The 109,919-nt window shown below is 35.7% G+C and overlaps 4 protein-coding genes and 2 pseudogenes across 4 annotated transcripts; 5 read left to right on the plus strand and 1 right to left on the minus strand.

The window, feature by feature from the left end:
* The first annotated feature begins 12,738 nt into the window (after positions 1-12,738).
* On the plus strand, positions 12,739-14,001 carry LOC133881311 (UPF0481 protein At3g47200-like; annotated as a pseudogene).
* Positions 14,002-24,597: 10,596 nt separating this feature from the next.
* LOC133881312 (UPF0481 protein At3g47200-like) lies at positions 24,598-25,931 on the plus strand (annotated as a pseudogene).
* Positions 25,932-46,883: 20,952 nt separating this feature from the next.
* Positions 46,884-48,431, minus strand: LOC133881313 (uncharacterized). The gene is made up of 5 exons (XM_062320236.1): positions 48,258-48,431; positions 47,909-48,142; positions 47,724-47,816; positions 47,536-47,637; positions 46,884-47,435 (listed from the first exon to the last, which is right to left on the minus strand). The coding sequence occupies exons 1-5, from the start codon at positions 48,429-48,431 to the stop codon at positions 46,884-46,886; spliced, it is 1,155 nt and encodes a 384-aa protein (XP_062176220.1).
* Positions 48,432-52,349: 3,918 nt separating this feature from the next.
* LOC133882619 (uncharacterized protein At5g49945-like) lies at positions 52,350-53,720 on the plus strand. The gene is made up of 3 exons (XM_062321831.1): positions 52,350-52,551; positions 52,639-52,873; positions 53,425-53,720. The coding sequence occupies exons 1-3, from the start codon at positions 52,396-52,398 to the stop codon at positions 53,427-53,429; spliced, it is 396 nt and encodes a 131-aa protein (XP_062177815.1). The 5' UTR covers positions 52,350-52,395; the 3' UTR covers positions 53,430-53,720.
* An 18,017-nt stretch (positions 53,721-71,737) lies between these two features.
* LOC133881314 (UPF0481 protein At3g47200-like) lies at positions 71,738-73,135 on the plus strand. The gene has a single exon (XM_062320238.1). It carries the CDS (start codon positions 71,738-71,740, stop codon positions 73,133-73,135), a length of 1,398 nt encoding a protein of 465 aa, XP_062176222.1.
* Positions 73,136-92,119: 18,984 nt separating this feature from the next.
* Positions 92,120-93,454, plus strand: LOC133881315 (UPF0481 protein At3g47200-like). The gene has a single exon (XM_062320239.1). It carries the CDS (start codon positions 92,120-92,122, stop codon positions 93,452-93,454), a length of 1,335 nt encoding a protein of 444 aa, XP_062176223.1.
* The last annotated feature ends 16,465 nt before the right edge of the window (positions 93,455-109,919 follow it).

The raw sequence follows: 109,919 nt of genomic DNA on the forward strand, positions 1-109,919 counted from the left end.
TCATTGTCTCGCATACCAAGAAAGATGGGACCCCTGTGAATGTAACGGCTGGGGAAGCTATGGTAAGTACGTAATAAATACGTAAACATTATTCTCCGGTTCAAGGTTTTATTTTTTTATATATATATATATTTTTAACCTTTTGTCCACTTGAGAAAGATTCAATTTTTTATTTGCATGTTTTGTGCAGGCGAAGATAAAAGCAATTATCGAACATCAGCCGCCTTCAGGACGAGAAAGTTCACAGGGGTCGGTATATTGGTCGCACAACGATGCGTGCGCACAAGTGCTAGGACGGGAACATTCCGGACGTGTACGAGGGGTGGGGCTAGGGCCGACTCCCGGTAAATCCTCCTCTTATTCCTTCGAACAAGGATCAATATCTAGTGTGCCTACTCCCAGAGAAATAGAGATGGCTGCTGAGGTAGAACGCTTGAGGAATTTGTGCGAAGAGCAAAACACCAAATATGCAGCGCAACAGCAAGAGTTGGAAAGTGTCAAACGTATGGTAGCCATGATTATGGCGGGAAAAGTACCATCAACGGAAAACAACCAAGAAGGTGATGTCTAGTTGTCTAGGTATTTGGACTTGATTTTTGTTGTCCTTGTAATTGAATTTAACTTATGATATGTAAGCTAGTACGTATAGACTGTTATCGTGTGAATTTGAATTTGCACAAGTTGTTGTTGGTGCCATTTAATTTGGATTTGGATATGGATGATGTTGGATGTTGGATTTAGATTTGAAAATGAATTTGGATTTAGATGATGTTGCAGGATTTTGTATTAAGGAATTTTCTATTAATTAAATTCATATTTAAAAAAAAAAAAAAAAAATCTGTACGGTTTGGTTTATTTTTATTTATTTATTTATTTTTTTTCAGATAATTTAGAGACGGTTTCGGCCCAAACCGTCTGGAAAATCAAGGACGGTTTAGACTGAAACCGTCTGGAACAAGTTGCAGACGGTTTAGGTCAAAACCGTCTGTAAACGGTGCTCGATGGTTTGGGAAAAACCGTCTGGAATTGCGGACGGTTTTCCCCAAACCGTCCCTAAACTTAATCAGCGACGCATTCTCCTAGACGGTTTTAAACCGTCTGGAATCAATTCTAGACGGTTTTTCTGCATTTCTGGACGGTTTTAAACCGTCCAGAATTTACGTTTTTTTTTGTAGTGCATGTATAGTAGGAGGCCATCCCAACACCATCATGAGTGGCTAAAAATCTTTGTAAGGTATTGATGTAGCCCTATCCAAACACAATGGTTTGATTGTATTTTAATTTAGATAATTTTAGTTTATGCATGTTGGTTGTTTAATTATGAGAATTGCTACAATTTAATATTGTTCTTTATCTTTTAATGCAATTGTTCTTTAAGTTCATAATCAATATTGGTAGAATTCTTCTCTTGTCTTCAAAAGCTTTTTACCTTTATTGAACTCAAATCATTCTTGTTTTATGTGATTATGAGAATGATGATTATGCAACAGGTTTAATTGACATATGATCAAAAAGATTAGATAGATCATGCCTAGGAAAGACGAATTGTACTACCCCATAGTTTAGTTTAATTTAGGTAAACGATTCATACCAACCGAAGATGGGTTATACTATTTCATTCAATGTATGTATCCTATTAAAGACTTAGCTAATCCATGTCTAGAGAAGACGGGTCGTATCGTATCTTAGTGGTTAGATGAACAATCCATGCTAACCAAAAATGGATTATATTTATGCTTTAATAAGGTAATTTCTTGATTATTTATAACATGCATAGAATGAATTTCTTTTATTAAATATGATTAACCATTAATGTGCGGATAGCAGTGAAGTCAATACTCTACTCATTCTCTTTCTTATATTTCAATCATCTTTAACGTTTATTTTATGCACTCTAGTTAATCACTAATTCAACAATATTTTATTTAGTTATTTTTAATTTTCATAAACTTGATAATAATACCCCTGCAGTCTTTGAGGTTCGACACCCTCAATATAGCCCCATCCTATAAGGATTCGTACTATTGCGAATAATAATTTTATTATTAATATTTTTGTACACAAAATGACCACATCAGTCACCGTCGAACTACTGTAGAGCCACCTCCGAACCGCCACTGAGTCATCCTTAGACCACCACTGAGTCATCCTCAGATCACCATCGAGCCACCCTCAAACCACCACCGAGCCACCTTATACCTCCATCGAGCCACCTCCAACCATCACTGAGCCACCCCTTTGCTAAGTTACCCTTTTATCTATCTCTTTTAAAAAGGAAAAAAAAAAAAAATCAATAGTAGATTGACAATGTCACGTCAACATAGTAAAATGGTGTAGAATGTGAGTAAATAAGTTAAGGGTAGTTGGACACCCCATTATTATTATTATTTTTATATGATGTGACAAAAAAATGCTGACGGAGCTTAATGGATATCACTTTATTGGACTGAAAACACATGTAAGGATTCATTTGAAATCCATGAAAAAAAAAAAAAAAAAAAACCCAGCTATATTCAATTTTTAGACTCAATAAGTGAAAGTGAAAGACGCGTTTACTTGTAAATTTATTTTATATTAACTCTTTAAAAATTAGGACAAAGACAATTTTTAAAATTCTGCCAGCCGTTTCAAGGGCATTTGGATCCTCTCCAATTTATTTGGGGATCCAATTGGTGTTAATTTAGGAGAAATTTGTTCATAAAATATGAATGAACAAATTTTCCCCTAAATTTACACCAAATAGATCCCCTCCAGTTCAAATCATCCTTATCATTTCAAACGAGGTAGGACGCTTAACAAACCTTTATTACTGTCGTGGAGACCAAAAAATTGCAATTTGAGATCGATGGCTTGTAGTTTTCACTAGACAAGCTTTCCACTTAAAACAGATTTAATATCTCGATTATATATATATATATTCACACTTATGCATTAATAATTATGCATGTGATTTTTCCAGGTTTTACATAAAATATGAATGGTTATCACACAATTCCAAGAATGATACAACCCCATCTTTAACCCTAACCCTATTTACCAATTCGCTCAAGGAGGAGGGAGGTGCTGAACCTTCAAATGAAAAACCATTCAAGGCCTAAATTTTAACAACTTATACATGAATAACAAAATGGAATTCAAATCACAACAATATAGTGATGCATTTCAAAATATAAGAGAAGGGTAGATGCAACTAACTTCTTATCAATATCAAGAATGTCATTTCTTTCAATTTTGTCCTCAATCACCTACCACAGTATACTCATATTAGAACATTAAGTATACCTAAATGAAGGCATACAAAGTAAGAAATCATCATAATAGACTTTGCACCATAAAAGAGCACAAACAGAAATATTGATGAGGACTCAAAACCAACAGAATTACATGACAGTAAATATTTTGTTAAGAATCATTATTCTTTGAAGTCTTCTACTTTCACGACTAAATTTTAACAACTTAGACATGAATAACAAAATGGAATTCAAATCACAACAATATAGTGATGCATTTCCAAATATAAGAGAAGGGCAAATCAAACTAACTTCTTCTTATCAATATCAGGAATGTCACTTCTTTCAATTTTGTCCACGATCACCTGCCACAGTATACTCATATTAGAACATTAAGTATACACAAATGAAGGCATACAAATTAAGTAAGAAATCATCATGATAGACTTTGCACCATAGAAGAGCACAAACAGAAATATTGATGAGGATTCAAAACCAACAAAATTACATGATAGTAACTACTCAAACAAAATATTTATAACATTATTCATTAACCATATGATCAAGCAATAATTTTAAATATGAAATTAAAATGCAGCAGGTTGACTAAGCAGAAATAAGCTGAAGTCACTACCAATAACTCTCAGATGCAGAGAGAGACAAAGAAACAAATAAATGGCAGAGAAAGGAAAACTGAAAATTCTAGTATACTCTTCGTGTACGAGGATTTTCCTCTTTTTTCAATAAAACTTATTATTATTCATAAAAAAAAGAAAAGAAAAGAAAAGAAAAGAAAAGGAAAACTGAAAATGGCTTGTTGGGTACTCAGATTTATTGCTTAAAATGTGTTTTATTTAGTTAGATTCTGATTGGACTTTGTAGAGAAAGGAAAATTGTTCGATCCATGACATTAATCCACTTGTCATATGTAATGAACAAATTAAAACGTAGTAAAATGAAATAAAAACCACACCACACACACACATGTAGAAGATTTATTCAGAAACCAATTAACTGATCCATCAATATTGGAATATTAGGAAGAACAAATAAGTTCAAAACGGTACTTAGATCAGAGAAAAACACAACTGATAGAATCATCCAAATAGAAAAATAAATACAAAATAACAGAATATTCATAACTATAACTTCCTTAAATGAGCAAAAAATAATAAAAAATAATAACATCAGCGAAGGATCTTACTCTCAGACCTCATCCCAAAATCTAGATCAATGCCACTGAGCATCTGAGCTGCTTTAGACCATTGTTGCTCAGAGAGCAAGTTTCTCCATGATAATTAACACCTGCACCACATAGAGATAGATAACCAAGTTTCTTAAACAAAATGAACTCAATCCACGGAAATCCTGGGTTTCCAACGGAAGTGATGTAGCCATTGCAACTGTCACCAAATTCAATGGAAAACGATATCCTTAGCATATCTGTCATTTTCCCAAGGGCAAATGCTTCTTCCTTTTATATGCAATATGCACTTACTGATTTTTAATAACATCAACATATTATTAAAAGCAAAATAAATAATTAAATATTAGTCTATTAAAGATTAGTTCTAATACTCGAGCACTTGTAACTTATAGTCTCCCCAGCAGCTGTTAATAATGTTTTACGCCTTACATCAGCCAACTTGACTCAAGTTCCAAGAACTAATTCAATTCCTACAGAAATAATCCAGATTCCAAAAAAAAAAAAAAAAAAATACTTTTATTGAGCAGAAACATACACCAAAATTTACAAGATTTCAATCAACATACACAATACATATCAAAAACGAATATCAACAGAAAGGACATGCTGCTTAGCACATTTCTTATTAGCATCTGCCTGGTTAACTAAAACCAGGTCCATACTCTCTGCCTCTGCATTTCTTGCTCTTTCTCTTGCCTTAACATGCTGTACTGTTCAAGCATAGAAAGAAGCCGTACCTACACAACAGATGTTAAAGAAGATCTAATTTGCATATATAATCAAAGGCAGTGTAAATATTAATCAACATGCACTACAACTTGAGCTTGAATAGGTCAAGTTTTGACTTGGAGCAACATTTCTGTTTAAAATGTTTAAGCGATTACCAGAAAACTACTTACACCATCATATAAGAACCCAGTCCGGCTTTGTTCCTCCCAAGCTTTTGTTTTTTAAGTCAATAACTCTACCAGTGCTGCTCAAACACGACCTAAAGGATAGAACAAAAACTCATAAAATAGACCAAAGAAAAAATTTAAAGGTAGCATCTACATAGAATATAAATCTGAACGTAAATTTTTATACAATCTATTTATTATCTCCTCTAACATCCCTGCTTCCCAGCATATAAGTAGTACTCATATCTGAATAGTGTAATATTCAATCAGATTGTATTCTAATAACAAAATGACTGGAATTTTAAACTCAGTATTTACGACTCTATATCCAATTGTTATGAGATAGAAATCATGGTTAAGCAATATCTTTACCAGGAATTTTCTTAACTAAAGCACGAGCTTTCTCAGCACGTTTCAGAGTAAGATGTGCACCTTTTCCACCATTATAGCGATTGTCATCCTGAAATTCCATGATATGAAGGTGAATAAAGCAAGTGAATGGAATGGAGCTACTTTCTATTCAAAATAAGACAAAAAAGAAGAAGAAGAAGAAAAGAAGCCATAAACAATAGAAGAGCAGAGAAAAAAAATCCGATTTGGAGAGAAAATCAAAAGGAAAAATCGAAAAAAAAAAACCGAAGAAAACCTTACAGCAATTCTTAAGGTGCAGAAACGACTGGTTGAATTGTGGGTGGTGGTCTTTGATCGATTCCGCAAAGTCTACATAGCCAGTGAGATCAGGGCCTTTATTCCACTCCCCCAGTTGACCTGAAAAGAAAAATTGCAAAACCATTGAAGAGAGTGAAACAAAAATTACAGAGATAGAGAGTGAAAAGATTTGGATTTATGTTCGACGATGAGGGTAGTTTTGCCGGTGCCACGAGGGCCGTGGAGGATCAGAGGCTGAGGGATGCGGTGATGCTGGGGTGGCTTAGACAGTTTTCAACAAATGAAAACCTATTTTCTGTCGAGAAGAATCGAGAAGAAGGCATTGCATTTGTGAGGAAAAAATAAAAACCAAAACGAATACAGAAGCGGGAAACAAAACGAACGTTACGTTTGGTAGAAGAAATCGTCCATGACAGCCAAACCCATTTTCTTTTTGTCGTGACGATTTGAAGACAGTCGAACAACAGGAGGAAAAATCCTTTGAAGAAAACAGGTGATCCGCGCGATTTGTGGATGGATTTGGTAGAAGAATCGGCCTTAGGTATGGCTGGTGGCAGTGAAAAAAAATTGAGAGAAAAAAAATTAAAAAAATAAATTGAGAAGAAGAAGAAAGTATTTTAATTTAGATAATTTTAGTTTATGCATGTTGGTTGTATAATTATGAGAATTGCTACAATTTAATATTGTTTTTTATCTTTTAATGCAATTGTTCTTCAAGTTCATAATCAATATTGGTAGAATTTTTCTCTTGTCGTCGAAAGCTTTTTAACTTTATTGAACTCAAATCATTCTTGTTTTATGTAATTATGAGAATGATGATTATGCAATAGGTTTAATTGATATATGATCAAAAAGATTAGATAGGTTATGCTTAGAAAAGACGAATCGTACTACCTCATAGTTTAGTGTAATTTAGGTAGACGATTCATATCAACCGAAGATGGGTTATACTATTCCATTCAATGTATGTATCCTATTAAAAACGTAGCTAATCTATGCCTAGAGAAGACGGGTCGTACCGCATCTTAGTGGTTAGGTGGACGATCCGTGCTAACCAAAAATAGATTATATTTATACTTTAATAAGGTAATTTCTTGATTATTCATAACATGAATAGAATGAATTTTTTTTATTAAATATGATTAACCATTAATGTGTGGATAGCAGTGAAGTCAATACTCTACTCATTCTCTTTCTTATATTTCAATCATCTTTAACGTTTATTTTATGCACTTTAGTTAATCACTAATTCAATAATATTTTATTTAGTTATTTTTAATTTTCATAAACTTGATAACAATACCTCTGCAGTCTTTGAGGTTTGACACCCTCAATATAGTCTCATCCTACAAGGATTCGTACTATTGCGAATAATAATTTTATTATTAATATTTTTGTACACAAAATGACCACATCAGTCACCGTCGAACTACTGCAGAGCCACCTCTAAACCGCCACTGAGTCATCCTTAGACCACCAATGAGTCATCCTCAGATCACCATTGAGCCACCCTCAAACCATTACCGAGCCACCTCCAACCACCACTGAGCTACCCCTTTGCTAAATCACCCTTTCATCGATCTCATTTAAAAAGGAAAAAAAAAATTAATAGTAGATTGACAATGTCAAGTTAACATAGTAAAATGGTGTAGAATGTGAGTAAATAAGTTAAGGGTAGTTGGACACCCCATTATTATTATTATTTTTATATGATGCGACAAAAAAAAAATGCTGACGGAGCTTAATGGATATCACTTTATTGGACTGAAAACACATGTAAGGATTCATTTGAAATCCATGAAAAAAAAAAGAAAAAAAAAAGACAGCTATATTCAATTTTTAGACTCAATAAGTGAGAGTGGAAGACGCGTTTACATGTAAATTTATTTTATATTAACCATTTAAAAATTGAGACAAAGAAACTCTGCCAGCCATTTCAAAGGCATTTGGATCTTCTTCGATTCATTTGAGCATCTAGTTGGTGTTAATTTAGGGGAAATTTGTTCATAAAATGTGAATGAACACTTTTTCCCCTAAATTTACACCAAATAGATTTCCTCCTGTTTAAATGATCCTTGTTCGTTTCAAACGAGGTAGGACACTTAACAACCCTTTATTACTGTCGTGGAGAACAAAAAATTGACATTTGAGATGGCTTGTAGTTTTCACTAGACAAGCTTTCCACTTAAAACAGATTTAATATCTCGATTATATATATATAAAAGACTAAAAGACTAAAAAGCCCATATTTGTTTTTTGAACTCAAAGAATTTAAAGGGGTAAAAACGTAATTTTGACTAAAAGACAAAAATACCCATAAAATTTCTGAGCCAACAGAAGGGTAAACAAGGGCAACATAATAATTTTATAATATAAGAAATTGGCGAAAAGACAAAAAAAACCCTGTCTGATTTTACTCCAATGAAGATGAAAGAAGGGTATAAGAAGAAAGATGAAGGGCAGAGTGGTAACATCACACGTGTCAAACAAAAATTACTGTGCAAGAGCGATTTGCTCTTTTTATAATACTCTAGGTAAAGATAATTCACCTTCCCATAAATGTTTTCTCAAATTTCTTTTTCCTATTTTTTAAACCATTCAAACATATTTCGGTATTTACAATTTTAAAAGCAATAATAATAATAATAATAATAATAATAATAATAATAATAATAATAATAAAAATGCTCCAATCGAACCCTTATTCATTTGTATTTTTGTATTATGATTCATTTAATACACAGTTCAAAGCCATATATTATTGTTGCCAGTCCATAAGAAGCCAATGACAAATTTATAAAATAATTTTCTATATCTATCAATATTTATAGAAAATTATTTTGTAACATATACTACAGGCTTTTGTTGCATTAAACATGTAAAGATGCGGGCGGATTCACTAGCTAGGGTAGGGCATTATATCATGACCCTCTATCCCATTGGTCTTACCATAACAAGTGGCCAGTCATGATCTCATGATTCTCATTTCTCATAATCTCACTTACCATAATCTTCCTAAGGAGTCCACCCCCACTAGCAGCCTATGGTAGGGCTGTATATGCAGATACAGTTATTAGTTTTACATAATCGCATCCGTATCATGAAGTCATTAACTGCTATTTATGAGATTATTTTAATTATTAAATGTGATTATTAATTATTATCTACAAATGAAGTAATGAATAGTTTGCGCCTACGCCTTCTTTTGGCCTCTATTATGACATATTTTAAGAGATTTTTTTAAAAAAATGTGTTGGACTTGATTTTAGTATTTTGAGAATGTTTTAATGTTTTTTTTTAATTAAAACATAATGATTTAAATGAAATCCATATCTTTTATTGGAGCTTAAAAATAACAAAGAAAATATAAACAACCTATGATGGGTTCATCGAGAAAATACAAACATAGGAATTATAAAAGACAATTGTTTTGTTCCAATGTAAATCCAACAACATTACAAATCCAACAAACATAAAAACGGCGCAATTTTAGTAAATTTATTATATATATTAAGCGCATTCGCTTATCCTAAAACAGCTATCTACATATGGAAATAGTAGTTAGCGGTTAATTGCAGTTAATAATTGCCGGCTTTTACAGGATGGCCGAAAAGCCTCCTGACTACTTGAAGATGGTTTCTACCACCCCGATGCAGTCGAATGGGGTGATTCAGCCACTCCATTTGGCCAAAGAGGGATGGCCTCTTGTTTTTTTTTTTTTTCTTAATTTATTTTTTTCAATAAAATAGTTAATGATGGTACTAAATGCACCCTCAACCTTTGTCGGGAGTAAAGCTATAAAGAGGATTAGATTCTTTCTTGTGTCCTCTCAAATGTCTTAAGACTTTTAAATCACTATTAAATCGAAATCTAATAATAATCATCTCAAATTTAATAATAATTTTAAAAATCATACGATATTTGAAAGGACACAAAGAGATAGAAAAGTCTTCCTTGTAAGACACTACTAAAAAACCAACAATTAGCCGCGTGTCTACAATACAAGTCACTGTAGACATGCGTTCAACTAGCCACGTGTCATAATGACATGTGGCTACTAGTATACACGGCACAATTGGCCGCGTGTATTAAATACACGCGGCCATATAGACGCGTGTATTTAATACACGTGTCCATATTATTACATGTGTCTATATGAACACGTATTTTATACGGACACGTTTATTATTACATGTGTCTATATGGACACGTGTATTTTATACACGCATCAGGATGGACACATGTATTTTACACGTGTCCATATTTTGCCACGTGTATAAAGAACACGTGGCCAAATGTTATTATTTTTTTTCCTCCCCAGAAATATTTATTACATAAAAAAAAAAAAAAAATTGTTTTCTGTTCATTCATTTTTTATTTTTTATTTTTTAAAAAAACTCCTTATTTTATTAAGTATATATCATACGTACGTAAACCCTAACCTAATTTACATATTGTACTAGATGCATAATTAAACCAAATAGTACTTCAAATTAGGGTTTAGTTTTGTACACTATCAACGTTTAGAAACCAAAGAAAAAAAATTTCAAACATAACAAAGTTAAAAAACCTATAATTAATACTATATATATATAGATATGCATGCATTTATATACCCTATATATACATTTATAATGACTTGTATATATATACTCTAACCTTGCTATCTATGGCTATATATAATAAATGCAATTATTTTGAGGGTTACGTGCTACATAATAAATTAAATACTTATGGTTTAGTCCCTTATATAGTACATACACTTAGGGTTATGGTTTATAGCTATATATAGTATATATACTTAGGGCTGTGGTTTATAGCTATATATAGTATATATACTTAGGGTTAGTGTTTATCGATATATATAGTATATACACTTAGGATTAGGGTTTATAGCTATATATAGTATTTACACTATGGTTTATAGCTATATACACTTATGTCAATGGCTATATATAGTACATACACTTAGGGTTAGGGTTTATGACTATATATAGTATATATACTTATGGTTAGGATTTATAACTATATATAGTATATATACTTAAGGTTAGGGTTTATTGATATATATATAGTATTTACAGCTATGGTTAGAGTATATATAATACACCTCTAGAGGTTTCTCCACTTGAAAAATGTTGGTTTCCTTGTAAGAGGTCTGTCCACGTGAAAAATGTTGGTTGGGATTGATTCGATTGAAAACTTAAAAGTAAATCATTTGGTCTCGGACACAAGCAAATCATAAAGAACAAAGTGAATCTTGGTCGGAGAGGTAGGCATAACTGGCATTTGGCTCCCCAATATATGTTCCCTCTATTTATTTTCTTTTGCTTCGGAATATGAGTTAAGCTTAGAAAAGGAAAAACGAGAGTTAGTGGTTCTGCTAAGCCTTGTTCCTGTGTCGGGTGAGGGAAGACAAGAACAGCTCTTCCAAAGACAGTAAGTAATTATATATACTTCTAATCATTTTTCAAGTGATTTATTTAGCAGATAGATGACAAACAAAAGCTCCCATATTTATCTTGTTTTAGCAAATTTACGGTAGGTAGCCTTTCAATAAATTCATTTATATATATATATATGAACAACCATATGTAGAAGAATTTGTTCAATTTCACCCCTCATTGTGAATATCAAGGATTTGAAAGATACTTACAACTTGGAAAAGAATAAGTTAACATGAAATTTTGCAGAATCATGGAATTATCAAGTGTAGAAATTCCAGAAGAAGCAAATGCTTTGATATAAATGTGAATGAAAATTCTAAAAGTCATGCAAATGACATCATACAAATGCTATAAGAAATGTCGGAGCCTCCCTTATCACCTAAATGTTGTATCTACAGGTCCAACATGTTCTTTGCAAATTGAATGAAAAGGCCTATTGAAAATAATAAATAAACTCCAAAGCAACTACACCCAAAAAATTAACCAAATATGTAAAGCAGTAAAGTAGTTAACATAGATATTTGGTTACAAAGTGAAAACTTTTTTAACTTAGAGAGAAAACCATTTTAGGTCAGCTAAACCCAAAAAATCAATTTAATTACGAAGAACAAAAATTACAAGATGCTCATACTCACAAAACATTTGCAGTCATTACACTCTTAATCATAACAAGTGACTCACTTGTCTGCTTCTCTCCTAAAACCTCTGGAGAGTTCTTATTCTTGATTTCTTTAACCAGAACTCCGGTTGGCTTCAATTGTTTAAGGTTGATGGTTGAACTAAAAATTCTAAGAGAGATATAACATTAACAATCTATGTTTGAAACCTTCTTTTAGCACATAGACTTCCAAAGTAAAACCTTAATAAAACCTTGCCGGAAAACTCCTTTAAATAGACTTTAGAAACCCTAATACTAGTCAAGAAATGATTTCTAGGCGATGGCATCTGGAGCTCAAGGTCTGTGTCTCACTTTCCAATATTCTACACTCAGGTGAAAACCCTCCCCTTTTACTTTTTTGTTTTTTTTTTTTTTTTTTAAAAAAAAAATAAAAATTCACAAGTGGAATAATCTATATATATAGATCTAAATATTTCGTGTATATCAAGGATTTAAAAGAAACTTAGAACTAAAAAAAGAAACAGTCAAATCTAGATTGTGCGGCATCATGGGAACTATATCCTCCAATGTTCTTAATGCTTGTGACCCTTGTCTTTGTCATTAGGAAATTTAAGAAACAAGTTGCTAGATGGAAGGGTACTCACAAATTCAAGACGAAGCAAATGTTGCAATGGGAAATGAACATCCAAACAGAGAGTTGGTGTTTGACATCACACAAATGCTAGAAACCTTTGAGCCTCCCTTCTCTTCCTTATCACCTAGATTTTGTATCTTCAGGGTTCCACATGATATTCGTGAATTGAATGAAAAGGTCTACACTCCTATGTATATATCAATAGGGCCTCTTCATCATGACGATGAGAGATTGAAAACCATGGAAAAGCTTAAAGTGAAATATTTTAGGATACTTGCGGAAAAGGCTACGCTAAACGTGGAGAGATTGGTAAGCACTATAAAGAATATGGAAAAAGATGTTCGTAGTTGTTATGCAGAGACTAGCATACTTACTAGTGATAATTATGTGAAAATGATCCTGCTAGATGCAAGCTTCATTATTGTGTTTTTCCTGATCTTTCTCATGCCTAAAGAATGGGGGTGTGATGACGAGTTTACAATATTAACGTCACATTTGAAGGATGACATGTCGTTGCTTGAAAATCAACTTCCTTTCTTTGTTATTCAGGAATTATACAACCTAGCATTTGCATCTCGCTCAAACTACCCTTCCTTCACTGAACTTGCCTTTAGATTCTTTGGACGTTACAACACTCAAAACATGTCTCCCAATCCCAATTTTAAAATAAAGCACTTCGTTGATTTGTTAAGAACCTTTTTCCTACCCCAACAACAAAGGCTTCCACAAAGATACCGTGGCAAAAGAGTTAAGCATTTGTACAATGCGAGCCAGTTGCACGAGGCAGGAGTGAAGTTTAAGGTGAGCTAAAGCAAGTGCTTATTTGACTTAAAATTTACAAAAGGAGTGCTGGAAATACCATGCTTTCATCTAAAAAATTCCACAGAGCGTTTCTTTCGAAACGTCATGGCCTTGGAGCAATTTTACTATCGTCAGAATTGTTATGTTTCCGATTATATTCGCATTTTGGATTTCCTTATTGACACTTCCAAAGATGTGGATTTACTTGTGCGCAAAAGGATCCTGGTTAATACTTTAGGCGACAGCAATACAGTGGCAACTTTGGTCAACAATCTTAACAAAAATATTTCTATTTTAAACTCGAACTCTGATTACTGTCGTCTTTGTAAAGAGTTGAATACATTCTATGAGGATCGTCGGCATAGATGGAAGGCTACTTTGAGACGTGATTATTTTAGCAATCCTTGGAGGACTACTGCTACCATAGCTGCTATTATCTTGTTGGTGCTCACTCTCTCACAGACTATATGCTCTATTATGTCAGTACCAAAAAACTGAAGTTTGTGTAACATTTTAATGTTCGATTATTTTTATTGTTTTAGGAGTTTAAGGTTTATGGAATTGTACAAAAATAAAGAAACAACTTTTTTTTTTTTAATTGTCATAACTATATTTCTGTCATAGTTTGGTGGTATAGGAATTTGTGTTTTTGATTAACCAAAATAGAAATTCATCCTTCATAACCATCCCTGTGACATTTTGGAAGCACAACAAATATGTAGTTCATGTACCACAGGGGCAAAAAGGCATCACAATTCACAAGCTTGAATTTTTTATAGAATTTTATATATAATCTTTTACGTGCCTCTCTCTCTTCCTCTGTATTATATGAATGGTTTATTATACCCTCCTCTATTGCTATGATGTTTAAAGTGACTTTTGTACTTCTCGTAAAAATAAAAAATAAAAAATAAAAAATCAAAGAGAAGCAAAAGCATCAACTAAAGTAAATGCTAACATTTACAGCTCTGTAGTAAATGCTAACGTTACACATTGAAGTAAAAAAGACTTAGCAAAAAATCACAGACGTTGCAAACGTTCAGATGTCTTTTGAGGATCCACAATACTGGCCGGATGTTCTAACAAGAGAAGATCGATCACTATGTTTTTTTTAAAAAACCTGTGCACAACAATTAGCTAGGTGCGTTTAGCAATGCAATTCCTTTAGTGGTCAATAAATAATAACCTCTTAATTAGGATTTTCAACAATTTACTGATTTACTAACTACAAGAGGAGAGGAACATACGGAAGAGTGAAAACTAACTACAAACAGTTGGAAGGCTACATTGAGACGTGATCCGATTATTTGAGCACTCCTTGGAGAATAGTTTTTATCGTAGCTGCTATTATTTTGTTGGTGGTGCTTACTTCCACAAACTATATATATGCTCTATCATCTCATTAATATATATATATATATATATCTTCTAATTGTATTAGATTGCATTGTGATAACATTTTATTATTTGATTTTTTTTGTAATTGTTTTAGGAGCTTGAGGTTTGTGGGATTGAAGTCTACAACTTGGAAAATCTAAATTAGGTACTAATAAAGGAGAAAGAAGCGATATATATATATATATATATATATATATATTATTGTCATAACGTACATAATTTCTATCCTAGTTTGGTGGCATAAGGAATTTGTGTTTGATAAACCAGAGTAGAAATTATAATCCTCCATAACCATGCATCCTTTTGCTCATATAGCACATTATTCTTAAAAACTCGTTCCAACAATTGTACCATACAAGTTGAATGTTACATCGCCAATAATACAAATTCCATAATTTTGAAAGGTGTTTAAAATTGTGTTTAATGATCATAGTAACGATATATGTAGTTCAACAATGCTGCCAAGGGAAACGGAGGAGAGGAGCCGGTTAGTGTATTTAGTTTTTAGACAATTTTACTCCTCCTAAATACACTAACCGGTACCTCTATAGAGAGATTATTTTCCACTGCAAAAACCTAAGTCCCAACAACATTAATCTCTTTCGAATTAGTGTTTTATTTATTTATTTATTTATTTGTGGTAGTGGAGAATGTTTCCTCTTTGCTTTCAGTTGGTTCTCTTGCTTCTGTAATTGGGACATGGTCACATGGCATGGGGTGTACCCATTTTGTAACCCCGAAAGTAATGAATATAATTTAATTATTCAAATTATATTCTAACGCTAACAGCAAAAGCATGACGGCACAACCTGTAAGCATAATATATAAAATAAAATGCTATAAAATAAATAAGCAGCGGAATTATAAATACCTCCAGCCATATTTTGTTCAAGCTTGATGAAGAACGAAAAACGAAGAAGTTTTCTACAACACCAAAATCTGTAAAAACAAAATTCAGAGAGTTCTTCTGGCCTATGCCTATGAGTGTGTCAATAGATGGATACACAGGGCTCTATATATAGGTAGGCTAGGGACCCTCATCATCAATAGATAGCTGATTATTCTCCTCCCATCAAGGAGAATAAATCAGAAAATTTAATATAAAAACCGTTATTTTCATGAACCATAATGTGGAATATAAAAACCGTTTAAATCATATTGAATACATTTATTATAATTACCGTTACAGTAATTAAAAGCCGTAACCGTTACATCAAATTAAATATGACATAAGGGACATTTATGTAATTTCTTACATTCTCCCACTTGGCCCTTATGACACATATAATTCCTTATGATGTTCGGTTCTTCAATATGACAATTACTTTATTTATTCCAACAATTCATGAAATCTTCCCACTCACATAAGGTATACTACACATGAATCATGGCGGTAAAACTTTATATAATAAGTCGTCCCTTCCATGTATTACATATAAAATATTCCTTAAATGAGTACTATATGGGCAATCAAACTTTATGAATAAACTTCCTATAAGTTATTCGGGTCCAATCTTTAATTTTATCCCCATGGATAATGTAACAAATGCGCACAAACTTTATTAATAATAACTTGATGTCTATAGACAAATTAGAAAGAACTAAGTACAAAATGAATCAATGAGTCCCATATGCTCCACATGACTTTTAAACAGCTTTACCGGTAAACCTTTAGTCATAGGATCCGCAATCATCAATTCAGTACTAATATGCTCAATGAGCACTTCATTTCTTTTGATGTTCTCTCTCACACGAAGATACTTGATGTCGATATGCTTACTTCTGCTTCCACTTTTATTATTCTTAGAAAAGAATATGGCAGCACGATTATCGCAGAAGATCTTGATTGGTCTCGCTATAGAATTGACAATTTTGAGACCACCAACAAAATTTCTTAACCATAGCGCCTGTGTAGTGGCTTCATAGCACGCAATAAATTCTGCTTCCATTGTAGATGTAGCAACTATAGTTTGCTTGTTACTTCTCCAAGATATAGCCCCTCCAGCCAAGAGAAAGATATACCCTGAAGTAGATTTTCTACTATCTACACATCCAGCAAAATCTGAATCTGAATACCCAACCACCTCCAAATGGTCAGTGTGTCTGAATGTCAAACCGTAGTCCTTTGTTCCTTGCAAATACCGCATGACTTTCTTTGCAGCTTTCCAATGTTCCATCCCTGGGTTGCTTTGATATCGACCCAACATTCCAACTGCCATCGCAATGTCAGGTCTAGTGCAAACTTGTGCATACAATAGACTGCCAATTGCAGATGCATACGGAATGTTCTTCATCTGCTCCTGTTCCAATGCATTTCGGGGACACTGATCATTACTGAATTTGTCTCCTTTAATGATAGGTGCTACAGAAGCCGAACAGTTCTTCATTCTGAATCTTTCCAAAACTTTTTCAATGTAGGCCTTTTGAGACAGTTTTAATATTTTCTGTTTTCTGTCTCTGTGAATCCCTATGCCAATGACATAAGAGGCTTCACCCAAATCCTTCATTTCAAAATTTTGAGAAAGAAACTGTTTGGTTTCATGCAGCAAACCTAAATCATTACTTGCAAGTAAAATATCATCTACATATAGGACTAAAAATATGACTTTACTCCCACTGACCTTAAGGTATATACATTGATCAACAAAGTTCTCAATAAAACCAAATGAGGTAATAACTTTGTGAAATTTAATATACCATTGACGGGAGGCTTGTTTTAGTCCATAAATAGATTTATTTAGTTTGCAAGCTTTCTGAGTGTTATCATCAAAACCTTCAGGTTGTTTCATGTAAACCTCTTCTTCAAGATCCCCATTCAAAAAGGCTGTTTTCACATCCATTTGATGTAGCTCTAGATCAAAATGAGCTACTAATGCCATGATTATCCTAAATGAATCCTTCTTGGATACTGGAGAGAAGGTTTCATGATAATCAATACCTTCCTTTTGTGTGAAACCCTTAGCCACAAGTCTAGCTTTATATCGTTCAACATTACCAGAAGCATCCCTTTTGGTTTTGTAAACCCATTTGCAGCCTATGGCTACAGCTTTCTCTGGTAAGTCAACAAGATCCCAGACTTGATTTTTAGCCATGGATTCCATTTCTTCCTTCATGGCATTTAACCATAATGTGGAGTGTTCCCCACTCATGGCTTGTGAAAATGAATTTGGATCATCTTTAGGCCCAACATCAAAATCGGACTCTTGGAGGTATACAATATAATCACTAGAGATTGCTGGTCTAATTATTCTAGAAGATCTTCTTAATCCTACCTCCTCCTCATTTTGAGGGGGTTGAGTAGGTTCAATATGAACTTGTTCCTCATGAGTTGACTGTTCTGAAATTGATTGTGGTTCAAGGCAATCTGTTTGGATTTCCTTAAACATAATCAAACGTCCTTTAGATAAGGGAGCATCAGTCAACTCTTGTGCTTCCTCTAATTCAATCCTTTGAGGATAAGCACTCCCACTATGTTCAAGATCTTCTAAGAATTTTGCATTCATAGACTCAACAATTCTAGTATTATTAGAAGGACAATAGAACCTAAATCCTTTGGAGTTGACTGCATAGCCGATAAAATGACCGCTGGTTGTCCTTGGGTCTAATTTCTTTATATTTGGATTATAAATCCTCACTTCAGCAGGACAACCCCATATGTGTAAGTGATTTAAACTTGGTTTCCATCCATTCCATAATTCAAAAGGTGTCTTAGGGACAGCCTTGGATGGTACCCGGTTTAATACATACACAGCAGTTTTTAAGGCTTCACTCCATAGAAATAAAGGTAACTCAGAATTACTGAGCATGCTCCTTACCATGTCCATAAGTGTGCGATTTCTTCTTTCTGCAACACCATTTTGTTGTGGTGTGCCAGGCATTGTGTATTGAGCAACAATGCCTTCTTCTTCAAGAAATTGCGCAAATGGACCTATCATTTGTCCCTTTTCTGTGTACCTTCCATAGTACTCTCCGCCTCTATCAGATCTCACGATCTTGATTTTCTTGTCCTTTTGTTTCTCTACTTCTTCCTTATAGGTCTTGAAAGCATTGAGTGCTTCAGCCTTATCATTTAGAAAGTAGAGATACATGTACCGTGTATGGTCATCAATAAAAGATATAAAATATCTTTGACCATTTAGGCAGGGAGTAGGAAAAGGTCCACAGATATCTGTATGTATGATTTCAAGAATCTCAGAACTCCTTCTGGCACCTTTAGTGGTCTTGTTGGTTTGCTTTCCCTTTATGCAATCCACACAAGTACCAAAATCAGTAAAATCAAGAGTTTTTAAGACTCCATCATTTACTAATCTTTTGATTCTCTCTATGGAGATATGTCCCAATCTCCTGTGCCATAACAAAGCGGAGTTTTCATTCACAAGGCTCCTCTTTATGCCAACACTAGAATGCAATGATAAATGATTGTTTTCAAAGTCGGGATCTAGATCAATTTTGAATAAACCATCAATTTTGGTTCCACCACCAATAAAATTTTCACCTTTAAAAATACTAAAGGTAGAGTTTATAAACCAAAAACTAAAACCAATAACATCAAGTTTAGAAACCGAAATTAAGTTTCTAGAGAAACATGGAATAAAAAATACATTTTCCAAATCTAAAATATAACCAGTTTTCAAAATTAATCTAAATGTCCCGACCGCTTCCACATGAGAAAACAACTTATTTCCGGAATAGACCCGTTGCTCATTGCTTGCCGGTTTCCTTGTGTTGAGAAAACCCTGCATTGTATTAACAATATGGATTGTAGAACCAGAATCAATCCACCATGTATTACAAGGAGCCTCAACAAAAAAAGATTCATGACATACTAGAGATATGATATTACCTTTCTTTTCAAGCCATCTTTTGTACTTTTGGCAATCCTTCTTCATATGCCCCCCTTTCTTGCAGAAGAAACAAGTATCCTTATTGTCATTTTTCTTGATTGACAACTTGTTATCTTTCTTGAGATGCGGAGTACTTTTGCCTCTTTTACTCTTTCCCTTATCATGAGTAGCCACAAAGTGAACACTCTGTGGTTTCTCCTGCTTTAGCCTTTCCTCCTCCTGAACACACATGGTCAGAAGTTCATTCACTGACCATTTATCCTTATGTGTGTTATAGGATATCTTAAAAGGAGAGTACTCAGTCGGGAGTGAGTTCAAGATAAAATGAACTAAGAAGGAATCAGAAATATCAACCTCTAGGAACTTCAGTTGAGCTGCCATGTCCCTCATTTCCATAATGTGCTCTCGCACACTTCTGGATCTGTCAAAGGTTTTGCTTGAGAGTTTCTTCATTAGGGTGCTTGCCAATGCCTTATCGGAACTTACAAATTGTTCCTCAACAGCCCGCATGAACTCTGTTGCCTTTTTGCATTCAGGGATAGAACCCCTAATGCCCTTAGTTACGTGAGACTTCATAAACATGAGACTTAGGCGATTAGATCGCTCCCACCTCTCATGCTTCGTAACTTCTAATGGCGTACTAGTATCCGTGAGGGCAGGTGGTTCGTCCTCACGGAGCGCCAAATCAAGTTCTAAGCACCCCAAATAGAAAAGTAAATTTTCTTTCCACTCAGAAAAATTGTTCCCATTAAGCATTGGAACAGTACTTTCTAGAATAGCAGTAGTAGAAATAGCTGCAATAATCAAGGAAAAATATTTTAATGCTATGAAACTTTATTTTAAATTAACCAATGCTAATTTAATAGTAAATAGTAAATTTCAACCTACCTGTGGGCAAAGGTTGCATCACGCATGAAATTTACCCTTTATTAATAAGACTAATAAATTTAAATATTAATAAATAAAATTCTCCGTACCTGTGGGCCTAAGAGAAATTTTATTTTTAACATTAAATTTATTATCTTATTCTAATTAAGTCATAAAAATAAAAACTTCCCTGTGGGGATTAGCAATTAAATTTATGAATTAATTACATAATCGATGTTAATTTTTCTATATGAAGTTCATGTGTATAACCTTGATGTAATTATTATTCTAAAATTGGGATGCTGTGGCCCTCCCAAAAATATTATAATAATTACTACTTCATTAACATCTGTTAACTGTATAGATGCTCACAAAAGTCCCAAGAATATAACAAACCAACACCTAAATGGGGTAAACAGTAATTTTCCAAGGTGCAACCAGGTGAGTTCCCAGGAAAGTGAGGGGGGTCACAACGGACACACTTAAATCCCAAGACTTTCCTTAGCCAGAACTTTTCTAGACATTGCATTCTTGGATATTACTGTAAACACTCCAGCATGTATGGTATTGTTAATTATTCTTAGGTCTATGCATCAAACCAATTATATTTAAACAATATAATTAAAAATTAATTCTATTCCTAAGTTCAAGTATTAAATAAGCAATAATTAAATAATATTGAATAATGGAAATATAAGACAAATAAAATTGCAATATAAAAATTAATAAAACTTATGACTCAATGGTCCTAGTAGTTTTAGACCCTTTAGAGAGCCCAAGATCTAACCCCACACCACATAAGCACAAATTTTTTTTTTTTTTAATCTGGATGGGTGGGCTATTAGAAATGGGCTAGTTTTTTTTTTTTTTTTTTTAAACTGCATTTTGGGCTGACCCATTCGGGTCAAACCATATCCAAACCACATTAAAAGTACCAGCCCGACCCGAATTCACTAAATGGATCAAAAAAAAACCCACCCGGATTACTAAACCCATTAACCCGACTCCTCTGCACCTCCTTCTTCTTCCTCAGATTTTCCTCTTTTTTTTTTTTTTTTAAAATCCGAACGCCGCCTATCGGCTTGCTGCCGCCTTATGCAGCAGCCACAGTGGGCTGCTGCTTGGCAGCAACGGCGACCCAGAGGGGTCACCGTTTGCCCAGGAAATAGGTGGCCCTTACGGGCCACTAGTTCCAGTGACGGAGAGGCCGGCCTTACAGGCCGATGCCTTCTGCATGCGGCGAAAACCCGCTCAGCCTTATGCGGGTTTTCGCCAGCGAATGGCTGCTGAGGATCGGCCGGTGACTGAGGAAGGGCTATGAATCCGAACAGTGGAGGCAGTGGGTTTCAGCCCGTTCGTGTTTTTTAAAAAAAAAAAAAAGAGGAAAATCTGAGGAAGAAGAAGGAGGTGCAGAGGAGTCGGGTTAATGGGTTTAGTAATCCGGGTGGGTTTTTTTTTTGATCCATTTAGTGAATTCGGGTCGGGCTGGTACTTTTAATGTGGTTTGGATATGGTTTGACCCGAATGGGTCAGCCCAAAATGCAGTTTTTGCCATTATGAAATTTGCTGCAAAAACTGTAAATATGAATTAAAAATTTTCATGATTTTTCATGCTTTACAATGCAATTATCCAGACAAAACAGTGTGGGTTTCTGTGCACAATATGGTAGTTTTATTGCTTTACAGTGTTCACGCTTTTCTTAAGCATTTTTAGGCACATATGTAAAACAGTAAAACAATATAAATAATAAACAATAAACAGAGATAATTTTATGCACAGAAAATTTACATAATCTAAAACTAGAAGCTGAACAAATTGACATAGAGGCTAGCTCTGATACCACATGTAAGCATAATATATAAAATAAAATGCTATAAAATAAATAAGCAGTGGAATTATAAATACCTCCAGCCATATTTTGTTCAAGCTTGATGAAGAACGAAAAACGAAGAAGTTTTCTACAACACCAAAATCTGTAAAAACAAAATTCAGAGAGTTCTTCTGGCCTATGCCTATGAGTGTGTCAATAGATGGATACACAGGGCTCTATATATAGGTAGGCTAGGGACCCTCATCATCAATAGATAGCTGATTATTCTCCTCCCATCAAGGAGAATAAATCAGAAAATTTAATATAAAAACCGTTATTTTCATGAACCATAATGTGGAATATAAAAACCGTTTAAATCATATTGAATACATTTATTATAATTACCGTTACAGTAATTAAAAGCCGTAACCGTTACATCAAATTAAATATGACATAAGGGACATTTATGTAATTTCTTACACAACCATCCTCGGTTGGAAGCATAAAATCCTAGAATAAAGGCAGAGAGGCAAAGCATAAAGAAAGGTCTGCCATTAAAAAAAAAAAAAAAAAAAAAAAAAAAATGATTCTTGATCTGATAGGCGAGCTCATATAGATTGGCTCCTCTTTATTTTCTATATTTATTTTATATTTATTTTGTTTTGCCTCGAAAACTGAATTAAGCTTAAAGCCTTAGTTCTACTTTTTCCGAAGCCTTGTTCTATCGGGTGAAGAGTGAAGACAAGGAGAGCTCTTCCAAAGACAAGTAAGTAATTGTTAAATTATTAATTAAGTGATTAACTTTATTTTTTGTTATTAACTTAAGTTTTTGAAATAAGTAGTGATTTAACATGATATCAGAACTAAAGGTCTTGAATTCGAACTTGAACTTTGACTTTGTCATTTACTCCATTTTAATTAAATATTTCACGTGTTGAGCATCACTTATGAAAATGTTGATTGAGTACACGTGAAGGAATGTGCTAAAATATTGATTAAGCGATTAAGTTTACCTCTTCTTATCAATTTAAGCTTTTAGAATAAGTGATGATTTAATAATAATGACATACTTTTACTTACGTTCAAACATTTATATATATATATATATATATATAGTCTGTCATTTTTTAGCGTTTTATTTATTTATTTTACATTCAAGGCACCACACTGCCACAGGGTGCCAAAAGGGGATATGGTCCCAAAAGCTCCTATATTACGTAAGTAATTTATGAAAATTTATGGTAGCCTATCAATAAATTCATTTAGATGTATGAACCATAAAAGAATTTGTTCAATTCGGCCCTTCATCAAAATTTCTGTTTCTTTTCTTTTTTAATTTTTTAATTATCCTAATTTACTTGATGTCCCTATCAATAGGAAAATCAATCATCGATATAAAATAACTATTTGAAGCAGCTATGCACTTGGAACTGTACGTTACACAAAACAGGATGGGATAGTGTGGCTCATGAGTAGAAATGGTCATGTTTGGACTTTGGAATACATGCAGATTCAGAGTTTTATTCAACGAATAAATAAGAATGATCATTTCCGGTTTAACTTCTTGTATTTCTGATAATATATACTCATCATTCAGTATTAAATGTACCCTTAAAATGTTTTCTACTTATTTTTCTCAACTTCTAATTAATAGTTATAGAATATGTAGTGCTTGTTCATGACTCCTCCTTTGTCCATAATTAAACTGTTCGAGCATGGCTCCTTTTTACTTGTACCTTTATCGATCTTGCTATGCATAAGAATTTCTATTTTTTGCTTTTTCTTCCACTAGCATCAGTTGACATTTCAGCTATCGCATCAAATCCTAATTTAGTTCTGAATATTTTGTGAATATCAAGGATTTAATATATACTTACAACTTAGAAAAGAAAAGGGTCCACACGAGATTTTGCAGCATCGTGGGAACTATCTTCTAATATATGTTTTTAGAGAAATAATTATTGTACAACACTTAACACAACTCTTGACAACTTCAACAACTTTTTTTTCAAACTAACCATTGGGTATGTTTTCTTACATATCCAATTGTTGATTTTAAAAAAAACTGTTGGAGTTGTAGAGAAGTTGTAAATATATCATATCTCATATTTTTAATGTTCGTCACCCTTGTCTTTGTCATTAATTAGGAAATTTAAGAAAGGCAACTTACTAAAATGGAACAATATTCAACAAGTGCAGAAATTCAAGCAGCAACAAATGATTTGATAATAAATGTGAATGAAAATTCTGAAAGTCAAATGGAAGATCAAGACAGAGTGTTGGCAAATAACATCACACAAATGCTAGAAAGCTTGGAGCCTCCCTTATCACTTGAATGTTGTATTTATAGGGTTCCAAGTGATCTTTGCAAAGTGAATGAAAAATCTTACACTCCTAAGGTTATATCAATAGGGCATTTTCATCATGGCGATAAAAGATTGGAAAACATGGAAAAGCTTAAAGTGAAATATTTCAAGAGATTTGTGCAAAAGGCTGCGCTTAACGTGGAAAATTTAGTAAGCATTATAAGGGATAGGGAAGCAGTTGTTCGTCCTTGTTATGCAGAGACTATCCAACTTAGCAGTGACAATTGTGTGAAAATGATCTTGGGGGATGCGAGCTTCATCACTGTGTTTTTTTTTACACGCAAGCCTAAAGAATGGACGGGTACGTGTGAGGACGACTTAACACCGCGGTTGATTGCTACAGTAAGAAAGGACATCCGGTTGCTTGAAAATCAACTTCCTTTCTTTGTTATTGAGGAATTATACAACTTTGTATTTGCATCTCACTCAAACTTACCTTCCTTTGCTGAGCATGCCATCAGATTCTTTGCACGATCCAACAGTGAAAAAATATCCCTCGATCCCAATTTGAAAATAAGGCACTTTGTTGATTTGTTAAGAACATCTTTTTTGCCTCAATCAATATCACAAAGACTACCGCAAAGAAACCATGGCATAAAAGTTACACACTTGTACGGTGCGAGCCAGTTGGACGAGGCAGGAGTGAAGTTTAAGGTGGGCCCAAGCAATTGTTTGACTTAAAATTCACAAATGGGGTCCTAGAAATACCAAGATTAAAATTACACAATAATACAGAGTCTCTTTTTCGAAACCTCATGGCCTTGGAGCAATTGCACTATCCCTTTGATGGTTATTTTACCGATTATATTGGCGTATTGGATTTCCTTATCAACACTCTCAAAGATGTAGATTTACTTGTACGAAAGAGGATCCTGGTTAACGGTTTAGGCGACAGCAATGCAGTGACAACTTTAGTTAACAATCTTTGGAGACAAATTTTTATTTCAGAAGCGAACTCCTATTATTTTGATCTCTGTAATGATTTGAATAACTTCTATGAGGATCCTTGGCATAGTTGGAAGGTTGCCTTGAGACGTGATTATTTTAGCACTCCTTGGATAACTGCTTCTACCGTAGTTGCTATTATTTTGTTGGTGCTCACTTTTACACAAACTGTATGCTCTATCATCCCATTGTGGTAGATCTAAAGTTTGAGTGATTTTAATGGAATTGGATTGCATTGCGATAACATTGTATTCTTCGCTTATTTTATTGTTTTAGGAGCTTGAGGTTTGTGGAATTGCGGTCTACAATTTGGAAAATTTAAATTTGCAATATTCTTTATACTCTTTGAAATCATATTTTTAAATTATACACTATGATATATTTTATTGGAGTTCATTTGCACAGCTGTATCTTTTATGTTCCTTAGTCGGTAGTTTTAGTTTCTGTTTTGTATAGCAGACATGGATAGCACGTGTCTTTTACTTAGTTAGCCAGCTAGTCTGTTTTATTATACACGTGATTGTTGATTGTATATAAGGATTCTTCTCCTATGTAATTCGATTGATTGATTCAATAGAAGAACAGAAAATCTTCTACAATTCTTGTTCCACACGTCTCTGCTTTCTCTGTTCTTTTCTCTACAGCTTTGCACTTTTGCAAAGTTTGTTATGGTATCAAAGCATTTCACGGTTCCGTGAAAGTTCTTCTTCAATTCATCAATGGCTGTTTCATCTTCTTCATCTTCGTTGAATGATATTTCCTCAAGCCCGTTCTTCTTAAGCAATGGCGATAGTCCAGGAGCATTGCTGGTTTCTCAGCCTCTAATTGGCGATAATTACAACACATGGAGTAGGTCCATGATCGTATCCCTAACTGCGAAGAACAAGCTGGCTTTCATTGATGGTTCTCTGCCCAAACCGTCTCATTCTGATGATCCTACGTTTCATGCGTGGACTCGGTGCAATAACATGATCATTGCCTGGGTTCTGAATTCCATTTCAAAGGAGATCGCTTCAAGTGTGATTTATATCACTACCTGTGCAGAAATGTGGCAGGACTTAAAGGATCGGTTTTCTCAAGGTAATGGTCCTCGAATCTTTCAACTCCAGAAAATACTCACGACATTATCTCAAGAAAACTCATCTGTTAGTGAGTATTTTACAAAGATTAAGAGTATATGGGATGAACTTGACAACTATGATCCAATTCTTTCATGTACTTGTGGAGGAATGCGATCTGTTCATGAGAAACACAATCGGGATCATGTTTTTCAATTTCTGATGGGTCTTGATGACTCTTTTGCAAATATTCGAGGACAGATTCTGTTGAATGATCCTCTTCCCCCAATTAATAAGGTTTTCTCTTTGATAATTCAAGAGGAACGTCAAAAGGAAATCTCGGTTAATCCTTTGGTTCATGAGACTGCTGCACTCATGACTAAAACCAATGCTGCTCCATTGCACAAACCTGGGAAATGGACAAATCACAAGGAAAAGCCTATTTGCTCTCACTGTGGAATCCCTGGCCACACGATTGACAAATGTTATAGGGTGCATGGATTTCCACCTGGATTCAAGTTCACAAAGAATCAGCCTTCGGTTCATTCAGTGAGTCAGAGGCAAGGTGCTGAACTCACCACAATTGCACCCCCACAGTTACCTATCACACTTGAACAATGCCAGCAGTTGATGGCCTTTATTCAGCATCAATCTGCTGCTCCTTTGGCTGCTACTCATTCCGTAGGGCATATCACTCCTCATACTAATCCAAACATTGCAGGCTCTTCATCCACATTTGGTATTTTCAATTTCAATTCTCAATGTTCTGTTTTTGCTTCTCAAGTTTCACCTAATTTTCTTTTTCACTCATTCAAAAAGCCTCCCTGGATTGTTGATACGAGGGCAACCGACCACATGGTCTGTTCTATATCTTTCTTTACTAGCATCACTACCATCATTTCTACTAATGTTCAACTTCCCAATGGTGCTATAGCCACTGTCACACACATAGGAACTGTTAAAATTTCAGATAGCCTTATACTAACTGAAGTTTTATGTTTTCCTTCTTTCAACTTCAATTTGATCTCTGCCAGCAAGCTCATTAAGCACCTTTGTTGTTGTCTAATTTTTCTCTATAATCACTATTTCATACAGAGTTTGAACCCTTGGAAAACGATTGGGCTAGGTAAGGAGCACAATGGACTTTATTACTTGTTGCAGACATCTTTTCCAAGTTCTAATTCTGCTGATTCCAGCTCTCAGGTCCTTTTTACTTCAATCAAAGATTCTTCATCTCCTGCTGATATCTGGCATTACAGATTAGGGCATCCTTCACCATCTAGAATAAGTTTGATCCATGATCTTGTTCCTTCAATTCCCTATGATTCTAATAATGTTTGTACAATTTGTCCTCTTGCAAAGCAACATAGATTGCCTTTTCCGCATAGCATTTCTGTTTCTTGTTCCCCTTTTGATTTGATACACTGTGACATTTGGGGACCCTTTTCCACTACTTCAATAAATGGTTCCAATTTTTTCCTTACTATTGTTGATGATTATAGTAGATTTACTTGCGTTCATTTGATGCACCATAAATCACAAACTCAATCCCTTCTTCAACATTTCTTTCATCTAGTTTCTACTCAATTTCAGCTTAAAATAAAATGCTTAAGATCCAACAATGGAGCTGAATTGCAAATGCCTGATTTTTTTGCTAAACAAGGTACTATCCACCAATTAAGTTGTGTTGAAACTCCTCAACAAAACTCCATTGTTGAGAGGAAACATCAACACCTTTTAAATGTGGCTAGATCTTTGCGGCTACAAGCTCATTTGCCTCTTGAATTCTGGGGAGATTGCATTCTCACTGCCACTCACCTTATTAACCGTATTCCAACTCCTAATCTCTTCAACAAATCACCACATGAACTCTTGTTTTCTACACCTCCTCTCTATTCTCATCTCAAAGTATTCGGTTGTTTAGCTTATGCATCCTCTTTGTGTAGAGCTCGAAACAAATTTGATCCTCGAGCCATTCCATGTGTCTTTATTGGTTATCCCTATGCCATTAAAGGTTACAAATTGTATAATCTTCACACCAAATCTGTGTTCATATCTAGACATGTTATCTTTCATGAGCATCTATTTCCTTTTGCTGTTAACCTTTCCAATCCCAATTCTGATGGTTGTTTTCCCTTACCTTCTCCTTCTTGTTTAGATCATACCAATGATACCTTTTTTGTACCACCTGCTCCTTCTACTCCCAACTCCACTAATATTCCTGTTGACATTTCTTCCTCTTCTCTTGATTCTATTCCCATTCCTAGTCCTTCTTCCTCTTCTCATCCTCCTTCAACCTCTGTTGAGTCCAGCCCTTCCTTCTCTTCTTCTCCTTTAGCATCTGTTGATCCTAATCCTATTGTTTCTTGAAAATCCACAAGGACCCGTCGACCACCTGAATACCTGCAGCAGTATCACTGTCAATTGGCTTCTTCTCCACTCAAATCCGATTCTAAGGCTTCAACTTCTACTGATTCAGGTATTCTTGTCCCTCTCTCTTCTTCAGTTTCTTATGATCAGCTCTCTTTTCCTTATAAAAACTTTTGTCTATCCATCTCATCTGATGTTGAGCCTCAGTTTTACCATCAAGCAGTCCAACATGCTCACTGGCGATATGCCATGGCTCATGAAATTACAGCCCTCGAACAGAATCACACATGGGTTGTTACTACTTTACTTGCTGGCAAACATCCCATTGGCTGCAAATGGGTGTATAAAATCAAATATAAGGCTGATGGCAGTATTGAAAGATACAAGGCCCGTTTGGTTGCGAAGGGGTATACTCAAAGTGAAGGCCTAGACTATCATGAAACTTTTTCCCCTGTAGCCAAGATGACTACTGTCCGGACTCTATTGGCTATGGCAGCTGCTAAGCATTGGTTTTTACATCAACTTGATGTAAACAATGCCTTTCTTCATGGTGATTTAGATGAAGAAGTCTACATGGAATTATCTCCCGGGTTTAGGACTAAGGGGGAGTCTCAAGTTTGTAGATTAACCAAGTCTTTGTATGGCTTGAAACAACCATCACAACAGTGGTTTTCTAAGTTCTCCAATTTCTTGGTTGATCTCGGTTTCATGCAGTCTAAAGCCGACAACTCATTGTTCACTCGGATTCAAGGCTCTTCTTTTATTGCCTTGTTAGTCTATGGTGATGATATTGCTATTGCAAGCAATGATAATGTTGCTGTGAAATCTCTCATTGTCACTTTAAATGACAGATTTCGTCTCAAGGACGTTGGTGCTTTGAAATATTTTTTAGGCCTTGAGATTGCTCGTTCTACTAAGGGTATATATGTCTCACAACGCAAATACTCCTTGGAAATCTTACAAGAATCTGGTTTGCTAGCCTCTAAACCAGTTTCTTTTCCCATGGAACAGAATTTGAAGCTCTCTAGAGATGTTGGTTCTCTCATTTCCGATCCTACTTCTTATAGGCGACTCATTGGCCGTCTTCTTTACTTGACCATTACTCGCCCTGATCTGGCTTACTCCGTTCAAACTCTTAGCCAGTTCATGGATAAGGCTCGGCAACCTCATCTTGATGCTGCTTATCGGGTGTTAAGATATGTTAAAGCTGCACCTGGACAAGGCCTCTTTTTCTCTGCAGAATCTGATTTTAAGCTGAAGGCCTTTTGTGATGCTGATTGGGTAGGTTGTTCGGACACTAGGCGATCTATTACTGGGTTTTGTGTTTTTCTTGGGTCTTCATTGATTTCCTGGAAATCTAAGAAACAACAAACCATATCTCGCTCTTCTGCAGAATCAGAGTATAGGTCTATGGCCTCTACTGGATGTGAATTACTTTGGCTTTTCACTTTGCTTCATGATCTTCAGCTCCCTCATCCTTCTGCTGCTACACTATTTTGTGACAGTCAGGCTGCATTACACATTGCAGCCAATCCTGTTTTTCATGAAAGAACAAAGCACATCGAATTGGATTGTCATTTTATCGGTGAGAAGATTCAACTTGGTCTCATCAAGACTTTACATGTTCCTTCTCAACACTAACTTGCAGACATCTTTACTAAAGCCCTTGGCAGTGCACTTTTCCATCGTCTTTTGTCCAAGATGTCTGTCCTGGATATCCATCATCCATCTTGAGGGGGAGTATTGGAGTTCAGTTGCACAGCTGTATCTTTTATGTTCCTTAGTCGGCAGTTTTAGTTTCTGTTTTGTATAGCAGACATGGATAGCACGTGTCTTTTACTTAGTTAGCCAGCTAGTCTGTTTTATTATACACGTGATTGTTGATTGTATATAAGGATTATTTTCCTATGTAATTCGATTGATTGATTCAATAGAAGAACATAAAATCTTCTACAATTCTTGTTCCACACGTCTCTGCTTTCTCTGTTCTTTTCTCTACAGCTTTGCACTTCTGCAAAGTTTGTTATATTTTCAATCCACTATTATACCAATTGCACATGCAACAAATATGTAGTTCTATGTACCAAAGGGGAAAAAAGGTCGGTCGGTCTGACTCTTTTCATTCATCCACTAGTAGCACCACAAGCTTGAATTTTATGAATAATCTTTTTTGTGTCACACTCTCTTTCTATGTATTATTTTATTGGTTTAACCGTTTATACCTTCCTCTATTGCTCTCATGTTTGAAATGATTTTTGTGCTTCTCATTAAAATTAAGGTTCATTTGTTCTGGCGTAAATCATATTTTACAGTGTTTGGTGCGATTGAATAGGAATAGCTATTTCATTTCACCTTCTTCTATTTTCAGTAAGAAAAATGCAATATGTACAAAATCTTTTACCAAGATGATGTACGTAGAGATTATTCATTGGTACTCGTAGCATTTATTTTTATTAATTTTTTTGATCATCTTTAATGTATCCATCTCTTGGTAAAAAATTTGATACTCCTAACATTTCTCTTCCAGTAATAGTTATTCATTTTCCTAATGGCATAGTTATTTTGCGAATCAAACGAGGCTTTAGTAATAAACTGTTGTTTGGTTTACTAAAGAAAAAATAATGATTCAAAAGGATTTTTTTTAAAAAAAAAAAAAAAAATGGAAGGGGATTATTTATTTATTTATTTTTTATGCCTCAGTAACATGTCACAATTTAAATAGACAATATTTTTTTACCCTGTTTGATTCAAGAAATGGCTTGACTTCGCTTACTTTGAGAATTTACGATTTTTAAAAAAATTGCAGTGAATCGAAATCAGTCGTGGAGACCAAAAAATTTGATTCCATGCACACAGCATTGAGATGGCTTATAGTTTTCACTAAACAAACCTTAAACGGAAACCTTAATGACATCAAAAGTTGCACCAAATTAAATACTTAAGATGTGTAATAATTGTCCCCAAGGGGTAGCTCAATCGGTTGGGGATCACGCCTTATGAAGCGAATGTCACTAGTTCGAATCCCCTCTCCTCCCTCTTGTATGGACATGTCACCAAAAAAAAAAAAAAAACAAAAACAAAAAAGAAGAAGAAGAAGAGCAATAATTTGTGAGGATCATAAGCTATTATCCACAGCATGATCTATTGATCTATATAAACATTATAAAAATGGTTAAGAAGTGGTGCGTGTCAGCTGTTGTTCTTCACGAGGAAATTTAGTTAAATGTTGCCATTTTGCTTTCAGTTTGTTCCTCTGCTTCTGTAATTAGAGTTAGGATATCAATCGATTGATAATTTTTATATAATTTGTGAATCCAACACGAGTTTAGTAGATTATAGTTGAAGAGTTTGACCCATGATTGACTTATATACTCTTATACCTATGCTTTAACACGACCATAATCCAACACGGGATGTAAAGACTTACAGTTTTTTACACGATCCACGAACTCAACACGAAATTAGCAGGTTAGGAGCCTAACCTGTTTAATTAAATGAGCCAGGTTTGGGTTGACCTATATAACTTTATACCCATGCTTCAATATGACTTAAATTCGATAAGCGAACGCAAATTGTCACCTTAATTAGGCCATCGTATGTGGTGTGCCCGTTTAGTAACTTCCAAAGCCCACTGTACCCATCAAGGCCCACATATGCCCAAGAAGGGCCAGACGTCATACAAATTTTGAAAATGATTAATTTATTGTGTATCATGCCAGACCACATAATAAAAAGCTGAAGGTCATGGAATGTTTTTGAGTGGGCTTATAAAATGATAAGAGTGGAGGTGATTGGGGATGGAGTTGATGGTCTAAAGTGTTAATGTACATGATCGATCAAGATGATGCAGACAGAGCACAAGTCAATCCAGACAAAGCTACTGATGTGGTAGAAGATAAGAAGGAAGCTAGTGGCTCACGATGGTTCATCTCAACATCAACAATCTGATGATACAAGCTTATCAGATGAAGTAGAAGATCAAGATGAAGTCCACATTAATTCAAACAGAGTTGCTGCAGAGTCATGGAGATTACAGTTTAAGATAAACATTGTGTTGAATTGCTCTACTTTGATTTGTAATTTTTAATTTTAGATTGCTGTAGTTTACACAACACGTGTAAAAGGGATATATGTAAACACAACGATTTTATAGGCTAAAAAAAGTGCAGCTTTAACTAAATCACAGAAAATGTATTGCTTGAATACTAAGGTGTTACTGGTGTGGGCCGTGAGCTACGTTGTAGCTCAGTCATTGGGAGCCATCAGTGGTGTTAGGCTAGTCAAGGCCTTTAATAAGGCCTACTACATTAGGTATGGAGGTGGTGCGCAACATGCTCGTTGAAGGGGAACAGGGATCCTATGAAATGGGTTCTAGAATCAAAATTTAAAGTTGTTACATCTAATAGTGTACATAATTTTACATTATTTAAAGAATTTTTAAAGACGTGTTAACATTGACGTTATATACACTAATGAATACATCACAGGCGTCGGATTGAGCCAATAAATAACAAAATAAAATGACAAAGAAAAAGAAAAAGAGGAAAATTAGTTTATCCAAGTGGGAGAGGCATTATTCCAAACGGCGAGTAATTCTAGATGTCATACCAATGTCCCTCTTGTGTTCCTCTAAAAATGAGGTGGCTTTAAAATCATTATTGGGCTTGTAATTGATCAAACAAATTTGATCAAATAGTAATTTTAAAATGCACATCATTTTTAGAGAGACACAAGAGAGACATAAATATGACATCTAGAATTACTCATAAACACCAAACAATGTGTCATAATCCACTCCATTTGACAAATCCCATAGTAGCATACATCCTATTCATATAGCATAGGATGTCAACATTCCCATAGTAGCATACATTCTTGATTCATTCTACCATGAACACAAGCCATTGGATAATGAAATTAATGGCATTATTGATCTTTCTTAGCATCTTTTTGGTGGACTTCAAAATAAAGCTTATAAGATGAAGAAAAGAAATAATTGTGTTTTTCCAAATTATTACTCTTTAATTTGGAGACTGATTGCGAATCATTCATTGCTTTCTTGTCTCCTCCTGTTGGTGTGTTATTTCTCTCTTTTACTTCCCTTTTATCTTTGTAATCAACGACTTTTCTCTTGAAAGTTTTGAGAGGCTCTTTTCAGATGTATATTTCAATTTGAAAGTTTTGAGATATGTTAATTGCAAGAAGAAAAAATAACTCCAGATCGAATTTCTGGAAAAAAAAAAAAAGAAAAAAAAAAGAAAAAAAAGAAAAGAAAAGAAACATGTTGAGCTTAGTATGGTTGTGTGTATAAAAAGTAATTTGTTTAAATTGATAGAAAAGTGAGTTTAAAATGGTTTGATCATTGATATATATACAAATAGAGGGTTCAATTCTACATCTAATGTGACTCTAAATAAATTTTAATTATATGTTGCTGATTTTCAACTCATTTCATTTTTATATTTTTGAGCTCATGTTTGGAACTCAAATTTTTTCCAACCCAATCCAACTTGATTTGGTTACCCAACTCAAACATTTTTTTTTTTTTTTTTAAAAAAAAAAATTTGCAGAGAGACCGGTAGTGCATGAGGAAGAAAATCTTGCTATGCTTGGCGTTGAGCGACGCTATGTGGCGGTGGAGAGGTTTGCGGCAAGGCCCTTGAGCATAGTGGTTGCTGCGGTTGGGAGGACTGAGTTGGTGGATGAGGAGGACTCGAAGTTGATTCGTGAAGGCCGAGAACCAGTGAGGGTTCTTGAACGAGAAACAGTGCTTATTGTCGGAGACACAAAACTCTGAGAGAGCAAACATTTGATGGATTCTATCGTCGACGACGAAGACGATGGATGCACCGGTGGTGCCGAAGTCATTTCACTGCGAGTGAAGCAAGCTAGAGTTGGTTAACTCTTGTGTAATTTTCCCATTTTAGAGGGAGTCTTTGGGGTTTGAGTATTATCTATGTGAAGCAATGCGTTGGAGGTTGCCTTAGATAAAAAAAAAAAATAAAAAAGTTTGAAATAAAAAATAAAAAATCATACACCCAAACAAACCCTTACTCATTTATATTTTTGTATTATGATTCATTTAATTTTTATTTTTTGATTGAATCTCACGTTGTCTTTATTCATTTCTTGGGAATGGGCTTCCAAGAGAGAGAGACCTTGCTCAGCTCAAAGCCACATTTATAGAAAATTATTTTATAGCATATTTACAGGCTTTTGTTGCATTACACATGTAAAGATCCAGGGGTATTCACTAGCTAGCGTAGGGCATTATATCATGACCCTCTGTCCCATTGGTCTTCCCATAACAAGTGGCCAGCCAGCAAGTCATGATCTCATCATTCTCATAATCTGACTTACTATATAAACTTCGTGCAGCTACTAACTGCTATTCACGAGGTTATTTCAATTATTAAATATGATTATTAATCATTATTCATATATATAAGGTAACGAGCATTTTGGACTTATGTTTTCTTTTGACCTCTATTAAAACATATTTTAAAAGATTTTAAAAATACTTTAGACCTGTTTTGGTGTTTTGGGGCTTTTTATTTTTTATTTTTTTAAAAAAAATAAAATTAAAATCCAGTGCTTTAAATGAAATCTATATCTTGATCTCATATAACAACTTAAAAATAACAAAGAAAATACAAACACTTCATGATGGGTTCATCCAAAAAAATACAAACATACAAATTATAAATGACAATTGTTCCAATGTAAATCCAACAAAATTATAAATCCAAAAACATAAAGTTGTGATGGCAATGAACTTATCAGAACTCCGCAGTTAAGTGTGTTTCTGCAAGAGTAGTACCGAGATGGGTGACCTCCTGGAAAGTTTGGTTTGAGAGAGCCAAAAGCGGATAATATTGTGTTGTTGGAAGCGGGTAGTTACAATAAGTCCATAATTTCAGTAAAACTAGAAAATCGAGGACTACTTGTACACCTCCATCTATGCACCAAGGGATTTGAACATAACAGACCTAGCTCTACAACCAAAATCTCGTAATCTTCAATGCTTCTTGCGTTTCGCCCACTCTAAATGCACCACATTAAGCACAGAAGAGCCATCCTCTAAACTTTTAAAATGTTACAACTTTTCAGTTGACCTCTCCAGCTAGACAATAACTCTATTGCCCTTCTAGGCATGACTTAATCTATACCAAAAAGATGAAAAAGCGAAATCCATAATAGTCTCATCACTTCACAATGAAGAAAATATGATCTGTGGTGAGGTTCCTCTTTCTTAGGTTATCTAAGGTTAAGGTATTTCAAAGTGTCGTTGGCTACATAAAGAATGCCACTCTCGAATGTACGATGATCATTCGGTACATTTTTATATGTTCAGGGTCGGGTCAGAAGTGTTAGATGGGTACAGAATTTGTTAGATAGCCTAATTCCATCACTCATACCTAGCTGCATCAAGGGAAAAGCTACTTTGCATAATTTGTCCCATTTAAAAGATTTGTGTAACTTGTGCGTCAGAATGTAATCTTATCACATGCTTAGATGAATCAGAAAACTAGAATGTTTATTTAAGAGAAATACTATTTAGTAGATTATTACACAACTGTCATATAACTGAGATGCCGTGTCAGTGAAAATCAGTCCTTTTTATAAGTCTTTGCTAATCCAAACGGCAGATTTTTATTATCATATTATCCGAGTCATATGGCAGTTGTATAATAATTTACTAAATATCACTTCTTTTTATTTAATCATATAACTAGAGCATCCAACATATATAGAAGCACTCCTATCGCTGCATAGACTCTGTGTAACGTCCCCCCAACCGGCTAGGGTTAGGGTCGTCCTTATACAAACTCAGAGATGCAAAAATCTTAAAGTCTGCCAAAGCACTCAACTAGGATGCATGATTTCTAAAGCGAACAGAAATGGTTAAATTCATAAACTTCATTACAAGCGGAAACGATTATCAAAATAACAGTTAAGTCTGACAACATAGACAAAAGCCTGGAGGGCATAAGTTCGTGCTAATGCACTTGAGACAAAAAAAAAAAAAAAAAAAAAGGGTGAGCGAGTCTAAATTCCCAATTCCCGGCTGCCTAGGTCTCACTGCTCAAAACTTGAAAACAAAACAAAATAAGGGTGAGCGAGAAATGCTCAGTAAAGTAGTCATCAACCATAAACTGTTGAGTTAAATTCATTTTCTTTAAAACCTCAAAACAATTTATTTCCTATCGCAGTTCAAGGCACAATTTAATACGTATCACTATTTACACAAGATAACCTTCTTATTAAAATCATTTCTTAAAACATTGAATCTCTTAAAACCCTTGAAAACTTCTTGTGTCATATCGTTAATTAATTGCGATTCAATTCTCAATAAAACTAAGGTAAGGCCAATTCTTTTATATGGAATATATAATTTATACTAATATACTTAAAACTGATTTCTCATAATAGGACTCATGTACACTATTACGCCCTGTGTACTTAGGGATGCACGGTTTTTGCTGTGACCATGGCAGATAACTGTGGCCGCAGGCCTGCCCCGTCAGCAAATTAATCAAAGTGCACTTAGCATGACCTAGAGACGGATTATTGCCTTCTCAACGTTTTTTCAGCTGGTGTGCTTCCATCTCAAGCAACGATACTGAGCTTAATCCTTTGCGAATCCCTATGAATATCTTTAGGGCCAAAATAATAGTCTCCTCCATACACGTGCCTCTTTCATAAAAAGTTTCATTCTCATAATTTATTCTTATTTCCTTTACTTTTCTTGTAGTACATCTTGAGGCCACGTGTGAGAGGGTTTTTACTCTTCTCTTTTCATTTCTACCAAAAGTAGTGACTTCCCATCTCGGGGTAAAATAAGAAATTTTTTTATAATTGGAAAATCCTTTAGAACTGAGGTTTTTCTTAAAATCGTTACTTTCAAAATATCATTCCCACTAAATAACTTTCACATCAAAACTAATTTAAGACAATCCTTAATGCAAACAATATAAATTGAAATACAGGACGAGAACAATTAATTGCAAATATACTAATAAAGGGATAATTAAAGTAAAATGACTAAAAACAATTTGAGAAGAGGTAGAGGGTCCCTTACATCTCTAAACGTAGCTACTGAAACTTTCTGGCTGCTAGCTAATCACCTGAGTACAAGTTCGAACAATCCATTAGCATAAGCTCGCCACTAGACAACATACTCGCATATCTACAGCTTAGTTTGCTAACATATTGAGAATGGTTTCCAAGATATATGTATAACGGCATTAACAAAATAATATTCAAACCATTAAATAGGTAACAACACACACACACACACACACACACACACACACACACATATATATTATTAGAGTCGTGAAATTCGAAGAAATTTGGTGAGGTTAGTCAAATAAGAAAATAGGCTACAGAGAAGAAAGGAACAAAAGTAAAAGAAATAAAAGCCAATAGTTTCCTACATACTATGGTTACGCAAGAGGAAAGAAGTAAAAATCTAATAAATGCTAGGTGTCAAATACTTACTGTACAACAAGGTGAAAAAAGGAAGAGATTAAATAAACACAAGAAGAAATGATGGGTCTCACAAGCCACGGCTAAAGGTAAAAGAAGAGGAAAGGAACAAAACTAATGTTTTAGGAAATGGAAGCTGAACGGTCACAGCAAGAGAAAAATTTGGCAAGAACCAAAAGCAACAAAACTAAAGTAGTCTTGGTTCAGACAAAAGAAAGGAGAAAAATTAATGCATTATGGGTCTTAAGTACCTCATGGAAGAAGAGATAATAAAGAAATTATAATATGGAAAGCAAAAGTAAAGGTGCATGAAAGGTGGGTCTTTCTCGTACAGCAAGGAGAGAAGAAAAAAAAAAAACAAGCAACAAAAAGACTAAGGGATGGGTCCCATGTGTAATATATTATTCCTTTTTGGTTGTGGCCTTTATATCACATTTACGGTATTTACTATGTTTATTATTTTTTCAATAAACATATACGGCATTATGGATATTTCCATTAATTTAGATTACCGTAAATATGGAATCGGTATTATGGTTATTTCTATTAATTTAGATTACCGTAAATATGGAATCGGTTAATTGATTTTAAAATCAATTAACGATATTGTTTCCTTGATGGAAGGAAACAAATACGGTGTTTACCATTTTGAGGGTCCCTAACCTAGCCTATAAATAGAGTGCCTGTGTACACCATCAGTACAGCCATCAAGCAATAGGCATAGGTTAGAAGATCCCTCAAATAATCTTTCTTGTTCTTCAGATGGATCGTGGAGACGCTTGAGCAAACATGGCTAGAGGTAAGCCTAAATCCTGTTTATTCGTTTTCCGCTGCGCATGTTAGATTAAATAATATGTTGATTATTTCTAACATGTGGTATCAGAGCCAGCCTCTGTGCTATTTTGCTCAGCATATAATTTTATTATGCGTTATCAATATTGAATCAAATATTTTTTATTGGTTATCAATATTGAATCAAGTATATTCTATTTGGTATTGTTCACTTCTGTTTGTCAATATTGTTTGAGCAATATTTCGTCTTTTGTGACATGATAGAAACGCATTAGCGATTATTTTGTGAATATTTGTTGTTCACGTACTGTTTGTGAAAACCCATAAATTTGATATAACTATTTTTTGTTTTATCACTATTCTGTGTATTGTGATATACTGCCTAATTTTGAGTTGTTGTAATCTTGATATGGGTATTTTCATAAAGGGGTGGCGGCTAGGGTTCCATTTTTAGGGTTTTCAACCCATCTGGAACATTACGGGTCGGGTTGGTTGGTGACTGGGTAGGGTTTCGACCCATTAAAGTTTTTGAGTTTGATATATTTTCGGGTAGGGTTTTTTAAAACCCATGCAGTTTTGGGCCATTTAAGTGGGCTGACCTAGTTTGGGCCAGCACTATACATAGACCCAGAGGCCTGACCCGATTAAGTGGGTTGACCTAATTGCCAAATACAGTAGCCCAATTGGAGTCTTGTGACCCAAAAGCCCAACCCAATATAGTAGCCCAATACAGATACCCAACCCAAATTAAGTGGGTTAACCCAATTGGGTCAGCCCAATACAGCAACCCTTTTCAGTAACCCATCAAGTTCTTTTTAAAAGGGGAATTTAGGCCTTATGGTGTTTAGAACTTGGGTTCACCAGGTGTAAAGAGCCTTGGCCACTTACTAAACCATTAGGCCATGTGTTTTATTATGTCCTCATATTAAAGTTTTATTCCCTTTATTATTTACAGTACTATGTATTAAAATTATTGTTTATTTAATACATGAATTGAGGAATATATATTTTAAATTTATATTGTTTAAATATAAATTGTTTGATGCCTAGACCTAAGAATAATTAACAATACCATATATACTGGTGTGTTTACAGTAATATCTAAGAATGCAATGTCGGGGAAAGTTCTGGCAAGGAAAGTCTTGGGATTTAAGTGTGTCCGGTGTGACCCCCCTCACTTTCCTGGGAGCTCATCTGCTTGCACCTTGGAAAATACTGTTTACCCCATTTAAGTATTGGTTTGTTATATTCCTAAGGCCATTAAGGGGGCATCTATAAAGTTGTTAGATGTTAATGAAGTAGCAATTATCATGATAATTTTGGGAGAGCCACAGCATCCCAATTTTGAATGACAATTGCATCAAGATTACACACACGTAATTATCATAATAATTATGGGAGAGTCAAAGCATCCCATTTTTGTATGATAATTACATCAGGATCACACGCATGAACCTCATAAAGATTTATTAGATGTTCATGAATTACAGCGTGATTATTATGATTTTGGGAGAGCCAAAGCATCCTAATTTTGTAATAATTGCATAAGGATCGTACACATGAACTTCATATAGAAAAATTAACATCGTATTGTAATTAACTCATAAATTTAATTACCTATCCCCAAAGGGAAGTTTTTATTTTTATGACTTAATTAGAATGAGATAACAAATTTAGTATTAAAAGTAAAATTTCTTTCGGTTGCCCAAAGGTACGAAGAATTTTATTTATTAATATTTAAATTTATTAGTCTTATCAATAAAGAGTAAATTTCATGCGTGATGCAACCTTTGCCCAAAGGTAGGTTGAAATTTACTATTTAAATTGGCATTGGCTAATTTAAAATAAAGTTACTTCATAGCATTAAAGTATTTATTTTAATTTTGGGTTATTGCAGCTATTCCTGTTACTCTACCTTTTGGTGGTTTTATATTCCAATACATTATGATAATATTTTTCTAACTGGAAAAATGATTGATATGCTTTTTCATTTGGGGTGTTAAAAATTTTGGTGCTCCGTGTGGACAAACCACCTACTCCCGCGGAATTAAGTACGCCACGTGAGATTATTAAGCATGAACGGTGGGAGTGATTTAATCATTTAAGTTAGATGTTCATGAAATCTCATGTCACTAAAGTTATCAGGGATTTATTCCTGAATGTTTTAGAGCCAAAGTTTTATAAAAGGTTGTTTATGAACATTTAGTAAGTTCAAACAAAACTTGGTCAGCACCCTAATAGAAAAAGCTTTAAAGACAAACCTTTTACAGTTTCTGAAGTGTTTATAATCCCATTATGGGAATGAAGGATATTATAGATTAGCTTAAGTCCCTAAAGATTGAGATTTTTGAGTCATTGTTGGTCTATTTCATTTTTGAATTCTCTCTTCTAAGTGTAGAATTTTATCTTGTAACACACATAAGGATAAATGGTTAGTAAATAAACTTCTAACCATGTGTGTTCAAGGGTATGAGAGAATTTATAAAGTGTTCACATGATTACTCATGTCAAGGGAAGGACCAATAAATGCAATCATGTCCAACAATTAAAGCATGAGAATAAGGTGTCAATAAAGTATTATGGCAATCAAGATACCTATTTCTCATGAAATAAGGAAAATTGAGGGCATATAAAGAAAGATTGCATGAAGTATAAGAAATGACCTAAAATAAAGATAATCTCATATATCTAGTATGTCATGAATCTCCTTTAGTGACTCATTCAAATATATTGTGGGTTGATTATGGTTTATCAATCCACGTTGTCAACACAAATGCAGAGTCTTTTTAAAATGAATAACACGTGTTTATAATTTGAGCTTGTTGGGATCTATAGGTTAATTTTAAAATTCAGTCATAATTTTGACCTCAAAAATGATTTATATTCCATAATTTTTTTTAGAAATTTATTTTCTAGTTTGGCTTGTTATTAAAAATTTCAATTTTATTTTAAACTTGAAATTTTTCTTATTTTTTGGTGGAATATTGGTTGGGGTTTATTTAAAGTCTATTTAAAATTGACCTACGTCCCAATTTTTGAAACAAAATTATTTGTTTATTTCTGCATAGTGATGTTGACGTAAAGTAGAGTCTTTAAGAATTTAAAAATGCTCTTGTTATGGCTTTGGAGATTGAAATATATCTCCATACAGAAAATAAAAGTCGGTGATTTACTGACTTTGGTACTTGTGTGGATTGCATAAGGGAAAGCATACCAACAAGACCATTAGAGGTGCCAAAGAGAGCCTTTTAAAATTCTTGAGATCATGTACATTGAAATATGTTAACCTTTCCATACTCATTGCCTAAATGGTTAGAGATATTTTTATCTCTTTCAGTGATGACCATATAAAGTTTATGTATGTCTATCTTCTAAATATTAAAGCTGGGGTATTGAATGCTTTCAATATCTATAAGGAAGAAGAAGAGAAATAATATGAAGATCATAAGATCTAATATAGGCATAGAGTATTAAGGTAGGTACACACAAAGGGAAATGATTAGTAATACTAATCTGCTATTACCCTTATAGAGTAAAGCTTTGAAGACCATTGTGTATATGTTAAACAGTATTCCATCTAAGGTTGTCCATAAGACACCTTTTAAAGTATGAAATAGATGGAAGCTTAGTTTAAATTATTTACACATATGGGGTTGCCTTGCTAAAGCGAGGATTTATAATCCTCGCCTAAGGAAATTAGATTCAAGGACAATCAGCGGATCTTTTATAAGCTATCTAGTAAACTTTAAAGGGTTTTAATGTTTTATTATCCTTCATATAAGCCTAGAGTTGTTGATTGTAAAATTTCTAGAGGATACGGAACCTAGTGGGAGTGCTCATTCACATAAATTGGAATTTGAGGAAGCACTAGAGTTGGCCAAATCTCCTCCTCATAGAGGATGATTGATTGTATTCAGGAAAATCAGATTGATTATCCTGAGCCACAATCACTTCTAGAACAACCAACTCATACAGAACAGGTTCAAAATCTATTCTCCCATTGCAAAATGCAGAGGAAGTAGAATTAAGAAAATCCTATAGAATAAGTAGATTAACAATTCTTAGTGATTATGTTGTATATCTTCCAGAGTCTGATGTTGACGTTGGACATAAAGATGATCCAAATTTGTTTTCACATGCTATGAATGGAGAAAACTCCTCATTGAGATTCAGTGCCATGAAGTGAGAGTTAAGTCCATGGCTGAAGGGTCGAGCTAGACTCGTAGCCAATGGTTTTACTCATAAGGAAGGCATTGATTATCGTGAAACATTCTCTCCAGTGTCTAAGGATGGTTCATCAAGATGATCATAGCATTAGTAGCTTATTTTTGATCCAGAGCTACATCAAGTGGATGCGAAAACAACTTTTCTGAATAGGGATCTTAACGACGAGGTTTACATGAAACAATCAAAAGGTTTTATAAATAACAGTCAGAAAGCTTGCAAATTAAAGAATTCTATTTATGGGCTGTGATAGATCTCTCAATGGTAAGATACTTTTTACAAGGTTATTGTTTATAGAAAACCTTGTTGATTAGTATATATACCTTAAGGTCAGTGGGAGTACAGTAATCTTTCTAGTCCTATATTTGCAAGTGGTGATTTAGGTTTGCTACATAAAGTTCACAAAACTTTGAAATGAAGGATTTGGGTGAAATCTCTTATGTCTTTTGACATAGAGATTCACAGAGACATAAAGAATATTAACATTGTCTCGGAAGGCCTACATTGAAAAAAGTTTTGGAAAAAAAATTTAGAATGAAGGATTTGCACCTTCAGTAGCAATTAAGAGGGACTAATTAAATACAGATTAATGTCCCAAAAGGTATTGGAATAAGGGCAGATGAAAAGTTTTAAGCGTCTGCATTATACATAACCATATGACTGACAATAAGTATATTGAGTCAATAAAGTGCTGCAAATAAAGCCTTGCGGTATATGCAAGGAACCAAGAAGAACAACTTAACCTAAGGATACACTTTCCATTTGAAGGTGGTTAGTTGTTTAGATTTGAGTTTGCTGATTGTGTAGATAGTAGAAAGTCTACTCTAAGGTATATATCTTTTTATTGAAGGATAGATCCTAGAGATGCAGTTTGCAGACTATAGTTGCTACGTCTACCAAGAAAGCTAAAAGTCTAGCGTGCTATGAATTTGGTACACAGGCATGATGGTTGAGATATTTGTTGAAAGTCTCAATCTTGTCGATTTTACAGTTAGACCATAAAGATACTCTGCGGTAATTCTACTATAATCTTCTTTTATACGAATAAAGAGTAGAAGTAGAAGTAAATCGACGTTAAGTATCTCAGTACGAGAGATAACATTAAGAGACATAAAGGGTCTATTGAGCATATAAGTACTGAATTAATGATTGCGGATCCCATGACTTAAAGTTTACCGGTAAAGAAAGAAAAAAAGTCATGCGGAATATATGAGACTCATTAATTCATTTTCGCTTGGTTTGTCTCTTTTTGGTCTATAGACATAAAGTTATTGTAATAAAGATTTTTTGTGCACATTTGTTATTTTATCCATGAGGATAAATAAAGTTGGACCCGAATGACTTATAGGAAGTTCATTCATAAAGCTTGATTATCCATAAGGTACTCATGTAAGGAGTGTTTTACATCGTGATACATGGAAGGGACGACCTAATTTTATAATGGTTTTACCGCCATGATTCGTGTGAAACATTTCTTAACTGAGTTGGAGGATTCCATAAAAGATTGGCCAAAACTAAAGAACCTAATACCATATGGTCATGTGTTATAAAGTCCAAGTGGGAGAATGTAATATATTATTCCTTTTTGGTTGTGGCCTTTATATCACATTTACGGTATTTACTATGTTTATTATTTTTTCAATAAACATATACGGCATTATGGATATTTCCATTAATTTAGATTACCGTAAATATGGAATCGGTATTATGGTTATTTCTATTAATTTAGATTACCGTAAATATGGAATCGGTTAATTGATTTTAAAATCAATTAACGATATTGTTTCCTTGATGGAAGGAAACAAATACGGTGTTTACCATTTTGAGGGTCCCTAACCTAGCCTATAAATAGAGTGCCTGTGTACACCATCAGTACAGCCATCAAGCAATAGGCATAGGTTAGAAGATCTCTCAAATAATCTTTCTTGTTCTTCAGATGGATCGTGGAGACGCTTGAGCAAACATGGCTAGAGGTAAGCCTAAATCCTGTTTATTCGTTTTCCGCTGCGCATGTTAGATTAAATAATATGTTGATTATTTCTAACACCATGGTGAACAAAGAAATGGGGAAAATTAGCAAACAATGAATTATAAGGCTACAAAAAACCAGCCAAGGACCAAAAATAGAGGGTGAAGAGGACAGGTCATGGTACGGAATACATAAGTTCAGATCTGCATTTGAGGAAGAAGACAACGGTAATAATAATAATAAATGCTCTACAACCGGTGCAGGAATTTTTATATTTTTATAAATGAGAGATACAACCAAAGGTAAGGTACTGCAGGGTGAGTAAACAATGAGGCAAGAAGAAAAAAAAGTCAGTAACAGAGATCAAGGAGTACCCAGTCACACAACTATACTACAGACCAAATAAAAACTACAAAAATTTAAGTAATTTGTGACCAATGTTTAGTGGCCTTTCAGGCACCCTGAAAGGCCACTAAACATTAGTGACATATGGTTAGTGGCCTTTTTAGAAGGCCACAAATGAGTCAGTCAGTATTTCTGACTTTGTGGCGTGTCAGAGGCACACGCCACTATACCTCTGACACGCCACTAATTGTGGTAATTTTTTTTTAAAAAAAAAAACCTAAAATCCTGCAATCCAAAAAACCTAAAAACCTGTAATCCGAAATTTGGTATTGGCTTACAACAATTCTATCAATCCATAATCAACACAATTGCAACAATTTGAATTTTTATCAACAGTCACAACTAAAAAAAAAATTATTCCAAAAGTTTCACTAAACATATATATATAACATAGATTCATAATACTCAAACTAAAACTTACAACAAACAAAATATACAATATTATCAATCTTTGTCCTAAATTAATCCCAAAAAGTCTTTCCAAAAGTTTCAATAAAAATATGTCATAAATTCATAACAATCAAAACAAAGGTTTCAATAAACAAAATATATAATCAATCTTTGTCATAGATTGATAACAAAACCAGAACAAAAAAAGGCAAGTACATATTTGCTAACTAAAATAAACCTAAATGTTACCCAATATCAATCGTTGGCAAGATTTTCATGATCGGGTAACTGCATAGCATTTTCCGTAGGATCTGTGAATGATAAAACAAATATAGTATGTTAGCAAACAATATGATCAAATTATATAAAGTCCTAAGCATTTAACAAAGTGTGAATTTAAACAGACGTAATCATACCACGAAAAAAAAAACCCATTAATTATTACCTGATCAGCTATCAACAGATGACACATTCATATGATGTGCAGAATTTTTGTCTGGAACTATATTATCATGAGAGACTCCAGGCACGGATACTGATTGGCGCCACAATGACTCCATTTGGCTAAAACGGGACATAATCTGAGATTGTGCTGCCAACACCTCATCCATTTGTAACTTGTATCGTGCCCGCTCACCCTCAAGTACTCTCTCGATCTCAGAAGCTTGTCTTGCCCGCTCAGCCTCGAGTGCTTTCTCCATCTCAGAACTGTGTCGTGCCCTCTCAACCTCGAGTGCACTCTCCATCTCAGAAACAAACATTTCTTGCAAAAAGACGGCGTGCCCTTGATTTTGTGAATGCGGCTGTGATGGTGTATGGTAAGAGCGTATGGACCCTCGCACAGGCCAAATATTTGGTCCAACCTGCCTAACTCTGCCGGCGTACTCCGGCTTGTTGCCAAGCTCCTGGGCATACGCATCGTCATGTCTCCAACGTACCATTCCTTGTGTTACGCTTGACGATTCGGCAGAGTCGGTTGGCATTAGCATCACCATCCTTTCCTGCATGTAGTATTAAATGTTGGTGCGTCAAACTAATGTGCATCGTAAATAAATAATTACACATATAAGTAAAACAATATATGAAAGATGAATAACATACACATCTCTCTTTTACTATATCATTTGGATAGCTTCCATCCTTCTTCGTGTGAGTTTTTATGTACGCTTGTGCTCGCGTAGGAGGAGTGCCATCCTTGACAGTCTGCTAAAAGAATAAAACATTATAACACATGTTTATATATATAAAATGTTTACATTTATATGTATGGAATAAATTGGTGCACATACTTCTTCGTGTGACAACCTCGCATAGTTTTTGGTCCCCGTGCAATGAGGAGTATTTTGCAATGCTCGTAATTGCTTCATATGGTCAGCATACTCCTACACAATTAACATTCTTATTATGTAAACACTAACACAACTAAATGAAATTAATGAAACTACACCAAATAGTAATATAATTCCTGACTAACCTGATACTCTTCGTCACACCATTTATTCAACAACGCATCCACGTCCTCAGGGCGATAGTTGGAGAGTCTTCTTGCCCCTACTCTTGCTCGTACCATCTCAGGAGTATCGCCCCGTTGAATGCCTAATTTAACTTTTGTGCTGTGTCTCCAATTCTTGAGCTTTAAACCTATATCCCGAAACGCATCTCGTTTTACTTTTTGTAAATCATAATTTGGTGGGATGTAAAAGTCCACCTACACAAGTTGGAAGATGATAAATAAAAATTTTTTAAAAAAAAAGTTTGACGGTACGTAAAAGTCCACTTACCATCAGGGCTTCTCATATATCCTCCTTTGTACGAGCCGGTACATGCGCCCAATCGTCTCGTAAATGCACATAGTTTCCGCTCCTTATTAGCTTCCCGGTTTGCCGTCTAAATTTATTGGCGCTAAATCCTACGGGTTGCCAGCCTGGATTATAATCCATCACGACCCTCTTTCCCACGGGGATCTCCCATGCCTTGTGCGGGTCCATAATGGTCATAACTTTAAAACAAGTGCTGCCATCCGGATTAGTACCTATAACATTAATAGATATTGATGTTAATTATTTCGAAACGAATATAAAATGCAAAACAATAAATACGTATATATCCTTTAAATTTATAAAAATATGTACTTACATCTGATTCACGTTCAGCACTTGTGTAGCAAGCTCATCCTCAGGTTGTGCATCATGTAGGCCCTCCGCGGACTGTGCATCATGTAGGCCCTCCGGAGCTTGTGTCTCATTATAGTCTGAAAGATGTGTCTTAGTATCATGAGAACCCGACATGCTACAGTCGAACAGCCGCGCCACGTGACCAGGGGAACACGCTTCTAATTGGCTCACTGTCTGCTGCATTTGAGGTAGATGACCAAATGTATTATCTTCGATGTTGTATTGGTATCCTGAGTGATCATCTGCGAATACTGGTCTATACCCTGCCTCTGTATGCGTAGGGTCGCTCTCTGTGTGCGTAGGCTCGCTAGATCTCGATCCTTGGCTCTTATTCCGCTTCATAACACGTGGGATTCTATAACTCATTGTACTCTGCAAAATAAATCACATATTTATACATTATATATCAACTATATGCACCACAGTATTTAAATGAGTCACATATTTAACAATCAATCAATGTAGAAATAAATATTTTAAAATATCAAATAGATTTTTTTTTTTTTTGACACATACACTAGGACCAGATCTAAGTCAGGTCGGATGTGATCGAAGTCATCTCGTAGATCATGATCATTATTACTGGTCAATAGGAGCGGCTCGCACTCGTGGTAGTTAGCACATGCATCATCATGCCCTTCATCACCAACATCGTATATGTTCCTAGGTTTAGTTCTTACAGCGCAAGCCCAACCTGGGTCCCGTTCATCTTCAACGTAAAAAACTTGGTCAACTTGAGTAGTTAGCACGTACGGCTCATCGGTGATCAACTTTCCCGTGTGTACAAGTTTTTTGAAATTGACAAGCACTAGCCCATACTCATTCACCTTGTACCCTATGTCCCTCGTGGTGTCCGCCCAATCACATTTGAACAAAACGTACTTGGTCCTATCGTAATACTCGACCTCAATTATTTCTGTTAACTTCCCGTAGTACATTTCCCCATCAACGGTCGGCACACACACACCGCTATTCTGAGTCCTTTTTCCCACATCATGTGCTCGAATGCGAAACAGTTTGTCATTTACAACATATCTATTATATCTTATAGCTGTCTCAAACTTTCCATTTTGCTCCCAAAAACTAAATCTTAATTTTTTTAGCCACTCGTCACTCGAAACGAAGACAACTCAGAAAGAGAACCAAAATAAACACACATTGACATATAATCAAATAACTTGAATTTATTTATTCCCAAGGCAGAAGCAACGCAATTACTTCCAAAGCATATACATATATATATATATATATATATATATATATATATATATATATATATATATATATATATATATAAAAGTAGCAAAAATATTGATAATATTTCTGTCTTATTGAAATTTTTAGGCAGCCTCAAATCGAAATTCTACACAAATTTGTCTATTTCATTTCTCAAGTTCAATTATTTATTTATTTTTAAATTTTATCAATAAATAAATAATTGTGGAAAAAAATAGGAAAATGATTTTACCTTACACGGCGTCAGAGGTCGGGGGCGGCCGGGTTGCCGGTGGCCGGTGTCGGAGGTCGGGGGCAGCAGGGGTTGCTGGTGGCCGGCGTCTAAGCTGGTCGGAGAGCTACAGATGAGAGAGAGAGCTAGAGAGAGAGAGAGCTAAAGAGAGCGAGAGAGAGAAGGAGATGCATACCGTGGTCGGAGCTGAAGTTGCCGACGTCCGGCGATAGAGAGACGGAGACACACAGAGAGAGAGAGAGTAGAGTGAGAGAGGGACACAGGAGAGAGAGAGAGAGAGTACATTGAGAGAGGGAAGAAACAAAGGAGAGGGGAAGAACCGCGCAGTCCCGGGCGGTTCTAGGAAACTTAGTGGCGTGTCATTTATGACACGCCACTATTTTACTGGCGTGTCGTTCAGACACGCCAGTATTTTACTGGCATGCTAAATCAAACACGCCACTAATTAGTGAGGTGTCAAAAAATAATTTACTGCAGACACGCCATTAAATGTCCTATTTTTTATAGTTTAAAGGAAAAAAATAAAATAAAAATGAAGCTATAGAGCACTAGTAACTGATGCCCTATAAGTAGTTCTATTCCCTAAAATAGGGAAAATTTAGAAAAAGTCACAAAAAATCATTCCACAGCAGATACCCTATTTTAGAGGGTGATCATTGGGAAGCTACAGTGCTACCCAATACATTAGGTAGCACTGTAGCTTCCCAACAGGTTATTTTAATAAAAAAATCTCTCTCTCTCTCTCTCTCTCTCTCTCTCTCTCTCTCTCTCTCTCTCTCTCTCTCTCTCTCTCTCTCTCTCTCTCTCTCTCTCTCTCTCTCTCTCTCTCTCTTTTCTCCTTCACGTGTCCTTTTTAGTTTTCACCCTCCTCCTTTCTTTCTGTTCTCCTTCCTTTCCCAACCAGAACCAGTAGCTGAACCAGCCCTAATTCTACAACTCCAATTCTTAGAGCGTCAAGCACTCAACAGCCCCAACTCACTAGCGTCAAGCACTCAATAGCCCCAGCCCTCTATCAACAACCAGAAAAGAAACACTCAGAAACCAAATCGACGTGGGTGAGATTGGGGAAGCGGAAAAGCAAGCGTGGTGGAATGTCACGTCATCGCCTCCGTCCTCACTGCGGTTCCGCTACAGGCGGAGAAAGACCATCGGTGGCAGAGCATGGCGGAGAGGATGGTGGTTGTGTTCGTTCCTCACTGATGGCATCTCCATCAGGACCATCAACTTCAACGCCCAATTCCTCGATGACGACGAAACCCCCGATCTGGCAAAAAATGCTTCAATCGTTCAACGAAGATGATGGAGAGGTAGAGGGGCGGCGTCGGTAGGGAAAGGAGAAGGTAAAAAAGGAAAAAGGAGGAAGAGAAAAAAGTGAATGAGCCGATGCTTCTGGAAAGTTAAAAAGAAAAGAAAAAAAAAAGTAAAAGATAAAAACATGTTATTTTAATATATAGGGAAAGATAAAAGGAAGCTATTGTGGGGTGTTTTTGTATAGGAAAAAAAAAGTGGTTTGATTCCCTAAATTTTTCCTAAAATAAGGAAAATGGTTGGGTGTCTGATGTTAGTGCTTTAAGGAGAACAACAAGACCATATCATGTCTGGTAAGCACTTTGTACCAATGCAAAAGGAAAAGTCCAAGTATAAAAGGAAAAAAGGAAAAATATGTACAGATGGTCAACTAGTAAAAATAAGGAAAGAAGGAAGCAAGGGGTTACCTTCTTGTCTGCAGGTACTACAGTGTAGTAAGGAGAGTGTGGTGTGTGGCTGGTGGGTTGGTGAAAAAGGGGGAATGGGCTGACTTAAGTACGTATTTATAGGGCAAGAGTTTGACAATTCGGGCCTTTGCATCTAAAATTAAAATTGGGTGTAAATATTAATATAATATTATTAAAAGTAAAAGTATTTACTTAATAAAATATAAAAATCGTTTATCTAATAAAATATATTTATATATATTTTTTAAACCTTCTCATTGCTAAGCCAACCCACTATTGCCTAGTTTCATACTTAGGAAAAATTACCATTCTATCCCTTAAAGGAGTCAAGGTTATTACACTCTGTATTCAAATATTTTATTTTCAAGTCGTTGATCTGTTCCTAGATTTTTGTATGCTTCTTAGCCCTATTATCTTGTTGTGCATCTTTTGAACCACAGACAATGAAGTAAATATCAGGCAATCTAGCCCAGCCACACAACTCTAATTGTAGGAGCATCTGCAGCATGTTTCTTTGGTGTCCTTTATATAATTATACCTGGTTTTTTTTTTTCAGGTTTTTGGAGAAAAAGCTTTTGAGAAATTCGGAAAGTATTTCATCTCAATGCATTTCCCCGATCAACACCCGGGCACACACAAGAAGATGCTCTTGTTCAAGTTTGCCCTCGCAAATGCCAATAACATGGATGAAATGGTTCAATTGGTGGCTCTTGTACCTCATTATATCGACTTGATTGGGCGATACAGACTCAGTTCTCAGGTGTGTCATCTTATAGCAATGTTCTGCAATTTGACTAAACAAAAATTGAGTCGTAATTCTTTTGAACTCCTATTTGTGCAATTGCAGGCTCGATCCAAAACAGAAGGAACCAGAGTAAAGGCTGCTCAAGAGGCATATAAAGAACTTCAAAATGTCAGGCAAGAAGCTTTGCAGAAAAAGAAGGCAGAGAAGAAAAAGATGATGGAGGAGGCCGAGGCAAAGCTTGGTGCAGAGGCTATTCGCAATAAAGGAAGCAAAAGAGGGCGCTCGGCAGATGAAGAAGGGAATGCCAAAAGTAAAGATGACCCGTGCCCACTAATTCCTTGTGTTAGGGAAATTTATTAAAAAAAAAACTTTTGGTGACCCCGGACAAGCGCAGAGCCCAACGGCTATAACAGGGAGAGTCCGGAGAGGAGAGGAGGAGCAGTGAAACATTAAATGAAGGTTTTAATGGGGAAATCACTTCATAAAAAGCAGTGATCCAGCTGGCCAAAGACAACCGCTGCCATCCAGAAAAGTACAAATTGTGGCGTGAGATGATCATTTGAGACCGTCGAAGGGAATTAATGAGTATCTCAGAGTAATAAATAGCAGTACGGACTAAGAAAGAAAAAGATATAAGAAGTAACAAGGAGAAAGGGGAAGATTCAGAAAAACATCTACAGGTTCTCTGATCTAAAAGATTTTCCACCCTCCATCTTCGAATCCATTCTAATTTGACCGTCGGAGGGGGCTTGGCCGGAAACCCCGCCGGTCCTTCTGTTTTGCAGGGCGTGGAGGAAATCGTTCCAAGGTTTTGCGCTCCAATCAACTCGGAGTCCGGAGACCAATCAGGAGCTGCCACGTGTCATATTTGAAATTTGACATCAACACCTTGATTTCACTGGACAAGTATCTTCTGATATTTTACTCGAGTTTCCCTTCCAAAATTTTTGGTTCTGTACCCTAATCGCCATGTACTTCTAGTCCCCGGCAACTCCACATAGTTTTGGATTTTAAATATACCAAAATTCAATGTTGCAGAAACTATTTTTGAAGCTGCTGTTGGCTTCATTTTTACATCTGGGTGAAACTTCCACAGTAGGTTATGGCATCACTGACGTTTGTGTCCACAACAAGATATCAGTTCTGGACAGCATTGATTTTTTTCACTGCTCTGGCAGTTTGTTGTGGTTCCCAAGTGATGTCACCATCCATGAGATCATTGTTCTGAGAAATGTGGTGACGCATCACTTGAAATTAGCTTTCAAAGAAAAAAAATTGAAAACTGTAGCATTTTATTTTATTACTTTTTATTTTTTCGTTGATGACTATATTGCTGTCTAAGCATTTAACTGATCATCATATATTTAATTCTTAGTTTAATTGGATGAAGATTCCTTAGTATTGGGCTACCGAATACAATACTGGGAAAGTGGGGAAAGGGAGAAACAACATTATTGGTAGGAGTGGGAGCAGAGTATGCTGTTAAGCACTGCTGAATTCTCTTCCAGTCAACAATTGTATGGATGAAGTACCTTAGTGGGTCTCGCTTTTAAGTCTCTCTCTTATTCAGTTTTGATAGTGCCGTTTCTCTTTTCTCACTTCCCTAGTGTTGTGTAGAAAAAATGGGTGTCCGAATATAGAAATTCGGATACCCCAATAACAAGGAATTCTAATCTGGTTTCACTTGCACAAGCAGGAGTGTTAACCTAATGGGAAGTGGTAAGTTCAAATTTCTAGGTAAAGATCTTTAGAGACATCCTTTCCACAAGTTGTTTGTCATTATCAATAAGCTCAATTGTCGTGAGGATAAATGCTAGTTGATCCAATGGATCTTGGGTAATATAGTCGTCTGAATTCTTGGATCTTTGAACTCTAAGACCAAAAAATTTGAGAGTTAACACTAATGCTCAGCTTATTTCAACGTAAAATGTTTTGATCGAAAAATATTTCTAACGAAATCATTTTACAAGCGTTTGGATTGTATGGAAAATGAGCGACGGTAGGCGACGGCCGACAACTTCCAGCAGAGATCAATCGAAGGTCCGGTGGTGGTTTAGCGGTTTGAGAAAGAGAAGTTCAAACTCGAAAAATATATTACGAAATTTAAAAATAGAAACCATTTTTCAAAACTAAAGAAGTTTTTTTGGTCAAATAGAAAATATTTTCGGTTTGACTATTATTTTCGGTCATACTAAATACCGAAAAATATGGAGCATTTTTCAAAAAATATTTTTCTCCTAAAGAAACATAACCTAAAATTATAGCTTAGGAAGAAAAATAAAAAACGCTGAAAATAAAAAATTATAGCAAACAAGCCATCAGCAGAATTATAGTACTGCTTTGTAGGAGTAAAACTACAAGAGGTTTAGGATTGAATCTTGTTTATACCATAAAAATGAGATTAGAAGGAAATGTGAGACTACAATCTCGTATTTCATTGATTCACCGTATCTCTAACGAACTACCAAAAAGAAAAAAGAAACATAAATGATTCACCCTCGTTTCATCTAGAATTTTGTTTTTTGTTTTTTGTTTTTTTTTGTTTTTTTTTGTTTTTTTTCAGTTTTTAAAGAAAAATACTAGTCATATGTACCTTTTATGTTAGGCTAGCTTACGCACAAATATGACAGTGTCAGTGTGATGTGGCATGGACACGTTAGCCCTAAATTTTTTTTACATTAGCACATCCGTCTAAAAAAATTTGTTCAATCTCTTAGAGGTGGTTGATCACTCAAACCAAACATTTGGGGTGGTTGCAACTACACTCAACGTCCTATTCGACGGTCACAGCCACTAAATCTATTGGTTCCAACCACCTAATTTTGTGTTCTGACCCTACCCAATTAGGGTTGGGGTTGGTGACAGACTAGGAGGGGATGTGCAATGTTTTTTCTCTTTCAAATGAGATGGTGTATTGCCACGTCAACGTAAAGAGGAGAGAAAATGATTTTTATACATCACATTACTCTACATCAATCATACACCAAGACATATAGAGTGTGAGACTTATGCATTTGGGTCTCATATATGTAAGTCCTATAGAGATGTGTTATTTCTACATCATATTATCTTACATAATCTCATACCAAGATACATTGGGTGTGGAACCTATGTATGTAACTTAGTGTAGGATTTATGTATGATAATGTAATGTAGAAAAATTATTTTTCAGTGCCATATATATGAGTTTCATACCCAATATATCTTGGTGTAAACTTGAGAAAATGATTTCTAGGAGACGGTTAGCACTCCCTTTATATTAAAAAATTTCATTTTAATTAAAACATTGTTTTTGATATCACATCAACTGCAACTTCTTAATTAAAATCGAATTTTTTAGGTAAAAGGGCCTGTCGGAGGACAGACCGTCCTCTATCAGGCCTCGTAAAATTGATGCAGGATAACGTAGGAATATCACGTCCTAAAGAGGAGTGCGTAAAATGCGGGATACTAGTTTGCTTCCACGTCGACCTTCTCATTTCTCCGCGAACAGAAACACACAGAATTCACTTTTGCCGTCTGTCTCAGACAGTCCCACCGATGCCTCCTCCGGCTCGACACGCTAAGCTCCCGCACCAACTAAACCAAATCCGCACTTTCGTGGACGCCAAAATCAAATGTGTCCGAGACCCATATCTCGACTTCGCTGTCGAGCTAGAGAAAGACCTGAAACAAGCCATCTCCCTCAAGAACCACATCCTCTCTACCCCTTCCAACTCCCTCCCTCTCTCCACCGCCTCTCTACTCAAACCCCACCTCCACCTCCCCACTTCCACCTCCACGTCCAAGTTCTCCCTCAAATACCCCTCCCTTTTCACCCAATTCCACCCCAGTCCCCACCTCTCTCCCCACCTCACCCTCACCCCTCAAGCCCTTGCCCTCCACAAAGAAGAGTCCGCCATTCACACCTCTCCTTCTCACCGAAACGAGGCCGTTCGCCGCCTCGCCAAGCTCCTACGGCTCACCGGAGCCTCCAGATTGCCTTTATATGTGATAGAGAGGTTGAAATGGGACATGGGTCTTCCCCACAACTACTTTCTGACACTTCTCGCCGATTTTCCCGAGTATTTCCAGGCTTGCGAGGTGAGAGACGAGTTGGGCGGTGAGCAAGTGCTTGCCTTGGAGCTTGTTTCGTGGAGGGAGGAGCTGGCGGTGTCAGAATTGGAGAGAAGGGCGTGGAATGGCGGTGACTTGCGGCGCGAGAGAGGGATGCGCATTGCGTTTCCCATATGTTTGACGAAAGGTTTTGAGTTGGAGAAGAAGGTAAGGAATTGGGTTGAGCAGTGGCAAGATTTGCCGTACATTTCTCCCTACGAGAAAGCGTTTCATTTGCCGCCGAATGGCGAGCAGGCGGAGAAGTGGTCGGTGGCGGTGCTCCACGAGTTGCTGTGGTTGATGGTGTCGAAGAAGACGGAGAGGGACAATGTGTTTTGTTTGGGGGAGTACTTGGGATTTGGGGCGAGGTTTAAGAAGGCTTTGGTTCATCATCCGGGTATTTTTTACTTGTCGAATAAGATCAGGAAGCAGACTGTGGTGCTTAGGGAGGCTTATAGGAAGGATTTCTTAGTTGAGAAGCACCCATTGATGGGTATGAGGTATCGGTATATTCATCTCATGTGTTAGATTATATTCGTATTGTCCCACATGGGTTACGTTGTATTGTTAGATTATATTGTCCCACATGGGCTACGTTGTATATATGTCCTTCATGTACTAGCCTATATATATAGGCCTCTCATGTACAGTGTTTTGTGTGATTCAATATATATCCTCTCTCTCAACATGGTATCAGAGCACAGGTTCTGAATCACCAATTTATTTATTCTTTTCTCTTCCGGCCTCTTCCCAGCAATTTTCCGGCGCTGCCGTTGCTTCCGCCGTATCTCATCGCTCTGTCTTCCTCGGTTCTCCGTCTTCCAGTCCTTGTTTCGACCTGGTTTATATACCATTCGAAAGCTTGGGAGACCACCGTGCCAGAGCCGTCAAGAACAGCCCGATCGGAGCCTCCAAGCGCCGCCTGAAGATTCTGCCGCCGCCAGACTCTGCTGCCGCTCCGCTGCCAAACGATCCAGCCGTTCGATCGCTCCAATTTCAGCACAGATCCACAGATCCGCCGCCTAGCTGCTCAGGGACACCACTTTTGTCCAAATCCGACGGTCGACGCGCCGCCACGCGCCGCTACAAGATTTCAGGCTCCTGGTTCACGCGCTCACGCGCCGCCACACCTCGCGCGTGTCCTCCACGCGCTAGCCTTCTGCAGCGTAACGTCAGCCCTAGTGCCACGTCAGCTACTGCCACGTCAGCCCTAGTGCCACGTCAGTTGCTACCACGTCAGCCCTAGTGCCACGTCAGCGTTGACCGTTGACCGTTGACCTCTGTTGACCAGGTGTTTTCTACTTATTTTCTTGTTCTGATTTCATTTTTCTGGTCTATTTCTGCATTTGACATCTCCAGATGGCACAAAACGAGATTCTTACTCATATTCATGCTACATTGGATGGCACCAACTATATTGTTTGGTCCCAATTTATGAGGAGCTTTCTTAAAGGCTGCAAGCTCTGGCTTTATGTGACTGGGGATATCCCCAAGCCTACTAAAGTCGATGCCGAAACTGATGATGCTTTCCACACTCGTCTTATTGATTGGGACAGCAAACATCATCAGATTCTTACATGGTTTCGTACCACCACCATTCCCTCTATTGCGGCTTTATTTGGCAGCTTTGATGATGCTCAGGGTGCTTGGAATATGCTTGCTTCTCGTTACTCATCGATTGATGGTTCTCGCGAGTACCAGATTATTCTTGATCTCTATCGTTTGAAGCAAGAATCCGATCAGACTATTACGGATTTTTTTGCTCACATGCAGTTCTTATGGGATCAGATGGCTCTTTCTGATCCTGCTTGGAGGGACCCTATTGATGCTCAGATGTATGCTGCCCGCAGGGATCAGCATCGTCTCTATCAGTTTCTGATGGCTCTGCGGGATGATTTTGAGCCTGTTCGTGGGCAACTTTTGCATCGCTCTCCTCTTCCCACTTTGGACCAGACTGTCTGTGAGCTTGTTCGAGAAGAGACCAGATTGTCTACCTTGCGCTCTCAGCACACTTCGCATACTCATCCAGTATTGGCTGCTCCATCTCCTCAGCCCGAGCACTCTGACAGGTCTGTTCGTGGATCCTCCAAGAATCATGACAATCCTTTTTGTCGCTATTGTCGCCGTCGTGGGCATACCATTGACAAATGTTGGCGCAAGGCCAAATCTTCTACACCTGCTGCAGCTGTTACCACTACTGAGAGTGCTTCTTCTTCGGCTGCCCCAGCTGCTTCCTCTGGCAATTCTACCGGATCTACTCTCACTTTATCTCTAGCTGACTTTGAGGCAATTATCAACCGGGTCCTCGCTCGTTCTGGTAATGCATCTTCCTCTGTCCTCTCCATTTTGCCAGGTAAATCTTCCTCTTGGCTTTTTGACTCCGCCTGCTGCAACCATATGACGCCATATGCCTCTTCTTTTACTACTTCTGTCCCTCCACCACATACATCTTTAATTCACACAGCTGATGGCTCTTCTATGACGGTTCAATCCTTAGGCACTGTTCATACCCCTTTCCTTTCTGTTCCTGATGTCTTTCATGTGCCTAAATTATCCTTTAATCTCTTGTCTGTTGGGCAACTGTGTGAATTGGGTTATAGACTTGTTTTTGACTCCTCTGGTGTGTATGTGCAAGATCTTCGGACGGGCCAGACACTTGGGACCGGGCATAGAATTGGGCGACTGTTTGAGCTTTCCTCCTTACACCTTTCCATCCCTGGTGTCTCCGCTGCTGCTGCCGCTTCATCGTCGCCATCTCTTGCCCTTTGGCATTCGCATCTTGGTCATGCATCTGTGTCTCGGGTACAGGTTTTAGCTTCTAAGGGTTTATTAGGTTCAGTGTCCAATAAGTCTTTTGATTGTATTTCTTGTCAACTTAGGAAACAACCAGCTTTGCCTTTTAATAATAGTGAGTCTACTGCATCTGCTTCTTTTGATTTAATTCATTCTGATGTTTGGGGGCCTTCCCTTGTTCCTAGTATGAGTGGCTCACGCTATTTTGTGATTTTCGTTAATGATTTTTCCCGATACACCTAGGTGTTTTTAATGAAATCACGTTCTGAATTATTGGATATCTATCGCAATTTTGCAAAAATGGTTGAGACCCAGTTTTCTAAACATATTAAAGCTTTTCGTTCTGATAATGCCTTAGAATATACTCAACAGGCTTTTCAAAATATCTTAAAACACTATGGCACTGTTCCTCACTTGTCTTGTCCAGGCACCTCCCAGCAAAACGGCAGAGCTGAACGTAAACTTCGGCACATTCTAGACACTGTTCGTGCGTTTCTTCTTTCCTCTTTGGTTCCTACTCCTTTTTGGGGTGAAGCCACTCTCACAGCGGTCTACACTATCAACAGGTTGCCTACACCTCTTCTTGCTCATTATACCCCTCACGAGCGGTTGTTTGGCTCTTCTCCCACTTACCATCAACTTCGTGTTTTTGGTTCTGCCTGTTTTGTTTTGCTCCAACCTCATGAACGTACCAAACTCAAGCCTCGTTCTCGATTATGTTGCTTTCTTGGGTATGGGGTAGAACAAAAGGGTTATCGGTGTTATGATCCCGTGTCACACCGCCTTCGCATCTCCCGTCATGTGGTCTTCTGGGAGCATAAGTTATTTCACGAAGTTAGGAAATTTTGCATGCCCTCTTTTCCTCCCTTTACCACAATTCTCGAGCCACCTCTCTCTCACTCTACCTCTGGTGATATTTGTCCCGAGTCTTCCTTGCTTGAGCCGCAGTCTTCAAATGCTCATGATGTCGTCACGCTTGAGTCCCCAGGTTCTGTTCCATCCGAGGCTCCGGCTCCTGCCTCCCCACCTGCTCTTCGCCGCTCCACTCGGGTAAAGTCTCTTCCATCTCATCTCCAGGACTTTCATTGTTTTCATGCCCTAGCTGCCTTACATGAACCTCACTCCTATCGTGAGGCTTCCACTAACCCTCTTTGGCAGAACGCGATGAAAGAGGAACTTGATGCATTACACAAGAACCATACATGGGATCTGGTTGACTTGCCTCGAGGGAAGTCTGTTGTTGGGTGTAAGTGGGTCTACAAAATCAAGACTTGTTCTGATGGTACTGTTGACAGATACAAGGCTCGTCTTGTGGCCAGAGGTTTTACTCAGGAGTATGGTGTGGATTATGAGGAGACCTTTGCTCCTGTTACTCGCCTATCTTCTATGCGTGCTCTATTGGCTGTTGCCGCCTCTCGACATTGGTCACTTTCTCAAATGGATGTCAAAAATGCCTTCCTTAATGGCGATCTTAGTGAGGAAGTCTATATGCAGCCACCTCCTGGCCTCTCTTCTCCTCCGAACAAGGTCTGTTGTCTTCGTCGGGCTCTCTATGGTCTAAAGCAAGCTCCACGGGCATGGTTTGCTAAATTTAGCGCCACTGTCTCTGGTCTTGGCTACTCCATCAGCTCGTATGAATCTGCCTTGTTTATTCGCCGCACAGATCGAGGCATCATTCTTTTGTTGTTATATGTTGATGACATGATTATCACTGGTGATGATTCTCTTGGTATTCTGGAGCTCAAGCAGTTTCTCAGTCAGCATTTTGAGATGAAGGATCTTGGCACCCTCAGCTATTTTCTTGGCCTTGAGATTTCTTCTTCTTCTGATGGTTTATATTTGACACAGGCTAAGTATATATCTGATCTGCTTTCACAGGCCAATCTCACAGACTGTAAGATCGTCGACACTCCGACTGAGCTCAATGTCCGCCTCAATCTACAGGATGGCGAGCCTCTCCGTGATCCCTCTCTCTATCGGCATTTGGTTGGTAGCCTTGTCTATCTTACTGTTACTAGGCCTGATATCTCATATGTTGTCCATCAAGTGAGTTAGTTTATGGCTGCTCCCCGTTCTACCCACTTTTCTGCTGTCCTTCGCATCCTTCGCTACCTCAAGGGGACATTATTTCATGGACTCCACTTCTCCTCTTTGTCTCCTCTTGAGTTGTATGCTTATACTGATGCGGATTGGGCAGGTGATCCTACAGATCGTCGCTCCACCACCGGTTATTGTTTCCTACTTGGCACCTCTCTTATTTCTTGGCGCAGTAAGAAGCAGTCTGTTGTTGCTCGTTCTAGCACTGAGGCGGAATATCGTGCTTTAGCTGACACCACCTCGGAGCTCCTTTGGTTGCGATGGCTATTACAAGATATGGGTGTCACTTTTCCTTCCGCTACCCCTGTCTACTGTGACAACAGAAGTGCTATTCAGATTGCCCATAATGATGTTTTTCATGAACGGACCAAACATATTGAGATTGATTGTCACTTTGTCCGTCATCATCTTCTTCAGGGCTCTCTACAACTTCATTCTGTCACGTCTCATGATCAGTTCGCGGACCTCTTCACAAAGTCTCATCCTCCAGGGCGGTTTCGCGATCTTGTGTCCAACCTCAAGATGGTCTCTTGCACTCCACCTTGAGTTTGAGGGGGGGGGTGTTAGATTATATTTGTATTGTCCCACATGGGTTACGTTGTATTGTTAGATTATATTGTCCCACATGGGCTACGTTGTATATATGTCCTTCATGTACTAGCCTATATATATAGGCCTCTCATGTACAGTGTTTTGTGTGATTCAATATATATCCTTTCTCTCAACATCATGAATAAGGTGCTAAAAAGGCGAAAGCAGGCTGTTGTTTAGCTTCTGGGCCTAAAAAACAGGCTGCTTTATCGACTGATGGTAATAGTAGAAGGAAAAGAGGAAATGTGACTGATCAGATCAATAGAGGATAACAGGTTGGAAGCTAAGTACTTATGAAGGAAGAATAAGGGAATTGGTTAGGTTTCTGTTTTTGTTTTCAGGTGCGATGCATATATTATTGTGTTTTGGTAGTTGACGATAACTTGGAAAGCCTGAAATGGCGGTTTTGTCATTGGATGGTTGTGTTCTACGGGTGAATCTTTGAAAGGAGGGGAGGGTGTTGGAAAGAAATATAAATTGGATGGTGTTTATGTGAAGATTTTATTAGGTGACAAGCAAGCGAATGGTTTGGCTTAGTTGATTGATGAAGTTTCGATTGAGAAAAAGGTGGAAGTTGGTATTGCGTGTTACATGGGTACATGAAGTTCCAAAAGGCCATAGAGGGAGAGCAGTTCGCGTCAGGGTTGATATCTTGGCTGTCAAATGGTGATATCAGGGGAACGATATCGTACCGGGACGTGCAGGAAGTAAAGCTGAAGTATGTTCCCTTCTTGACTTTTTTTTTTTTTGAACAAATCATTCTTATTAATAGTCTCAATGCGATAAACAAAACAACTGCGATAAAAAAATTAGGGACTGAAAATTCCCTACTTACAATATCATGAATGATTTGGAGAATGTCTTCCACCCAAACAGCATCTATGACATGAGTGACTGCTTCTTTAGTAAGTTGATGTGCAGCCGAATTGGCATCCCGCTTCACATGAACCACCCGAGATGACTGAAAAGACTTTAAAACATGTTTTATACCATCCACAAAATGACAATACCTGCTCGCATTTGGAGAATCCACATTAATCTCATTCACAACTTGCTGGGAATCTCATTCGAGAATAATATCAAAAAAACACCCACATCCTTGCACAGATTCACAGCAACCATACCAGCCCAAGCTTCCCCTACTATAGGGTCAACAATACTGTTTTGAGTAGTACTACGAGCCGCCACTACATGTCCCTCGGAATCTCGAATAATAGCCCCAAATCCCATCTGTCCGCGCTTTATATCCACCGCAGCGTCCCAATTGGCTTTATAATACCCTGGAGGTGGAGCCTGCCACACATGTAGCCCTTGTACTATTTCATTTACCTCATCGGTCGCTGTATTAATTCTTTTGAAAGCGCCCAGTGATTCTATTGCCTCCCTTATAACTTGTTTAGGATGACTGAAAGTCCCCCCATGTATCACAGCATTCCTACGAAACCAGATTTTGCGTGCAATAACTGCCATGAGATCCAGCTCGTCATTGTCACACTGCTCCCACATGATATGAAAGACTTCTAAAAAATCGTCACCCATAACCCTGCCTTTCTGCATTTTAGTTGGTCCACATCCCCACACGTCACTAGCAGCTGGACGGTTCCACTGGACATGAACCAACGTTTCTTCTTCTCGTTCACAAATAGGACATAGTCTATCACTAACAACACCCTTCCTAATAAGATTCACTTTTGTGGGTAGAATGTTGTTGCAAGCCTTCCATATAAACATCTTGACAGCATTCGGGACTTTAAGATTCCATATTATCTTCTATATTGTCTCACCCCTCCAGGGTTGTGATCCCCCACTTCTATTAAGAGCTTGAAGCTCTTTCTCCATATGGTAAGTACTACGTACTGAGAACAATCCATTTGTAGTACACCTCCAGATCTTGAGGTTGTAGCGGGCTCAGTGGAATATTGAGGATTACTTGTGCTTCTGTCTCCTGGAAAAGCTCCATAATCAGCACTTTATTCCATCTCTTCATCTCGAAATCAATAAGCTCAGCAACCTTCGCATCCTTAGATAGGATTCGCCTTGGTGACTGGACAGAAAAAGATATTGGGGTCGGTAACCATTGATCACCCCATATCTGAATATCTCAGCCATTCCTCACGCGCCACACTAACCCCTTTTGCAATATAGAACGTGCAAACATTATGCTCCTCCAAGCAAAGGAGGGACGTCTCCCCACTGATGCTTCGATGATAGATTTGATGGGGTAATATTTTGCCTGGAGGATGCGGGCTGCCATGGAATTAGGATCCTTCAAAAGTCGCCAACACTGCTTAGCTAAGAGAGCTTGGTTGAAGATGACCAAATCTCTATATCCCAAACCACCTTGATTCTTCGAAAAACGCATCCGTTCCGACTCATCTAATGAATCTTCTTTGTATTCGTTTGGTGCTCCCACCAAAAATTCTGCATCAATCCATTAAACTCTTTACAAAGACCAAGTGGACGCTTGAAAATACTCATACTATAAGTGAGAATTGCTTGAATCACCGGTTTTAGTAGTATTTCCTTCCCGGCTTGAGAGAGAAATTTAACCTTCCAACTATTCAATCTGTTTCATACTTTATCCTTGATGCTCTTAAAAGATTTTACTCTAGACTTTCCAATGTGTGCTGGCAAGCCAAGGTATGTATCATACCGTTGAGTAGCTTGCAGCCTCGATAGAAGTTTGATTTCTTGTCTCTTTGCAACACTGGTATTCCGACTGAAGAAAACAGACGTTTTGTTCGAATTAAGCTTCTGGCCTGAGGCAGCTTCATATTTTTCCAACAACTTAAAGATGTGACACCACTCCACGGAATTTGACTTGATGCTCAATTCACCTCATTTTGTGATGCGAAACATGCTATTGCCAACTGAATGCACTAATTAAGTGTTTGGGGGAATCAGGCAAAGAAATTAATTATTTATTCTCATACTTCCTTCTTGAATCTTAACATTGAGGTAATTAATTCAGATATTTGTTCCATAAAAAGTTCGCTGTGTGTGTCTGTGTGTCTTTAGTGGAAATCATTAAATTTTTCTATGCAGTGGAAATCACTAAATTCAATTGAATATTTAGTGGAATTCATTAAATTTACAATTGTTGATGCAGTCCTGCTCAATATAAGATTAGCTAGGTGTAAATGACTCTGTGAACGCGTATTTATTTGCTTACGGGCTCGGTTTAATTACTAAACACTAGGAGAAATAAGAAAAACCCATGATTTTTTCCATAGATTAAGCTTTGCTATAAATGGCTGTCCTCAAGACAGGTAAAGCTTATTGGTTATAAATGAGAAAGAAAGATTAATGAACAGGTAAAGTTGGTCTATTGGTACCAGAGTACGGTGTCGAGTCTCTTTTTTCTGGCGTTCAAGCTCCTGTATGAACTAGCGGTAGTGGGTTTGAGAGACCAGTACTGACAGAAATGATGATACAGGGTTGGGTTCTAAACATGACATAAAGATTTTTATTTTTATTTTTCATTTCTTTTACAGAAAGAAAAAAGAAAAGCTTCTCCTTTGAAATTAAAGTAATACAAAGATTCTTGGCTACCAATAACCAGGTACCTACCTGCCTTAAATGCCATTGAGCTTCATTGAGTGCCCTGGCATCTATAGACTGAAAAACATTGTTCTAATGGTGTGGGACACATATGTGTTTACCAGCATTTCTATATATATCTAATATGCCTCAAAATGGGCTAAGATTGGCTATTAAACAGTTGCAAATATTTGTTCTTTGTCGTGAACTACTGATGGTAATTTCTTAGTGGTGGAATGTAATCATTTCTTGAAACAAATGGTTGGATGTAAATGAGTGCCTTTGAACTCCATTATGCATTAATGGGATTAATTATCAGCCTTTTGATAGTTTGGGTTCTGTTAAATATGTCTCACTTGCTGCTCTTCTGTTTTTGCATGCTAAAAGTTGTGCCCGAAGAGAAGTTTGTGATCTAAAAGTGGTGTTGTTAGTGATTACTTTTATTAATCGTTTCAGAAAAAAGGTGCAGTTGGATGCAGAGGCCAGAGGGTTGACCTTGAGAGAAGAGGACCTGAAGAATCTCAGGTAATTCCTGCACCTCTTAGCTTCTGTGGATTTCAATTCACTGAGATTGGAGAAAGAATTTAAAGCAACTAAACCAGATCACTTGTACAGGACTTACTGTTGAAATCGCAATATATATTGATGTTTGGTGTATAGTTTGGATATCATAATTCAGGATTCCATGCACCGAGTTTAAAGAATTGGTGGGATTCAAGATTCAATCGAGTGATGAAGGTTCCGGATGTTTTCAAACCTGGGCACAACAACAACGTACGTTTAGCAATGCAATTGCTTAGTTTTTTTTTTTTTTTTGATGAATAAGAGCTTTATAGACCAAACAAAAACACCAACACACCAGCAAGCTGGACAACTATCTACCCAAGAGGGCTTACAACCAAAAAAAAAAAAAATACAATCAACAGCCCTTACACAAACAATTCTCAACAACAACACAGAAACAACACCAGAAATAAAATCAATCCATCAACAAGTTATGCAGACTCCAATTCTGCAGAAGACGGATATTGACCATAGATCTACGATACTGCCCCTTCCCTAGAAGCCTTGACCTGATTTCCCATTTGATCCTTGCAATAAGGCCTTCCTTTGAATACACCACATTACCATGAATCAAATTATTACGTTGAATCCAAATATGATAAACAACAGCCCCTAGACTCAATTTGCAGAGCCTGGTTTTAAGGCTTTTACCTTTCAACTGCATCATACACCAAATAGCTACATCATCCCAATCCACAACTGGAAAAGGTTCCAAGCAACTTTGCATTACATTCCTCCAAATTCGGCGGCTAAAGCTACACTTGAAGAACAAATGATCACGACACTCAATACATGCTCTGCAGAATGGACATAAGATGTCACCCTCATAACCCCAAATGCACATTTTTTCCTTGGTAATCAAAGCATCTCTGAACACCAACCAAAGCAAAAAAGAATGCCTAGGAATAGCCATAGGAAACCACACTAGCCTCCACCACTCAACAATGGTTTCCTTCTTCCTCAGAGTATCCCACGTTTCTGCACAATTATAAACTCCATTTTTAGCTTTCCAAATAACCTGGTCATCTAACCCAATTGTCACTAGTGAAAGCTGACTTTGAATATGGACCAGCAGATCAGACCGAGCATAAGGCCAATGCCACTCCCCCCGCTTGATGATGGAAGAAAGTTTAGCATCAATACAACTACCAGCATCATAAACAGGACGAAAACCATATCTGTCCATTAAGTAGCCATCCGGATGCCAACAATCCAACCATAAGAAAATCCGAGTACCATCACCTACCTTGAATCTTAAAAACTCCTTAGCAATATCTCTTAGCTTAAGAAGTTGCTTCCAGCTCCAAGAACAAGATTTAAGAATAGAAATCTCCCAAAAACTTCTACCCTTTAACCAATTCTTATCCACCCATGCAACCCATAAAGATCCAGCCTGTGCAAAAAGACTCCATATGTGCTTCAACATGGCTGCCTGGTTCCAAATGGCCATGTTCTTAATACCTAGACCCCCTTCTTTTTTAGGAAAGCACACTTTATCCCACGCCACTTTAGCTCGAGCATAAGAATCATTGCCATTCCAAAGAAAACGGTTCAGCTTCTGCTCCAACAACCGGATAATTTTCAGAGGCAGGATAAAAATTCTAGACCAAAAAGCCTGCAAGCTAAACAGAATCGAGGATTAGGATTTTCACTAGCTAAAAAACCTGCAATTGCTTAGTTTAGTGGTCAATAAATAATATATAACCTTTTAATTAGGATTTTCACTAGCTAGCAAGGGTTACCAACAATTTGCTGACTGATTTACTAACTATAAGAGGAGAGGAACATATGGAAGAGTGAAAACTACCTACATTTATTTGATTGCCTTATTTGCTTCGATAAGATAATATGTTAAATTACACCCATGAACAAACAGTTGGAAGGCTACATTGTGACGTGATCCAATTATTTGAGTACTCCTTGGAGAATAGCTTTTATCGTAGCTGCCATTATCTTGTTGGTGCTCACTTTCACAAACTGTATGCTCTATCATCTCATTAATATAGATCTAATTGTTTTAGATTGCATTGTGATAACATTTATTTATTTTTCTATTTTTTAAATTGTTTTAGGAGCTTGAGGTTTGTGGGATTGAAGTCTAAAACTTGGAAAATCTAAATTTGTCTTTAAGTACTAAAGTTTTTGCTTTTGCACTCAATTATAATATATATATTGTAGTATTACATTTATGCTCTATTTGCAATATTCGTTATACTCTTTGAAATCATATTTTTTAATTGTACACTTTGAGATATTTTCAATCAATTATTCTACCAGGCCAATTGTTATTTTGTTCGTAATTCTTTTAGTTTATTCCCATTTCTCTCTCTCACACACACATTACTAGTACATCTAGTAGTTAGATATATATGTTTCAAATAAAGGAAAGAGAAAAACCTTCGATGGCTGTGTAGCAGTAGTTAGGCCAGCAATAGATGAATAAACCTGCAACAAAAGAAGATTTGAAGACAAAGAAAATTAAAAAAGCCCGCATTAAATAAAAAATAATAATAATAAAAAGAAGCTAGACCCTAAATGCATGTGAATACTAATGGGTGGCCGAAATGGGTGGTTAGTCACAGTAATCACGTATTTGCTTTCTTTTCTTTCTTTCTCTTTTTTTTTTTTTTTTGAAAAAATATAGTCTATTCCTTTCAAAATAAGTATTCATCTTCATAAGGAAATAGTTATTCCAATGAATAGACTCACTTCAAACAAAAGAATGAAGAATAGTCATTTCATTTCAAGAATTTATTCTGCAAACCAAAAAATGCCTAAAAGCAGGCTGCCTCGAAAAATTTTGAAACTTAAGGCGACAAGTTTAAGTGAGACAATTTTTTTTTATTTAAATATTAATTAAATTTATTTAAATATTTATATTTTATATATATATATATATATATATATATATATTTTATATGTCAATTAGAGCACTTTCTATTCCTTTCAAAATAAGTATTCATCTTCATAAGGAAATAGTTATTCCAATGAATAGACTCACTTCAAACAAAAGAATGAAGAATAGTCATTTCATTTCAAGAATTTATTCTGCAAACCAAAAAATGCCTAAAAGCAGGCTGCCTCGAAAAATTTTGAAACCTAAGGCGACAAGTTTAAGTGAGACAATTTTTTTTTATTTAAATATTAATTAAATTTATTTAAATATTTATATTTTATATATATATATATATATATATATATATATATATATATATATATATATATATATATATATATATATATATATATATATATATATATATATATATATATATATTATATGTCAATTAGAGCACTTTTTTTCTATTTATAAAATGTATTTTAAAACTTTTTTATTTTAGTTAATAACTTATTAGATATAAAATGACTTATTACTTGATTTAAAGACATGAAATAATAAGATCGAAAGAAAAATAAAGAGAAAAATGAAAATAAGCTATATAACGATTGATTTGTAATAAAACATAATGAAGAAAAAATTCTTGCTTATTGAATACTTATCAGGATTGTAATTCTATTTATTATGCAAAACGCAAATAATGAAAATTTATGTACTTTGAAAACTCTTTATATTTTTTTGAACATTCAATTCAAATAAACGTTGGAGAAAAAACTATGTATGCACGTTGGACTAATTTCATGAATATAAAAATGAAGCTTTTAAAAAGAGTAAATAAGCGGGACTTTTCAAGAATTTATAGATTTTTTTTCGACTTTTAATTTGTATTTACTTTTATCATGATTGAGAGCCTTAATTAGAAACTATTTATTAAATTTTTACCATATTAAACTTAGAGTCTTAAAATTTGTTTTGAAAATAACATTTATTGTACAATTATTAAGTGGAGGTCTTAATTAAAAAGTATTTTATTAACTTTTTACCATATTAGAGCCTTAAAATATTTTTTTTTTGAGTTATATTTTTTTAAAAAATATATATATATATATATATATATATATATTTATTATATAATTATTAATTAGGAGCCTTAGGCGACCGAGTCGCGCTCGAGCCACCCATGCCTAAAAGATGTTAGGGGCATATCAATCATCGTACTTGTTTTGGAACATTTTTAGTCGTTGATTTTAACAGGAGGAATCCATATTTTCCAAGAGGAGCTGAAAAGCTACCCGTTTGAGTGTTGTAGTTTTTGAAATCAAAATAAAATTGAATAAAATATGATTTATTTTCTAAAAAAAAAAGGTAGAAAAGAATTCTTTTCCGTTGCCAAAAATCAGTTTTTGGTGGTACAAGGCCAATGGATGAAGAAGAGTCAAATGGTTCCATCTTCTATTTCTCTACGTCTTCATCAGTGTTTACTTCCCAAAGGCCAGAAGGGGTCACATAAGAGGATTTTTCTTATTCTTGATTTGACTGGAAAAAAGAAAGAAGAATTTTATGAAAATACTTTCAAAAAACGAGATGAGAAACAGGCCTAACTTAGATTGAATTGGAATTGGCGATGACTAGGCCAAAAGCAAGTTCAAGCAACAGTCAATAAGACAAACGTGGGGAAAGGGGGAAAGGGAAATTCTTGAAGAACAACTTGATCGTCCACTTACCGTGCATGTCTCGGCCGATTATTATTGAATTTTGTGGTGCTAGTACTGTTATATAGGGCTAAAATGTTTGTTATTTTTCCAAACCCAACCCTCTATTAATTGTTTGAGATGGAGCCACACGGCAGATCTACATTTGAGTTGCAGGAGCTCAAGGTCTGTGTGCCGATTTTCAGGTCTCTCTCTCTCTCTCTCTCAATTTAGAAAACTTATGGCAGCCTCTCAAAAAATTCATTTATATATATATGAACAACCATAAAAGAATTTGTTCAATTCCACCCCTCATTATAAATTTCTCTTTCTAATTTTTTTTTTTTTAATTAGCCTAATTTACCAGATTCAAGGTTTTATTATTGTATTCTTACCAACAAATAAATATGAACGATAATTCCATTTCAGCTCCTTATATTTGTGACAATATTCATCATTCCAGTACTAAAAGTTATTTTTCTCCTTATAATTAGTAGTAGTAATAGAATGAATAATAATGCTAGCGACCATTTTTATCATTTTAAAGTTGATGTGGCTTTTAAAATCAATATTTGATTAACGTAAATCACTATTAGATTTTAATCCAATGATAATTTTAAAAGTTACATCAACTTTGGAAGAATAAAAAGATGATGAATGTTAGAGCATCTTGTTGTGTTCTTCTGTAATGGCATAGATGTCTATGCCATTGCAAGAGAACACCAGGAGATGTTTTAGTATTTCTCATAAAAAGATAGTCTTTAACATATATATACCCTTTAACAATTTTACTTGTCCCCTTCTCTTGCTATGCATATGAATTTCTATTTCTTTTTATATTTTGTGAATATCAAGCATTTAAAAGGTACTTAGAAAGGAAAAGGTCAAAACACGAGAGTTTGCTGCATCATGAGAACTATTTTCAAATGTTTTTAATATATATTCTTTGTCATTAGGAAATTTAACGAAGGCAACTTGTTTTTTTTAATAGATGGGAGAATCGGCAATTACAAAAATTCAAGAAGAAAGAAGTGCTTGGATAATAAATGTGAATGAAACTTCCGAAAGTCAAAGGGAACCAAAGAGTCTAAGTGGAAATGAATGTCAAAGTGAAGAAGTTGATAGAGAAGCAAATTCTTCAATCGAAAATGAACATCAAGACAGAGTGTTGGCAAATGACATCACACAAATGCTAGAGAGTTCGGAGCCTCCCATATCACGCAAATATTGTTATATTTACAGGGTTCCACATGATGTTCGCAAATTGAACAAAGAAGCCTACACTCCTCAAATTATATCAATAGGGCCTTTTCACCATGGCCATAAAAGATTGGAACCCATGAAAAAGCTTAAAGTGAGATATTTCAAGATATTTGTGCAAAAGGCTGTGCTAAACGTGGAGAAGTTAGTAAGCACCGTAAGAAATATGGAAGGAGATGTCCGTCGTTGTTATGCAGAGACTAGCGAAATTAGCAGTGACAATTATGTTAAAATGATCCTGCTAGATGTAAGTTTCATCATTGTGCGATTCCTGATATTCAAGCATGCAGAATGGGGGCATTACCAAGAGTCTACAGTATTTTCAGAACAATTGCTTGAAGACATGTTGTTGCTTGAAAATCAACTTCCTTTCTTTGTTATTGAGGAATTATACAACTTTGCATTTGCATCTTCTTCAAATTACCCTTCCTTCACCCAGCTTACCTTTGAATTCTTTGCATTTTACAACCCCCAAAAAATGTCTCCTCATCCCAATTTGAGAATAATGCACTTCGTTGATTTGATAAGAACCTTTTTTCTGCCTCCATCAGAAAGGCTACAAGAAATAAAGCGTGGCGAAAAAGTTAGGCATTTGTACAGTGTGAGCCAGTTGGATGAGGCAGGAGTGAAGTTTAAAGTGGGCTCAAGCAAATGCTTATTTGACTTAAAATTCACAAATGGAGTGCTAGAAATACCATGCTTTAGAATATACCGTGATACGGATTCTTTTGTTCGGAACCTCGTGGGCTTGGAGCAATGTCACTATTTGTCTGATGCTTATATTACCGATTATTTTAGAGTAATGGATTTCCTTATCGACACTCCCAAAGATGTGGATTTACTTGTGCGAAAAGGGATTCTAATTAATTGGCTAGGCGACAGCAACGCAGTGGCAACTTTGAGCAACAATCTCTGCAAACGTATTTTTATTTCAGACACCAACTCCAATTATTGTCGTCTTTGTAACGATTTGAATACATTCTATGAGGATCGTCGGCAAAGATGGAAGGTTATTTTGAGACGTGATTATTTTAGCAATCCTTGGAGAACTACTACCACCATAGCTGCTATTATCTTGCTGGTGCTCACCTTCACACAAACTATATGCTCCATAATCTCATTATTATAGCTAGATCTTATTCACTCAAGTTTGTATAATTCTAATGGTATAATTGGATGGCATTGAGATTTATAACATTTTATTGTTCCATTATTCTTTTTGTTTTGGGAGCTTGAGGTTTGTGGGATTGCAGTCTACAGTTAACTTTGAATTTTATGTATAATCTTTTCAGTGTCACTCTCACTACATCTGTATTATTTCATTGGTCCATGTCTGGTTTTTATTTCACTTTCTGCTCCTCTGTTTTTTTCGTGCTTTAAGTTGTGCCGAAGAGAAGCTTGTGATCTAAATTAAAAGTTGTGTTGTTATTGACTACTTTTATTAATCGTTTTATAAATTCATACAATTAGAGCCCCAACTACATTTTACAATGTCATATTGCATCAAAAACAGCGTCGTTTTGCTCCGGACGTCACATGATGCATGAAAATAAAGCAGAAGCTGAGGTTCTTCGTTAACTGCTTGCATGGAATTAGCAAGAGATGGGTTGTGCTTGCATGGAATTAGCAAGAGATGGGTTGTCCTCGATTATGCTGCAAAAGGCTTTGGAGAGACAGCTCAAATGGAAGGTGATTGGATGAAACAAGTTCGAATCCAAGAATTTTGTTTTGGTGCTATATTAAATTACCATTTAATCAATACTTTAGCACTTCTCTTCACATAGAATATTTAATTAAAATTAAAGATGAATTAACAGAAATAGTATTCTGATATCCCAAAAGCTTAACTTAATAGAAAAAAAAAAAAAAAAAATTTAATCATTTAAATTATATTCTAACGCTAACAGCAAAAGCACGATGGCACAAGCCTCCTCGATCAGAAGCATAAAGTCCAAGAATGAAGGCAGAGAGGCAAAGCATAAAAAAAAGTCTGCCATTTAAAAAAAAAAAGAAAAAAAAAAAAGAAAAAAAAAAAAAAGAAAGAAGGTTTCTTGATCCGATAGGCACGCATAAATTGGCTCCTTTGGTTTAACTTCTTGTGTTTCTAATGATACTCATCATTCAATTCAGTATTAAACATACCTTAAAATAATCTGTTCGAGCGTGGCTCCTTTTTACTTGTACTATGCATAAGAATATGTATTTCTTTGCTCTTTCTCCCACTAGCATCAGTTGAGATTTCAGCTATCAGATCAAATCCTAATTTAGTTCTAAATATTTTGTGAATATCAAGGATTTAATATATACTTACAACTTAGAAAAGAAAAACGAGATTTTGCTGAACTATCTTCTAATGTTTTGAATGCTCGTGACCCTTTGTCTTTGTCATTAGGAAATTTAAGAAAGCTAGGCAACTTGCAAAAATGGAACAATTAGCAAGTGCAAAAATTCAAGCAGCAGCAGCAAATGATTTGATAATTAATATTAAAGAAAATTCTGCATGTCAAATGGAACATCAAGACAGTGTTGGCAAATGACATCACAAAAATGATGGAAAGCTCGGAGCCTCCCTTATCACCTGAATGTCGTATCTACAAGGTTCCAATTAATCTTTGCAAAGTGAACGAAAAACCTTACACTCCTCAGGTTATATTAATAGGGACTTTTCATCACGGTGATGAAAGATTCGAAACCATGGAAAAGCTAATTAAAGTGACATATTTCAAGAGATTTGTGCAAAAGGCTGAGCTAGACGTGGAAAATTTACTAAACATTATAAGGTATAGGAAGTAGATGTTCGTCGTTTTTATTCACATACTAGTGGACTTAGCAGTGATGATTATGTGAAAATGATCATGCTGGATGCAAGCTTCATTATTGTGTCTTTTTTTTTTTTTTTTGACATATTGCAAGCCTAAAGAATGGACAGGTGAGGACGACTTAACACCATGGTTGATTGCTACTATAAGAAAGGATATCCGGTTGCTTGAAAATCAACTTCCTTTCTTTGTTATTGAGGAATTATACAACTTTGCATTTGTATCTCGATCAAACTTACCATCCTTCGCTGAGCTTGCCATCAGATTCTTTAAATGATCTATAACACAAGAGATATATCTCGCGATCCCAATTTGAAAATAAGGCACTTCATTGATTTGTTAAGAACCTCATTTTTGCCTCAATCGATATAACAAAGGCTGCCAAAAGGAAACATTGAATAAAAAGTTACACATTTGTACAGTGTGAACCAGTTGGACGAGGCAGGAGTGAAGTTTAAGGTGGGCTCGAGCAATTGCTTATTACTTAAAATTTACAATCGGTGTGCTGGAAATACCATGCTTAAAATTACACAACAATACAGAGTATCTTTTTCAAAACCTCATCGCCTTGGAGAAATGCCACTATCCCTTTGACGGTTATTTTACTGATTATATTCGCGTATTGGATTTCCTTATCGACACTTCCAAAGAAGTGGATTTACTTGTGAGAAAGAGGATCCTGACTAATGGTTTAGGCGACAGCAATGCAGTGACAACTTTGGTCAACCATCTTTGGAGATGAATTTTTATTTCAGAAGCGAACTCCGATTATTTTAATCTTTGTGAAGATTTGAATAAATTCTATAATGATCGTTGGCATAAATGGAAGGCTATCTTGAGATGTGATTATCTTGCTGAGAACTGCTTTTACTGTAGCTACTATTATTTTGCTGGTGCTCACTTTTTCACAAACTGTATGCTTTATCATCCCATTGTGAAAGATTTAAAGTTCGAGTAATTTCAATGGAATTGGACTGCATTGTGATAACATTGTATTGTTCGCTTATTTTATTGTTTTAGGAGCTTGAGGTTTGTGGGATTGCAGTCTACAATTTGGAAGATTTAAATTTGACTGAAGTACTAATTTTTTTTGCTTTTGCACTGAATTATAATCTAACACTTATTTATATTGTAATACTATATGCTCTATTTGCAATATTCTTTGTACTCTTGGAAATTAGGGGCATAAACTCGGAGCGGAACCGGGACCAAAACCGGGTACCTTGGTAATGCCAGACCACGGGCAGTCACTTCAATCCCTAAAAGAACAGAAACTCCATTTGATGCCTTAGAATACTCATATTGAATCGTGTATATTTCAATCTAAAATAGATAATCAAAACTCATTTTATCTAGTTTAGCTAATGAGTTTAAAAATGCACACTCTATCCGATTATCTATTCTTAACTCTATACTCTTTTTTTACTCTTATTTTATTCTTTTTATCTATTTTCTACTTTTTATCATTTTACTTTTTTCACTTTTTGTATGTAGAAAACAATAAAATAATGGATAGATTGGTGAATAGTGCAACTCCACATGTAGAGTTGCACTATTTATAAATCTACCAAAAATCTATTTTAAAATTTAGGATAGATAATTCAATGGAGATGTGTTTACGTGTGTTTGTAATCTATTATAGATTTAGAGGAATTTTTACATGATCCAATGTAAGTGCTCTTACACTCGATTTGATTCACTTACGAATCTCCTTATCAAACAAAGGGAATTGGCCGGTTTTTATCCGGTTACTCGGGTGAAAACCGGTTATCCGAACCGGGTGATTAAGAAAAAAAAAGAACCCATGAAAAACAACCAAACACGGAACGCCTGAACTGCGCGACCGCTCTCACTGCCTCAACAAACGCCGTCTCCTCAACCCACGGCGACACACCCATCTTCAGCACAAGCCCCAACAGTACCCCAATAGCCTGAAACGAAGTCGTTCCCCTCAAAACCCTAGGAAAGTAAAAATAGATGAAGGCCATCTCAATGCAGAAACAGATCTATAATACAAGCACGTCAAATTATCAACAAATACATGTCCAAGAAATTATCTGAATTATAAGCCGGTAAAATATCCATGAAAGGAATTCTTCTTGAGCTTTCACATCATTCTTCAACACAACGAAGCTCGAAGCTCGAATCTCTGGCCCAGAAGCAATATCAATCTTTCTCTTTTGGGACACAAGTGGGAAACGAGAAAAAGGCTGGCTGATCTTGAACTAGTCTTGGGCTCAGAAGGCCGGAGAGAGATTGGATGAGTTTGGGGATTTGGATTTGGCTATGTCGTTGTGAGCGATGTTATAGAGGGACAAATGGGATATGTATGAAAGGTTTGAGAATTGAGGGGAATCAGGGATGATGGGGGTGTTGTCATGAGCCATCAGTGATGATGGCAGGCGTGAAGTGAAAGTGAAAGAGTGAAAAAGGATTGGCAGGGGCAGCAGCGCAAATCGGCTGTGCAAAGCAAAAGTGAAAGAAGAAAGAAAGAAACTAAGAAAGGTAGAGACATTAGGGCAAAAGAGTTAAAAGGGCGGAAATATCCTTGGATTAGCTGTGCATAATTAGGTAAAAAACCGGAGCCTGTTACCCAATTGTAATTGGGTTTTTTCAAAACAAATATCTAGCTCCGGGTACCAACCTAATTTCTCAGAGCCGGTAAATACCTGGAGGCGGTTTTCCGACTAGTTATAACCAGTTCGAATTTACACCTCAATATGAAATCATATTAGATATTTTCAATCCACTATTAAACCAATTGCTATTTGTTCGTAAGTTTTTTTAGTTTAGTCCCATTTCTTTCAATTCTCTCTGTCTCATGTATATTATCGGTACATCTAGTAGATAGATATATGTATTTGAACCAAAGGAAAGAAAAACCTTCAATGGCTCTGTAACAGTGGTCTGGCGAACAATAGATGAATAAAACCGTGGGAAAAGAAGACTTGGAGACAGAAAGTTAGCTAGTAATAAAGAAGCATGTACAAAAATAATACATAAAAAGAAGGTAAAATACCCGATTGGTATTTGAGTTTTAAGCGTTTTTAAATTTAGTACATAGATTTTTATTTGTATTATAAGTAGTACCTGAGTTAGGAGTAAAAACTTATTTAGTACCTCTGTTAAATTTTCCGCCCTAAAATTAACGATCTGCTACATGTCAACCGGTGAGATTGACACGTGACACTATATAAAAAATTAAAAAATAAAAAATTATATAAAAATAATAAAATAATACAATTTAAAAAAAAGAAAAAGAAAAAAGAAAAGGGCCCACTATGGGAGTGGCCAGCCACCCCATGGCCAAAAAATAAAAAAAAAATTATGGGTTTTAGCCCTTGGGGTGGCCGGCCACGGGGGTGGTTTGGCCTTTGGGGGTGGCCGAACCACCCCCGTGGCCGGCCACCCCAAGGGCCAAAACCCATAATTTTTTTTTTCCTGCCATGGAGTGGCCGAACCAAGACCGGCCAAGAGCCACCCCTCTTCTCTTTTTTTTTTCTTTTTTTTTTTTTTTTTCAATTTATTTATTTTTAAAATTGTATTATTTTATTAATTTTATATAATTTTTGAAAGATTTTTATTTTTAAATTTTGAATTTTTTATATAGTGCCACGTGTCAAACTCAACGATTGAAACATGACAGACCGTTAATTTTAGGATGAAAAATCTAACAGAAGTACAAAATGAGTTTTTACCCCTAACTCAGATACCATTTATGATACAAATGAAAACTCAGGTACCAATGTAGTATTTAACCCTAAAAATAAAGAAGCAACTTCTTTATTTTATTGTCTTTTTTTTTTTTGAAAGAAATAGTAATGATTTCATTGAAACAAGAAAATCAACGAGAGCAAAAAACTGTACAAAATCAGATATGGAATCTCTAAAATAATGTCTCTAATACAATCAGGGATGAACCCTATCCAAGTATGAGTGACGTCATGTCTACAACCACTTAGAGCCAAGATATGGGCAGTTGAGTTTGCTCCTCCCTTTGTATGACATGTTTTCCAACTACAAAATCCAAGAAAACCCTCTTGAATATCTGCAATTATGTTCCCATGCATAGTACTCCAATTTCCTCCATTGCGATTAATAGCCTGAATCACAAGTAAAGAATCGCCCTCCAAAATAATTCTCGTAAAACTCCAGTTTCTACAGAATTCCACCGTGTGAAGCGCCGCATGCAAGAGACTCAGCAACCACCGGTTCAGCCACAAAATCCACTGAAATCCATGAAGCAGCTTGTACAGTCCCCTTGAAATCCCGTACAATGCCTCCATATCCCATTTTGCCATTTATGAAATTAATTGCAACGTCCCAATTCACTTTATAAGCCAACCGGCCGCGCGCGTACTAACGCAGCTCAAGGTGCAAACCCCCCTTTCTCCTTATAATTAATAGTTATAGAATGTGAAGTACGTATGTGCTTGTTCATGACTCTTCCTTTGTCCATAAACTGTCACCTTTCTCTTGCTATGCATAAGAATTTGTATTTCTTTGCTCTTTCAATTCTTCCACTAGCATCAGTTGACATTTCAGGCGCTATCAGATCAAATCCTAATTTAGCTCTAAATATTTTGTGAATATCAATTAAGGATTTAATATATACTTTCAACTTAGAAAAGAAAAGGGTCCACACGATATTTTGCCGCATCATGTGAACTATCTTCTAATGTTTTTAATGCGCTCGATCGTTACCCTTGTCTTTGTGATCATTCGGAAATTTAAGAATGGCAACTTGCTTAAATGGAATTGAACAATCAGCAAGCTAGAGCAGATATTCAAGCAGCAGTAAATGATTTGATAATAAATGTGAATGAAAATTTTGGACGTCATGAAATGGAACATCAAGAAAAGGTGTCGGCAAATGACATCACAATAATGCTAGAAAGCTCAGAGCCTAGCTCCCTTATGATCACTTAAATGTTGTATCTACATGCTTCCAAGTGATCTTCGCAAATTGAACGAAGAAGCTTACACTCTTCAAGTTATATCAATAGGGTCTTTTCACTAATGTGTTGAAAGATTGAAAACCATGGAAAAGTTTAAAGTAACATATTTCAAGAGATTTGTGCAGAAGGTTGAGCTAAACGTGAAAAATTTAATAAGCACTATAATAATTCATCTAAATGAGGCAGGAGTGAAGTTTAAGGTGGGTTCAAGGGAATGCTTATTTGACTTAAAATTTACAAATAGAGTACTGAAAATACTATGCTTAACATTATACGATAATATTGAGTCTCTTTTTCGAAACCTCGTGGCCTCAGAGGAAATGTCACTATGAGTTTAACCATTATGTCACCGATTATATTCGCGTATTGGATTTCCTTATAGACACTTACAAAGATGTGGATTTACTTGTGCGAAAAGAGATCTTGCTTAATACTTTAGGCGACAGTGACAACTTTCGTCAACAAGCTCGGGCAACAAATTTTTTTATTAGAAATGAACTCCGATTATTCTTGTCTTTGTGAAGAATTGGATACATTCGACAAGGTTCCTTTCCATACTTGGAAGGCTAACTTGAGGAGTGATTATTTTAGCACTCCTTGGAGAACTGCTTCCACTGTAGCTGCTATTATCTTGTTGGTACTCACTTTCATACAAGCTATATGCTCTATCATCTCATTACAGCAGAAATGAAGTTTGTGTAATTCTAATTGTATTGGATTGCATTGTGATAACATTTTATTATTTGATTATTTTCTTGCACCTTTTCTTTTTAATTTAATATTGGTAATACTATATGATGTATTTGCAGTATTCTTTATACTCTTTGAATCATATTTTTAAATTATACACTTTGAAATTTTTTCAATCAATTATTCTACCAATTGCTATTTTGTTCTCAAGGAAAGATAATAACCTTCAATGGCACTATAGAAGCCCCCAAAGCCCATGGAGCCCATCACGGCCCACATAAGCCCGAGAAGGGTCAGATGTCATAAAAATTTTGGAAATCATTAATTTATTGTGTCTCATGCCACTATGCCAGACAACATAATAAAAAGCTCAACGTCATAGATTGCTCTAGGGGAGTTTTTCAATAGGGCAGTTTTCATTACTAAACACTTAAGAGAAATAAGGAAAAAAAAAAAAAAAAACCATGTCAAAGCTGCGGGCCTTTTAGGGATGAAGGTGGTGCCAACGCGCTCGCTTACGGGAAATATTATCTTTTATATTTTGAATAAATAGATATAAAATTGATATATTTAATGGTATACGTATATGAAGTCAATGTTAACACGTCTTTTAATATTTTTTAAATAATATAAAATCATGTAAAAAGTTGAATACACTAACTAATACTAATTAACAATTTCATTTGAAATGAAGAACTTCCTTACCTCACAGATGGGTACAACACATCGTTAGATTGGGATTATAAATAATGAAATTAAATGAAAAAAAGAAAAAAGAAAAAGGGGAAAGTTGTTTATACAATTTCTGAAAAATAAAAAATAAAATAAAAAAAGAAATATTTTGAGCTTAGTATGGTTGTGTATAAAAAGTAATTTGTTTAAATTGATAGAGAAGTGAGTTTAAAATGGTTTGATCATTGATATATATACAAATAGAGGGTTCAATTCAAGTTACATCTAATGTGACTCTAAATAAATTTTAATTATATGTTGCCGATTTTCAACTCTTTTCTTTTTTACTCTTTTGGGCTCATGTTTGGAACTCAAATTTTTTCCAACCCAACTCAAACATTTTTTTATATTTGAATTCTTTTTTTTTAAAAAAAAAAGAAAAGAAAAAAATCACGGAGGGACTGGCAGTGCATGAGGACGAAAATCTTGCTATGCTTGGCGTAGAGTGACGCTATGTGGTGGTGGAGAGGTTTGTAGCAAGGCCCTTGAGCACGGTGATTGCCGTGGTTTGGAGGGAGTCTGGCGACAAGACTGAGCGAAGGAGTTGGTGGATGAGGATGACTTAGTGTCGATTTGTGAAGGCTGAGAACCATGCAGCACGGTGTTCTTGAACGAGAAATAGTGTTTGTTGGTGGAGACGCAAAGCTCTAAAAGAGCGAACGCTTGATGTATTCTATCGCTGTCAAATATGGAAGATGAGGAATAACTATGGAAAACAGAATAGAGAAGAGAGAAAAGAAGAGCTGCGAAAGTAGAATAATTTCCCTTGTATTGAATGAATTAAAACTGTTTACAAGACTAAGTATATATATACATTAAGAGTTAACTACAGAACTGAATCAGTTAACTCTTAACTATAGTAAACTGAAACTAACTTGCTAACTAAATAAACTCACTTGCCAGCTGGTATGTAACTAACATACCAGTCTGGTTTATACAGTAACACTAAAACTCCCCCTCAAGAAGAAGCATCAGTAAATATATTAATGATGTTCATCTTGGACAATAAATGGTGAAAAAGATTGGAACCGAGAGCTTTAGTAAACAAATCAGCAAGTTGATGAAGAGACTTCACATGAAGTGTGCGGATAACATTTTCTTGAATCTTATCACGGACCAAATGACAATCTAGCTCGATGTGTTTGGTCCTCTCGTGGAAAACTGGATTGGCAGCAATGTGGATGGCTGCTTGGCTATCACAAAACAACAAAGCTGGCTGTGGATGAGGAGACTGAAGATCATGAAGCAAGTGCAGTAGCCAAGTGATCTCACAAGTAGTGGCAGCCATGGACCGATACTCAGCCTCTGCAGATGAACGAGAAACAGTGTGTTGTTTCTTTGACTTCCATGAAATCAAAGAATCCCCCAAGAAGACACAAAAACCAGTAATAGAGCGTCTTGTGTCGGGGCATCCAGCCCAATCAGAATCACAAAAAGCTTTAAGATGTGAAACTGAAGTAGAGGGATAAAAGAGACCTTGGCCAGGAGAAGATTTCAGATATTTAAGAACATGAGTGGCTGCATCCATATGAGGCTGCCGAGGTGTATCCATAAATTGGCTCAAAATCTGCACTGAATAAGAGATATCCGGGCGAGTAATAGTGAGATAAAGAAGTCTTCCAACAAGTCTTCTATAACTAGCAGGATCTGCAATGGAATCACCACTATGCCGAGATAACTTCAAATTTGTTTCCATAGGAAACTTGGAAGGCTTGGCAGCAAGCATACCACTGTCCTCCAAGATTTCTAAGGTGTATTTTCTTTGACATAGAGAAATACCCTTAGAAGTGCGAGCAATTTCCAAACCAAGAAAAAATTTTAAATTACCAAGATCCTTGAGCTTAAACCGGTTGTTCAAAAACTGAATCAGTTGAGTAATAGCATCAACATTGTTACTAGCTAAAACAATGTCATCCACATAGACAAGAAGAGCAATAAAGCTTGTTCCTTGTGATCGAGTAAACAAGGAATAATCTGACTTGGATTGAATAAAACCATGGGAGATCAATGTAGATGAAAATTTGGCAAACCATTGTCGTGAAGCCTGCTTAAGGCCATACAAAGACTTGGTGAGCTTACACACTTTATTCTCCCCCTTAAGAGTGTATCCCGGTGGTAACTTCATATAAACTTCCTCATTAAGTTCCCCATGAAGAAATGCGTTATTAACATCAAGTTGATGTAAAAACCAGCCTTGTGCAGCAGCAAGAGCGAGTAGACATCTCACTGTTGTGAGTTTAGCAACCGGGGAAAAAGTCTCATAATAGTCTAAGCCCTCACATTGTGTGTAACCTTTAGCAACTAAGCGGGCTTTATAACGTTCAATAGACCCATCTGCCTGAAGTTTCACCTTATAAACCCATTTGCATCCAATTGGAACTTTATTGGAAGGCAAATCTGTTATAACCCAAGTGTGGTTATCTTCAAGGGCAGCAATTTCAGCATTCATGGCATCACGCCAATGCTGAAATTTGTTGGCTTGGTGAAAGAATTGAGGTTCATAGGTGGAGGAAACTTGCAAACAGTAGGTTTTATATGAAGGAGACAATTTATTGTAACAAAGAGAGGAAGAAAGGGAATACAAATTACCTGAAACAGAATGCATGGAATCCGAAGATGAAGCATGATGAGAAGCAAGTTGACAATGGTACTGCTGTAAGTAACCTGGTTTTTGTTTAACACGAGATGATCTTCGGGGAAGAGATGAAGAAATAGGATTGGGGACTAAATCAGGAACTGAATCAGATGCAGATAATGGAATAGAATAATGAGGTTCAGAATTAGGTGGATGTGATGATTGAATCGCAGAATATGATGGTGAAGATTCTGATTGTGTTTGGATGGGAGATTCTAAAGGTATTTGAGGTGTAGAATGGAAAGGAAAATCAGAATGATTTTCTGAAAGATCAGAAACAGGATGTGGTAAAACAAAATGAGAATTAGAGGGTAAGAAAACACCATCAGAAGATGAATGTAGTAAACCAACAGCAAAAGGAAAGATGGACTCATGAAAGATAACATCTCTAGAGATAAAAACAGAATGATTATGAATATCCAACAACTTGTAACCTTTTTGCTGAAAAGGATATCCAAGAAACACACAAGGTTTGGCTCTAGGATCAAATTTATGTCGATTTCTAGAAAGAGTAGATGCATAACATAGACACCCAAACACTTTAAGATGATCATATGTAGGAGGTTTAGCATAAACCAACTCATAAGGAGAAGTGTTTGATAGATTGGGTGAAGGAATGCGATTGATAAGGTATGCAGCAGTTAAAATGCAATCTCCCCAAAACTTGAGAGGAAGATGAGCTTGAAATCGAAGAGAACGAGCCACATTTAGAAGGTGTTGGTGTTTTCTTTCAACTACAGCATTTTGTTGGGGAGATTCTACACAACTAAGTTGATGTAGAACCCCTTTGAGAGAATAGAAATCACTCATGTTAAATTCTGGACCATTATCCGAACGAAGGACTTTGATTCTAGAATTAAATTGAGTTTCAACAAAGTGAAAAAAAGATTGAATGAAAGTTCGGGTCTGATCTTTGGATTTAAATAAATGAATCCATGTGAATCTACTATAATCATCGACTATAGTTAGAAAATAATGATGATCATTCCTAGAACCAACAGAGAAGGGACCCCAAATATCACAATGTATTAAATCAAAAGGAGATAAAGAACAAGTAACACTGTGAGGAAAAGATAAACGTTTTTGACGAGCCAAAGGGCAAATTGTACAAGGATTGTTCAGCAAATCACATGAAATATGTGGATTATTGGAATGTAAAAACTGAAGTCTAGAATGGGATAAATGTCCCAACCTATAATGCCAAAGGTTTGTAGAAACAGACTTAACATTTGCAGAAAAAGAAAAAGGTACAGGATTAGAAAATGAAGTCATAGCTGTTGAAGATAAAACAGGTTCTTCTAGCAAGTAAAACAGTCCATTTGCCTCTCTACCCACTCCAATCGTCATCCATGATGTTAGATTCTGTATGAAGCAGTAGTTAGCAAAGAAAATGAAACAAAAATTGAAGGTTTGAACAAGCTTGCTAACTGAAAGAAGATTAAAGGAAAATGAAGGAACACACAAAACATTAGTGAGTGTTAAGTGTGCTGAAATTTTAACTGTACCGATGTGGGTAACAAGAGCAAATTGACCATTAGGTAATTTGACTTTGGTGGAAATGGTGGCTGTGATAGAGGTGAAAAGGGAAATGGAGTTGATCATATGATCAGTAGCTCCAGTATCAATGATCCATGTATGAGGTTGAGGTGAAAAAGAAGTATGACATGAAGAAAAAACAGAGTATTTATGGTTTAAAATCAATGAAGTACTATGAACAAAGGAAAAAGGTTTACCTTCAGTAGATGGAATCAAGCGGTCAGAAGTAGTATTGGAAAGACTACCTGCTTGAAGAGCTGAGGATGAAGAGTTGGTCTGCATGTTGTGCATGAAAGTCATCAATTGTTGAACTTGGGCTTGAGAAAAAGGCATAGAAGGACTGTCTGTGGTCTGAACTTGATTAGCAGAAGAAGAAGAAGACCCAGCAGTCTTGTTGCGAGTGAACTTGAACCCGGGAGGAAAACCATGAATCTTGTAGCATTTTTCAACCGTGTGACCAATCACACCACAATGGCTACAAATGGGTTTAGTTTTGCGAGAAGCCTGTTTGACATTCTGATTGTGAACAGAAGGGGCAGAAGGTGATTTGCTTGTTAACAAAGCCGAACTATCACCAAAATGAGTGGATTGAGATATCCCTCCAGAAATTTCCCTCTGTCTTTCATCTTGTAAAATCAAAGAAAAGACTTTGTTGATGGGAGGAAGAGGCTCAAGTAACAAAATTTGGCCACGGATGTTGGAAAAAGAATCATTTAACCCCATGAGAAAGTGGTAAATGTATTCTTGATGAAAGAAATCCATGATCGTCTTAGTACAACCACAGATACAAAGCCCACAAGAACAATGAGGAACAGGACGATAATTGGAAAGCTCATCCCAAACACTTTTAAGATGAGTATAATACGAGCTTACTGAGTTGGAACCTTGAGTAATATCAGCAATCGACTTCTGAAGCTGGAAGATGCGAGGGCCATTGCCCTGAGAGAACCTTTCCTTCAGGTCTTTCCACATGGCTTCAGCATTGTCGATGTAGATTACACTGGCTGAAATCTCTTTTGAGACGGAATTGATGATCCAACTCAACACCATATCATTGCATCTCGTCCAGGCCTTGAAATTTGATGAAGATTCAGACGGTTTTGGCATTGAACCATCGATCAAACAAAGTTTGTTCTTGGCATTGAGAGCCATCAGCATCGATCGACTCCAAGAATTGTAGTTCTCACCATTGAGAACTTGAGAAACCAGAATGGAACTCGGACTGTCTCCATGATGGAGAAACAGTGAATCAGAGAAATCATTGATGATTGCGGAAGTAGAAGAAGAAGAATTAGGGTTTTCCATGTGCTCTGATACCATGTCAAATATGGAAGATGAGGAATAACTATGGAAAACAGAATAGAGAAGAGAGAAAAGAAGAGCTGCGAAAGTAGAATAATTTCCCTTGTATTGAATGAATTAAAACTGTTTACAAGACTAAGTATATATATACATTAAGAGTTAACTACAGAACTGAATCAGTTAACTCTTAACTATAGTAAACTGAAACTAACTTGCTAACTAAATAAACTCACTTGCCAGCTGGTATGTAACTAACATACCAGTCTGGTTTATACAGTAACACTAAAAATCGCTATCGACATAGATGATGGATGCACCGATCATATCAACAAGGAGAAATAGGATATCACCAATATTGTTGTCAGACCATAACAAGCCAAGAACAAATTCATAAAATAATTTTCTATAAATATCAAAATTTATAAAAATAAAAAATATATATATATATTATAGCATATTTATTGGCTTTTGTTGCATTACACATGTAAAGATCCAGGCGGATTCACTAGCTAGGGCATTATATCATGACCCATTGACCCTCTATCCCATTGGTCGAACCATAACAAGTGGCCAGCTATATAGCCAGCAAATTATGATATGATGATTCTCATAATCTGACTTACTATAATGTTCATGCAATTACTAATTGTTATTAATGAAATTATTTTAATTATTAAATGTGGTTATTAGCTGTTATCTACACATAAGGTAATAAACATTTTGGGCCATGCTTTCTTTTGGCCTCTATTACGACATTTTAACAGAATTTTAAAAATATTTTGGACCCGTTTTTAGTGTTTTGGAGCTGTTTTAAAGTTTTATTTTTTTAATATATATATTTAAAATCCGTATTGTTTTAAATGAAATCTATATCTTGATTTCATATTCCAGCTTAAAAATAACAAAGAAAATACAAACATCCCATGATGGGTTCATCCAGAAAATACAAACATACAAATTATAAAGGGCAAATATTGTTCCAATATAAATCCAACAAACATAAAAACTATGCCATTTTGGTGAATTTATTTGTAACGCACCCTTTGCCTATTGTGAAAATGTGATTTTTTTTTTCACCTTTTAAAACTATCATTTTTTTAATTTTTCTTCAAATATTGCGGCACTCATAAGCAGAATATCTATTTTGATTTTGTTTAAAATCATGCATTTAGCTTGCAAAGTCGCGTAGCCAAACAAACCCTAAATCTGCAACACGTACGATTCAAATCCTGCATGAAGTTGATTAATTGGTCTATACATACTTGATGAAACACGGCTTTGCGTTGAATTAATACTGCATGTGAATGAGCTGCAAGAATAATATATGTCCGTTCACAACTGTTGATTGTATAAACTCACTAGAGTGACTCTTTTGACGACAATGATTCGTCCCCAAAAGGAGATGTATATATATATATATATTCTCCCTCGATTCTAAGAACGCCATTATATATAAAATAGTTTCTTTGTTTTTCTAATCAGGAACGTCCGTATTTTGGTCTACACGTACATCTTGATCACGCGTAAAATGATTTGAAAAGAGATGGGAAAAGGATCGGAGGAAGCTAGGGAGTAGAGAGGCCTGTGATTGACTTCTTGTCCACCCGGCCAATACATCGAAACTTCTCCCCGGCGTTCGCTTTCTAATGTTGTATAAGTTTAATGTTTTATTCATTTCTAAACCAATTTATATCCTTACATTTTCCAAGTGCGTTTTCTCCTTCTCGTCTGCAAATTATGACTTTCCCATGCACGTTTAAACTGACTCTCCAACGTGACCACGATTCACACCTCACGAGCCTATATATATAATATTAATTTATGTACCAAACTTTTCTAGAAAAGGTTGAATTCTGTGATCATTAATGAATGTTCAGAAGAAATTAATCTAATTGTTTTAAGAACTTTTAGAGTTTTTTACCAAATAGATGCTTTCTAGCTAGATATCTATTTGTCTTCCAGAGAGATCATCCACTTAGAGCTTATGTTTATAAGGAGGGTTAGATATAATTTTTAGAATAATATGCAAAATGAAGCAGTCAATTGTAGGTTGGCTTTAATATAATTTATTCTTGATCCGCGAAACAGGCAAATATTTTATTAATTTGATGGTCTTTTAATAATAATAATTATAAGTCTTTGAATAATCTGGAAAATGAAGGGCCAACGGTAGGTTGGCTTTTTTATTATAATTTATTCTTGATCCGCGAAACAGCAAATATTTTATTAACTTGGTGGTCTGTTAATAATTAATCTGCAAAGTGGTCTTTAATTGGGCAATGCAAAATGTTTTAAGTGGTTAACAATTTTTTTTTTTTTTTTTTTTTTTAAGTGCTTGACGTGAAAGTCACTAGATATTTGTTACAATTTTAGAGTACTAGTAGCAGTTATCCAACCATTTTTTCTAAATTTAGAGAACAAAATTATTTTTTGCTTCTTTATAAAAAACACTTCACAAATAGATTCTCTTATCTTTCCCTATATTAATTAAATGCTCTTATTTTATTCTTTTTCCTCTTTCCTATTTTTTGTTATTTTATTCTAGGTACCAACCAATTCTTTTCTCTTTCTTACTTTTTATCAATTTTTATTATTATAGAGTATATTGGGTAGGTAGCCAAGGGAAACATATATGTATATTTTGGGTATTTACTGTGCGAGCTATTTTGTACCTTTTTTTTTTTTGAAAATTTTCTTATATTTAGGAAAGGTAACCATTATAGGACATTTGCTACTAGTGCTTTTAGGCAAATTAGGACTAGTAGTCATCTCTGTCTACTTAATCATTTACATGTGAGAGTCCTCAGTTATTAGTCTTTATTTTCATTTAGAGCATCTTAGTGAGCTCTCTAAATTTTCTCTAAATTTTAGCTCAAGAATGTACTTTTTTTATTTTATCTATAACTTTTAAAAGGCTTCCTACATCAAACTCTCTAAATATTTCTCTATTTCAACTGAATATTAATTTTTTATTGATTTTAAGCAACCACTCCTAACAAATGAGAAGAGGGAAAGAGTGAAAAATGAAGTTAAAGGAGAGAGAGGGAGAAATAATAAAATATTGAATAGCTCATAAAATTCGTGAGCCAAATTTGGAGTGAGATTTTGATAAAAGACAAAATAAAAAATTTATAAAGAGTAATTTGAGAACAATATATTAGAGTCATAGTCCTTGTAGACGTGGGCCAGTCCAAATCCGTGTTTGATTTCAAGTCCTACTTGGCTACTTCTGGTTTAAGCCAGCGTGCGTTGTATCCTAAGAAAAAAAAAAGAAAAAAAGACCAACAAAAAATATAATTTCCTTTTCTTTATTTTTTTTCTTCCATAAAAGAAAAGAAAAGACAATTTTCTGGTCCATTACCATGATCTCGGACTGTCGTTGAATTTTGTGACGACACTCTTGTTTGGGAATTACCGTTAAGTACTGCAAACGTGGTGAATCTAGTGATAGAGTTAGAGGGCTAAAAGGTATTTTTACCCAAACATGTGTTTCTTTATAAGCCAACCTGCCGCTATTGTTTGAGAGCCACACGGCAGACGTACATTTCATTTGACATTTGCAGGAGCTCAACGTCTTTGTATCGCTTTTTAATCCTCAACGAACGTCCACGCGGCGTACTCAGAACTAACGCAGCTAGCTTAAGGTGAATTAAACCCCCTTTGTACGTCTTTGTACTTGAATTAAACCGTCACCTTAATTTCTCTTGCTATATATGCATATATAAGACTTTTGTAGTACTTATTTTGTACTTATAATTAATAGTTATAGAATATGTAGTAGTATTTGTTCATGACTCCTCGATCCTTTCTTCTTCTTCTTGTTCTTTTTTTCTTCTTTTATTTATTTATTTTTTATGAATAAAACTCTTTAATTATAAGACTCAAATAAAACAGTACAAACTCTCTAGTAAAGACTGGAATCAAGACACCTGCTTAGGGACAAACCCCCTAGCCAGGAGCAACACCAAAGGAGCTATACGTACACTCGATCTTCAAGAAGATAGCTGCACTACAACAAACTGTATAGCAGCAATACAACAATACTGCTATGCTCAGCCACAAGCAGAGAAAACATACAGCTAAAAGAAAATAAAGCGTAATAATAAAAAATTGAGAATAGAATTTTACGCGGTTTGCTTTATAACCTCTTATTTCTTGATATTTTTATAATACATTAGACTCAAATTTATAGGAGAATTTGGATAAATAAATATAGTAATCAAATCAATGCCGTCAAATTTGATCACAATCAAATTAATTGGATGGCATTGAGATAGCATTTTATTGTTCCATTATTCCTTATTGTTTTAGGAGCTTGAGGTTCGTGGGATTGCAGTCTACAACTAGAAAAATTTAAGTTGGACTGAAGTACTGAATTTTTTGCTTTTGCCCTCAATTATTATAATCTGCCACAATTTTTTTTTTTTTTTTTGGTACTGTAACAATGTATGCTCTATTTGCTATACGTACTGTTTATACTCTTTGGAATCACATTTTTTAATTATACACTTTGAGATATTTTCAATCAATTAATTTCCAAATCCCCAAGAGAAACTAGGCTTTGGAGAGATAGCTGAAATGGGGTTGAATGGATGGAAACAAGTTCGAACTTAGGACTTATATTCTGTTACTATATATGTTAAGTTATCATTTATTTCAAAATTTTAAGTTACTAGTGAGGAATAAATAAATTTAATTTGTTAATCTATACTTTAACACCCATCTTTACGTGTAGGCTTAAACTCGACCTATTTTAATATGTGAAATCCAACACAGGATATTTAATTGAAATTAAAAGTAAATTAACAGAGATAGTACTCGAATTCAAGACCTTTGCTCTAATATCCCAAAAACTTAAATTAATAGAAATAAATAAATTTAATCATTTAAATTATATTCTAATACTAACAAAAAGCATGACAGCACTGGCACAACCCTCCTCGTTCGGAAGCATAAAGTTCAAGAATATGTAATTTATGAAAATTTATGGTACGTAGCCTTCAATAAATTCATCTAGATATATATGAACCATAAAAGAATTTGTTCAATTCGACCCTTCATCATGCATAAATTTCTCTTTCTTTTCTTTTTTAAATTTTTTAAATATACTAATTTACTTGATGTCCCTATCAATAGGGAAAGCAATCATCCGTGTAATATAACTAGCTATTTTAAGCAGCTATGCACTTGAACTGTTACACAAAACAGGATGGTATAGTGTGGCTAGCTCATGATATGATTTGATGAATAGAAATTAATGGTCATGTTTGGAATACAGATTCAGAGTTTTATTCAACCAATAAATAAGAATGATGATTTCCAGTTTAACTTATTGTGTTTCTGATAATTAATACTCATCATGCGAACAATCTTCTAATGTTTTTAATGCTTGTGACCCTTGTCTTTTTCATTAGGAAATTTAAGAAAGGCAACTTACTAAAATGGAACAATCAGCAAATGGACAAATTCAAGCAACGGCAAATGATTTGATAATAAATGTGAATGAAAATTCTGAAAGTCAAATGGAACATCAAGACAGAGTGTTGGCAAATGACATCGCAAAAATGCTAGAAAGCTCGGAGCCTCTCTCATCACCTAAATGTTGTATCTACAAGGTTCCAACTGATCTTCGCAAAGTGAATGAAAAAGCTTATACTCCTGAAGTTATATCAATAGGGCCTTTTCATCATGGCGATGAAAGATTGGAAACCATGGAAAAGCTAATTAAAGTGACATATTTCAAGAGATTTGTGCAAAAGACTGTGCTAAACGTGGAAAAATTAGTAAGCATTATAAGGAATAGAGAAGCAGATGTTCGTTATTGTTATTCACATCCTAGCGCACTTAGTAGTGATGGTTACGTGAAAATGATCTTGGCAGATGCGAGCTTCATTATTGTGTTTTTTTTGACATACTGCAAGACTAATGAATGGATGGGTGAGGAAGACTTAACACCGCGGTTGATTTCTACGGTAAGAAAAGACATCCAGTTGCTTGAAAATCAACTTCCTTTCTTTGTTATTGACAAAATATACAACTTTGCATTTGCATCTCACTCAAACTTACCTTCTTTCACTGAGCTTGCCATCAGATTTTTTGCACGATCCAACAGTAGAAAAATATCTCTCGATCCCAATTTGAAAATTAGGCACTTCGTTGATTTGTTAAGAACCTCTTTTTTGCCTCAATCGATATCACAAAGACAACCGCAAAGAAACCGTGGCCAAAAAGTTACACATTTGTACACTGCGAGCCAGTTGCACGAGGCAGGAGTGAAGTTTAAGGTGGGCTCAAGCAATTGCTTATTTGACTTAAAATTCACAAACGGAGTGCTGGAAATACCACAATTCAAATTAAGCAATAATACAGAGTCTCTTTTTCGAAACCTCATGGCCTTGGAGCAATATCACTATCCCTTTGATGGTTATTTTACCGATTATATTCGCGTATTGAATTTCCTTATCGACACTCCCAAAGATATGGATTTACTTGTACGAAAGAGGATCTTGGTTAATGGTTTAGGCGACAGCAATGCAGTGACAAATTTAATCAACAATCTTTGGAGACAAATTTTTATTTCAGAAGCGAACTCCGATTATTATCATCTTTGTAAAGATTTGAATACATTCTATGAGGATCCTTGGCATAGTTGGAAGGCTACCTTGAGACGTGATTATTTTAGCACTCCCTGGAGAACTGCTTCTACCGTAACTGCTATTATTTTTCTGGCGCTCACTTTCTCACAAACTATATGCTCTATCATCTCATTGTGGTAGATCTAAAGTTATTTTATGGTATTGGATTGCATTGTGATAACATTGTATTTTTCGCTTATTTTAAATTTTTTTATTTTTTTATTTTTTTTGAATCGCTTGTTTTAATATTGTTTTAGGAGCTTGAGGTTTGTGGGATTGCACACTACAATTTGGAAAATTGAAATTCGACTTGAGTACTAAATTTTTTACTTTTGCACTCAATTATATAATCTAACACTTTTTTATATTGTAATTTGTAATACTATATATATATGCTCTATTTGCAATATTCTTTTTACTCTTTGAAATCATATTTTTAATTATACACATTGAGATATTTTCATTCCACTATTAACCATACCAATTGCTATTTGTTCGTAATTCTTTTAGTTTAGTCCCATCTCTTTCTCTTGTCTCATATTATTGGTACATCTAGTAGTTAGATATATGTGTGTTTGAACTAAAGGAAAGAAAAACCTTCAATGGCTATGTAACAGTGGTCAGGCCAACAATAGATTGATGAATAAACTCGTGGGAAAAGATCACTTGGAGATAGAAAGTTAGCTAGTAATAAAGGAGCATGTACAAAAATAATACATAAAAAGAAAGAAGCAACTTCTTAATTTTATTGTCGTAACCCAATTTATGTCATAGTTTGGAGGCATATATAGGGAATGTGTACATTTGATAAACAAAGTAGAAATTCATATATACTTCATAACCACAAGCTTGAATTTTTGTGCGTAGAATGTTATGAATAATATTTTATGTATCACTTTTTCATTTCTTTTCTTTTCTTTTCTTTTCTTTCTTTCTTTCTTTCTTTTCTTTTTTCTTTTTTTTTTTTTTTTTTTTTTTTTTTTTTTTTTTTTTAAGACTAAAAGTGTACTACCTTTTATTGTAAGTGACTTTATAAAAAGGTCGAACACTGTTTTTACCTCCTTTGTCCCAAAGAACCGAATCCTGTTTCTATGGGAGACTTATATATAGGCCCATTTCATCCTGTAATTTGGTGTATAAGTGTATCACCAAAATTTTAGCTAATCGGTTAATTCCGGGGCTTGAAGATGTGATTAGTTTTAATCAATGTGCATTCATCCCCAAGAGAAGTATATCCAATAACATTTTACTTGCCCAGGAATTGGTGAGTAATTACCATAAGGAAATTGGGAAGGCTCGATGTACTCTTAAAGTGGACTTAATGAAGGCTTACGATTCCTTGAATTGGGATTATGTTCTCCATTGCCTTGCTTGTTGTGGTGCTCCTTCTTCCTATATTGCTTGGGCCAAGGAGTGTCTCTCTACTCCCTGTTTCTCTATAGCTCATAATGGCTCTTTGGAGGACTACTTCCACGAAAGAAAAGGGCTAGATTAGAAAAGGGGAATCCAATATCCCCTTATTTGTTTGTCCTAGCAATGGAAGGTTTTTCTCTCTTACTTGAGGAAATGGCTCTGTGCAATCCCCTGTTCTGTTTCCATCCTAAGTGTAGCCCCATTCAGCTCACACACTTATGCTTTGCAGATGACTTATTAATCTTCTCAGCTGCTTCTCCTGATTCTGTGAGAGCTATTAAAGGGGTGCTTGATGAGTTTGAGAATTTATCCGGGTTATGTGCTAATCCTTCCAAAAGCTCCCTTTTTTGTGCTGGTATTTCTTCTAATGCTAAGATGGATTTGCTGGATTTGCTGGATTTTCTAAGAATGCAGGAAGGGCTTCTCTTGGTTAGATACTTGGGAGGCCCCCTTATAACTAAAAGACTAGCAGTATGTGATTGTGAAGCCTTGGTTTCCAAGATTACTGCTAGGATAGATTCATGCTTATCTAGGAATTTATCCTTTGCTGGAAGGTTACAGTTGTTGTCTTCTGTTCTTCTTAGTCTGCATGTATATTGGGCTAAAATGTTTATCCTGCCTAAGAAAATCATTCATTTGCTAGAGCAAAAGTTTAATCGGTTCTTGTGGATGGGAAAGGATTCCAAAGCTCATGCCAAAGTTGCTTGAAATAATCTTTGTGCTCCTAAAAGAAAGGGAGGTCTGGGTTTGAAAAGCTTGGAATCAAGCTTCCATGTTGAACCATATCTGGTCCTTTTGCATTAAGGTCGGGTCTCTATGGGTTGCTTGGGTGGAGTCTACTTGGTTAAAAGGGAGAAGATTTTGGCAGATTCCTATTCCAAAAGCTTGCTCTTAGAGTTGGAAAACATTGCTCAAACTCGATGATGTTTCTAAATCGTTTATTCGGTTTATTAAGGTTGGCAATGGTAGGAAATTTTATTTTGTGGTTTGATCGATGGCACCCTCTTGGTTATCTATTTAATAAGTATGGACGCCGTGTGGTTTATGATTCAGGTTTTCCTGTTGGGGCAAAGCTCTCTACCATTATTAGAGATATTGGTGATTGGCATTGGCCAATAATTCGCTCGGTCAGATGATATAGTTGATATTCAAAGTAAGCTTGCTGAGGTGCCAATATGGAGTTTTAGTAATGGAGTTTATTCTTGTGCTGCTACTTGGGAATTATTGAGAGAGAAAAGACCCTTTGTGATTTGGCGAAAGCTTGTTTGTTTCTCCATGTCCATCCCTAAACACTCTTTTATTCTCTGGTTGGTTTTCTGGGATGCACTTGTTACTAAACAGAGGATGTGTAGTTGGGGATTTGCCAGGCCTTCTAACTGCCTTTCCTGCCATGGCTGTATTGAGAGTCGTGACCATCTTCTTCTTTTTTTCACTGTGGTTTTAGTAGAAGAGTTTGGTATATTCTCATGCATGCTTGTGGCTATCCTAATCCTCCATTAGATTGGGACTCAGTTGTGGTTTGGAGTGTTGCTAAGCTAAAGGGAAAAAGTCTAAAAGCTTGCCTTGCAAAACTTTGCCTTGGTGCTTGTGTCTATCATCTATGGAAGCAAAGAAATGCCTTGCTTCATGGCATTTCTCCCAAGTCTGAAGAAGTCATTGTTGGCCAGATTAGATGGGAGGTGCGGTCCAGAATTTTGGCTAAAGCTTCGGTTAAGTTTGTGGATAAAGATAGTTCTCTTATTCACAGATGGGGCCTTCATCCCCTTTTATAATCTGCTTTGTTGTTTCTGTTTTCTGTATTTGGGCTGCTGGTGTTTGCAGTTTGTTTTTGTAATGGCTGATGTTTAGCAGTTCTTACTGCTTTCTTTTGTTTGGCTGCTGCTAATTCCAGTCTTTATTGGAGAGACATTTTTTTTTTTTTTTTTTGGTAATGTTGAGTTTGTTCCATAAAGGTTCTTAATTCATTAAAAAAAGTTAATTGCCTTGATTATTTCCTGTAGTGTCACGTTTTCCATTAAAAATAATTTAATGTCCTCGATCCACTCATATATTTTGATAGGAAAAATAGGATAGTTGTAAAAAAAAATTATTTTGGAAAAAGTTAAAAAAACACTCAATGCACACTTCTTAATTACACACTTATCCTCTCACATGAGGTAGGTCTCACTCTAAATGAGCCTTATCCTCTGTGAAAGAGTGAGTGTATAAGAAGTGTGCATTTAGTGTTTTTGTATCACTTCCCAATTATTTCAATCAGAACCAACCTTTTGAAATCCACCTTTCTTCAACCTAAAAAGGGTACGTACGTACCTTTATGTAATTCACGAGCCTAGTAATAAATAATTCCTCGTACGTATCAATTTTTTTTTTTTTTTCTTTTTCTTTTTCTTTTTGTAGTGTTGAAAATTTTCATTAATCAAGCAAACATCTCCTGCTCAGCAAAAATTACATTTTGAATACTAAAAGGGCATTCCTCAATCCATTCCTTATCTAACAGTTGTGAGATGGTTGTTTTAGCTAAAACGTGAGCCGCTTGGTTTGCCTCCCGATCAGCATGCTGAATAACGACATGATGCATGCAACCAAGGCCCTGTTTAGCATCATCAATCAGGTTCCCATAACTGGTCAAGCATGGATCACTCCTCTTCAAAGTTGCTACTACATTGAGAGAGTCCCCCTCCAAAATCACATCTTCATGGCGCCATTGACACCCCAACAAAACAGGATTCCACGCTCCCAACACCTCCCCTGTAGAAGGATCAGCAATGTGTGAGTAGACCTTCGCCTTCGCTGCTATCACCCGACCAACTTCATCTCTAACAACCACCCCAATACCCATCCTCCCATTAGACACATCAAAGGCTGCATCCCAGTTGATCTTCGTTTGTCCTCCAGCTGATTTCCTCCTAATCTGACACCCCAAAGGGCTAGTAGAGGACGGAGCTACCGAGAGGGAAATGGCTGTGAGATATTCCTCCACCGACTTGCGAGCAAGACCTGCCACGTTAGAAGGGGGATCGAAACTGCCCTGGAAAATGAACCTGTTACGTCTCATCCAAATCGCCCTGGCCACTATCAAAGCTTCCAGTAGGTCTGCGCCATCCAGCTTGTTCTAGAAAAACTTCACAAGATCAATCCCATCCACTTCTCCAACAGCAAGTTTCTGAATCTTCCTACTACACTCTTGCCAAACCGCCACTGAGGAAGGACATCCCCACAAAATATGATAGCTAGTTTCGGGCTGCAGTAGACAAATCGGGCAAAGGGGGTCAGTGGCTATTTTCCTCTTAAACAAGTTACCTTTTGTTGGAAGCAAATTGTTGCCAAGCCTCCAATAGAAGTTTTTCACATTAGTCTGTGCCTGTAGCTACCAGAGACGTTTCCACACTCTACTTTCCATCCGTGGTCGAGAACTCTCACCCCTTACTTGCATCTTCCTTTGCTGCTCCATATGGTATGCACTTTTCACCAAAAGAATTTCGGTTGGGGTGCCTATCCAATGAGAATGTCACTAGAACGACGCAAGCTAAGAGCCACACTACATATGCTTGCTGCCTCCTCCGAAGTGAATGTGTTGTGGATGAGTTGGAAATTCCACCACCCTGTAGTTGGATCGATTAGTCACACACTTGAGGATTGTTGTCCAACCCGTGGTAGGGAAAAAAGAGAAGAGAGGTAGAAGGGGGAGGGAGCCATCTGTCCCCCCAGATTTTAATCTTCTCCCCATTCCCCACCCTCCAAAACACTTCTAGCATTGAAGATACTTCTCCACGCATAAGAAGGCCTAGAACCCATTTTAGCTTGAAGGAACTCTCCATGTGGATAGTACTTCTCCTTAAAAACCCGAGCAACCAAAGAGTCTGGATACTTCACAAGCCTCCATCCTTGGTTAGCCAATAAAGCCCCGTTAAAAGCTTTCAAATCCCTAAAACCCATACCTCCATGGAACTTAAACTTTCCCAATCTCCCCCGATTCATGCAAGAAACATGTTTAGCCTCATCCGAGTGGCCCCACCAAAACCGTCTTATCATAGAGTTTAGGCTAGAACACAGTTTCTTTGGCAACTAAAAGACACTCATATTATACGTAGGGATAGCCTGGACTACTACTTTAATCAAAATTTCCCTCCCTGCTTGAGAGAGAAATTTCTCCCTCCATCCATCCGGTTTATTCCAAACCCTACTTTGAATACCTGCAAAAGTAGTAGTCTTTAAGCACCCAACTAGGGCTGGGAGCCCTAGATATTTCTCATAGCATGAGGTGGAAGAGATCCCCGCTGAAGAGCAAATAAACTCTCTGAATTCCTCCCTAGTATTATTGCTGAAAAAAGAGATTTAACCATTCCGAGAAAGTAGCCCTGCAAAAGAGAAAACTATCATCCACGAACAAGAGGTGACTCAATTGTATACCCCTAAAAGTTATAGGGACCCCCGTAAGCCTTCCTTCGGCCTCAACCTTAATCAACATAGAGCTCAAGCCTTCTGCCACCAAAAGGAATAGATAGGGTGATAGTGGATCTCCTTGTCTAAGACCTCTTGTCGGCAATATCTTCCCATGGGGAGTACCATTAATAAGAACCGAGTAGGAGACACTATGAACACAAGTCATAATGAGTCCAATCCATTGCTCCTCAAAACCCATCCTCCTCCTCATCGCTTCTAGGAATGGCTACTGTAACGCCCTGCTTTTTACAAAAAAATATAAGTGAAAATTTCGATTTTCACGTGACATTACGATATCATCAAAGTTAAATATTAGCAGCGAAATATATTTTTTCTTTACAATGACACATCAGAGTTGACTAAATAATCTCAATATATAAAATAATAATCTTTCGTTCTGATACAATAATTACATTAAAAAATGAGAACATATGTGCCACAGGCAACACTAATAATAAACAACCATATATTATTTTAATACAAACTAAAGGTCTCTTTCTTAATCAACCTATCAGCTGCTCCCTTCATTTCTGCAAAAAGTTGCATGTGATTGTGGTTAACAACACAATCTTGCTGTGGTCGAGTGAGTCAACGGTCCTCAATTACATAGTGACATACTGATTTATCTAACAATATACAATGCATCCAAATGATGACAATTATATCCACATACAATCATGCTTGTTCTTTTACTTTAACTCTTTACTATTCAAAGTCATATTTCTACTTATCACATTATTAGTACCATATGTTACCACTAAATAATGAGCCATACCTCATTTACTGGAGCCATACCTTCTTTACTGAAACCATACTTCCTATACTGGAGCCATACCTCCATTACTGAAGCCATAATCCCATTACCGGAACCATACTTCCAATGCCAAAGCCATAACTCTACTTACTTACCTTATCTCACTATTAGTCCTTCAACCTTTGGTTTATCCGTTGGTCTTATCAATGTATTGATGCCTTAGTACCTAAACTTTTGTTTATCCGTTGGTCTCTTCAATTCATTAACGCCTTGGTACCTAAACCTCCAGTCTTTTAATTAGGAGACTAATATCATACCACAATATATTCATGCAAACATCATATACATAACTTCAACCAAAACATGTTAAACATATTAAATGTCAAACGTTACGCATACAATTAGATAAAATAGCAATCACTGCATTGCTAAAGACTAAACCACACGTATCATCCTCAGTGAGTAAGAAATACTCACAGTAATTCTTTTGGCTTCAGGGAAAACGTTCACAGATATAATCACTGCAATATATACATATATAATACATGCAAATAATGAATTAGTATAATTCACTAAAATGCATTTAAATCATATTCTAATTTCTAACCTTTAATTCTTAATATAATTTCCTATTTAAATATTATTTCCACATATACAATTTGTCAAATCACATTTTCTTACTAATCTTTTATGCGGACTTTATCACGGCATTTATTAAAGCCTTTAAATATCTATTTATCCATATAGATCTCGTAATACCCATTTTATAAAAATAGGTATAATAGCTAAAACTCACAATTTTTACAATAAGGTTTTGCAACCCAAAATAATAAAACATTTTATTAAAATAATATTAAGGCAGGCGCTGTTTTAATCATTTTAACTGAAACAATGAGATACCAAAATATGTTTAAGCCAACATATGACTTATATCAAATAGACTTAATAACTTCGTTAATATAATTAACAAGTTTTATACTTTAAAAACAAGTGAATTAGAATAACTACATAATTAATTCCAATGTTATCATTTTATAAAGTTAAGCAAAATAACGACATTATTATTATAATGCCTAATAACTTTTAAAATTATTTGGGCGGCGTAACTGTACTTTTATAAAATATCTCATTTTTATTCGGACATTACAATTGCATGATTTATTAATTAAATACTCCACTTTGAAAACCCTATTTAAAAACACAACTTAAAACATTAAATAACTTTAATAAAAAGTTATAAAATTACCAAAACATCAAAACAAAGCTTATAACTTAAAAACTACATAAATTAAATCAAAACCTTAATTAGGAACTTACTAAATATCTTAAAATAATATTTTGAGATATTAAAAGAAATTATATTCGAATTTATCCTTTCCTTTTTATATTTTAGGGCCTTTTGTCTTTAATCTCTTTTCTTCTTTTTTTTCACTCTTTTTCTATCCTCTATCCTTTATTTTTATATTTTACCTTTTCCTTTGACCAAGTAGTTGACCGAGCCTTTAAAAGAGAGTACTTAAAACAAAAAAAAAAGGAGGAGAAGTACTTACTAAGAGAGGCGTGAGAGAGGGAGATCTTCTGGAAAGTTCTCTCTTTTCTTTTTATTCTTATCTATTCCCTTTTCTTTTCCTTTTTCATTTTTTATTTTTATTCTTTTCTTCTCTTCTACTACCAGATGCACGACACAAGGGGGGCTGCTGTTCGGGACTTGAACAGAGAGAAGATGGAGACTATTCTGGTTTGAGAGGAAGAAGGGCTGCTGGACAGCAGATGGCTGAACAAAGAGGGTTGAGAAGAAGTTTGCTGCACTTTCCTTCTATTTTGTTGGGTTGAGCCGTGAGGTACAGAGAGTTTTCTAGATCTGGAATTCTCTTTTGCTGGTGGTCTCAATGAAGAGCAACGGAGAAGGTAAATGGCAGAAGAGAGAAAGGAGCTATGGAGAATTTCAGCAAGCACAAGGGAAGCTTATGCTCTGTGAAGAACAAAGATTGCTCATCCCTTCCTTTGTAGAGAGATTGACCGGTGTGGATTAATCCAACGTAAAACTCATCCTATGGACAGAGGCCTTGCAGCTGTTGGGTAAATGATAACAAAGATACGAATCAACTTCATGTCTCTATCTGAGTAATGATAGGCAGGGGCCATATATATATATATATATATATATATTTAAAAAAAAATAAAATTGAAAGTCGAATTTTAAAACCTGATTTAGGTCCATTCTATACCCATTTCTTCCCCAAACCATTTCCCCCCCAAATTTTTCCCTCCCTCTCTCTCTCTCCATCTCCTCTCCTCAACCCCACCGTGAGCCCGCCACCGTCGACCACTCCACTGTGCGTTCTCCATCTCTGGCCAAAACCCAACCACCATGCTTTCTCCATCTCCGGTTCGGCTCCAACGACCCAACCACCGTATCGCCATGAGCAGCCCGAGCCGAACCACCACCACCACCACCACTACCGTCGACGAGCCCATCCACCGTAAAGTTTTCTTAGTTTCTTTTTTTAGGGTTTAGGGTTTGATTTTCTCTCCAGATCTGGTTTTTTTAGTTGTTTTTGGGTGAGATTTGGCTAATTCTTGGTCATTATTCCGTGCCCTAGATCTTGAAAAGCCAATACCCAAAAGCTTGAGCTTCTAGATCCTTGAATCGAGGGTACAGATTTTTTTGTGGATTGGGGATCTCATCGAGCTCGATTCAGCTCATTGCCTTTTCAAGTAATCTCTCATTTCCCTGAGGGGAGGGATTTCGATGAGTATGTTTTCTCTACTAATTTACAATTCAGAAGGTTTTTGTTATGTTTGTTTTGAGTCTTGACATGTATGGGGGCTGTATTAAAAAACAATCATATGAACCATTTCCCCTGTTTTACTTATACCCTTCTTCTAGTGCTGCATCACCAGACCGAAACTTGAATTGTATGATTTTTGAGAAGAGGATGATCAAAAGCTAGCTGGTGTTTGATATGGACACAAATTAGGGGTGTAAACGAGCCGATCTTGAGCCGGTATTGCCTGTCCGAGATCGGCTCGTTTAAGTAATAGTAAAGCTCGAGCTCGAGCTCGAGCTCGGCACGAGCTGAAAAATCCTGTGCGAGATCGGCTCGCGTAGGAAAATGTATTGTTCGAGCTCGAACTCGAGCTCGACCATTTTGGTCGATCCCGAGCTCGAGTACTCGGCCCGAGCTCAGCCGATTCAAAAAAGAGAAACACAGAAAGGTTCATACATTGTGTAAAAAATGGAAATTACCTTGGAGGCTTTCTCGGGACCGAATTGGATTTCTCGGACAACAATTTGGTGCAGGCCAATATAAGTTTCATGGGGAAGACCCATTTGGTTGTGGAGGAGAACACGAGCTCTGCGAGTTGGAGTCCTCACGAGCAAAGGAAAAACGGGATTCAGAGGAGCTCGTGCACGAAAAACCTTTGCGGCGGGGACAACGATATAGAAGACATGATCGGAGCCGAGAGTGGGGGAAATGACTTATCAAGCTTTCTTCTGCTTCTCAAACAGATTTAATTGAGTTAAAATTTGTCTTTAAAGATTAAGGGTAAAGTCGAAAATAAGATGAGAGTGAGGTTTTTGAAAGAAAGAGATGAGCATTGCATTGTACAGGTGATAGAACGTGGCACATGGCTCGAGACTGGAGACGCACGATTTCGTCTTGTGGGTCTTGTGCAGTCACTTGCCAAGCAAGTCGTGGAGTCAATTGTCACTCATGTCATGCAGTCAGGCGCCAGGGACTCAGGCTGAGGCGTGCCGCGTGATTACCTAAGGCACAAGCTCTATAGTAAACGTTTTGGTGTTTTGGTTTCTTAAGTGAAAAATCTCCTACAACGTTATTTTATATGGTCTCGAATGTAGGCTACACGTGGGGCTGAGATCAACGTGCAATGAGAGATAACCAATCAGATGGGATCTGTGACTGAAAGTAGGTGGATAGCACTTTAGCAGCATTCAGCAACATGATGCCACATGTTAATCAATTATAACACTCTACAGGACAAGCTACACGCATCGAGATGTTGAAATCTCTATAAGACTAAAATAATAACGAGCAAACTAGTTTTATTTGATTTTTTTTTTCTTTAAAAAAAAGGGAAACTATTTTTATATATAATGAAATGAAATTTGAACTGACTGCAAAATTGTTGTCTTGCTACAAGAATCAAACAACCAATTCCATTGTAGTAGCTAACACAGTCAAATAGGTTCCTTCTCTTTTTCATAAAAAAAGAAAAGAAAAAAAAAATCCTTCTCTTTTACATGGGAAAATTAGTAACGTTTAGGTCGTGTTTAGCACTCCAATATATGTACGATTTTTTATTTTTATTTTTTTTTTTCAAAAAATTTGATTTATTCCTTTTAAGTTTTCACCACATTTTTAATTAGTCCTTAAAGTCAATTTACTGTATTCATATTTCTATTTTTTTCAATTTTACCAATCCTTTAAGATTTTTCGTTAAATCCTTACTGCATGTGTCAAAATTTGTAAAATACCCTTGTTCTAAGGAAGAAAAAAAAAATTGCATGAATTTAAGTTTTAGTCAAAATTTAACGGAATTTACAAAAGTACTCACGTTTAAATCTTTAAAAAATTATATATATATATATATATATATATATATATATATATATATATATATATTGTATTTTAAGAATTTTGATAGGATTTAACGCAAAATCTTAATTGATGGGTGAATTCATGTATAAGCCGTGTGTTACAACTGTAACCCACGATGAAAATTAAACGGTTGTGATTGAAGATAAAACAATTTAACGGTTAAAATCTTCCTGAATAAAAGCGTAGAAAAAATTTTGAAAAATTTAAAATTATTAAATCAACAATATATGATTAATAAATATATAATTTAATAAAAAAATTTGAAGACTCATAAAACGCATTGTTTCATTCTGGAAAATTGCTTCAACACGCACCGTTTCAACTTTAAAAAAAAAAATGTTTATATAATTAGACACTTAATAATAAATTAAAGTGAGGTATATTATTTGCACACATATTGTACACAAATTGTGCGCACAACACAATCCTTTTAGTTTTGGGTGTATTTTTATTTTTATTTTAAAAAAAAAAAAATTAAAAAAGCTAAAAGGCATTGTGTGTACAATCTGTGTGCAAATAACATAAAAGTTAGTGAGATCATGCTTCATGCAACTAGGAGAAATAAATCTTGATTTATTATGTAGATTTGGTCAATCTCATTCTCATATTTGCATTTTTTAAGATCTTTTATAATTATAGGATTTCAAGACTTACATGTGGATTTGGTCAATACTTACAATATACTTAATATAGATAGATATAGTGATCGTATCATATGATCTAAGCATTATCATATGATCTCAAACAAAAGGGTATTATCATTTAATTTTTTGCTCTAAAAAAATAAAACAATAGTTAATATAAATACTAACTAATATATATTAAGTTTTTTTTTTGAACAAAATCTCTACTTCTTCATTAATCCGATAACCATAAAAACAACTTGATCCCACAATGATAAGTTAAAACATTAACAGTGATAATTATAATATTTTCATGTGATTCATATGGTCAATAGTCCTATCTATATATATATATAATGATAATACTTTCTTTTTTTTTTAAGTCTATTGATAATACTAATTAGATCATATCTAACGGTTATATAACACAATATTATATCATATGATCTAAATTATAATGATAATACAATTAATATCTAAATTGTGATTATAATTAACATATGAGTGATTTCAATCATAATAACTTAATTTTGGATTATATGAATCACATTCTCATTATATATGAATAATATGATTAGGTTTCATAAGTGTCATTATATCATATGATTAATGTGAATTCATATTTACTAACTTATGCATGTAATCTATATACCTTGACCATAGCTATTGTATCTAAATATTACTAATAATTATTAAATACTTAAAATCTTAAATCATACTTAATTAGTGTATGAGTGTAACTCTAAGTATTTAAATACTTAACCATTATATTACTATGAATTTATATACTTATATGACATTATGTACCTGTAATTTATACTTATAACTTAATTTATAATTATATATATATAACTATAAATTATAAATCATATCATATAACTTGACTTATGAGATTATCTATAAATTTATAATAAGTATTATCACTATGAGTCATAAATCATAATTATCATAATTCATAAGCTATCTACTAATAATACTAATATCATATAATCATACGATTTAAGTATCATCATATGATAACATATTAATATGATCTAACAATTCGTATGACCTTAGATCTTGGATTATGTGATGTAATGATTACTAAATATCTAATAATAATACTTATAACATATAAAAAGTGATTACATATCATATGTCATTGATGCCACAATGTTATATTATTATATGATCATATATTCATATTATATTACATGAATAATATGATTAAGTATCTGGATTGCCATTATATCATATGATTAAGAATTAAGTATTGATATTATTCAATTTTAATATTTTATATACATATAACCAATAAATTATAACCAATTAATATATACTAACCAATGATCATTGTTATTTGTTACTTAATTTATGCTTACGTATAGTATATTGTTTATTAATATACTAGATTATAAAAATAAGTTACATATTAACAAATTAATATATATATATATATATATATATATATATATATATATACGAGTCGGACCTTAATAAACGAGTCGATCTTTATACGAGCGGGTTCACGAGCTTTAGTCGAGTCGAGTCGAGTTTATACGAGTTTGCATCGTTTAATAATCGAGTTTGATTTTTGTGTTCACGAGTAGCTCATTTAATAATCGATTCGAGCACGAGTCGAGTTTATTCGAGCCGATCTCGAGTAAGCTCACGAGTAGCTCAGCTCGTTTACACCCCTAGACACAATTGTGACCATCTAGGCTCTGTTTTAGGCATTTATGTCCAACACATGGTATCAGTCGGAAATCTTTGTTTTTTGGCATACATTTACATTGCTATTGGGTACCCTGACTCCTTGAGATTGAATACATCCAGCCAAGGAGGAACCACAGCCCATAAAGTGATTGATTTTAAGACCAAAACTGAAAATCCAACTACCCCATTTCTGGTTTTTTGAGTTGTTTTTTGATCTGCCTTTTTTAGTTGCTTGCTATAATTTGTGGTTTTTTGCTATTGGGTTTCTGGTTATAAAATGCTCTCTTACATGTTTGTTTATGCATTATTTGCTATTGGGTTTCTGCTAATAAAATTCCCTCTTCCTAAGTTCTGTTATCTTTTGTTTTTTTTTTTAGTATTTTTCAAGAGAATGGATTATGTGGATGTATTAGTAGTTGGAACTGGTTGTATTTGGATCTTAGAGCAATAACATCCTTTCAATTCGTTGTTTAATGTTGTGTGTTTGGCAGGATTAGTGATTATTTGCTAATTTATTTTCTTTAGGAAACCGGAAGAATGTGGGAAATGAATGAAAGATGTTACTAAAAGTTTTTTTTTTTAGGTATTTTTTAGAATTTTTTTTCTAGCCTTTTTTTAGGTATTGATCTCCCCCATTTCTGGTTTTTTGAGTTGTTTTTTTATCTGCCTTTTTTAGTTGCTTGCCATGATTTGTGGTTTTTTGCGATTGGGTTTATGGTTATAAAATGCCCTCTTACATGTTTGTTTGTACATTGTTTGTGTTAAATCCGTCTTCAAACCATGATTTTTGCATCACTCAAAACAAATTTTGAATCAAATCTGTGTAGACCCAAGAAAGTTCAAACTCAAATTGGAGACAGGGTATACGGAGATGTTTTTGGTTAGTTAAAAAGAGATGTACACATTCCTAGTTTGCTTTTCACTTGCAAGTTGTATGGCTGCTTGGTCTTGAGTCCCTAGTTCATTTCTTCATGTGATAACACTGTTATATGCAATTAAGAACTTTTGGAATTGATTTTCAAGAAATGTTTAACTGTATGGGTATGTAACTAAAAATCTGTTCTCTGTTTTAATAGCATGTTCTGTTACAGTTGTTCTCCTATATGAGGTGAGGCAGACAAGTTTGATGTTCAGTAATGGATATAATTGGTTTGCTTGGTTTTTTGGTTGAATCAGGCTGAAGGTGCCAATGCAGCAGAGGACGAAGTTGAGTCTGAGAAGTCAATGTTTGAGGTGAATGATTAGGATGAAGGAGATGAAGATGCGAAATGGCATCATGGGAGAAAATGCATATTGGTTATGTCTTGATATTTTAGATGTTGGTTCAATGTTTTTTTGGTTATATATTAACATTCTGAAAAGAATACGTGTTTGACGTTGATTAATTGATGGGAACCATAGGCCGATCCTCATTTATTGGGATTTTGGTTTTGGAGTGTGTATAACGTTTTGACATGGTTTATTAGAATTCTGAAGTAAATGCTCAAATGCATTACATTGTATACCTCTGGTTTGCAGCTTTGCAATCCAAATATGAAGAAATGCCATTTTCTATCTTTAATCGTTTGTCTTATTTCTTATGCAAGTCGAACCAACTGCTTCTGTATTTAAAAAAAAAATGCAGTTCAAGCTTCATTCTTTTAACTTTACAATTGGAATTTTTCTGAATCTCTTCTGCCATAGCTTTTCAGATTAAATATTCAGTTCTTTTGGGTGGAGTTAGATTGTGCTTTTGATGCTAATTGTTGTACTTTTTCAATTTTGGCAGCAGAAAGGATGGCTGAAAGATGCTTTATATTGGTTCGAAAATATAATGATCACTATGGCCTATGACTTATAACTAGCATGATTACAAACCAAACTTCAAGAGAGCGAAATTAAATTTCAATTACGCACCAAACTTACTACACTTGTTCACCGATCACAAAATTGTTCACCAATCACAAAATAGCATTCCTCTAAAAAAAAAGAAAAAAAAAAGAAAAAAGAAGTCACTACAATACAATCATTAACTAGCTAACATATCACAATACAATACATCCCAACTTAATACAGACACTACAAAAAACTCTACAATTGGCCGCGTGTCTACAGTACCTGTTACTGTAGACACGCGTCCAATTAGCCACGTGTATACAGTACACGTGGCTAGAAGTATGCGCATCACAGTTGGCCGCGTGTATTTTTTACACGCGGCCAGTTGGGCGCGTGTATTTTTACACGCGGCCAATTGGCCGCGTGTATTTTTTACACGCAGCCAATTGGCCGCGTGTATTTTTTACACGTGGCCAGTTGGCCGCGTGTATTTTTTACACGTGGCCAGTTGGCCGCGTATATTTTTTACACGCGTCCAGTTGGCCGCGTGTATTTAATACATGTGGCAAATTGTTTTTATTAAATATATATTAATAAAAACAAATTTTATTAAGTTTTGTATATGGCCACGTGTATTAAATACACGTGGCTAATTGTTTTTATTAAATATATATTAATAAAAGTAAATTTTATTATGAATTTTTGAAGATAGCAGTGGCGCGCGGGAATTGTCCCGCGCGCCACTGCACAGTAATTTCAAATGAAAAAAAAAAATTTCGTTAAATACATGCAGTTCGCCATGTTCTCTCTCACTGTACCGCTCTCTCTCTCTCCTCTGTATCTCTCTGTCTCTCGCTCTCTCTGTCTCCTCTGTATCGTTCTCTCTCTCTCTCTCTCTCTATCTCTATCTCTCTCTCGCTCTCTCTCTCTCTCTCTCTCTCTCTCTCTCACGGTGTGTTCTCTCTGTACCGCTCTCTCTCTCTCTCTCCTCTGTATCGCTCTCTCTCTCTCTGTCTCTCGCTCTCTCTCTCTGTCTCTCTCTCTCGCTCTCTCTCTCTCTCTGTATCGCTCTCTCTCTCTCTCTCGCTCTCTCTCTCACAGTGTGTTCTCTCTCTCTCTGTATCGCTCTCTCTCTCTGTATCTCTCTCTCTCTCTCTGTCTCTCTCTCTCTCTCTGTATCTCTCTCTCTCGCTCTCTCTCTCTCTCTGTCTCTCGCTCTCTCTCTCTCTCTCTCTCTC

Source organism: Alnus glutinosa, chromosome 11 (genome assembly GCF_958979055.1).
Source record: "Alnus glutinosa chromosome 11, dhAlnGlut1.1, whole genome shotgun sequence".
Taxonomy (NCBI): Eukaryota; Viridiplantae; Streptophyta; class Magnoliopsida; order Fagales; family Betulaceae; genus Alnus; species Alnus glutinosa.

What these genes read in the sequence shown, in the direction of transcription:
- LOC133882619 (XM_062321831.1), top strand. Translation starts at nt 52,396, where the DNA reads ATGCATTTCCCCGATCAACACCCGGGCACACACAAGAAGATGCTCTTG. An exon ending in GATACAGACTCAGTTCTCAG is followed by an intron (nt 52,552 to 52,638) that starts GTGTGTCATCTT and finishes GTGCAATTGCAG; the next exon opens with GCTCGATCCAAAACAGAAGG.
- LOC133881314 (XM_062320238.1), top strand. Translation starts at nt 71,738, where the DNA reads ATGGGAGAATCGGCAATTACAAAAATTCAAGAAGAAAGAAGTGCTTGG.
- LOC133881313 (XM_062320236.1), bottom strand. Translation starts at nt 48,431, where the DNA reads ATGACCATTATGGACCCGCACAAGGCATGGGAGATCCCCGTGGGAAAG. An exon ending in TACGAGACGATTGGGCGCAT is followed by an intron (nt 48,143 to 48,257) that starts GTACCGGCTCGT and finishes CAACTTGTGTAG; the next exon opens with GTGGACTTTTACATCCCACC. An exon ending in GGTGTGACGAAGAGTATCAG is followed by an intron (nt 47,817 to 47,908) that starts GTTAGTCAGGAA and finishes TTAATTGTGTAG; the next exon opens with GAGTATGCTGACCATATGAA.
- LOC133881315 (XM_062320239.1), top strand. Translation starts at nt 92,120, where the DNA reads ATGGAACAATCAGCAAATGGACAAATTCAAGCAACGGCAAATGATTTG.